The sequence below is a fragment of the Cyprinus carpio genome, chromosome B9, assembly GCF_018340385.1.
Source record: "Cyprinus carpio isolate SPL01 chromosome B9, ASM1834038v1, whole genome shotgun sequence".
In the NCBI taxonomy this organism is placed as follows: Eukaryota; Metazoa; Chordata; class Actinopteri; order Cypriniformes; family Cyprinidae; genus Cyprinus; species Cyprinus carpio.
This window is the reverse complement of record NC_056605.1, coordinates 451563-571516: the sequence shown is the minus strand read 5'-3', so window position 1 is coordinate 571516 and position 119954 is coordinate 451563. Positions and strand designations below refer to the sequence as shown.

General features: G+C 41.6%; 3 protein-coding genes across 3 annotated transcripts; all 3 read right to left on the bottom strand.

The window, feature by feature from the left end:
• Positions 1 to 41169: 41169 nt before the first annotated feature.
• Positions 41170 to 44672, bottom strand: LOC122138397. The gene is made up of 2 exons (XM_042730539.1): positions 44568 to 44672; positions 41170 to 44367 (listed from the first exon to the last, which is right to left on the bottom strand). The coding sequence occupies exons 1-2, from the start codon at positions 44670 to 44672 to the stop codon at positions 43642 to 43644; spliced, it is 831 nt and encodes a 276-aa protein (XP_042586473.1). The 3' UTR covers positions 41170 to 43641.
• Positions 44673 to 46457: 1785 nt separating this feature from the next.
• On the bottom strand, positions 46458 to 55870 carry LOC109047580 (prolactin receptor-like). The gene is made up of 7 exons (XM_042730556.1): positions 55533 to 55870; positions 53665 to 53741; positions 49514 to 49631; positions 49193 to 49362; positions 47140 to 47318; positions 46886 to 47039; positions 46458 to 46795 (listed from the first exon to the last, which is right to left on the bottom strand). The coding sequence occupies exons 2-7, from the start codon at positions 53732 to 53734 to the stop codon at positions 46692 to 46694; spliced, it is 795 nt and encodes a 264-aa protein (XP_042586490.1). The 5' UTR covers positions 53735 to 53741; positions 55533 to 55870; the 3' UTR covers positions 46458 to 46691.
• Positions 55871 to 69007: 13137 nt separating this feature from the next.
• LOC109047247 lies at positions 69008 to 91196 on the bottom strand. The gene is given in 12 exon segments (XM_042730538.1): positions 69008 to 69192; positions 70129 to 70239; positions 82555 to 83440; positions 83640 to 83712; positions 84288 to 84375; positions 84466 to 84619; positions 84717 to 84895; positions 85359 to 85386; positions 85388 to 85523; positions 85675 to 85792; positions 89796 to 89872; positions 91068 to 91196. Coding segments are annotated over 11 exon segments (2028 nt in total). The 5' UTR covers positions 89866 to 89872; positions 91068 to 91196.
• Between the last annotated feature and the right edge of the window lie 28758 nt (positions 91197 to 119954).

The following is a 119954-nucleotide window of genomic DNA, read 5'->3' as shown; positions in this document are numbered from 1 at the left end:
ATAGGCACAGACACTACAAGAGCGATCACTGCAAATAGTGAGGTGCACGTTACCACTGCAAATACTATGTGCAACACACACAAAAAAATAAAAAATAAAAAATAAAAATAAAAAGAGGACTCAAATCCGGCAACCTGCTCCACAACCTAGCTTCAATACTCTACTTCCCCAAAGAGAAAAAAGAAAATTGATGTTACTATTAAACCTACTGGGGCAGCCAATATTACTCCAGTTACAGCCCAGAAACAAAAAAAGGAGAACCAACCACGCTTATGTTTAGGCCAGCTCAGACGGGCAAACAAAATAAAATAAAGAAAACGAAATGAGACAAAAGCTACAATTACATTAAATCTACAGGAGGCAAAGCAGCAGTGACAATCATTCTAAAAGGAGAAACAAACACAATTAAAATCCATTATGTACAGTAAATATAACCGAATCATTATCAATCAATGATAGGTAATACAGGTACAATAACCAAGATTTCCTTTTACCTCTAGGAATACAACACTTAACATAAACGGAAATGGGACTCCCTGGTTACTTCCCCCGCATACGAACCTACATGAAAATCACACACAAGCATAGTTCACATACAAAATAGCCCATCATACATCAAGGTCATTGGTTAATCACATCCCAAGGATTTACAGTGAAACAATCATATTATAGTAAATCAACTTACTATAAACATACATATACAAACACGTTACATGGCAAACACTACTTATTATTGTGAGCCATACAGCCAATGTTACCTCAACTCTTATTCCAAGAGACGATGACAGAACGCGCACACAGCATATTCCGGCCAAGACCTTCGGTAGATCAACAATATGCTACCCGGAAGTGTCTTTCATAGGCGACAACACAGCGAACACAATATCAGGAGGACATACAAGCCAAGGGATTACTTCGTCTTCCACCCGATGTGGCAGTTTTATATGAAGTGCCATTAACACTAATGAATGACTAGCCACCTGCAAGCTAACTAGGGGGTGTGGCTGAGAGGAAGAGGGATACGGTGAGAACAAGAGGACAAACTTGCTATGACAGTTACTCTGCTGGTTACATTCTACCCCCCCCCATTCTTTATTAACGTCCCGTAGATAAATAAAAATAAAAGAGACGTTCTATCGACACCAGGGTCAGAAAACTGCCGTCACCCTACTACTAAAACCAGGTTCTTGGGAGTTCATAGCCCCATCTGCCCTACTCACCACTGACACTGGGAGATTATGGGGGTTTCCATGCCTTCCGGCGGTGGTCCGGGAGGTTCTACGTGGAGCTAGAACACCGTGATCAGGGCTAGCTACTGTGGGAATCACTGGAGCTGGAGCAGGCAGTTCGACTTGCACCAAAGGGCTGACTGAACCAGACAATTCCGAAGGAGAGGCAACTGGGTCGAGATGGACAGGCTGTGTCTGAATTTCAGGTGCACTCACCATGACCCACTGACCGGCGTGATCATCTTCAGTCTCATGATCCACTGATGTCGGAGACTCCAAGGGTACACCGGGAGGCTCCGGCCAGTGATTTTGACGGGCAAGCTTCAGCATCATCCGATGTACTTGCCGACTCACGTTAAGGTCGTGCACCGGGGCTACGGAGTATACCACACCACCAGATGGTGGGGCTCGGACCACTTGATGTAGGGTTGGGCTCCAGGCATCCTGGATCTTAGTGTGCCCTCTCACTCCCTGGTCTGAGATAAACAAACTGTCCTACCTCCAATGGCACATTCTGGGCTTCTTGATCATGCCGTTCCTTCCGCCGTGCAGCCGCCACCTGCAACCGTTCCCTGACACCATGGAAGGCTACGGTTAGACGTCTCTGATGTTCCTGCACCCACTCACTCTGCCACCCTCCGGTTCTGGTACTCTACCCAAAAGAAAATCAACAGGTAGTTGAGGCTCCTGACCAAACATTATAAAATGTGGGGACTCACCCGTTGACTGATGGATGGTGGTGTTATAAATGAATACCAACTGAGGTAGATACTCAGGCCAGCGGCTCTTCTGCTCAGCTGAGAGCATACGCAACAGATCGTGCATTGTGCGATTAAACCGCTTGCACTGGCCATTGCACTGCGGATGGTAGGGTGTCGTCCGGGTCTTTTGGACCCCGTATAGGTTGCACAGCTGATAAATAACAGCATTCTCAAAACTGCAGCCTTGGTCGGAGTGGAGACGAGCAGGGACCCCATACCGGAAGAACCACTCCTGGACCAGCACGTTGGCCACTGTTGCCGCCTTCTGGTCCCGGGTAGGCACTGCCTGTGTGAATTTAGAAAACACATCAGTTATAATTGAGACCTGTTCTTTACCAACTCTGGAAGGTTCCAGGAAGGTGAAGTCCACTGCTAGGATCTGGTTGGGACAAGACGCTAGCAGGTGTCCCATGGGCGCATAAGGCTTGGGGTGAGCGGACTTGGCAAGGGTACATCTCACACAGTCTAGGCACCATTGTTTAATGTCGTCCCTCATCCCTGGCCAATAGCACCTGTCGCACTAACTCGGAGGTGCGTTCAATGCCCTGATGACCGTGCTCATCGTGGAGCTGCTTCAGTACTTCACCCTTTAAGCATCCTGGCAGCAGGAGTTGATAAACTTCCTCACCGCCATCAGGCTGGTGAATCCAGCGGTACAGCAAACCAGCAGTTTCCACCATAGGATCCCAGTGGCAAAATAGTACCTTGGTTGGTCCAGGCAGACACCCCCGGGCTACAGAGCCAGGGGGCTGTCACCTCCGCTAGAATGGGAGGAAAGCACCGATAGCAGGATCCATCTCTTACAGGGCCTTTAGGTCCTCAGCGGTATATGAAGGAAAGACAGACATGGTCTCTTGGGTCACCTGAAAACACCCCTCTCGTCAGGCAGCTTGTTGCACGTGCACAGCTAGAGCAGTTCCTGCAGCCTATGGCCCTGGAACAGAGTTAAGGCATTCTGCAGGAGGCTGTCTAGACAGAGAGTCTGCATTTTTATTTGAGGGACCAGAACGGTAGCGAATAGTATAATTGTAGGCATACAACTCCGCTATCCATCGCTGCTCGGTTGCGCCCAACTTAGCTGTATCCAGATGGCTCAAAGGGTTGTTATCAGTCCAGACTGTACACTGTTGGCCCCACAAGTACTCACGGAATTTCTTTGTCATTGCCCATTTCATGCCCAGAAATTCCAGCTTCATGGAACTATAGTTCTCGGCAGGGCTAAGACTCTGACTGGCGTAGCCAATTGGGCGAACTTTACCATCCTGTTCTTGCGAGAGCACTGCTCCAAGAGCAATATGGCTGGTGTCCACCTCAAGGATAAAGGGGAGAGTAAAGTTAGCAAAGGCCAAGGTAGGTGAATTCACTAACCTCCTCTTCAACTCCTGGAAACTCTGCTCAGAGGAGTCTGTCCAGGCCCCATTTAGCAGTGGTCCATGGCCTTTCCTCATCTTAGTCCCTGCCAGTTCAGCTACCAGGCGATGTAATGAAGCTGCTAGTTTTGAAAATCCCTCAACAAACCGCCTGTCGTAACTTGCAAATCCAAGGAAGGACCTCAACTCCGAGACATTGGTAGGGTGAGGACAGTTAGCAACAGCAGACAACTTGGCTGGATCTGTAGACACACCTTCACGGGAGATTAAATGGCCCAGATACTGGACCTCCTTCCTAAAGAAACATTTCTCCAGTTTTCCCTTCAATCCTTCTTCCTGGAGTCGACTCAGCACCAGATCTAAACGGGTCATGTGGTCATTCACGCTAGACGAGAACACAATGTCATCCAGGTACAACAAGAGGGACTGACAACTTTGGGCTCCAAACATCCTTTCCATTAACCGCTGGAAGGTGCCTGGAGCATTGCATAGCCCAAAAGGCATTCTATTGAATTCAAATAGCCCAAAGGGCATGCAAAAGGTGGTCTTTGGGCGGTCTTTCTCAGTCACTGGTACCTGGTTATAGCCACTAGCTAAATCAAGTGTGGAAAACCACTGTGTCCCAGACAATGCATCTAAGGACTCCTCTATACGGGGAAGGGGAAAGGCATCCCTCCATGTCTTGTGATTGAGTTGTCGGTAACCCACACACACACACAAAGGCTGCCGTCCTTCTTCCTCACCAGAACAATGGGAGAGGCATATGGGCTACTACTTTCCCGAATGACCTGACTGTCTAAAAGCTGCTGTAAGTGAGCCTTCACAGCCTCATAGTCAGAAGGGGGTAGACGCCTATACCTCTGCCTAACAGGCTGGTCGTCTAACAAGGGAATGTCATGTGACAGCAGATTGGTACAGCCAAGATCACCCTCAAAAGCTGAAAAAAAAAACTCATGCTTCCACAGGAAGGCCCTCACTCGTTCTTGTTCAAACTCAGAGTACGGATAGGTCAATAGCCTGAATCTGCTCCTTCACACTATCAATCTGCCCAGTGTGAGCCTTAAGGGTGGCTGTAACAGTATTAATTCCCTGAACCACCTCAGTAATACCTGTAGGGAGGCTTGCGACTGTGACATGAGCCACCATACCCATTACTCTACGAGGGTAGAGTGTAGCTGCAACCAATGACAATGCTGGAGCTGGTCTTGGAAATTATCTAAAAGAAACTTTCCACCATAGTAGACACCATAGACCCTGTATCCAATTACTCCCCTTACCCTAACAGCTACCTTGGGACACTGCCCAACAAGAGATGACACAGTATGGTGTGCTGGGGTTTGACCCTGAGAGCCCATACTGCCCCCACCCAACGTGTGGCTCTGCACATTGGAGGGAGCTAGTTTTCCGACATTTGAGAAGGGGGAATAGAGTCAGCCTGACGATTTGAGGAGCTAATGGCTGTGCTAGAACCACTCGCTCATTGTCACACTCTCTTGCATAACGACCAGGTTTTTGACATCGCCTGCAGATGACGGGGGAAGGACGGCGAGACCCAACATGGCGTACAGGCCCCTGTAAAGCAGTCAAACTTCTAGTTAACAGATTAATCTGTTCCTGTTGTTTCAGCAACATCGCTCTCAATTCTACCATTTCTGAACTAGCAGAGTTCACAGGGGGAGAGGGAATATACTGGCCCCTAGAAGTCTGCATAGCACAGAGAGAAGGGACTGAATAACTTCTACCTTGGGTAACGTCACTAGGCCCACCTTCCTGCTCCCACCAAATGGCTACAGCCTGCACCTCCAACATGGACAGCCCTGGGGTCTGACGTACCAAACGCTTTAATTCTCTACGGAGATCAGAGTCAATAACATGCTCTACAAACTGATCACGCAGCAGTAAGTCAGATTGGGGCATTGATTCAGGGGAAGTTTGTTTAACCTAATCCATTAAAGAGAGAAGAGCATGAGAATACTCCTGTAGCGATTCCCCATCAAGTTGTTTACGGGAGAAAAACTGCTCTTGTAAGTCAACATAAGATGTTGAACATCCATAAAGGTCTTTAAGGATAGATACAATTCGCTCTGGATTTTCCCTCTCTTCCCTAGGCCTATAATGCATCTCATCCTTTGCTTCACCATCCAAATGATCAAACAAAAAATAGGCCTGGTCACGTGAACTCAAATGTCTTGCACGCACACAAGCATTCACTTCTTTCACCCATTCATCAATACCAACACCTGATCTGCCCCTAAACACAGGACATATCCTTTCCCTAGGGAGATACAGCAATCGCTCCTTGTCCACTTGAAGCTGCCGCACCTGCTCCCTCAGTTCGTGTAACTCTTCAGCCATAGCTGAAACAGAAAGGCTAGGTTACTTCTGGGGTGGCCACGAGAGGGTGCGGTGATGCCTCCAGGTAGAGCTGTCAGGTCCCCTGATGTGCCAGCTGCTGCTTTGCCTCTATTACAACAAATAAACAAAAAAAAAAAAAAAAAAAAGGAAATACACGTCTCTGTATCTTAACCCTGCCAACTATGCCAGATTGTGACCTACGGGAGTAAAGTGACAAAAGGTATTGTCTGTAGGGTGCTCGACTACGCCACCTGGGGCCTTTCACACCAAGATGTACCTTAGGTAAAGCTCCAACACCTTGATTTAGACAAGAGGGCTCTCACACACAGATACTAAAGTAATGACAGAGACGTGATTTCAATAAAAACACAATATTTATTAACAAATAATTCAATACAAAAACAGTCTGGGGTTTGTTTCTCAGAATAATGAGATGATACAGATTAGACACCCTAGACCAGCCAGAGGGAGATAGTGGCTGCCACCTGAAATATCAGACATACAAACAAATAATGTTTGAATGGATCAGCTGTTTGGGGAGAGGTTACCTGTCCTAGAAGAATGAGACCGACACACCACCTGTGCTACTGATTCTGTTGCCTATTCACACAGACATACTCACACACATCCACACTCATAGGCACAGACACTACAAGAGCGATCACTGCAAATAGTGAGGTGCACGTTACCACTGCAAATACTGTGTGCAACACGCAAAAAAAAAAAAAACAGGACTCAAATCCGGCAACCTGCTCCACAACCTAGCTTCAACACTCTACTTCCCCAAAGAGAAGGAAAATTGATGTTACTATTAAACCTACTGGGGCAGCATTCTGGGACATACGGGAGTAAAGTGACAAAAGGTATTGTCTGTAGGGTGCTCGACTACGCCACCTGGGGCCTTTCACACCAAGATGTACCCTTAGGTAAAGCTCCAACACCTTGATTTAGACAAGAGGGCTCTCACACACAGATACTAAAGTAATGACAGAGACGTGATTTCAATAAAAACACAACAATATTTATTAACAAATAATTCAATACAAAAACAGGGGCTTGTTTCTCAGAATAAAGAGATGATACAGATTAGACACCCTAGACCAGCCAGAGGGAGATAGTGGCTGCCACCTGAAATATCAAACATACAAACAAATAATGTTTCAATGGATCAGCTGTTTGGGGAGAGGTTTACCTGTCCTAGAAGAATGAGACCGACACACCACCTGTGCTGCTGATTCTGTTTCCTATTCACACAGACATACTCACACACATCCACACTCATAGGCACAGACACTACAAGAGCGATCACTGCAAATAGTGAGGTGCACGTTACCACTGCAAATACTGTGTGCAACACGCAAAAAAAAAAAAAAAAAACAGAAGACTCTAATCCGGCAACCTGCTCCACAACCTAGCTTCAACACTCTACTTCCCCAAAGAGAAGGAAAATTGATGTTACTATTAAACCTACTGGGGCAGCCAATATTACTCCAGTTACGGCCCACAAAAAAAAAAAAAAAAAAAGGAGAACCAACCACGCTTATGTTTAGGCCAGCTCAGACGGGCAAACAAAATGAAAACTGCATACGAATGACGCATACGAACCTACATGAAAGTCACACACAAGCATAGTTCACATACAAAATAGCCCATCATACATCAAGGTCATTGGTTAGTCACATCCCAAGGATTTACAGTGAAACAATCATATTATAGAAAAACAACTTACTATAAACATACATATACAAACACGTTACATGGCGAACACTACTCTATTGCTGTGAGCCATACAGCCAATGTTACCTCAACTCGTATTTCAAGAGACGATGACAGAACGCGCACACAGCGTATTCTGGCCAAGACCTTCGGTAGATCAACAATATGCTACCCGGAAGTGTCTTTCATAGGCAACAACACAGTGAACACAATATCAGGAGGACATACAAGCCAAGGGATTACTTCATCTTCCACTCGATGTGCCGGTTTTATACGAAGTGCCATTAACGCTAATGAATGACTAGCCACCTGCAAGCTAACTAGGGGGCGTGGCTGAGAGGAAGAGGGATACGGTGAGAACAAGAGGACAAACTTGCTATGGCAGTTACTCTGCTGGTTACACTTAGGTCACAGTATTCCAGCATGACTGCAGAGAGCATGTATGTCATTTGCCATATCTAAATTTCTGTTCAGGTTCAACAACTGGCGAGCAGTGTACCTGAGAGGCATTCGGGGAGGGTCCACACCAGCAGCAGCCTCACAGCGGTGTAAGCAGTGTATGTCCTGGGCCAGGCAACAGAAGAGTAAATTCCAACGAACAGCACTCAGAGATAAAAGCAGTAATCCAGCATGTGAAGCATGATTCCACATCACGGTAGAATAAAAAGACATAGATAGTCTTCACTGGCTCATTGCCAAAGAAACTACTTGAAATAAATTGGAGAGAGGAGAGGCAGCCAAACACGCCAGCGTGTCCTTTCAACTGGAACCGGAATTCCCCGAATTTTTCGAAATATTATTGTTTGTCTTGTGTTTGTAAATCGTTCTGTGGAAGTAGAGAGGGTATACGCTTCACAACTTTTGAATTATATCAGTAGATTACTGGAATTATTGTTTGAATTTTAAGCATTAATCTAATCAACCCATTAAGTGTAGAAAATGCTGCGGGCGGTGTGATTCGGTCCAGCCAGGAATTTTTGCTCCAGTGCAACAAATATATTGAGCTCACATCGTATCACTGTATACCGGATGACTTGAAGTCTTCACAAGGTGAGGCTACTCAGAGTAAAAAAATATGGAGACATGGAAAGAGAGGCGGGAGTCGGGAGAGAATTAAAAGGCTGGGAAATAAATAATCCATGCCTATGACTTTACTGATTAATGCCCAGTCCCTGAGGGGAAAAATGGAAGAACTAATAGCAAATCTACGCTATTTGCATGAATATAAGAACGCATGTGTGCTGGCAATCACAGAAATGTGGTTAAATGAGAACGTTCCATCAAGTGAGGTTGAACCAACTGGCTTCACAGTATTTTGAATGGATCGAAACTCTGATATTACAGCAAAGTCACATGGTGGAGGAGTGTGCCTGCTCATTAGGGAAAACTGGTGCAAATCTATTGAGTGTTTCACTAAGACCTTTTTACCATCCTCGGGAGTTTCCACAGTTGTTTTTTACTGTGGTTTATGTACATCCTCAAGCAAACTCAGCTATAGTCTCGGATGTGTTATATTAACTTGCACAAAAACTGGATTCTTTGTCTTTGATTCTGGATTCTGGATTCTTTGATTTATTTTAAGAGATTTTAATAATTGTTCTTTAAAAAACAGTTTGATGACTTATTATCAGTATGTGAACGTTTGCACTAGGAAAAATAAGATACTGGACAAGTGTTACAGCAACGTTAAAGATGCTTTTTCCGCCCACTGGGAGGATCTGATCATAATGTTGTTAATCTTCAACCTAAAAATCAATGACTATTTGAAAGGGAGAAACCTCAGGTAAAGACTGTTAAGATTTGGATTGAAGAGAGTATTATATGCCTTCAGGGTTGTTTTGATTGTACTTTGTGGGAAACTTTTGACTGTTTAGATCTGGACACTCATACAATTTTAGTTTCAGAATATTTCAACTTTTGTGTGGAGTCAGTTATACCCACAAAAAAGTATAAAATATTTCCCAATAATAAGCCGTGGGTGTCAAAGAAATTAAAACAACTATTAAATAATAAGAAGGTAGCTTATTATAATCATGATATTTTAGCTAAAAGGGATGTTCAATGAGAAATTAAAAGGCAAATTAAGATAGATAAGGCCCTATATAAACAAAAAATTGAAAGTAAAATGTCACAGGGAAACTCTAAACAGGCCTGGGAAGGAATTACGTATAATGATCAAGATAGTGTATAATCCATAGGGACATAGAGTTATTTTATGTAACTTGTGCATGTTACTGCTTTAGTAAAAAAAAAAAAAAAACACATTTAAGGGGATACCAGATCATTCTCTGCAGAGAATTAAAGCAAGACGAAGACAAAACTCTGTTTGGTTTTTCTGTTTGGTCTTCACAATTATTTTATTACTTTATTAAATCAGAATTTCCATGACGGGTGTTTTTACGTGGGAGCATATAGTGTGTAGAGATGCAACTAAAAAAAATCATTTTATATTTGGTTATTGTGACTCAATATACCTAGTATTTCCTACATGTCTTTTTTTGGTAATAATTTTCCAGTTTAAACCACTGTTTCCTGCTAGAATTACACAGAATTATTATTTTTTTATTAGGCATGATTTTCTTGACTCAAAGTGTCAGATCGGTGGTTGTGTCTCAAAGGTAAGCAGGTGAGTTTGTGTTATCGTGTTTAAAATATAAAAATAAATATAAATTGTTTTAGTTTATTGATTAAGTACAAGTGTGAATATTGTTTATAGTTCATTAATTGAGTACTGGGATTTCAGATAATGGCAGATTTTTCTCCAAGCAAATATGTTGCTATTAATAATGAAGATGTGGAGGCGGTGCGACATGATTTTCAACTGTCAACCGTAAGTAGTGAATGTGGTGGTAAATGTAATTAACATCGAAAAAAGTGCTAATTGATAATAATAATAATAAAAAAAACTGAACACAAAAACACATAGTTTTGCACATGATGCTTAAAGTGCTTGTTGTGTGTTGGCTTACAATTTTATAAAGAAATAGCCCAGTTTATTAAAGTTTTTTAAATTGAAACTGTGAACTATGCAAACTGTGTGGGTTTGAGTATGATTAAATGTGGCGTCTACTTGTTTTGTTGCTTGTTGAAGCCAGTTTAAAGAGCAGGTCATATGGGTTTTTGAAAAATCTCTCTTTTGCAGTTTATAACGTAGCTATCCTTAAATGAAAACAATCTGCAAAGTTGTTAATCAAAAAAGTGTATGATAAATAAAGATATTGTCTCTCAAAAGAGAGAGTCGGTTCTGAATCGCTGTAACGAGTCGTTATATTTTTGACTCTTTTGCCTGTTACCGGTGTACGTCACTGGGTAACACATTTGCATAATCCCCGCCTGCCCGCGAAATACGAACAGAGTCTGATCTGCCCACAAACACTTTTGCTATTAGTGCGTTTACATCATGTTGAGAAGACGCGGTGTTCAAGGATACCACAGAAATACAATTCGAGCCTTTTGTTGTGTGCTTGTCATTTTATTAAGAACTGCTTCTCTAATCTGGGCTTTTATCTTCGTTGGCTTCTAATCTTCTTAATTTGGACTAACAAGCTCTGAACCACTGAACCACGACCTGTAAGTAGTACGATTGATACGTTAGATGTACATTTTCAATTGAGTGCTCAAAATATAATTTTTTTGTGCCAATATGTGATGTATACCTAGTGCAGCTTTAGGTTTCCAGGTAAAGCACGATATTCCTGTCTTACTGAAGTAGTTCTAAAAATTCGCAGTGAACCTAAGAATATGTCGATTATTGTAGACTGACGTTGTTCTAATTACTTTGTTTAATAATAAAGAATGTAGTGTAGCACACAGACTTTATAATAATTGTGAAACTGCTGTTTATTGTGCTGCACTGGCAGTTACAGGGTTAATGCGGAAGAGATGAGTGATTTCGGCTGGTGCTCCTGTGATACAACTGTTCTGCATTCTGATTAAAAGTTAAGACCAAGCGTCTTTTGTCTGTCGTTCTTCAAACATTACAGTAGACATATTTTGGTTTACAAACTGTATTGTTTAATCAGTTAGTCATGTTAGCACTCGGCTAACGTATCCACCTAGTGTTCACAGTTTAGCAGCTAAACTTTAGCTGTGGGCACGATTCGCTTGCATAAGTTTTTTTGTATTTTATGTCATTATAAGAACGGATTGATTATATTATTGTTTTATGTAAAGGTGGTTTGTCAATGGTAGCGCTGGCTAACTGGCTCAACGACTCATCTCTGTGCCAATCACAACAGGTTTGGCCAGCTGACCAATCAGAGCAGAGTAGGCTTGAGGAAGGGAGGGGCTTGCTCCGAACTTGCTTGAAACGAATAATTTTAAATGTATATTCTGAGAAAATTACAATGTTTTCTGACCTTAGATGCATTTAAACCTGATGTAGGGGACTCCAATACAATATTGGGACACTTTAAAATACCATATGACCTGCTCTTTAAAAATATTTGATATAAACATGAATAGGCCTATACATATGCTACAAGTGAGAATCTTTAGCTGGCCCGTGTTATGCTTACTTATACTGACACCTACAGGTGTGTGTGTGCAGCATCATGCAAAAATAAAGGTTTACAGTCATAGATGCCAGTGTTAATGTGTTATTTGTAGTGACTCATTATAGATTTATTTAGTGTCCTTCCTAGAATGCCCATTCGTGACTTTGCGTGATAAACAATATACAATAGCACTGGTATTACAAAACATTCAGTGGCACATGACACTCAAATACAGATGTGCCACAAACTGACAACATGTTACTGACACTTAAATATTACTTACTTTAATGTCAGTAAAATATCACTATTTTAAAATATCACTAAATTAGACTATGGTTTGTGTCACAATTACGTCAGCATAGCTGCTCAATTCATCCTTAAGTCAGTACACACAGCAAAATGTTTCACGACTCAGTGTTTCGCAGCAATATCAGTGACACATGCCAATGAGAACCGGATGTGTCACTAAGCATAGTAACATGTAGCAGCCTGCTTTAAATAAAGAATTTTGCTCTGGATTTACATCGAATCAAAATGAAGATAAACAATTAGCTACCTAACAATAAGACAATAAGGACTAACATTTAATGTTAATAGTTACATAACACATAAAAAAACAAGCTTAAAGACAAAATAAACAATATATAAATACATATATGCATGACTGACCTTGTGCCCCTTTTCTACCAGGTACTTATTGCCAAAGAAGAAAGTACAAAAATAATATGAAAAATAAAACGATAAACAGTAAATAAATGTGCTAAGTTTGCTTTTAAATTGCCTCTAAATGTCAATTTTAAATCTATAGCTCTGTGACCGCATGGTTCTGTGTCTCTGTCTGTAATCGATTACCGCACCTCTAAAGGCACAACAACTAAAAACAGGCAAAATTACAATTCAAAGTAAAATTAATGTGAATAATATTAAGAATATATAGAATTATGGTACATAATATTACATTAATGCATTAACCTACTGAAATGACTGAATATTATTTACAATGTGCTATTGGCTTTTGTGCATCAGATGCCATGTCATTTAACGTTAAAGTGTTAGTTCACCCCAAAATTCTGTCATTAATTACTCACCCTCATGTCATTCCAAACCCTTAAGACCACTGTTCATCTTCAGAACACAAATTAAGGTATTTTTGATGAAATCTGAGTGCTCTCCCACCCTCAATAGACAACAACACAACTGTAATGTTCCCAGGTCCAGAAATGTAGTAAATACATCGGTAAAACAGTTCATGTGACATCAGTGGCTCAACTTCAGTTTTGTGATGCTACGAGAATACGTTTTGAACACAAAGAAAACAAAAATAACAATTTATTCAACAATTCTTCTCCCCCGAGTTATGTCTTCCGCCATTTTGGAGAGTACCCAAGAGTGTAATCAGTGTTGTTTACGCTTAGGGGAAAGTATGCGTATGCATTGTTCTACTCTCCAAAATGGTGGAAGACGTAACTCGGGGGAGAAGAAATGTTGAAAATATGTATATGTATAAATATATATATATATATATATATATATATATATATATATAGATATATCTATATATATATTATATATATACACACACATACACATACACTCACAGTTTCACAATCCAGTTCATTCATTTATTTTAATACTGCTCTTACAAAAATGAACCATGATTTTGCTAACCATGTTTTTTGTGGTAAAACTGTGGCAATACAAATGAAAATCATTTGATGAAAAAAAGAAAACATGGTTACTACATAGAGTATACAGAAGACCTCAGATGATGCCAACCCTGAACAACATAAACTACCAAATTTTGCTTAATTGCAAAGATTAATCACAACATATAATCATTGCAGTTAATAGTGATCACTTCTGTTTGATTACGTGTAATTTGTAACTAACTGCATGATTCTTACTGTACATTTCTGCCAGTCACCACTAATATGGTACTCCTAAATGGAATGTAGAAACTTAAATTTTCTGTAAAGCTGCTTTGCAATGATTTGTATCATGAAAAGCACTATACAAATAAACTTTAATTGAACTGAATTGATATGTCGTTGATATGTGTCATTCTTTACTATCCCTACATTTTATGGTTATTATGTCTTAAGAATATATGATTTGAACCTTTTCATGTTTAGTATTGTTCTAAAGGTCTCTGTGTGATAAAATGGTCTCAGTTTCACAGCAGTCACTTAAATTATGAGAAAGATTAAATTATGAGAAATAATTTATAAATTCTGGGGCCTGTTGCAGAAAACAGCTGTTTCAGCTTATTTCAGTTAGCCTGAATTATTTTGAACCAAATCACATGACAATAAGTCAGACTACCTGAAATAAACCTGGTTTATTTGGTAAACTTGTTTTATGAAACAGGCCCCAGAATTCTACAAAAGTTTTAGGGGTGGGTTAAGGGGCCTGAAGCCCTGTATGTTATTACCGTGCCTCCTATGTACAAGTTTTCATGCACAATAAAATAATTTAATACAACCGCAGATTTGTTCTCTGCACATCTCACAGTGTCAAGTTTACGTTGTCATTCATTCACTCTGATAAGGACCTCCCACTGAGGCTTGGAGGTGCTATTGACTGACATGTAGACTGACCAACCATCAATGAGAGGTTATAGGGTCTATACAATCCAGCCAATGAGATTAGATCTTGTGGAGTCAGGCAGTTCAATGATGCATGGTATTTTACTATATCAGTTTATCTGAAAATAAAAATGGACATTTCAAAACTCTCTAAACTCTCAAAACTCTTTCAAAAAAGTGAAACAACCCCAGTGAACACCTAATCAGCAAGATGCAGCTGCTTCAGGTATCTGTAACTTATTAGGCTATATAACTTATAGCTGTAACAACCTGGCCATCTGTCAAAATACATTATTTGCTACTCAGCCATGCCACTGTGAAACTGACGAGGAAGGAACAACGGGTATCCAGGGGAACAACAATGGTAGCGAGGGTTCAGGTAAGTACATGTGGGTCAATGGTAGATCAGACGAGGAGTGAGGGGAAGTGATAGTCCTTATATGAGAGCCTGGTGATGATGGACAGGTGCTCAGAATTCTGGTGATTGTGAACGAGTAGGCTTGGAATGTGGAGAGGGTGTAGGCTGTGACTCTGTGACAGTACCCCCTCCTCCACGGGCGGCTCCCGACGGCCGGACGGGATGTTGACGACGGGGTCTGCCACGACCCCGAGTAGCTGGACGATCTGGGTGTTCCTGATGGAATTGGGTAAGTAGAGTAGGGTCCAGGATGTCGTTGCGGTTCACCCAGCATCGTTCCTCGGGGCCGTAATCTTCCCAGTCCATGAGGTATTCCAGCTGTGGACCCTGTCGTCTGGAGTCGAGGATGGCCCGTACCCGGTAGATGTTTTGAGTCTCATCGATGGCAGAAGGAGGAGGTACCGCATCATCACCAGACTCTGTGGAGGGAGGAGATAAAGGGTCAGTGTGAGGTTTCAGTAACGAGACATGGAATGAAGGTGAGATACGGTAGTGAGCAGGGAGGTTGAGTCTGTAGGTAACTTCGTTCAGCTGCCTCTCGATGGTAAATGGACCAATATACCGGGGACTCACCTTACGGCAAGGCAGCCGGAGACAGATGTCCCGAGTGGATAGCCAAACCTTCTGGCCAGGTTGGTATTGCGGAGTGGGACCTCTTCGGGCGTCGGCTTGTTCCTTGTGTCTCCGGACTGCCTGTTGGAGGTGCACGTGAGCCGAGTCCCAGACCCTCTCGCTTTGCTGGAACCAGTGGTTGACAGCTGGAACCTCGGAGGGCTCACCTGACCAGGGGGGGGTGGCTGATAGCCCAGGACACATTGAAACGAGTTGAGCCCAGTGGTGGTTTGACGGAGTGAATTTTGTGCGTATTCAGCCCAGGGTAGGCATTGGCTCCAGCTGTCCTGGTTCTGGTGGCAATACAGTCTCAGGAATCTCCCGACTTTCTGGATCTTACGCTCAGTCTGGCCGTTGGTTTGAGGATGGTATCCGGAGGAGAAACTGATGGACACCCCTAGGAGACGGAAGAAGGCGTTCCAGACGCGTGAGATGAATTGGGGACCTCTATCCGAGACAATGTCCTCTGGGAGTCCGAAGTGGCGGAAAACTTGATGGAAGAGTGCTTCTGACGTCTGTAGAGCAGTAGGTAGACCCTTGAGGGGAATGAGTTTGCAAGATTTAGAGAATCGATCAACCACGACCAGGACGCTTGTGTACCCTTGGGATGGAGGAAGATCGGTCATAAAGTCTACTCCAATGTGCGTCCAGGGTCACTCGGGGATGGGCAGAGGCACGAGTTTCCCTTCTGGTAGCTTCCTAGGGGTCTCAGCAACGGCACAGACTGAGCATCCTTGCACATATCGAGAGATGTCCCGAGACATGGAGGGCCACCAGTAGCATTGTTTCAGGAGCGAGAGGGTCCTTCTCCTGCCTGGGTGTCCAGAGCCCGGGGATGTATGAGTTAAGTCCAAGAGGGGCTGGCGATGGTTTGGGGGAACGTAGAGACGCCCCTTTGGACCTCCCAGAGGAGCTGGGTTTTGTAGATTCTCATTAGTAATCTGTTGGTTGATGATCCACTGAATTGGGTTAACAAGCACGGTTGGAGGGAGAATGGGTTCAGGAACAGATGGTTCAGGATCGGCTTGGTAAAGGTGAGAAAGGGCATCTGCTCTACAGTTCTTGTCACCTTATCTGTAGGTGACCTGGAAATTAAATCGGGTGAAGAAGAGAGCCCATCGGGCTTGGCGATGATTCAAGCGTTTGGCTTCTCTGAGATACTCAAGATTGCGATGATCTGTAATGACTTGGAAAGGTTGCTTGGCTCCTTCCAGCCAATGTCTCCATTCCTCGAGAGCTGATTTTATGGCTAGGAGCTCCCGGTTTCCCACGTCGTAATTTTGCTCCGCCGGGGATAACTTTTTTGAATAGAAGGCACATGGATGGAGCCGTGGGGGGGTCACCCTGCCGCTCCGATCCCGGTTGCTGAGGCGTCAACCTCCACTATGAAGGGCAGATCTGGATTGGGGTGAACCAGGACCGGAGCCGATAGGAAGGCCTGTTGCAGTAGGGAGAAGACTTCTCGGGCAGGTGTTGTCCATGAGAGAGACTTGGGCCGGTTCTTTAGCATAGAAGTGAGAGGAGCACTAAGCATACTGTACTGGTTAATGAAGCGTCAGTAGAAATTGGCAAATCCCAAGAAGCGTTTAAGTTCTTTCACGTTGTTGGGTAATGGCCACTGCCGGATGGTTTCCACCTTCCTCTGGTCTATCTTGATACCATGTTGGTTGATGATGTAGCCTAAGAATTGGACGGTGGAGGTATGGAACTCACTTCTCTAATTTTAGAAACAGTTGATGTTCTCGTAGTTTTTGAAGGATTTGGAGTACATGTTTCTCATGTTCTTTCATGTCACTGGAGTATATCAGGATATCGTCTATATAGATGACAAAGCGATTTAGGTACTCACGGAAGATCTCATTCATATAGTTCTGGAAGACGGATGGCGAGTTGGACAGGCCATACGCCATAACCCGGTATTCGTAGTGTCCTGATGGGTTATGAAGGCAGTCTTCCATTAATCGCCTCTTTTAATGCGGATGAGATTGTAGGCGCTTCGGAGATCGAGCTTAGAGATGATACGGGCACCTCGTAGCTGTTCCAAAGCTGTTGGGACCAGAGGAAGGGGATAACTGAATTTCACTGTTTGGGAGTTCAGGTGACGGTAGTCTATGCACGGCCTCAAGCCTCCATCGTTTTTGGCCACGAAGAAGAAACTCGAAGCGGCAGGGGACGTAGATGGAAGAATGAATCCCTGACGCAGGGCCTCCTGAACGTACTCCTCCATGGCCTTCTGTTCCGGGATGGACAGTGGGTAGATCCGACCCTTTGGGAGGGTCGCTCCAGGCAGGAGGTCGATGGCACAGTCCCATTGCCGATGAGGTGGTAAACGTGTAGCCAACAGCTTGCTGAATACATCCTGGAACGCCCGGTACGCTGGTGGGATTTCCACTATCACATTAGTCGCCGGGCTCTCCACAGAGGTGGACAGGACAGGAAGATGATCAGGAGTTGCGGGGGAGATTTCGGTTGGGGCTTTCTTTGACGATTAATACACTTCTCAAAACATTCATCACTCCATTTGAGAATCTCACCGGTTGAACATTGGATATGTGGCTGGTGGGCGTTTAACCAGGGGCGTCCCAGGATGATGTCCGCGGTGGACTCCTCCAGCACCATGAACGTGATTTCCTCCATATGCAGGCTGCCAATGCGGAGGAATAGTGTGGGGGAGTAATGGCGGACACGACCTCTACCCAGCGGCTTTCCTTGGATGGTGAGTATTCTCAGGTCGACTGGGCATTTCTTCTGACGAACATTTAATTCTTAGAGGATTTGGGTGCTAATGAAGTTCCCAGCCGACGCAGAGTCGATGAGGGCTTGCCCTGAAACACAGGAATGAGAATTACCGACATGGACCAGAGTCTTAATGAGTTGAGAGGTTTGAGGTGGAAATTGGAGTGTACTCACCGCTGGGTGTGGAGGTTGGACCTGGCAGTTGGAAATCACATGTCCGTCTCCCCCACAATAAAGACACAGGCGATTATTCATCCGTTGAAGATGCTCCGCGTTGGTCAGATGGTTTGAATCAACCTGCATTGGTTCAGGTGCTGGTGCGGCGACAGATGTTGAAGCAGGCAGAGGATTGACAGCAGGAGTATTCATGTGGGAGGCGTATAAATGTTGTGACACTCTGATAGTCTTCTGAATAAGATTCTCAAGTCCCATGGTGTCGTCGTAGATGACTATTAGCTGCTGAACCTCCATCCGCAGACCATGACGAAAAGCAGTTATCAAAGCAGTTTCGTTCAAACCACTCGTTGAAGCCAGAGTGCGAAATCGGAGAGCATACATGCTGATGGACTCCTCTCCTTGATGAATATAATATAACTGATCATGGACGGACAGTTCAGCGGTATGATGACCAAAAACATCTTTCATGTGAGCAAAGAAGGTGGATAGTGAAGTCTTTACCGGAGCATTTGTTTCCTAAAGGGGTTGAGCCCATTGTAGTGCTCGTCCAGAGAGAAGCGAGATGACGAATGCAACGCGACCACGTTCATTCTGGAACAGGTGAGTGTTGGCCTCGATGTAGAGCGAGCACTGAAGCAAAAACCCGCTGCAATCCTCCGCCGCGCCGCTGTATGTCGCTGGTCGGGCCACGGGACCGGCAGAGGTAGCTGACGAAGTAGTCGTTGTTGCAGGTGGCTGCTGGAGTACTTGCTGTACGGCCGTGATGATCTCGGGAGAAATATGGGTTAGGTCATACCTGAAATGGTTTCAGTCATACCTATCTGACAGAAAGTTTTTAGTGAAACTGGGAAATTTTTTCTCTTCCCCTGCTCCTCTGACCTGTGGCCTTCCACAAGGCTCTATTTTAGCTCCCTCTCTTTTCTCTCTGTACATGCTACCTCTGGGTTCTATTCTAAGAAAACATGGTGTGTCTTTTTATTTCTACGCAGATGACACTCAAATCTATCTTCCAGTTAAGAAAAACAACTCCACTGCGATCACTTCTCTTCTCCAATGTTTAGAGGAGGTTAAATTATGGCTAGCCCAAAATTTCCTCTTCTTAAACGAGGACAAGACCGAGGTAATTGTTTTTGGTCCTAATGAGAACTCTCAGTGTATAAGCCCTGAGCTAGAAAGTTTATCCGTTTTTAGATCCTCACGGGTGCAGAACCTAGGTATTATTATTGACCAACACTTAAAATTTGATAGACATTTCTCTTCTGTTATTGGATCCAGTTTCTATCAGCTTCGTTTACTGTCTAAAATCAAAAACTTTCTCACTCCCAAAAACTCTAGAAATGGCTGTTCATGCATTTGTTACATCGCGTCTAGATTACTGCAATTCTTTATATTGCGGTATATCTAAATCTCAAATTGCGCGACTTCAGCTTGTCCAAAATGCTGCAGCCAGACTTCTTTTAAACTGTCGTAAACATGAACACATCACTCCTATTCTTAGATCCCTTCACTGGTTGCCGATTTCTCCGAGAATAGACTTTAAAATTCTCCTCTTCATTTATAAATCCCTTCATAACAAAGCTCCTGTCTATTTATCTGAACTTCTTCATCCGTATACTCCATCTAGAAGCCTACGATCCTGTGACCAGGCTCTGTTGGTGGTCCCTCGCGTTAGGTTAAAGCGTAGAGGGGAGCGTGCATTTGCGGTGGCTGGGCCACGACTCTGGAATACCCTGCCTTTAGAGATCAGACTGGCCCCTTCTTTGTCTATTTTTAAGTCCTTGCTATAAACTTTTTTATTTTCCTCAGTGTACTGTCTTCTGTGATATGCTAAATTTTGAAATGGGTGGTTTTAAATTTTTGTCTGGTCTACTTTTCATGTATGTGTAATATTCTTGCTCTTCTGTAAAGCACTTTGGTCAGCCTGGAGGCTGTTGTAAATGCGCTATACAAATAAAATTGAAATTGAAATTGAATTGAAATTAGGCTCGTCGTGGGTTGTGGTAGTGAGGACCGTACAGCGTGAACCAGTGCAGCAAATGGATCCGCGGTGCGGTCCCCGCCTGTGTCCAGAGAGCTCTGCATAGGGTCTGATCTTCTATCAGACACAAGACGGGAACACAGAGGTAGGTGAACATGTAGCAGTATTTATTGTGACAGAGGTTTCAGACACAGGTGAAACAACAGGAATAGTCTTGACACGAAGAAGGTTGGAACTTAGCTCTGGTTGTGATGGAAGTAGATGACAGAATCGGAAGGCGGCACAGAGGAACTGACGAGGAAGGAACAACGGGTATCCAGGGGAACAACAATAGTAGCGAGGGTTCAGGTAAGTACATGTGGGTGAATGCTAGATCAGATGAGGAGTGAGGGGAAGTGATAGTCCTTATATGAGAGCCTGGTGATGATGGACAGGTGCTCAGAATTCTGGTGATTGTGAACGAGTAGGCGTGGCATGTGGAGAGGGTGTAGGCTGTGACTCCGTGACAAGTATAGATTTTCTGTTGTGATATTATATTTCTTGTTAGTTTTCAGGAACTCTGAACAACTGGGAGTATGTGTGCGATACGTTACTCCTGAGGGCAGAATCAAGGAACGTTTCCTTAGTTTCAGCAAATTGTTTGGTTTTGATGCATAGTCCATCACTGATGCAATAGAGCAGACAATGAAAACACATAAAGCTGACCATCTTATGAGTGTTGTACAAACACGTGACGGTGCTGCAGTCATGAGTGGAGCAGTGGGGGGTGTACAGGCCCGTTTCAGAGAAAGTCACCCAGAATCAGTGTACCTTCACTGCTATGCACATCAATTAAATCTTGTGCATGGCACACATGCATTCAAGGCAATACCAGAAGCACCAACTTTTTTGATTTACTGGAGAGTCTTTATTAATTTTAATTAATCTCTAGTTAATCACCAAAAGTTTACTGAAGTTCAAAAACAGCTTGGACTACAATCATCTGAGCTGGTACAGTTGTCAACACCATGCTGGGCATGTCAGGTGAAGTCTTTCAGTGCTGTAATAGACCATTTTTGTGCTATACTGTGGTATCTTGACAACATTTCAACACCAATGGCTGTAGGTCTCAGGTCCAGACTCAGCAACTTTAACACTGTCTACATGCTGCTGATGTGTCATAGACTTCTGTCCATCACTGATGGCCTCCACAAATTCCTGCAGAGAGAGACCGTAGATCTGGTACAAGAAGTTCAATACAAAACAGCAGTTTATGACTCTCTTGAAGAACACACAGTTCAGAGTGCTACAGACTTATATTCAAAGACAAAGGCCTTGTGTGAGGCAAATAACATTCCTTCCAGAAGCTTCTGAAGGTTTTAGATGGAAACAGAATAGTCAAGTCAAGTCATCTTTATTTATATAGCGCTTTATACAAAACAGATTGTGTCAAAGCAACTGAACAACATTAATTAATAAACAGTGTGTTTCAATAATGCAAATTGAAAGTTAAAGGCAGTTAATCATTGAATTCAGTGATGTCATCATGCAGCTCAGTTCAGTTTAAATAGTATCTGTGCAATCATTTGCAATCAAGTCAACGACATCGCTGTAAATGAAGTGCCCCCAACTAAGCAAACCATAGGCGACAACGGCAAGGAACCAAAACTCCATCGGTGACAGAATGGAGAAAAAACCCTGGGAGAAACCAGGCTCAGTCGGGGGGCCAGTTCTCCTCTGACCAGACGAAACCAGCAGTTCAATTCCAGGGTGTAGCAAAGTCAGATTGTGGAGAAGAATCATCTGTTTCCTGTGGTCTTGTCCCGGTGGTCATCTGAGACAAGGCCTTTACAGGGGATCTGTCCCTGGGGCTCTAGTTGTACTGGTCTCCACTGTCTTTCAGGGCTGTAGAGGTCCTTTTAGGTGCTGATCCACCATCTGGGCTGGATACGTACTGGATCCGGGTGACTACAGCGACCCTCTGATCTGGATACAGACTGGATCTGCTGGCTACGGTGACCTCGGAATAAGACTCGGAAGACTCTTCAACGCATAGTGAGAGCAGCTGAGAAGATCATTGGTGTCTCTCTCCCCTCCCTCCAGGACATTTACGGAACCCGTCTCACTCGCAAAGCCCTCTGCATTGCAGATGATCCCACCCACCCGTCACACAGCTTCTTCATCAGGCTGTCAAGAAGCTGATCTCGCTCCCAAACTTGCCCCCCCCCTTCCCTCTTCTGCCCAAGGCACCATTGAACTATGAACCCCACCCCACCCAGGTCCTTCCACCCCCCCCACCACTAACATACGATGACATGCACCAGTCACTTTGTGCAGCATTGGTCTGCTCACTACCTAATTCAGCATAGAACTGACGTCATTCTACTACCTCTTCAGACAGTTTAAATAAAAGAACTGCTCTCTGAGCCCTTTGTCACTTTAATCAGACTGAATAAGCTTTTTTTGCACAACAATCTTTTTATCTGCACTGTTTGTTCACCTCACTGGTTTGCACTCTATCTGCCATGTGTCTTGCACTGCTTAATTTAACTTTATTTTTATTATTATTATATTTTTTTTACATGCCCTTATTTGTATAGTTGTATTTTATATTTTAGATTTGATCTGTATCTATCTGTATTTTTAGGGTCTACTGTTAGTGTTATCTGTATGCACCATGGGTCTGAGAGTAACGCAATTTCAATTCTCTGTATGTATGTACTGTACATGTGGAAGAATTGACAATAACGCAGACTTGATTTGACTTGATAAGAGAGAAACAGACTAATATTAGCATAGATGCCAATCTTCTAACGATGTAGCAAGTACATCGTGTGTTATGGGAAGTGTTTCCGGTTCCAGTTTACCTAATTAATGCAGCCTAAAAATCCTTTAATGGATTTGGATATTAGAAGCATATTAGTGTGTTATGTGTAAGCCAGGTTAAAGAGATAGGTTGTGCAAAAGGCGATAGAGAGAGTGTCAGAGCGCTGTTGCGCTAGTCAGAATGGGACTTTTATTATGAAACGCACGTATTGCAGGTAGCCGGAAGAGACATTGTTCATGACTCGGAGATTGGCAGACCGCCTCCGCCGCTGCTAGTGATCGGGTTTCTGCATAAACAAGTGCTGAAGATGTTCATCATAGTCCATATAAGCCTTAGTTTGAATGTATCTTGTGTTGTGTGCGTCCTATACGAGTGAGTACAAATAATCGTTAACTGATTGATGGTTATTTAACAATGATGAGTAGTTATTAGCTGTCCGATAGTGTGTGATACTGCTATTATCTACAGCTATTCTTGCACATATGTTTATTTACAAAGTTTGGAGTTATAATGTTTATAATGTTATGAGTCATGTGGATAAATAATGATCATGGATGCACTGTTATACAAAGTGTTTATACATCATTATGTTACTGTAAAAGGGGAGCAGCCTACAGTTATGTATGAATAATAATACTTGTAACGGTGGTTTCATTATACATATTGCTTTATTTCTTTCAGAGAAACCACACCCTCCACCGTATTCATACATTTCATGCTTCTACTGATAAGCACCCAGCTCTCTCAGAAAGACCAGATTCTTTAACGACTGTGCTTAAGATTCTCCTCTAACTGGCTCACGCCTCCTGTCATCTTCAGCAACCCATGTATGCTCATCTGCAGCGGTCCTAGAGTCCATACTTGTCACAACACCTTATCCACTTGGTGTCCACTGCAGTCCTCAAGCGTCTTGGTCCACATCTTGTTAGTAGACACGGACTGATGTGCATGTAAAGGCTGACACACCTCTGAGTTGATCATATCATATCTGTGAAAATAAACCTGTTCAAACTGATACTTCCCTCTGTGGTGTTTTGACCGACACACACCTGGTTCACTGCGATTCAAGCTAGCCCTAACAGTATCAGGTAGCTCTTTGCTACAATTGTGGTCCTTCGAGCCGGATCATAGTTGTGCTGGGAGTATGCAACAGAGTGATGAAGCATTTTGGGGAACCTCGACTCGGCCCAAACATCAGTTAAGACAGCCATCCTATCTGAAGGATTATGAGGTCAGTGCAGTGCGACCAAGGATATGTGGCACATCACATGTCAGCCTGGCACCACACCTGCCTAGAGAGGAGAATCTGAGCTCACAGCCTTATGTGAAGTGGAGTAGCCCCCCAGTGGCACGTGACGACTATTCACCAAGCTTTGAGGAGAGCTATGAGGACACAAGCATAGGATGGCCACATACCACTATGCCCAACTCTGAGGATGGAGCTGAGCGAAGCGGGCTACACAAAGAGAGCATGCAGTACAGTTCTGCCTGACCTTATGACACTAGAAGAGAACCGTTTGAACTATCGGCCTCAGCCAGAGAGCAAGGTGCAGTGCAGGGCGAGCAATCCTTTGAGCGACGGCCAATGCCTCCCCTTCCATTACCAGATGACTCATTAGTGCCAGAGGAAGAGGTGGGAGACAGGGAGCTGCCCCCTCTGCCATGGCCTTCCTCTGACTACCCTCCAGAGTCGGCAGCAGTCGAGGAGCAGTGAGTGGTCATTGTCATAGACCGGATGATGAGTGAGTTACAGCTCAAAAGGGACAGTGTGACATCCAGCATTACAGCCCACACTCGTCCACATTCAACCCTTCGAAGCCTGAACCCCCCTCAGCCTAGATGAGGTCCGGAACAGTATGATGTCTTGTCTTCTACCCCGAGACCAGGGCCATGTTCACCCATCTCACGTCCGCAACCCAGTATGTATCCCACCGATGGAGGATCCTTAACTCAGCATCCAGTTAGGCCTGATATGAGCCGACCGCATGCCGCCAGAGGCAGACAGTTCTCGTCAGAATCTGTGAATCAGGGAAGAGGAGAGTATATAGGGCCGGCCCCGAAAATTCCCCTGTTTATCCATAACGACCCAATGGAGTTTTCTCGGCTAAAATTAGCTCTGTCAAACCTGCTGCCCGCAGATGCTTCAGAGCTTTTCAAGTATCAGATTCTTGTAGACCACGTAGAGGCCTGTCTCATTGCTGACTCCTTCATTAGCTCACCAAGGCCATACACAGACACCATGGCAGCCTTGACTGAGAAGTTTGGTCAGCCTCACCACGTAGCCTTGAAGCGGATTGCTGCAGTGATGGATTCGCCTGAGATTAGGAGGGGAGATATAGCAGCCTTCGAGAAATTCTCTCTGCATGTACAATCACTTGTAGGTATGTTGCAGACATTAGGCCCAGACGGAGAACTTGAGCTGAGATGTGGCTCACATGTGGCCCGTCTCCTTACCAAGCTTCCAACTGAGATGAGACCGAACTTCAGGCGTATGATGTTCCACCGTCCTGGACACACTCATACACTGCTCGACCTGGCAGAATGGCTTCGATACGAGTCGTGGTGTCAAGGATATGACAGCCTATCTGACATCTGCACCCAAGGGCTGTCTGGCTACCGAGCCGAGAAGCGGCAACCCATAGCTACGGTCCTACACGGGGCTGAGAGCCATACATCGAACCAAGCAACCAGACAAGAAGGTCAGAGTTCCGCACTGAGACAGAAAGCCAAATTGAAACCCTATTGTCCATATTGCGAGGGTACAGAGCACTTCTTCAATAAGTGTCCGGCTATTCAGAAACTCACCCGAGAGGAGGTCATAGAGTGGATCAAAGTCAACAAGAGATGCTGGAGATGTGGGAGGGCAAATCAAGCAGCGCAATGTGACCTCAAGAGGCTCTGTAATGTGTGCCAAGGAAAGCATCTAAGGGTACTGCATGATGTCAACGTACGCACCAATGCTGAGCAACCAAAAGCTGAAAGCTGTCTTGTAAGCACCAGTACGGAAGTTCTTTACCTAGACAGACCATCGTCCCATGCCCGGGTTCTGTTGAAAGTCGTCAGGGTTCGGACAATGCTCCTGCCTGAGGCAGTTGATAAACTGGGCCTGCAGAAGAAGCCTGAAGATCTCGCTCTCCGCACAATTCGACAGGAAGTTCAAACCCTGAAGGGAGCCGCTGTTTCATTCAAAATCTCATCCCCAACTAATCCTAAGAGAACGTTCCGAATAATGGAGGCCTTCACTTCGCAACGCTTGGGTCTAGCAGACCACTCATACCCCATCACCAGTCTAAAGAGGAGGTACAAGCACCTGGCAGACCTCCCGATTGAGCCATTTGAACACGTCAAGCCGCTCGTGCTGATTGGTGCAGACTACCCCCATCTACTTACCCATGTTGAGCCGGTGGGACTTGGCCCTCCTGGAGGTCTGGCGGCCATTTGAATGAAGATGGGATGGACGCTCCAAGGACCTGCACACCTTATCCAGTGGGCCCCTAGTATCCAGCAGTGTCTCCTCACTGGTGTCTCATCCCAGATGACAGAACTGATGCAGAACGTGGAGAAGCTCTGGAAGATGGACATCCTGCCATATCAGAGTAGCCAACGGGCAGTGAGATCAAAACAGGATAAGGAAGCGCTGGAGCACTTGGAGGCCAGAACGAGGCGAGTACAGGTTGCAGGCATCCTTAGATATGCCACGCCCCTGCTAAGGAAACAAGGTGTTCCCCCACTCAGAGCTCCAGACGAAGCCGTCCTACCCAGCCTCAGAAGTCTAGAGAGACGCTTGGCCCGGGATCCTCTACAAGCTGAAGAGTACTGTGCAGCGATTCGGTTGGTGGAAGCAGGAGCAGTCAGGAGGATTGACCCAGGTGATGCCTCAGCCACCAAAGGGTCGTGGTACATACCGCATCATTTGGTAAGTCATAACGGGAAGGGTCGTGTAGTCTTCAACTGCTCTTTCCAATTCCAAGGCCGAAGCCTCAATGACACCCTCCTTCCTGGACCAACACTGGGAGCCTCTCTTCTGGGAGTCTTATTACGCTTCAGGGAACATGCAGTGGCAGTTAGTGGAGACATCAGAGGCATGTTCCACCAGGTTCGGCTCTTACCAGAAGACCAGCCGCTCCTCAGGTTCATCTGGAGGGACATGAAGCGCGATAACCCCCCTGAAGTATTCCAGTGGCAAGTTCTACCATTTGGCACTGCGTGCTCACCATGCTGTGCCACCTTCGCCCTCCAGAGGCATGCGAGAGATCATGGCGGGCCAGGTGAAGGAATCCAGTATTCGGTGGAACACTGTTTTTATGTGGATAACTGCCTCCAGAGTGTGCACACCGCGAATGAGGCCAAAGAACTAGTGGACCGACTCAGGGAGGTACTAGCGTCTGGAGGATTTGAGCTCAGACAGTGGGCCTGCAACATACCTGATGTGCTCCGACATCTACCTGCAGAGGCAAGATCTGACAGCACAGAGTGATGGCTTTCCCACGATGAACCTGGCCTGTTTTAACCAGCCCTCGGACTCAGCTGGAACTGGAAATTAGACACTTTAGGTTATAAGAGCCGACCTCTGGAGTATGAGGCGCTGATGATGAGAAATGTCTACAAGGTACTGGCCCGACAATATGATCCCCTGGGATTTATTGCACCTTACACGACTCGCGCCAAGCTCATCGTCCAGAGCATGTGGGACAAGCCTCGTGACTGGGATGACCCATGTATCCCTCAAGACCTGCAGAAGGCATGGAAGGAATGGGAATCTGAGTTACACCTGCTACCATGCATCTTCATACCCCGACCCTATGCTCCAGCCCTTACGGAACAGATGGTTGTTTCCAGGCAGATCCACGTGTTCAGTGACGCCTCCGAAAGGGTTTATGGCTCAGGTTCAGTGACGCATTTCTGATATTATCTATCAATCTAATCTGATTAATTTGATCGTTCACTTTTATTTTAAATCCGTGAGTGCAGTGCACCTGCATCGCGTTAGCACTCGTTAGCTTGTCATCAGCGTTTCCATTTGTGCCTATCGCTGTTTTCTTTCCTCCTCTCCTTTCTCTCGTTACTCTCTCTCTCCGGTTTTCACAAGTTCATCAAACAACTGTGGTAAGAATCTTTCATCAAGCACGGTGAGTAATGGCTTCTCCTGCTATTGTTATTTGCACTGCTTGCCACATGTATAGTTTATCTATCTCTGTCGGTGGTGAGGGATTCACATGTGATAAATGCAGGGAAATAGTTAGGCTGACAGAGAAGATTTCAGAATTAGAGACACGCATCCAAACTTTAATTGAGGACAGTAAGAATGTGAGGGCTCTAGATATGGCTTTGGATGCGTCTAGCTCAGGGAGTCCTGTACATTGTTCGGTTTCGGTAACAGGGCCTTTGCAGCAGGGCAACTGGGTGACTGTGAGGCGGCATAGTCGTGGGTCTAAACACCACTCTTCTGTTCCGATCAAAACATTAAACAGGTTTCTCCCCACTCAGTGATGCACCCACTGAGAAACCTGATGAAACTGCTCTAGTTATTGCCGATTCTATTGTACGGAACTTGAAAATAGAGACACCAGCCACCATAGTCTAATGTTTACCGGGAGCCAGAGCGCCTGACATCTTATCAAATTTAAAAGTGCTGGCTAATGCTAAACGTAAATACAGTAAGATTGTTATTCACGCCGGTGCTAATGATGTTCGACTTCGCCAGTCGGAGATCACTAAAAATAACTTTAAAGAGGTGTGTGAACTTGCAAGCATGATGTCAGACACTGTAATATGCTCTGGTCCCCTCCCTGCTTACCGTGGTGATGAGATGCATAGCAGATTGTCATCAATCAATGGCTGGATGTCTAAGTGGTGCCCGCAGAATAATATAGGTTTCATAGACAAATGGAAAAGCTTTTGGGGCAGACCTGACCTGTTGAAAAGAGATGGTCTTCATCCCTCCTGGGGTGGTGCCGCTCTTCTTTCTAGAAATATGGCACATAGTCTTAGAGTTTGTACTTGACTAACTGGGGCCCAGGTCAGGAAGCAGACAGACTGGCTAAACCGACCGTCTGCTAGCTGCCTCCAGTCACAGAAGTCAGTTAATTCTCAGCACATAGAGACTCTTTGACCTAGATATCACACTATAGAGACTGTGTCTGTTCCCTGGGCTAGAAAATACAAAAAAACGTCCAAACCAATTTAAGAGCAACAATTTAATTGAGGTTCAACAAATAAAAAACAGATGCAATACGGATAAACAAATGATAAAGCTTGGCTTATTGAATATCAGGTCCCTTTCTACGAAAGCACTTTTTGTAAATAATATGATCACTGATCATAATCTAGATGCACTCTGTTTGACAGAAACCTGGCTAAAACCTGATGATTATATTATTTTAAATGAGTCTACACCCCAAGATTACTGTTATAAACATGAGCCACGTCCAAAAGGTAAAGGGGGAGGTGTTGCTTCAATTTATAACAATGTTTTCAGGATTTCTCAGAGGGCAGGCTTCAAGTATAACTCGTTTGAAGTATTGGTGCTTAATATAACATTATCCAGAGAAACAAATGTTAATGATAAATCCCCTGTGATGTTTGTACTGGCTACTGTATACAGGCCACCAGGGCACCATACAGACTTTATTAAAGAGTTTGCTGATTTTACATCCGAGCTAGTGCTGGCTGCAGATAAAGTTTTAATTGTTGGTGATTTTAATATTCATGTTGATAATGAAAAAGATGCATTGGGATCAGCATTTATAGACATTCTGAACTCTATTGGGGTTAGACAACACGTCTCAGGACCTACTCATTGTCGAAATCATACTCTAGATTTAATACTGTCACATGGAATTGATGTTGATGGTGTTGAAATTATGCAGCCAAGCGATGATATCTCAGATCATTATTTAGTTTTTGTGCAAACTTCATATAGCTAAAACTGTAAATTCCACTTCTTGTTACAAGTATGGTAGAACCATCACTTCTACCACAAATGACTGCTTTGTAAGTAATCTTCCTGATGTATCCCGATTCCTTAGCATATCCAAAACCTCAGAACAACTTGATGATGTAACAGAAACTATGGACTCTCTCTTTTCTAGCATTTTAAATACAGTTGCTCCTTTACGCTTAAGGAAGGTTAAGGAAAACAGTCTGACACCGTGGTGTAATGAGCACACTCGCACCCTAAAGAGAGCAGCCCGGAAAATGGAGCGCAGCTGGAGGAAAACAAAACTAGAAGTATTCCGTATTGCTTGGAGGGAAAGTAACCTATCTTACAGAAAAGCATTGAAAACTGCTAAATCTGATTACTTTTCGTCTCTTTTAGAAGAAAACAAACATAACCCCAGGTATTTATTCAATACAGTGGCTAAATTAACGAAAAATAAAGCATCAATAAGTGTTGACATTTCTCAACATCACAGCAGTAATGACTTTATGAACTACTTTACTTCTAAAGTCGATACTATTAGAGATAAAATTGTAACCATGCAGCCATCAGCTACAGTATCACATCAGACAGTTCACTATAGATCCCCTGAGGAACAGTTCCACTCATTCTCTACTATAGGAGAGGAAGAATTGTATAAACTTGTTAAATCATCTAAACCAACAACATGTATGTTAGACCCTATTCCATCTAAGCTCCTAAAAGAGGTGCTTCCAGAAGTCATAGATCCTCTTCTGACTATTATTAATTCCTCATTGTTATTAGGGTATGTCCCAAAATCCTTCAAACTGGCTGTTATTAAGCCTCTCATCAAAAAACCACAACTTGACCCCAAAGAACTAGTTATTTATAGACCGTTCTCGAATCTCCCTTTTCTTTCAAAGATACTAGAAAAGGTAGTATCCTCACAATTATATTCCTTCTTAGAGAAAAATGGCATCTGTGAGGATTTCCAGTCAGGATTTAGACCGTATCATAGTACTGAGACTGCTCTCCTTAGAGTTACAAATGACCTGCTCTTATCATCTGATCGTGGTTGTATCTCTCTATTAGTGCTATTGGATCTTAGTGCTGCGTTCGACACTATTGACCACACTATTCTTTTGCATAGACTAGAACACTTTGTTGGCATAAATGGAAGTGCATTAGCATGGTTTAAATCGTACTTATATGACCGCCATTAATTCGTAGTAGTGAATGAAGAGGTATCATATCGTTCACAAGTGCAGTATGGAGTACCTCAAGGCTCAGTACTAGGGCCGTTACTCTTCACGCTTTACATGTTACCCTTGGGAGATATCATCAGGAAACACGGTGTTAGCTTTCACTGTTATGCTGATGATACTCAGCTCTATATTTCTTCGCGGCCCGGCGAAACATACCAATTTGAAAAATTTACGGAATGCATAGTCGATATAAAAAACTGGATGACGAGTAATTTTTTACTGCTAAATTCTGAAAAAACAGAGGTGTTAATTATAGGGCCAAAAAGCTCTGCATGTAATGACCTAGAATGCTGTCTAAGCCTTGATGGCTGCTCTGTCAATTCTTCGTCATCAGTTAGGAACCTAGGTGTGCTATTTGATAGCAACCTTTCCTTAGAAAGCCACGTTTCTAGCATTTGTAAAACTGCATTTTTCCATCTCAAAAATATATCTAAATTACGGCCTATGCTCTCAATGTCAAATGCAGAAATGTTAATCCATGCGTTTATGATCTCAAGGTTAGACTATTGTAATGCTCTATTGGGTGGTTGTTCTGCACGCTTAGTAAACAAACTCCAGTTAGTCCAAAATGCAGCAGCTAGAGTTCTTACTAGAACCAGGAAGTATGATCATATTAGCCCGGTCCTGTCAACACTGCACTGGCTCCCTATCAAACATCGTATAGATTTTAAAATCGTGCTTATTACTTATAAAGCCCTGAATGGTTTAGCACCTCAGTATTTGAATGAGCTCTTGTTACATTATAGTCCTCCACGTCCGCTCCGTTCTCAAAATTCTGGCAATTTGATAATACCTAGAATATCAAAGTCAACTGCGGGCGGCAGATCCTTTTCCTATTTAGCACCCAAACTCTGGAATAAAAAACTTAACATTGTTTCGGAGGCAGACACACTCTTGCAGTTTAAATCTAGATTAAAGACCCATCTCTTTAACCTGGCTTACACATAACATACTAATACACTTCTAATATCCAAATCCGTTTAAAGGATTTTTAGGCTGCATTAATTAGGTGAACCGGAACCGGGAACACTTCCCATAAGACCCGATGTACTTGCTACATCGTTAGAAGAATGGCATCTACGCTCATATTAGTCTGTTTCTCTCTTACTCCGAGGTCACCGTAGCCACCAGATCCAGTCTGTATCCAAGTCAGAGGGTCACTGTAGTCACCCGGATCCAGTATGTATCCAGCCCAGATGGTGGATTAGCTCCTAGAAAGGATCTCTACAACCCTGAAAGACAGCGGAGACCAGGACTAGAGCCCCAGAGACAGATCCCCTGTAAAGACCTTGTTTCAGACGACCACCGGGACAAGACCACAGGAAACAGATGATTCTTCTGCACAATTTGACTTTGCTGCAGCCTGGAATTGAACTGCTGGTTTCGTCTGGTCAGAGGAGAACTGGCCCCCCAACTGAGCCTGGTTTTCTCCCAAGGTTTTTTTCTCCATTCTCTCACTGATGGAGTTTTGGTTCCTTGCCGCTGTCGCCTCTGGCTTGCTTAGTTGGGGACACTTCATTTACAGCGATATCGTTGACTTGATTGCAAATTATTGCACAGATACTATTTAAGACTGAACTGAGCTGCATGATGACATCGCTGAATTCAATGATGAACTGCCTTTAACTGTCATTTTGCATTATTGACACTGTTTTCCTAATTAATGTTGTTCAGTTGCTTTGACGCAATCTTTTTTGTTTAAAGCGCTATATAAATAAAGATGACTTGACTTGACTTGACTCAGTTTCATTTGTTTTGACGGAAGATGTTCAGGGACAAATCCATCTATCATTCCTTGCAGCTAGGTCCAGGGCAGCACCCCAGCGGCAACTTTCCATTCCTTGCCTCGAGCTTTGTGGTGCATTGACTGCTGCCCAGTTGGTAAAGACAGTCGAGAGAGAGCTGACGGTGATGACAGATTAGACAATACTTTGGAGTGTCTCAACGACAGTGTTAACCTGGTTGCAGTTGGAGTCATGGCACTTCAAGGTCTTCGTGGGCACTCGTGTGGTGGAGATCCAAGAGCTTACGGTGGAGAGTACCTCGCGCTACATTGACTCCCCTCAGAACCCGGTGGATGATGTTACCCGTGGGAAGACCTTAGCAAAATTAGCTGTACCTAACCGCTGGAGCCAAGGGCCATCTTTCCTCCGCAAGGGACCTGCTGAATGGCCATCCTCACCTGGAGAGATCCCAGAACAGGATATCACAGAGTATAAGAAGGTTGCTTCATGTGGAGTGATATCAAGAGCTGACAGACAGGAGGCCCATGGAGGGCAGCCATACCGGTCCTGGATGGATATGGTTGAGGTTGCAGTGCAGGAGGTGCATGGGACGACGAACCAAGACGAGCACTTGACTGCAGAGGACTATCGTCAGACAGAGAAGAAAACTCAGAGAATTCAATCTGAATGCTTTCCAGTAGAGTTGTGCCATCTTAAAGCAGGAAAGGCTGTGCTTCGAAGTAGTCGTCTCCTTACCCTATCCCCAGAGCTGGACCCTGATGAGGGAATTATACGGGTGGGAGGGAGACTCCGACGGACTGAATGGTTAGACCCTGCCTTTAAACATCCCATTGTCCTGGACCCCACGCATCCCGCAACGAAACTCCTTATCCAAGACTATGATGTTCGGCTCTGTCATCTGGGCCCAGAGCGAGTATTCGCAGAGATGCGCCGGAAATTTTGGATCATCCGTGGAAGGGAGGCCATCAGGAGGGTGCAAACCCAATGTCAGGAGTGCCGGCGTTGGAAATCTAAGCCATCGGTCCCAAAGATGGCTGATTTACCAGTGGCCCGTCTGCGTCTATACAAGCCGGCGTTCTACTCCACTGGTGTCGATTGCTTCGGACCTTTTCAAGTGAAGCTAGGACAACGTTCAGAAAAAAGGTGGGGCATTATTTATAAATGCCTTACCACTCGGGGAGTGCACTTGGATCTCTTGCACGCTATGGATTCTGACTCCTTCTTAATGAGCCTCAGACAGTTCATTGCGCGCCGTGGGAGTCCAGCAGAGCTCTATTCAGACCAGGGCACAAACTTTAAGGGAGGTGAGAAAGAGCTTAGTGAATGGTTCAACAGCATGTCTTCCGACCTCAAACAACTCCTCGCCAAGCAGAAGATTGTTTTCCGCTTCAATCCCCCTGCACTCCCCACTTCGGGGGTGCATGGGAGAGGGAGATAAAGTCTGGTAAAAATTGCACTGTATACTGTCATTGGAGTCCAACCAGTCTCTGAGGAAGTATTGCTTACAGTGCTTCTAGAGGTCGAGGCTATATTGAACTCAAAACCGCTGGGTTACACCTCCTCCAGTGTTGCTGACTTGGATGCTGTGATTCCAAATGTCTTCTTGATGGGGCGGCTGGATGGTGCGTTACCTCCAGTGGTGTACCCTAAGAGTGAGGGATTGAGCCGGCGAAGATCGCGACACTGCCAAGTCCTAGCAGATCACTTCTTGAGATTCATCAGGTGCTACCTGCCAACCCTTCAATGCTGACAGAAATGGCATGGTACCCCAGCTGATCTGGCAGTAGGTTCTATAGTCCTGTTGATGGACCCCCAGTTTCCGCGGGCACTCTGGCCAGTTGGCAGAGTGGTTAAAGTACATCCAAGTGCGGATGGGCATGTACGATCCGTAGATGTACAGGTTAAGGACAAAGTCTACACCCGGCCCGTTGCTCGGCTTATTACTCTTCCAGTCATACCGGATGCTGAGGAGGATGAGGAATGTCCGTCAACGACTCCAGATTAAGAATACGCCTTTTACAGGAGCAAATTGTGAAAAGATGTGCATTATAGTCAATATAAGCCTTAGTTTGAATGTATCTTGTGTTGTGTGCGTCCTATACGAGTGAGTACAAAGGGGGTCTAGACAAAGTCTCATAAAAATATTTGCAGGAGTCTCATTTTTCATGATATCTTATTCAGATTTGACATAGAAACTCATGAGACATGTGACTTTCAACCCATTACTTTTCTAGATTGCTCCAGGACTGATTTCATGTATTTTTATATAAAATAAAAAAATATTTAAGTGTGGTAAAAAAAAATTCAAGGCACTTCAGTGTCTATAACTTTTAATATTTTTGAGCATTATCAAATCTGGTGGATAAAAGCCCAAAGGGTCTTCTTTCCAAAGACACCAAAATTATGTTTGTAACACTGAAGTAAGAAACTGTTACAATTTTAAGTTAGGTAGAGCACTTTCAACTGTGAGTCCCATAATGAGGGGTGCTGGCTAACAGGTTAACGACTGTGCTTAAGTTTCTCCTCTAACTGGCTCACGCCTCCTGTCATCTTCAGCAACCCTTATCCACTTAGTGTCCACTGCAGTCCTCAAGCTTCTTGGTCCACCTCTTGTTAGTAGACACGGACTGATGTTCATGTAAAGGCTGACTCCCCCTCTGAGTTGATCATATCATATCTGTGAAACTAAACCTGTTTAAACTGATACTTTCCTCTGTGGTGTTCTGACCGACACACCTGGTTCACTGCGATTCAAGCTAGCCCTAACAGTATCAGGTAGCTCTTTGCTACATAGGTCTTTAATCTAGATTTAAACTGCAAGAGTGTGTCTGCCTCCCAAACAATGTTATTCAAGAGTTTAGGCGTTAAACAGGAAAAGAATCTGCCGCCCGCAGTTGATTTTGATATTCTAGGTATTATCAAATTGCCAGAGTTTTGAGAACGCAGCGGACGTGGAGGACTATAATGTAACAAGAGCTCATTCAAATACTGAGGTGCTAAACCATTCAGGGCTTTATAAGTAGTAAGCAAGATTTAAAAATCTATATAATGTTTAATAGGGAGCCAGTGCATTGTTGACAGAACCGGGCTAATATAGTCATACTTCTTGGTTCTAGTAAGAACTCTAGCTGCTGCATTTTGGACTAGCTGGTGTTTGTTTATTAAGCTTGCAGAACAACCACCCAATAAAGCATTACAATAATCTAACCTTGAGGTCATAAACGCATGGATTAACATTTCTGCATTTGACATTGAGAACATAGGTCATAATTTAGATATATTTTTGCGATGGAAAAATGCAGTTTTACAAATGCTTGAAACGTGGCTTTCCAAGGAAAGATTGCTATCAGCTAGCACACCTAGGTTCCTAACTGATGACGAAGAATTGACAGCAGCCATCAAGTCTTAGTTTTTAGGCCCTATAATTAACACCTCTGTTTTTTCAGAATTTAGCAGTAAGAAATTACTTGTCTTTGTTTTTTTTATTTAGAAATTAATCTTAATTATTTTTTAATATTGGTATTTTTTTTTTAATATAAGTTTAATAAGCATAACAGTGAAAGCAAACACCATGTTTCCTGATGATATCTCCCAGGGGTAACATGTAAAGCGTGAAGAGTAACGGCCCTAGTACTGAGCCTTCAGGTACTCCATACTACACTTGTGATCAATATGATATCTCTTCATTCACTGCTACAAATTGATGGGTATAGGTATGATTTAAACCATGCTAATGCACTTCCATTAATACCCACAAAGTTTTCTAGTCTATGCAAAAGAATGTTGTGGTCAATAGTGTCGAACGCAGCACTAAGATCCAATAGCACTAATAGAGAGATACAACCACGATCAGATGATAACAGCAGGTCATTTGTAACTCTAAGGAAAGCAGTTTCAGTACTATAATACAGTATAAATCCTGACTGGAAATCCTCACAGATACCATTTTTCTCTAAGAAGGAATATAATTGTGAGGATACTACCTTTTCAAGTATCTTGGACAGAAAAGGGAGATTCGAGATTGGTCTGTAATTAACTATTTCTTTGGGGTCAAGTTGTGGTTTTTTGATGAGTGTTTTAATGAAAGGGGGTTTTAGGGTTTTGTGTGTATTTAATTATTTCTTTGGGGTATTGTTGTTGGTCAGAAAAGGGTCTATGACACCTCTTTTAGCACCTCTCCAAGCTTACTTGGAATAGGGTCTAACATACATGTTGTTGGTTTAGATGATTTAACAAGTTTATACTATTCTTCCTCTCCTATAGTAGAGAATGAGTGGAACTGTTCCTCAGTGGATCTATAGTGCACTGTCTGATGCGATACTGTAGTTGACGGCTGCATGGTTACAATTTTATCTCTAATAGTATCGATCTTAGAAGTAAAGTAGTTCATAAAGTCATTACTGCTGTGCTGTTGGGAAGTGTCAACGCTTGTTGATGCTTTATTTTTCGTTAATTTAGCCACTGTATTGAATAAATACCTGGGGTTATGTTTGTTTTCTTCTAAAAGAGACGAAAAGTAATCAGATCTATCAGTTTTTAATGCTTTTCTGTAGGATAGGTTACTTTCCCACCAAGCAATATGAAATACCTCTAGTTTTGTTTTCCTCCAGCTGCGCTCCATTTTCCGGGCTGCTCTCTTTAGGGTGTGAGTGTGCTCATTATACCAAGGTGTCAGATTGTTTTCCTTAATCTTCCTTAAACGTAAAGGAGCAACTTTATTTAAAGTGTTGGAAAAGAGAGAGTCCATAGTTTCTATTACATCATCAAGTTGTTCTGAGGTTTTGGATATGCTAAGGAATTGGGATACATCAGGAAGATTACTTACAAAGCAGTCTTTTGTGGTAGAAGTGATGGTTCTATCATACTTGTAACAAGAAGTAGAATTTACAGTTTTAGCTATATGAAGTTTGCACAAAACTTAATAATGATCTGAGATATCATCGTTTGGCTGCATAATTTCAACACCATCATCATCAATTCCATGTGACAGTATTAAATGTAGAGTATGATTTTGACAATGAGTAGGTCCTGAGACATGTTGTCTTACCCCAATAGAGTTCAGAATGTCTATAAATGCTGATCCCAATGCATCTTTTTCATTATCAACATGGATATTAAAATCACCAACAATTAAAACTTTATCTGCAGCCAGCACTAACTCATATATAAAATCAGCAAACTCTTTAATAAGGTCTGTATGGTGCCCTGGTGGCCTGTATACAGTAGCCAGTACAAACATCACAGGGGATTTATCATTAACACTTGTTTCTCTCAATAATGTTATATGAAGCACCATTACTTCAAATGAGTTATACTTGAAGCCCGCCCTCTGAGAAATACCGAAAACATTGTTATAAATTGAAGCAACACCTCCCCCTTTACCTTTTGGATGCAGCTCATGTTTATAACAGTAATCTTGGGGGGGGGGGGGGGTAGACTCATTAAAATAATGTAATCATCAGGTTTTAGCCATGTTTCTGTCAAACAGAGCACATCTAGGTTATGATCAATGATCATATTATTTACAAAAAATGCTTTTGTAGAAAGGGACCTGATATTCAATAAGCTAAGCTTAATCATTTGTTTATCCGTATTGCATCTGTTTTTTATTTGTTGAATCTCAATTAAATTGTTACTCTTAATTTGGTTTGGACGTTTTTTGTATTTTCTAGTTCGGGGAACAGACACAGTCTCTATAGTGTGATATCTAGGTGAAAGAGTCTCTATGTGCTGAGAGTTAACTGACTTCTGTGACTGGAGGCGGTTAGCAGACGGTCGGTTTAGCCAGTCTGTCTGCTTCCTGACCTGGGCCCCAGTTAGTGCCATATTTCTAGAGAGAAGAGTGGCACCACCCCAGGAGGGATGAAGACCTTCTCTTTTCAACAGGTCAGGTCTGCCCCAAAAGCTCATCCAGATGTCTATGAAACTTATGTTATTCTGCGGGCACCACTCAGACAGCCAGCCATTGAGTGCCGACAGTCTGCTATGTATCTCTTTTGACCCGCGACTATGCCTCCTCACTGTCACCCAGTTGCCATGCTGCGATGGCGCTGTTACCGGAACCGAACAATGTACAGGACTCCCTGAGCTAGACGCATCCAAAGCCATATCTAGAGCCCTCACATTCTTACTGTCCTCAATTAAAGTTTGAATGTGTGTCTCTAATTCTGAAATCTTCTCTGTCAGCCTAACTATTTCCCTGCATTTATCACATGTGAATCCCTCGTCACCGACAGAGAGAGATAAACTATACATGTGGCAAGCAGTGCAAATAACAATAGCAGGAGAAGCCATTACTCACTGTGCTTGATGAAAGATTCTTACCACAGTTGTTTGATGAACTTGTGAAAAAAAACTAACGGAGCAAGGGAGAAAGAAATGTAGCGAGAGAGAGGAGAGGAGAAAAGAAAACAGCAACAGGCATGAATGGAAACACTAATGACAAGCTAATGAATGCTAACGCGTTGCAGGTCCGCTGCACTCGCGGATTTAGGAAAAAAAGCGAACGATAAAATTAATCAGATTAGATTGATAGATAATATCAGAAATATGGTGGGAATTAAGTTATATTTTATCACTTTAAACATCAGAGAGTGATAGTAAGATAGAGATTCTACAGATAAACAAAGTTACACGGAGCTACGATCACAAACCAACAGCAGCACAGCAACCAGGAAGCAGGAAAAACACTGTCCAACAGCGAACCAATCAAGAGGCTTAATGATTATGTGGTGGAGACAGCATGTAGGACAAACTCAGAAAACAGTTCTTCACATGATTTCTGCACTGTACTACCCATGCCTTGCTGGAATGATGCAGGACATTGACAACTGTTTCTCAGGAGTAGGAATAGATCTTATAAAGAGCATTCAAGCCTGCCATCCAGCATCAGACACCTTTCTTGATGAAGAATTCCTCAAGATTCTTGCCACACATTATAAAATAAGAGTTGCAGTCAGAGGAGCTCCTGAGCTGATGGTAGGAGAAAGAAGTGATTCCTGTGCAGGAGTTATGCAAATGAGTAACACATTTGCATAAAATGGGATTCGAATTCTGAACTCGTTTTTCTTTCTTTTAGGAGACGACTTTATTTATTGTGCACTTTCGACTTTACAACTTTGCAGATTGTTTATGTTTATATATGGCTACATTACACACTGCATGAAAGGAAATATTTTAAAATGGAATAATAGGTGCACCTTTAATTTTTATTTTTCTTAATGTGATGACCTTAAAAAAAAAAAGACTGGAAATGAAGTAGATGGAAGCAGAGGAGCACTTATTGGATCATTAGTCATTTCCACCACTCCCTACCAGTTTTCTTGTCTTTTTTTCTATTGATTTATTTTATGGATGGCTTACTATTTATTATTTATTTGTTTTTCTTTGACTCGTTTTTTATGTGTCATTATATAATCAAGCATAAAGAATATTTTCCTTTTTGACTATAAAGTGCAACGTTCCCTCAAATGCCTGCATAACCCACAAGGTGACCTTATTCCAGTCTAACCGGAGCTGAAGCCTGACGATTACTATCTGCTGAAACCACACACATCCTGCTTGTGAAATTAAATGTTTGAGCTGTATGTGAGTTCAAACAAATTAAAGGGACTTTCCATAGGCATAATAGTTCTTATACTGTTCTATCCCCCTACACTAACCCTACCCCTTACACAAAACTTTATTCATTTTTAGATATTTAAAAAATAACAACATTTGGTATGTTTTTTAAATAAAAATACAGGGACACAGGAAGTGTCCTCATAAACCACCTTCACATTGTCACACCTGGGTCATACCCATGTCATCATACAGATTTGTGTCCTCATTGACTGCATAGACGTCCATTTTTAACAAGTGAGGATCAGTCAAATGTTTCACTAGTGGGTTGACAATGTATTTCACAATAGAAGTTAGGACATTTGGTCAAAACAAGTACACACTGTGCCACATTCATTCATCCTAAGAAATCATCAAAAATTATGTGTGTGTGTTTGTGTGTGTAAACCACAAATCCTCCGCATTTTTAGTTTCTCTTTATTTGACCACATGGGAATATGGTTATCCAACAGATCGCAACATTTATATGAGAAACAAACACTGTGCACAAAAACATGGTGTAGTTAGAAAACATGCTGCACTTCTGTGAAAGCTGACACATTTATTACTCTATAAACCTCTCTGATGTGTTTCTATAATTAATCTGCAGGTAGAACATGAACATTTTAACCTGAATTATTTGTGTTGATCGGATTTGGATGTTTAGAATCCTGTACATGGTCTTCCATCTGCTCACCACCAGAGGTTGTCTTCTTATTATATTGACTCACATTACACAGACTGTTACACATCACCCTGGACTACATTTCCCATGTTCCATTGCACTGATTACACCCTCACCTGCAGCCAATCACAGTTCAGGGATGGGTAGTGTTTGCATGTATCGCTAGGTCGGTGATAGCAATGTTATGGAGCCATTCTGAGTTTTACCTTGTTCCTAGTCTTGTTCTTTGTCTCACCTTTATCTAGCCTGTTTACCCGAGCCTTGTATCTTAGCCTGTCTCCTCGTTCTGTCTGTTTGCTGCCTGCCTTGGATTACCCTTTGTATTGCCTTCTCTGCCTTTGTTTGTACCTTGCCTGGACTATTGCCTGTCTGTGGATTACCCTTTGGATCGATCCACGCCTGTTTACCAGACTACTCTTCTGTCTTGCCCTCAATATACCTGTCTGCCATTGTCCGACCCTTGCCTGTGTTGATCATGACTTTGAATAAAGCTTTGCAGATAGATCTGCCACCTCTCGTCTCATTCCCTCCATATCAAAGACAAATAATCCCTCAGGAAAATCAAGAGGAAAACATGAACTGACACTAACAATGAGTCTGAGAAACAGTGTTGAACAAATAACAGTGCTTCAGTCTCTATAAGGCACACAAAGAGAACTTACACACACACACACACAGAGATACAGATACAGATACTTGTTACAGTAACATTATCTCCCTTTCTCTGTGACACTGTTATAAGACACTTCTACATAGCCAAGAACAAACACATAAAAATAAAACCGCCATTTTTTGACAAAGAAGTGTTTTTCTAATCTTCCATAGTTTTAAACGGCACTCTTTATGAATGCAGTGCAAAACAGAGTCATGTATCTTGAACAGTGTTGGGCAGTAATGCATTACTTACTAAGGCGTTACTGTCATTTGATTTTTTTTTTTAGTAATGAAGTGCTGAAATTTGTGTGCTCACGAATCCTCTCATTATTACACACGAATTGTAGACATTATGAAATATTCATTATGCATATATTTATTGTGTTATAACAGAGATTTGTGAGATTGTGATGAACTGAGATGTCTTTTAGAGATTATAAATGCTGTGCTGTTCCTGGCATTCTGCAAAACCATGCACACAGCAGCCGCTTGCTTTAGTTAAAAATAACAGTGAACAGTTTTGATAACAAATATTTATCGGGAGCATGTATGCTGGGATTTCATAAATTTCATGGAGAAAAAAAGTAACGTAACTAGTAATGTAACTGATTACCAATTACTTTTGAAGTAAAGTAATCAGAACAGTAACGTGATTACTTTTAAAAGGAGTAATCAGTAATCAGTAATTTGATTACATTTTCAGAGTAACTTGCCCAACACTGATCGTGAACAAAGGTGGTTAATCTGTGCAAACACGATCTTATGCATCTCACACGATTAAAACCCTGGTTCATCTGATTTTACATTCTTAAATATTACACAGACAAATTACACAGTCAAATAAAAGGCACATTTACAAATGCATTAATTAAATGAGTGAGAGGCTGCAGGCCTGCAATCGCTTTTTTAAAAGCTGGAGTTCAGTGCTTCGTGTGCGTGTGTGTTACAGTGCAGTCTGTGAAATTTGAAGCTGTTTGGTCTGAAATGAAAATGACATGAAAACTGTGATGGTCTGAATCAGAGCACTGACATGCACAAGCTCAGGAAGAGCTTATAACCAGCTTAAACTGCATGTCTGATTTGTAGGTAATTATGGTGACTATATCATTTAAGTATTACCTAAAATAGTCATTAATTGCCTGTGAAATATTATTTACATGAGGAGGAAAAATTATCTGACTGGTAGCTAAATCACTTGACTTTCTATAACTTATATCAAATCTACACATATTTGCAAACTAAACTCAATGAATTCGCTTAAAATCATGTTAATTAAGTCCATATTAGTGCATCGTCACTTTAATCGAGCAGAAGCAGCGCTGTGAAACTAGACTAGAAAACACTCGCTGCACTGCTGCTAATGCAACGCTCACGCTTCAATGTGAACAACCTCGTTTCTTAACATGCACAGTGAAGAATGATGTGCTGCTGACACTTGCACTGTGAATCAGGCGTTCTGCAGCTTGAACTGAAACACCAGTCACAATTCAAGACAAATCAGCACAGACTGTGTGACTCATGGAATGTGTAATTCTGTGTGTGTGTGTGTGTTATTAGATGCTTCTGCAGCTCCTGTCTGATGAATGTGAAGGCATGCCAGCATCGCTTGGGTCTGACTCGATCGTGCTCAACAGCGTCTCCATCTGCTTCTCCAGCAGCACTGCCAGCTGGTGGCTCTTGTCCACTTCGTTGTCCGTTCCCTCATCGAGCTTCAGGCAGGGCACCAGATGCAGAGCGCCGGCGGGTGTCATGCTGTTCACACACACATAGAAGTCCTGAGTGGGTGGCGGCGCGGGGGTGGGACTTAGAATCATGCTGTAGTCCATGCCTGGGACAGACACGAGCTCCGGGTGGGCAGGGCCAGGGTCTGGAGGGGGCGTGTCTTCCTCAAAGTAGGGGGCGTGGTTTAGAATCATGTTGTAGTCCATGCCAGGGACAGACATGAGCTCCGGGTGGGCGGGGCCAGGGACTGGAGGGGGTGTGTCTTCCTCACAGAAGGGGGCGGGGCCACGGCAGTAAGGCATAGGAGTGCAGCTGGTCTGAACAGACTGTTGTCCATTGGGGCAGGTGACGTACTGCGTGATTGGCCCGATCGGCACAATCGGTATGATTGGCGTGATCAGCACATCCTCCTGTATACCATCAGACTGGATGCTGCTGGGCGTCACAGCCGGACCCGTGTCCACGCTCACCTGGTACCACGTCTCCGTGCAGTACTGGGGGGACTTATAGCTGTGAAAACTGGAGAAATGCTGATCGATCTCATCAATCTTCCCCTTCTGTTGGGACAAGAAAGAACAGAAGCTGAAGCTTCAAATTAAGTTCCTCACATGGTTCCCAATAAATCATTCAACATTGTTGTGCTAGTTGTCGTGACATTGCTATGCAGTCGCTAAGCTATGTTCAGATCAGAGCTGTTTGGCTGATCTGAACACTACTAATAACTCAAACAGTGTGATGTGTGACGGAACTCTCGGACCTTCAGCAGAGCAGATTGATTCAATGGGTTGGGTGGGTTTTTTGGTGGTTGGTGGGAGGAGTGATTTTTTAATGCTGGTGGAAGAAAAGAAGTGGTGAAAATCATCGATGAGGTGGTGATACAAAACACACAGACATTAGATAAATGAGGACCTTCCATAGACATGTCTTGTTTTTATAAACCACACACTGACCCTGACTGTTTTTTGCCATTAAAAAATCTTTAAAAGTCTATATCCTCACCAGTCAGCACTTACACTGCAGTACACACTACAAAATGTTCAACGCCTGTTATAGATGTGTAAACGCATGAATAAATCATTTAAAAAGCTTTCTGCATCCCCTAATCTAAAGTGTAAACTATTCATCACTTGTAAATGTGTTACATATCATCTGCAGATCTTTATAAATTATGTACAAACTGCAGTTTGTAAATGTACCATGTATTTGCCATTTGCAAAGGTTCTGGTATACCTTTTAGTTACAGGATATACAAATCTATACGAATCCCTTATATGATATTTAAATTATAAATATTTTTTATGCAAATATATTTCACTATTATATAGATATATTTGAGCCCCTAACTCACTCCTCATACACAACTTTTTAGCCACTTCACAAAAATATAAACACAATATAGATATATTGACAGTGACTGTTATCTTAGTTAATATACTATTGTATAAAAAAGATCATTTTAAGCTCCCTTCTCCACCCTATAATCTTAAACATAGCCATTTTGATAATATACAAAGTGTAACAGGCAGATAAATGTACGTTAGTCACAATAATTTATTTAAAACATTACAGAAAGCAGTATAAAGAACAGATTAAATGACGCGTGTGCTACATTACCAGTGTTCTGACAGCAAAACAATTTTGTGTGAGTTACAGAATGCAATTAAAGTGTTTAATCACCGCAAACATTCTCCTGATCTGCATTTCCATCCTTCAAAGCGTCGCGCTGCATCTCACTCAACACAATTTGGAACGTCACAAACAATCTATGGTGGTCGCAAATCACAAGTGACAGCCAATAAGGAGCGAGGTTTGACGTCAATGCCGCAAACCAGTGTCGTTGTGTTGAAACTCCAATTTTTATGGTAGCTTTCTACTGTTATTAATGTTTAAATGATTATATTATGGAAAACAAATCTTTTTCTCACACGGTGGTATCGTACGACTTCTGAAGACTTGGATTAAATGCACAAAATAATGGACTATGTTTATGATGCGTTTTCATGTTATGGTGAGCAGCTGTCCCATGGGAAACAAAACAAAAAATAAACAATTAAGTGCTGATTAAATGGTGGCAGAGTGTTCATTTATTTATTTTAAAAAAGTTAAAGTTCAAGCTTGGGTAAAGTGATGGAATGAGTTGGATAGTTTTCACTTTAGATTATGGGATGCAGAAAGTGTTATAAATGACATTTATAAATGTTTATCCACTTCAAAACAAATAAATTACTCTTCTTAAAAATAGTGCTTTAGCATACCTGCATGTTTGTGCTTATGAAATGTTTGTGGTTTTGTTTTTGATGAATAAATCATATACTGATCATTTACTAATGGTTTATTCATCATTTGTTCATGATTAACAATTGTTTATTGAGATAATTATACAAAACAATTTTGACATAATTAATTCAATGATTTATAAGTGATAAATAATGTATCAACTATAAACCATCTACTAATGATCAGTTTGATTTATTTCATGATTTGATAATTTTTTAAGATAACTTACAACACATTTGTAAATTGTTAGCATACCACTCATTAATCATTTATGAACATATAGTCATGTTTTGTAAATGATTAGTTCATCATTAACTAATAATTTATAAATGATTTATAACTGGACATTATTATAAAGTGTTACTGAGTATTTTCAGTATTTTTATTCTCTACCCCTTACAGAACCCTTTTTGCATGTTTCCTTTTTTTTAGATGTATATTAATGTATATTAGTATGTATATTAATCACTTTTCTGCAGCCGTCTGCAGATTTGTGACTCTCGGTGCCTGAACTAAACATCTGAGCGAGCCTCTAGATCCATGTTCTCATGTGAGCTAATGACGCAGATCTACAGATCCATCTGTGAGATCAGAGCTACGAGCTTCATGACGTCACTGACCTCTTGCCTCGTGGGATGTTCCCCAAACTGATGAAGAGGAAGACCATGATGGCGATACCGGTCACAAGGATCAAGGCCAACATCCGATCTGAGAGACAGACAGGCAGACACTTAGAGCAGCAGCTATCAGTCGTGGGAGATGGGTTGATATACAGTATGTGTAAGTGTGTGTGAGTACCGGACAGAGCACTGCCGCTGATGGTGATGAAGATGGACTCACTCCATACACTCCAGTGTTTGTTGCTGGTGGAGCGGCAGCGCACACTGAACTCATACCTTCCCACCGGCAGATCCAAAAACTCCACATGAGGCTCGCGCAAACGCTCCATTACCTACAGACCAATAGACGACAAAATGTTTGTCTCCATTCCTGTCTCTTCTACAGTTATCATAAAAATGGGGACATGATAAGCAGACTCTGTGTGCCTGTACCCTCCAGTTGTCTGGCTGAGCGAGGTTTCTGTAGCGCAGCTCGTAGACCAGTATGATCTGTTCCTCATGCACTAGAGACTTCACCGGATGCAACCAGGACACTAAAACACTGCGGCCGACTTCACCGATGCTCTCGTTCAGCATGACGTACGTCAGGTTAGAGGGTGGGTCGGTCTCCACTGGGGACAGAAGCACATGAGACCAGGGCTCTGAACTGGTTCAAGGAATGAACATGAAAACTAGAAATGAACAAAATTTTGACAGGAACAGAACCAGAAACAGAAACTAAATCAAATTTTATAGTTCCGAACAGAATCGAAAATTTGAAATGGCCATTAACCGGTTAATAACGTTGCTGTCAACCAATCATGAATTCCAGTAGTACTATGCAAATGTGACGCTGAAGCCATCGAGTGAAATGTCCGCTCAGCTGTGAACTCATCATAGGTAATGCTCTTAGAGTTTATCTGAGGATAGTGTAAGATGAATTCAACAGATCACACGCACCTGCAGCGCTTCTGTGAATGGAGAAAACAGAAAAACTAATGGCTTACATAAAAAGGAATATAGGCATATACACTAAATATATTTCACTTAAATTATATTCACAGATTAACGAAACCAAAAAAAAATTGCTTAATCACAGTTCATTGTAACACGTTCCAAAGTTTTTGGAAAAGAAAACGAAACAGCAGATAGTATTTTTCTTTATTTTGCAAAAGCTTTAGTTTTTTAATTATTTTGCAAAAGCTTGACAGCTTTGAATAATGTCTTGCTTCTGTATAACCAACCAGCGTTGATATGACCATCACGCTGACGCCTTACGCGCCACCACAACATAATTTTGCTATATTGAAGCCTGTACATTATCAAAATAAAATACAGTTAAAGAAACAAATAAAAAAGATACACTGCTCCGTTGTACAGAATGTGTTGTGTTCAACGTGACCGCGCCTCGCTGTGCTGATATAGCCGATGTGAAGGATGATGTTTTATGTCTGTTTTATTTCGATGAATGTATAATAAATATTTATTTTAGCATCCAGATACATCAGGAACATGGAAACACTTGGATTCGTGCTGAATGAGAGAAGTAGGCATCAGCTTAACCTTAAATTAATTTGTCTTTGGATTGGAGTTTTTATAGCCTAAACTTTAGAGGATTTGTTTTGGAGAGAAACTAATAACTATTTTTATAATGTTTGTAAACATTATGTTTTTTTTTTTTTATTATTTATTTATATATATATATATATATATATATATATATATATATATAATATATATATATATATATATATATATATATATATATAAAATATCTTAAAAATACTTTGATGTCTTTAAAGTGTTGATGGATTTTTTTTTTTGTTTAGTAGCCTACATTTGGCCAAATTCTTGAAAAGATGATGCTGTATTGGCTGTGACTAAGCGCAGTGTATTGGAAATTTGGTTACCAGATCTCCTTTTTGAGTAAAGAAAACGCTGTACTGTAGTATTATTATTATTATTATTATTATTATTATTATTAGTCAAATTATAGGCAGAGAAAATTGTTTTTAAAAAATAACGTTATTAACCGGTATTTCTTCCACCCAAACCGGTTCTTTAACAAACATGATGATGAGCAAACTTCAGGAGAAACCTAGAACAGGAGAGTTCATGAAGACAAACTAAGCTGTGAAAGCCTGAATGTTTACAACCGTGTGGAGGCCTAATGTAGGTTCAGTATTTTGACAGTATGAGCAGAGAGCAGTAGTCTGATGAAAAACTCTCATAGTGCTTGTTATATACTATGAAGTATCTTTCGTCCAATAGTAATGGTCCACAGATGTTAAAGGTTCTTCATGCAAACGTCAGTGCCAATAAAAAACCTTTATTTTTCAGAGTGTAGTGCAACATTAACACAGACACTAATCATTTTATATAACTGTATATTAAACTGTATGTGTGAATGATTGAACAAGAAAAATCAACCTGAGTGCGAACAGACTGCAGCTTCACAATATCCTGACGTTTTAGAGCACGTGTAATATTTAGTGTAAAGCATCACCTATATCGACCACGTCCACGCAGTGTTTCTGAGAGGTGATGGGCCCCGTGTGCGTGTGTGCCGTCACGTTCATGCAGTATATCTCCCAGACCTGAGTGTGTTTGGCATCGAAGAAGCAGCTGTTGATGCCGCCGCTCACGTAATCAGGACATTCCCGAGGAGTGCGCTCACTGCGAGGAGACATGACGTCTGTTCACTATTCACAGCTACACTCTACATACAAACACTAATCTGATGAGAAATGATGATAAATCAAAGCGACTGAATGTCACACAGATGCATTAAAGACACACTATGAAGTGTGTTTGGTTCACGTCTCACCCCGTGGTGTACAGGAGCGTGTAGGTGACGTTGTCCTGATTAGCGATCGGACGCCACCAGCAGGTGAAGATCTCCATGTTGGGCGAGCGGCAGCGGTAAATATACGGCCTTTTGTCATCTGCAATGGAACAAACAAAGACTGAAGATCTCAAAGACATCTATTGCAGTGTAGCAGTGACAAATTACATGAAGCAGCTACAGTGGAGTCAGAATGAAGACAGAATGTATAGATTGTACTGTATGTTAGCTTGCTTATTGTGCACAAGAGCATAATTTATTTAAGCCCATATGTCTTACTAACAAGAAACTATGCTTCTAACCCCAGGTCCACAGCTGTAGTTCTAACTACACAAGTTTGCGACGCTGTTTGTGAATGTTCATTTGAACTGTGGTTTTGGGAAACACAGAATCATTGAACCATGTTGGTAACGATGTAACTTGAGACCATAGTTAGCTAACGATGCTTTTGGGAACCGCTCCCCAGAATGGTGCCGAAACATCTCAAGTGTTGACGTAGATGTTGTCTATGATATTTCCAGTTCTTTGGGGTGATGTGGTAATTTCTTACCGCAATATCAAGCGTGAACATAATAAAACGTTATGAAGAAGAACATCTCATTGTGGTCAATTACAGTTTTTACAACAGCTTGGACACATTTCCTAATACTCAGGTCACTTATTTACAACAGCAGTCTATGTGAGCTAAACTGTGAATCATTGCTTTGGCACAAAATACATCCCTTGAATGACTACAGCTTTGAAATGACATCAATTCATTTCTTACTCAGACACAAACAATGCCAAAAGTCTATGCACCTACAGCCAGTTAACACGTTTACATACTCTTTAAAGGGGTCATATGGTGCGATTTAAATTTTTCCTTTCTCTTTGGAGTGTTACAAACTCTTGGTGCATAAAGAAGTCTCAAATCCAAAGAGATATTCTTTATAAAAGTTAAGACTCTTCCACGCCCTCCTAAAACGGCTTGTTTAAACACACCCCCACATCTCTACGTCACTATGTGGGACGCTTTGCATAACGCCACCTAAATGTTAACGCAAAGAAAGAATGCGTAACTTTTATTCTCTCTGTTGCTGCCATGGTGTGGTGTGGAGACGCTGTTTCGTTGTGAAAGCGAAACTTCTTTGTTTGATCTTCCAAAAGAAGACACAACTAGAAATCAGTGGTTAAGTTGTATTTACAAAACTGTTCCAGAACAGTTTAGCCCAAATATTCAGATGTGTGCTGCACATTTTATGGAGGACTGTTTCCTGATCCTGGGAGAGAAGACTACACTGCCGGCGCTTCTGACTCACAGTCTGTAAGTACGTTTTTTTATATTTAAATGATTTGTCACTGATGATTCAAATGCAAGTTTTGAAAAGTGTAGAGTAGTGTCCGTTGTCTGTTGTTTCTCCAATCACAAATGCAGACAATACGCAACGCAACGTGTAAAAAGACAGTATAAGTCATAATTATATATTATATGTTATAATCAGTAATTATGTCCCCACTGGATGCAACAAATGCCCCGTTTGTAATGGGTTTTAATGTTTTTTTTTTTTTTCTGGTTGTGCTGGGAGACGGCATCACAGTATGTTAAGAGGTGTAACATTTCCGTCACACGCTTGAGGTATTCAGCCAATCACTAAGCACTGGAGAGCTGGCCAATCAGACTTTCTGCTTTTAGACAAATACAATCAGAGTTGTATTAAAATAATATTCTGGCTCTTCCAAGCTTTATAATGGCAGTGAATGGTGCTTTAAACATTGAATCCCCAAAAAGCGCACAAGTCTGTCATAAAAAGTGTAATAAATGCCTTCTGAAGTGAAGCGATGCACTTGTGTAAGAGACAGGTCCAGTAGATGACATAGACATATTCTGGCAGATTACTTTTTATAATGGATGGATACACTTTATTAGATTTCTACTGGACTATTGAATATCAACAGCCATTCACTGCCATTATAAAGCTTGGAAGAGCCAGGACATTTTTTAATATAACTCCCATTGGATTCATCTGAAAGAAGAAAGTCATATACACCTAGGGATGGCTTGAGGGTGAGTAAATCATGGACTAATTTTCATTTTTGGGTGTGCTATCCCTTTAAGTTTAAGTTCAAGCAAAATTGAATATGGGAGCAATTTTGCTACATTTCTACAGTAATACCATAATGACATACTGTAAATTCTAAATCATATATTGAAATACCATCAAAAGTGTTAGATTTAGCTGAACAACTACACAGGTATTAGTCTTTGGATTACCTTACCATCTGTATGTATCCTGCCTGAACATGCAACTCTGTTAGATTTATGCTACTATTTTCATTTGATTCACACAGCTATACTGTTCTGACCTCCTGAATTAAATGTGCTAATCAGATCATCAACTCATACTGACTCACTTACATAGCTACAAGTTTAGTTGCTGACAGCAAAACATTAAACACAAAACGCTCCATTAGTGCCTTCAGTGTGTTTGAGATTATGACATGTGGGCTCATGCTAGCAGCTACACACTCCTACAAACACAGACACAGAGAGAGCGCTGTGACCGAGGAATAAACACAGCGATGAGCAGCTAAAAATCATCTGAGAAGCTCTAACCGGCGATTTTGAGATCTCAGATAAACTCACTGTCAGTTTTCACATTAAAAAGTTAATACAAAAACATTTAATACATGATGCAAAGACAAGCTGCTTATTAATAGTTAGTAAGATAGTTGTTATATGAGGTAGAGATCTAGAATATGGACATGCAGAATGAGGCTATGTGCTTTATAAGTACTAATAAACAGAAAATATGCTAGTAATAGTTCATAGTGAGAGTATGGCTAATAAATTTACATTTAGAGCCATCATTATATTGTGATATATTCAATTTATTCCTCAAATGCCCATTACTTGGATTTCAAAAAGTCTTCAAATTAAAATCTCTTAACTTTTCCTTCATAAAACCTGCAGAAACCCTATATTTAGTTATTAGTGTTGTACAGGTATTTACTTATTTACATCTCTACACACACTCTCTCTCTCTCAATGTGCTATAAACCTGCTTTAGCGGGTAAGTTAAGGACTCTGATCTAATGGTTTAGTGTTTACTAAGTGCTTTATTTACTTTCAACAGCCTGGCATCATATGTTGACGTCACACGTGAAAGATAAACCCAAGCCTCATGAAATATGATCAGAACTTATTTTTCGCACTACCTAGGCATTTCTTTCACACAAAGGCACAAACAGATCGTTTTGAACAGTGTTGGGAAGGTTACTTTGGAAATGTAACAGGTTACAAATTACAAGGTACCCTGTTTAAAATATAGTAAGCAGTGTAACTATTTCAATTGCTTAAAGTTTGTTTACATTTGATTGCTTTTTAAATACTTTTCTAAATAATTTCTTTTTTTTCTAAACTGTGAATTAATTTGAAACATTTAAAGCACGCAGGGTTAACTTTACATTATTACTCAACACTGATTACGGTCAAAATACTTCATCTCTTGAATTTAGATACACAGAATTCATTTCAAAGCACAGCCACCACAGAATCAGACTTTAGCACCCGTTTTTACTTTGAGATCATTCTGAGATCAAATACAGATTTAAAATAAAACAGATATAGTTTAATAGCTGTGATATTGTTTTTGAAATCAAATCTTGACATAGCTACGAAAGGAAACACTGGAATCTAACAATGCCTTGCAAAAACAGTTCATCTTAAAACAAAAAAGCATATACTGCACATAAACCCAAATATGGAATAAAACAGTTATCAAGTAATTAAACGCGTGTGTTATTCGTTGTCCTAAACTCCTGAAAGATTTTAGAGCAGTCAATAAGATTTATGAAAGGAATCAATCATATCTGTGTGTGTGTGAAAATATTCAGATCTTTGTATTCGTTAACATTTCACAAGTAACTATAATTACACATTTTTTCTCAGTGCCTGTAGCAGATTACAGTTACAGTTTTTGTAGTGCATCAACAAGGATTTGGTCCAGTTATAATGTGTTATAATGCTTCTCATCCGGTGTGAGGAGTTCTGCAAACCACACCCCAATCACCAGCCCCTCCTCCTCCTCCTCCTCCTCCACACCCCTCCCTTTCTTTAGGTTTGTTCTGTGATCCGTGACGAGTTCTTCACTCACCTTCCCTGGTCGACTGTAGCGCTACAGTGACGGTCATCCAGTGGAGCGTCAGGAGCAGAAAGCACAGCATCACGCGTCTGCAACACAAAACAACACTGCTACACTTCACTGCATGAGCTGACAGTAAATACACAGTGCACACACACACACACACACACACACACAGGTGTAACAATAAATCACACATCATGCAGAACTTCAGAGGTACACGTTTAAAAGCCCTGAGATCTGTTGACAAAAGGCTGAGGGGAACTGGAAATACTGGAACCCTCATGATGCCACACAGACTCTAATTCATAGCTTTCAGTCACGTGACCGGCTCCAAGACCTGGAGGGCAAAACATCCACAGAACTGCAGGACAAGCCTGTCAACACCCGAGCTGCATCACCACCTTCATTACCACCATTATTCTTCTAATAAACCTGCATCACCGACAACAGCCTGAAATCACCAAACCAATATTTGACCATTAGTTACCTCCGCAAACAACACACAGTTGACATTAGAGGTGAAGCGAGTTATTACATAATGATAATGAAGGACAACCATAATGAACATTAAAGACTCTCTCCATCACATCAGATCATGTTGACTGGAGAAATTGTTAAAACCACTCAAAGAAACTAATTCGGTCAGTGACTGTTACCTCCTCGAAGGACCAACCTTTGATCTAACTGTTACACAAGAGCAGAGTGATGACACGCATGCGTTACAAAAGCGTCTTGACTGTTGTGAATGCGGCTCTGGCGTGATATGTGTTGATGTGAGGCATGATGGGATTGCTAATGCTAGTCAGGATCTGTTTCTTCTGTCTAAGAGTTCTGTTCAGTGAACTCAGCCCAATACTGCGCTCCTGCGTGACATTCATAACAGAAACAAAAATAACCTATAAAAAATTATTATAGTGCTGTTCATTACAAACAACATCTCTTTTAAAGGGGGGTGGTTGTCTGTTTTTTCTCTCTAGGCTTGATTGTGTTTATGGGGACAGTCTAACATGTAATAACACGTCCAGTGACTTCAAGCTGAAAAAAGCAGTGATAAAACACTGATAGTATGAAGCTTTAGAGTCGCAACGAGTGGAGCAGAGCAAACAGTGTGAATCTCACAAAAACAGGAATTAAGTCACAAAAAAAAAAAAAAAAAAAAAAAAAAAACACACACCTAATTAATTAATTACAAAATGTATGTTGTATAATTATAATGACGCCTGATAGTTATGATAGTTACACACTTTTACATCAAATTCTAGTTGCTGTGATGTGTCTGAATGATTTCCTAAATACATACTTAATACCTTTAAGAAGGTATTTTAGAATTTATTCTTGTTTATGTTAAAGACACACACACATCAGTTAATGAAACTGTGCAGTCCAGAACAATGTGTTTAATAGCAATATAAAAAAAGCTTTGTAGAATATTACAGTATTTACTGTTTTATTTAGAGAGTAGTCTTAGTCAATATCTCTCGTCTCTCTATGATTCAGGTTTTACTGAAACAGTTTTATCTTATTCTCTTATATGTTATATATGACACAAAAATCCTAAAACTGGATGACATCCATCAGCCATATTAACACATGATATGAAATATATAACAAGATACTGTCATCTCAAAGATAGATGAGGTGTTTTATGTCCAAACGGGATCCATGACAGTGACAGACATGTTACATGTTCATTTTAACGTACTTATACTTCCGCACATTTACATTTACAATAAAAGAGCACAAGTTATCTGTCACAGATCCAGCTTCTATATATTCAGAGGAATGCCAGGTTTATTAGAATGCTAGATAAGGAAGCAAGCCAGAGCAGGAGAAATGAAGATTCTATGCTTAAGAATGTAGAAAGAAGCTTAACGGACCTGTCAAATCAGCAGCATTGAGTCCAATAGAAAGCCAGAGTTTCCTTCAAGCACTTCAGACAGAGTCCATGTTCAGTTCTCATGTCTTTCGCCACTTTAACAGCTGAACACCTCTACCTTACTGAACCCGACACTTCTCTTTCTCAACACTGACGGTAGGTCATGGTTTCTGAAGGGACAGTCTCACACACCTGCTCTTGTGTTCATGAAGATGAGCTTACAGAGGAGATAATGGAGTAATCCTGATACAGCAGATCATATGACAACAGCTTACAAACACACAGCGGAGAGATCTGGAAACTCAGCAAGTCCCTGGGAATGAGACTAAAACCCATCAGACCAGATTCACTCCCACACGACACAGTGCAGGAAAGCACAAATCAATACTGCACATTACACAAAACTCACACCCGCACATCTGTATGTATTGGGATGGTTTTAGTCACATGATGATGTTCATACAACTAAAGCTTATTTACGCAGGAATGTTTGTCCTGTCGGAAGCTGAATAGAGAGGAAAACAGCAACCATCACTGCAAACACAGCGGGATTTATCTTAAAAATCTCACAGAACAGAGCCATTTAAATGTGAAAATAGCCCAGTGTCCACTTGTGTGTTTATTATAACACCATGAATGATTAAATAAACATGAGTGCAATTTTTACGCCAATGACTATAATAGGAGCCTATGCATCTTCGGAGCTTGGCCCATAATAATAATAATTTATTATGGAGTGTCTATTTAAACTAAGTGCAAAAAAACGTACCAGTTTAGGACCAGTTCATGACCAGCTAAAGACCAGATTAAACCAGCTAAGGATCAGCTCATGACCAACTTAAACCAGCTAAGGACCAGCTAAAGATCTGATAATGTAAGGATAAGGTTATGATCATGTAAGGATAAGGTTAAGCTTAAACCATCTTAAGACTAGCTCATGACCATCTTAAACCAGCTTCAAAACCTTGCTAACCAGCATCTGCTGTTTTGTTCAACAGGGAATTGATGGGCAGTAGAGTGTTTTTCCAGCCCTGCACAGAAGAAAACAAACTGACCTTTACTGTCCCAGTGGACACATGAACAACACAGACGACGCTGTCATTGGACACGCGTTAAGTTAATGAAGATATCAGATACACTGGGATGATGAAAAGTTCAGCAGCTCCAATGGGACAAACAAGCCTTTCATCTCAACACCAATCAAACAGGCTGTGTCTCATTAATTTGCTCACTGACCTCTGTTCTCATCATCCACTTAACCTTCAGCAGTAAAATATCTCATTCATGTTCTCCAGTGAACACCTGTATTCAGTCAGTTAGTGGAAAATGTAATGTATAAAGCTCTCTACAAGCTCTGAGGATGTTCAGAGATCATTTCACCTTTGGGTCAGTAGTAGAGTCAATCAATCAACAGAATCAATTCTGGAAACAGACAGTTGTGGAGAGAATCCTAATTTTGCTGTAAAGCAGCTCTGAAAAGACAAAAGTCTTACTATTCAGCTCGTGTCAGCTCTGTTAAGGGGTGTGTGATGTTGACATAAAAATACCTTTTTATTTTTATTTTTTCGATAACGCTAATTAAACAGAAAGGTGTTTTTGTGCTGGCATCTTGTTTAGGCCTGACATGGATAAATACAATACACTACAATATAGCCTATTTCAATGCTGTATGACAAATGAATAGGGAGGAGTTTCACAAAATGGTTGTTTTTCAGCCAAGAAGAGAACAATGTTTGTACATGCAAACAAAAGGCTGTAGGCATCATTTACTCCAGCAGATCTCCACTGCTCTGTGTCTGACAGAAGCATTTGTTTGTGCTTGCTGCTGTGTTGAAGCCTCTTTCATCTCTCTTAGTCAGTGGTGGACGAAGTACACAAATCAAGTACTTGAGTAAAAGTACAGATATCTATAATAAAATATTACTCCAGTAAAAGTAAAAAAAGGACTCCATTTTCAATTTTATCGACGTGAAGTAGAAAGTACTTGATTTTCTTGATTTTTTAAGTACTTAAGTAAAAAAGTACTGACTGATTTATTTAGCAATTTTATATAGACTACCTAATTAAATTTTAGCACATATTTCATATAATCCTATTTTTTTAATCCTACTCCTCAAACTACCTGGAATTTACCCAAAATAACCACTATATGGAGTCAAGATATATGTGTTGTTGATATGGACTACGTTGATGAGAGTGACTTGTAGAATGTTCACTGTGTAGCTTACACTGCGATGTACCTGAGATGAAAACAGATCCTGTGACCCTGAGCACAAACCCAGTCATAAGGGTCATTTTTCAAAATTGAGATTTACGCATCCTCTGTAAGCTGAATAATCTCTCCATTGATGTATGGGTTGTTAGGTAGGACAATATTGTCTCTGAGATACAACTATTTGAAAAAATCTGGAATCTGAGGGAGCAAAAAAATCTAAATTGCCGGAGAAAATCCATCTTTGAAAAGTGGTTCAAAATGAGTTCTTAGCAATGCAATCTTACTACCAAAAAATAAAGTTTTGATATATTTTACGGTAGGAAATTTACAAAATATCTTCATGGAACATGATCTTTACTTAATTATCCTATGATTTGTGGCAATAAAAAAGTGTTTCCTGTGGCTCAGTGGTAGAGCATTGTGTTAGCACAGCAACAAAAAGGTCATGGGTTGATTCCCAGAAAACACACATACTGTTAAAAAATGATCCGGAAATCCGAATGGGATAAAAGTGCCTTTTTTTTGCTTTAAAATGCCATAAATGAAATAAATCAAGGAAAAATTTATAATTTTGAATCATACATGTATTTGTGGCCTTTGCTACAATATACCCCGCCGACTTAGAGGACTGCTTTTGTTGCTCCAGGGTCACATGTTGACCATCAAATTTTTACCAGCAAGAAAAAAAAAGTTTTAAAAGTTGTTTGTTTTGCAGAACACATCATTGTTTATATAAGACATGAGAAATAAGGGACTGAAGTTAGGAATAACATTTTAAGGAAAAATATATTCTTATTTTCATAATGATTGTGTCTTCTCAAACCTTGTCTCGTGGTGTAAAAACACCCGGCCAAATCACTTCCCAACTTTGATAATTACTGTAGTTTACTATGTTTCGAACATCATATCCTTTCTTTTTCCCCAGATGTAATCGAATATAGGTGGTTGAATAAAAATATTTGGACTTTATATCTAAAAAGACCTCAACTTGCACCACGCAAGCTTGTTAGCTAGACAGTTAGCATCAGCTAAACAATATTTACTTATTTTCAGGTATGGTTATGAATAAACAATCATATCTGTCTACTTGGGTGGTTGAATCCAAACAATATAAAAATTTACACTGTGATAAACTATGAAAAAACAGACATTACATAGGGCATGCATTTTAATAAATCTGTTAACATTACGGAAGAAGTGGGAATTTGAACGTGCATGAAAGGTGAGTTAGTTATGCAGTTAATCTGTGTTATTTTAATGGTTCCATTTTTTTGTGTTTTTTTTTTTTTTTTTTTTTTTTTTTTTACCTTACGAGTCACATGCTGTAAATAAGATCAGCAATTTACAGCAGATTTAGTTCACAAAAAACTGACAGTTTTGACCTAAATATGTTTTTCAGTTAATAATTAATCCTAAAATTCGACATTACTGAGTTATATTTAGCAGCTTCAGTCGTGCGCGCGCTCACAAAATCTCCGGGTTCTTATTTGTGAATTGAGTTCACTAGAGACTCGCACTAAACGGTTCATTTGAATCACTGAGTTGTCGACTCTAGAACAGCTGCAATCGGATCATTGTAATTCGAGAAAAGAATCGTTTGGTGTGTTTGAGAACCTATTTAAAAGGTCATTGAAAAGAATCATTTTAGTTCTTGAACAGACACCGCTTCTGTTCCTCGGCGCATGTGAAATAAAATAAGGTAGAACGATATGTTTTATGAAATGTAGATGAAGTAAAAAAGTACGATCTTATGCTTCTGGAATGTAGTGAAGTAAAAAAGTTACTCAAAATAAAACTACTCCAGTAAAGTACAGATACTTGAAAAATGTACTTAAGTACAGTAACGAAGTAAAGCTACTCCGTTACTGACCACCACTGATCTTAGTTCATCATCTGTATATTCTGGATTCAATAAGTAAGGCTGGGCAAAAAAATGAAACTCATTTTCGTTTCTTTGTGCAAAAAAAAAAAAAAGGGATTCTCGTAGCTTTGTAACATTACAGTTGAACCACTGATGTCACCCCAAAACGGAAAACTTTGTTGATCATCTTGGCACTTTTCTGGGCCTTGATCGTGGTAGACCACTGTCTGTCTATGGGAGGGTCAGAGAGCTCTCGGATTTCATCAGAAAATGTCTTAACTTGTGTTTACCCACTGTATTTTAATATAGATTTTATAATTTCAAGATTTGAAGCAAAAACAGAATGTTTTGACTCAGATTTGTGAAACTATAGCACATAAAAACATGAATCTGATTGCAGGGGCTGAGAAAGGAAGATCCACTCTCTGCCAGCAGGTGGAGCTTAGAACACCGCCATACAGCTGTAAACAAAAAAGCACAGCGCTTATGAATGCCTAATATGCATAATACAGTGTCAAGATGAAAAAAAAACACCATCTAGAAACTTTGCTTAAGGACAGTCAGTTTCCATCAGAGATTACATCCATATTAACTCCCACCCCAACTATATCACGATTCCATTGACATCTCAACTGTTTTGAATCGTCACATATTTGTATCGATTTTCCACCAGAACTCGATGCATCGTTACGTCCCTGCACTTCAGATTTGGTTTCTGTGCAGCATTTGCTGTGTAAAACAAAAGATGCAAAAAAAAGTGTATTTAGTTTGTAGTTTATTTTTACTTTGAGTGTAAGAAAAAGAAAAAACGGATAGCTATCATTAATCATGATTTTGAAATGTTCTTAATAGTGGGGTGCATAGGATTTCGGTTTAAGAGCTAGTTTTGTTGTCGGTATATTTCAGTTTAGAGCTAGTGTCGTGTGTGTAAAGCTAATAATGCTGGCTTGGTGTGGTTATGAGGTGATTAGTGGATGAGGATGAACAGTAGAATGTGGTGTGTGATGCTGTCCAGTGGGGTAGTAAAGGAGAATGTGAATGGAATACCAAAATAACTTGTGTTTTTTATGAGTCTCACGAGTCCAAGTCAAGTCGCAAGTCTCTATTTATGTTGTTATTTGAGTGTGTCTAGTTTTATATCTGTGTTTTGATTTTAGGGGTATCCTCTCCTCATCACAGCCACACATGTGCTTCCAAAGATCATCATCACACAAACTTGAGGAAACTGTGTCCGAGTGGAAGTTAGGTAGTGTGGGTTATTTTAGATAATGTGTGTTTTATTTTAAAATTATTCGTGTTATCATTTTAGTTGTCAAGTTCACTTTCAATTATAGGCGAACTCATGATACTTTTATTTATAAATAAAACAGGATATCTAAATTATGCAGTTCAGGCAATTTTTGTTTATGCAGTTTGGGATGTTTTTGTGTATTGACTTGAATCATATAGTATTTATTAGGATTGCATTTTTCTGTCTTTTAGAATGTATTTATTTTTCCTTTAACACAGTCCTGAACTTGGATCCCCGCTTCTCTAGCACAGGACACACATCAGTACAGTACTGTACAGGTTCTGAGAAAGACTGTCTTGCCCTGTGGATCTTCTAAGGCTGTGTTTTCAGATGACGTGTCACAGACTGTGGCTTGTTAAGATGGGGTGAAGCCAAGAAAAGGAAGAGGACAAATAAATCAGTCGCTCTAGTAAGACCACATTCTGCATTACATATTCAGCTTCAGGGTGAAAACTGTTTGTTTTTCTTGAAAAATTGTTTACACAACTTGATTATGCTCACGCACTGAGACACAATAGAGATTTTTTTGTTAAAATAATAAAAAAAAAAAATGGATTCAGTGAAATTTATTAAATCGTTTTTTTATTTTCCAATTCAGTAAAGCGAAAATGAGCATATGTTTCCATCAGGGACTGTGTTGGGACTAAGAAGGAGTTAACTTGGTTCTAATTTTTCTTGTGAAATTAAAATGAAATCTCTTCTCAAAACAGTAAGCAGCAAATCCTCCTGAAACTCAGTAAAATATAATCTTAATGATAACCAGTTCTTAGAGATATGGGTGCCATTTAGAGATTTTTTTGATTACATTTAAATAGTTTTTGTTTTGAAATTACATTTATAGTGTTAAGACATGATTTCTGATAGATTTATCAATATCTGATCAATATGCTTTATAAAACAGAAAGGGGAGATGGTCATACATACTTCTCCAGTGCATAGGAATGAATCAGCAGCCTATAAAGATTGCTTGTAGATTGAAGAAACCAGAAGAGTTGAGGAAAGCCGGAAGCAGAGTCCTGGACTCTTTCAGATCTGATCTGGAAGCACCCTTCAGACAGCACATGATGTTTCTGACATATTCTGTTGAATGCACGCTTTCACTACAAACATCTTCCTTTATTTGTTATAAACAACACAACAAAGAAAAATCTAATATCTAGAATTTTCTATTGCCTCGTGATTCGATTCAATTCAAAGAATACTGATTCAATTTCAAAACATTTCTTGACGGATCACAATGCATCTTTTACTCCCATGCTTTTATTAAAAATAATTGCTATATTAATAATCACATTTTCTGTTTGTTAATAATACTTACAAAGATGCAGTTGTTCTACAAGTAGTAGAACAATTTTAAGAAACAAATGAAATTTATTTAATATCTAAACAAGAAAAACACGAATTGAATAATCAAACGTGAAAATAATCACTGCTTAGTCTTTAGTGTATTTATGACAATTATGAACTGATTATTAACAGCAGGCAAAAAAGCTATTTTTGTGCACACTGGTTGATTTTCAGATTTTGGTATATTTTGCTTCTATAACATGACTTCTTTAACAGTGATACTATGAAAATAAAATGAATGATTTTATTACTCAGTTTGTTCTCATATCTCTGTCAGCTTTTCTTAACTTTGTCTAAGATTAGCATCTCTCAATCATATCTATCTGCATATGTCTGCATTTGTAAACAGTGAGTGTTTGGTATCTCTGGAAAGCTCCTTCTCTTTAGTGTAATGACAGAAAATGATCAAATACAGAGAGACTATGTAGAGCTCACCAACAGGGAAAAAATAAAGGCTGATCTAAACCAGGAGACAGAAATGCATTGGCTGAAGTCAATTTCCCGTCACCTGATTCGCCGAAGTGCATCACGTGACATGCTCCGCTAGCTCCAGTGTTGCCCACCTAGCGACTTTGTTGCTAGTTTAAAGGAATACTCCACCCCAAAATGAAAATTTTGTCATTATTCACTTACCCTCCATGTCGTACCAAACCCGTAAAAGCTTTGTTCATCTTTAAAACACAATTTAAGATATTTTGGATGAAAACCGGGAGGCTTGAGACTGTCCCATAGACTGCCAAGTAAATAACAGTGTCAAGGTCCAGGAAAGTATGAAAAGCATCGTCAGAATACTCCATCTGCCATCAGTGATTCAACCGTAACATTATGTTATGATGGAGTAACCCTTTAAGCTGTTGATAAGTGAAAGTGACGTGACATACAGCCAAGTATGGTGACCCATACTCAGAATTGGTGCTCTGCATTTAACCCATCCAAAGTGCACATACACAGCAGTGAACAAACACACACCCGGAGCAGTGGGCAGCCTTTTATGCTGCGGCGCCCGGGGAGCAGTTGGGGGTTCGGTGCCTTACTCAAGGGCACCTCAGTTGTGGTATTGCCGGCCCTAGACTCAAACCCACAACCTTAGGGTTAGGAGTCAAACTCTCTAACCATTAGGCCACGACTTCCCCAATAACTGGTATAAAACTGGTATAAATGCATCTTTGTTGGCAAAATAGAGTTTCCGTTGTGATAATTCTGTCATTATTGTTTGTTTAGTTGGTAGCCTACATAACTTCAACCAGATTTTAACTCTTTCCTTGCCACTGATGAGTTATCTCATCATTTAGGCTGCATTTACACTGCAGGTCTTGATGCCCAAATCTGATTTTCTGACTATATCTGATTTTTTTGACGACCCGCTTACATCATCTTTTAAAAAGTGACCTATATCCGATTTTTGCATTTATACTATACACTGCTGAAACTAACAAAACGGTAGACGTTCTGACCCGGAAAAGGAAGTAAAACAGCACGAAATACAATGGATGCAGATGCAAAAAAAATTAATTTATACAGTGTTTTGCTTTCCACAATATTTTGAAAAGTCAACAAAAAAAATCAGCAAAACACTGGTCTCGTACGGCAGAGAAAAAAGAGGACTTAAAAGACATTAAAAACCTCTGCATTGCTCCACTGTGTGTATCCTTCGTCCTCCCCATAATAAATCATGTGATCTCAGTTGGTGGTGTCCACCTGAGTTGACGTCACTTTTTTAATGACGTACGACTCGCATTTACTGGGGAATATCCGATTTGTCTGCTTACCTGGCACAACGCAAATGCACGTATCCGATTTATATCCGATTTATTACCACATATGAATGAGGCCTGAATCCGATCTGAGAAATCGGAATCCATGTGGTTTTTTCCTGCTTACACCTTCACCGGTCATATCCGATCTGTGCCACATGAGAGGAAAAAATCGGAATTGGGTCACTTGAACCATGCAGTGTAAATGGGGCCTAAGAAGACAACGCTTCCCCGCCATTGATGAGTTTTTATGGCTTTTCGTGTTTTCACTGTTATACACTTGGGGGCGCTATTACACATCTTCTGAACTAGTACAAAACCTCCCGAAGAAAAAACACACATGAACAGGACGGAGAAACAAGCGATCTCTTATGTAAACAGATGAATATTAAAAATAATGCGATCATCAGAAATAGACAGCATGTAAATGAAAACTGCATTTATGAAATGAAAATGCTGGCAGAGAAAGAGTTAATATTAAATTAATGATACACTTAATGTTTCTCTTTTTCATTAATTCATTATTGGTGAAATTAGAAACCGTGCTTTAATTTCACAATGTTTTAGCGCTTTTCTACAGTACGAGCTTACTTGCGTAATTCAGAAGTTTAAATCTTAGATACAAGTGACTAAAGAACAATCACATAGTAATTAGTTTGTTGACTGTAAATGTAAAAGATACGAGTCACTCATGGGACATTTTTCATTCACGAATACAACACAGAGCAACTAATTTGGTGCTAATTTTATTTTATTTTTTTTTTTTTAATAAATGTTTTTTTTATGAAGAAGAAACATAATAGTAGGAAAGAGAATATGGGTTTTTGAGGATGTCTACACACTGTTATGATTGTTTTGTGTCATATCATACTTTCAGGCTCATTACATAGACAACAGACATATATTTAAAAGATGTTTAATTACAATTGTTAAGACAAAAAAAAAAAAAAAAAAAAAAAAAAAAACAACAAAGAGTACTTATAAAGAGTATTTTTCAAGTAAGCCAGCAAGCAACATAATTTTTTCCCCCATGGTTACCATAGTTGAGGCTAATCAAGTCACATAATGATTAGATGATTAGACCAGTGTGTTACACAATCAATCAAGTAATTTAATGTTTCATGTAAAACAACTGAACTTAAATGGTAATATTATATGAGCCTGCGTTATTAGATTTATCAGTGCAGTGTTGAAGCACAAGATGGATGAGGAAGAATTCAAAGTGCTTGCTGAGTTTAAAAGGTTTGGAAAGCTACCCAAGGGTCTTTTCGGACACAAAAAATTCTTATTTCTCAGAAAAGCAGAGAGCTTTGTTATTGAAAGTGAGTTATGTCAAATGTACACCTGGATTTAGTAGCTTCACTGCTTATATAATGATTTACAACTTTACAACTTTATACTTTTTAGATGAAGTTTTGAATTATGTTCGAAAAGGCGGCACTTTGGCCAAAGTAGTCAGCACCAAAAAGGCTCCAAAGAGATTTTTGAGCAGTTCCACAGCAGCCCAGTAGATGCTGAGAAAACACTGGATGCCATTAGCAAAGGCTTTTACTGGCCTGGCATGTGTGTGAATATAAACATTGGGTGTGTTTAATTGTGTCATCATCTTTCCTCACATGTTCATGTTACTGATCAAACTGATTACTGCAATATATTTTAGGACACACATTGTGCTGCATGTCAGAGGAAACAATGTCCTCTGAAGAATCAGAATGAATATACCCCTATTGAGTTAAGTTATGTTTGTCTGAAGAACACAAGGAACATTCTTATTTCATCTATTATCAGTTTTATCTACTGAACATGTATGTGTATCAGGTGGCACAGCCATGCGATATTGTAGGGATGGATTTAGTGTGAAACAACCAACAAAAGACGGTTAGCAGTATATATCTGTGTGATGGTAGATTACTTTACAAAGTGCTGTGAGGTTTCCCACTGAGAACAGAAATCACAGAGGAGGTCACGACCGGCATTATAAAAAAGACCTGCCCCTAAAAAACCCTTAACAGATCGAGGCACTGAATTTGGAAATAAGGTTAGTGTTTTTTATTTGATTTGCCTCTGTACTGTAGATCAGTGAAAGTGTGGAGGAAACAGTTGCAGACTTTTATCAGCTATTTATTTAACAATTTAGAATAGTTCACTGATGTGGTAAAGCATAACATGTCCACCCGTTATGCTTATTTATAGAGGAAACAATAATTTTTTGTAATTTTGAGAAATATTGTTAATAAACATGTTAAAAATGTCACTCCTGTTACCGTCTATTATATTAATACCGCATATTAAACTGACCATTTCCACCACAGGTTTCATGATGTGGTCTAAGTTCAACTTTTTAGGGTGTGTTCACACTTGTAGTTCAGTTAGTTTGGTTCATTTGGTCCAGACCAAAAAAGAAAATGATACATTTGGTCCTGGTCCGGTTAGTGTTCACACTGGCATTTTTGACACCTAAAGGCATAGTGATACGTTTACAACCTGATTGGCCAGTTTTTGTGATGTATATATCACGAAGGATTAAGCATTCTATTGTGTGCATGTATATATGGGTTTACTTTTACCAGCTGAGAACTCACGTTATATGCAGAAATGAAGATCTGCTGCAAGGAGACGGCGTTTCCAATGCCTTTTTCGACTAATGGACAACATGGGTCCTTTGATGAGAATCACTATCAGAACTGCATTTCTTCAATAATTAGTGTGTAATCAGCATTTTTGTGATTCCCCAGTGTTCACAGCTGTTATTTGTAATAATATTATCTTACCTTGAGATTACAAGATAACAAAAATGAACCATGGTTTTACTATAATAAAACAGTAGTAACCTTTTTTGCATATAGAGTACCATTTGTATAACAGTTATACTACAAATACCATGGTTAAACTATGGTTAGTGTAGCAAACAGTGAATTTGTTGTTACCATGGTTAATCTATAATAATGGTGGTTCCCTTTCAGTCAGTCACGTTCAATGTTACGTCAGTGACTGATGAATCGGGGATCTCGCTAGAGAGACGAATCGCCTTTGATTGTTAACAAAACAAGCCAATGCATGTGGCGTGCGAGATTTGCATCGCGCACCCCGCCCCGCAGCGCGGGTATATAAGGAGAGTTCGTGCAGTTGCACATTCAGCTTTTCGCTTCGGAGCTGAGCCTTCAGCTTCTGAGCAGAGTGTCGTCAAGACGAGTTTGACGAGTGCGCGGTACGTCAGCGGGGGTTGCCAGTGCTGCTGCCTTTTTCTCAGCGTGCTGCAGCTTCCAATTCTGCAGTCACGTTGCAACTCCTCCTGGGCACTTCAACACTTTGGTGTTTTCTCAAACTAAAAGAGCAATTCCTAAGAGAGCTCCATGAGTGACGGGGCGTCTTTTTAAAGATGTCTTTCCATCTGATGGTCACGATCCTGGCTCCATCTGATGGTCACGATCGCTGCATCTCGTGCCTGGGCCTCGAGGACGCTGAGGCAGCGTTTGTGGATGAGTCATGTTTTCCTTGTGGGAACATGACCATCGCGATGTTGCGATCGAGGCTCCTCTTCGTCAAATGGGGAGGAGTCCCCCTCCCCATGCCCCGTTCTAGTTCCTCCTTCAAAAGGAGGGCTACTGCAATTCATGGCCAGGGCGATCACTGCATCGGGGGACGAGCTAGGCTCTGGAGTTGAATATTTGGCTGCGTTGCCTTCTTCTGGGAGAGTGGCGTTGCCCGAGTCAGATCCAGAGCTGACTGCTATGCTTGCACGGGCTGCCAAGAGCGTCGGGCTGCCATGGAAGGCCCCTCCATCTCCCGAACACTCAAGGCTGGACGATTGGTTCTTGGGGGTGCCGCACGCCAATCGTCGGCAGCCAACTCCGGTTCCATTCTTCACGGAATTGCATGAGGAGGTTACTAGGTCCTGGGGGGCACCTTTTTCTGCCTGAAACAGATCTAGTGCCTCCTCCATCCTCACTACCCTCAACGGCTGGGCGGCTAAGGGGTATGTTGAGATCCCCCAGTTGAGCGCGCTATTGCGATGCAGCTTTGCCCGCAAAGCGCTGCCGCCTGGCGGGGTAATCCACGCCTCCCGTCCAGGGCCTGTAAATTCTCGTCCGCACTGACGGCCAAGGCTTGAGGCAGCTGCATGAGGGTAGTTCTGACCCAGGTGTCATGTAGGAGCTGCGCACTGCGACGGACCTTGCCCTACGGGCAATGAAAGTCACAGCGCGGTCCCTGGGTCAGACGATGTCCGCGCTAGTGTTCCAGGAACGCCACCTTTGGCTTACCCTGGGAGACGGAGGCGATCAAGCACATCCTGCCCCGGCGGCCCACTGCTGCCGTCACCCACCCTCTGCCTGCTAATCGCCGAGGGCACCCTCCTGCTGCCTCCACCTCCGCTCCAGCCCGGCCTCAGCAGCAGCCTTCACGGCCACGGCGTGGAGCTGGCACCAGGAAAGTGGCGCCCCTGAGACGGGCAACCCAGAGTCTCAGGATTCTGCTCTTCAGGAGATGGTGAGGGCCCCTAGTTCCGCTTGTTCGGTCTCTGGGGGCCTGGCTAGCGCTCCCCAGGCCGTCTCGCTGGCTCACAAGAACCATCAGACTCGGCTATGCGATTCAGTTCACCCGGCATCCTCCCAAGTTCAGGGGCATCCGGTTCACCTCTGTGCCGGACAAAGATGCTCCCACTTTGCGAGCGGAAATCGCGGTTCTGCTGGCGAAGGACGCGATTGAGCTGGTCCCTCCACCCGATATGAAGTCGGGGTTTTACAGCCCATACTTCATTGTACCCAAGAAAGGTGGTGGGTTACGGCCAATCCTGGACCTGCGCATTCTGAACCGGGCCCTTCAAAAGCTCCCGTTCAGGATGTTAATGCAGAAACGTATCTTTCAATGCGTTCGTCCACAAGATTGGTTCGCAGCAATCGACCAGAAGGACGCATACTTTCATGTCTCGATTCTCCCCCGACACAGGCCGTTTCTCCGCTTTGCGTTCGAGGGGCGGGCATATCAGTACGAGGTCATCCCATTCGGACTATCCCTGTCGCCTCGTGTCTTCACCAAGGTTGTGGAGGCAGCCCTCGTTCCCTTGAGGGTAGCAGGCATTCACATTCTCAACTACCTCGACGACTGGCTCATATTGGCCCAGTCCCGAGCTCAGTTGTGTGAACACAGGGACGTGGTACTCAGCCACCTCAGCCGGTTGGGGCTTCAGGTCAACTGGGAAAAGAGCAAACTCTCGCCTGTGCAGAGGATCTCTTTTCTCGGTGTCGAGTTGGACTTGTTCAACCTGACGGCGTATCTTTCGACAGAGCTCGCTCAGTCGATGCTAAACTGCCAGAAGTCATTTCGGGGCAGGAAGGCAGTTCCGATGAATCAGTTTCGGATGTGCGATTCAGTTATGGCGTCGTCTTTCGATGTTAAGAGGCTTGGATTGCTTCATATGAGACCACTTCAGCATTGGCTTCACGATCGAGTCCCGAGATGGGCATGGCAATGCAGCACGCCCTGGGTCTTGGTGACCCCGTCCTGCTGCCAAACCTTCAGCCTGTGGTTGGACCTTGCTTTTCTAAGGGCAGGGGTTCCCCTAGTGCAAGTGTCCAGGCATGTTGTTGTTTCAACAGATGCCTCTGCCATCGGCTGGGGTGCCATGTGCAACGGGCATGCAGCTTCAGGCACCTGGACAGGGCCTCATCTGGAGTGGCATATCTGTTGCCTAGAGTTGCTGGCAGTATGGCTTGCTCTCCGCCGCTTCAAACCGAGGCTTTGCGATAGGCACGTACCGGTCCGGACGGACAATACTGCGACCGTTACGTACATCAACCACCAGGGTGGCTATGCTCCCGTTGCATGTCACAACTTGCCCACCATCTCCTCCTTTGGAGTCAGAAGCATCTGAGGTCGCTTCGTGCCATTCATGCCGATCTGGAGATGCTTCAGGGACGCTCAGGTAGACCTGTTTGCCTCTCCGGATACGTCCCACTGCCAGCTGTTCTACTCCCTGTCCGAGGGGACCCTCGGCCCTCGAGCTTCAGGACCTCAGAACAGCTCTTTGTCTGCTTCGGAGGACAGCAGAAGGGAAAGGCTGTCTTCAGACAAAGACTTCCCACTGGATAGTGGAGGCTATAGTCTTAGGATATCAGGCCCATCGCTTACCGTGCCCCCTTGGAGTGAGAGCACATTCTAAAAGAGCTGTGGCTTCCTCCTGGGCTTTGACACGGGGCGTCTCGATAGCAGACATCTGTAGAGCTGCCGGCTGGGTGACACCTAACACATTTGCGAGATTCTATAATCTCTGTGTAGAGCCTGTGTCCTCTCGTGTGCTCGCCTCAGATGGCCTGTAATGTTGGACCCGCTCGGTGTCAATCACGCTTGCTGCGCCATTCCCCTCTATGGACCGGATACATGCGCTTAAGTGCTTCTCAGTTCAGTTTCCCTCTTGGCGAACCCTGTTGAAGTTTCTCCCGCACCCTTGGCAGTCAGGCATGGCGGAGCGCCAGACACCAGGTCCAGCACTCGTGTGTATGCCCAAGGTCAGCCCTTCTGCTGGGCTAGGTGCCCGTGTGTAGTGATTCCCCCTTCGGGTGATCCCACATGTGTATTCTTCCATGGTATGGCTTCTCTCACCGTAAGCCTGTGTCTTTCCCTGGCAGAGATTCCTCTGCCGTCTCTGCTACAGTAGGTGGCCAACCAAAACGGTGGTCCTACCGCCGCACGTACCACCGCCGCCGCGTCTGCAAAGTACATTTGCAGCTTTTGACCGCTGAGTGGCGCTTTAACCACAAGTTATCAAACAAGCGCATCAAAGCACATTTTCGCAAATAGACGTCAGCTTTGCCTCGCTGATGTGTTACATTTGATGGCTGTAGTCAAGAAAAATGGAAGAAAAACACTGTAGTTAAAATATTTAATATTCACAGATGAAAGTTTATTACTTATGAAGTTTAATGTGAGTTTCTTAAAACGAATTCAAGCAGGATAAATGTCAAGCCTATGAGCCTATGCTTATATTTTCTCTAAGCTACACAGTATTACACCATATTTTAGATTTGACACATTTACTAGGTGTGCAGTATTATTTATATAATATGAATATTATTCTAAAGAAGTTGTGGCATCAGAGCATTAAAAGTGGTAGTCTATTTTAGTGAGCTGCCTATATTTTAATTTTTTGGGAAAAGGATATTTGTCTGTACACTGATTAAGAAATTGTTGCGTTTTATAAATTATTTCCTTTATTTTAATAAAACGTGAGGCACTGTAATTTCGCTCCCATTATTTAGTCCTAATTAAAACAAGAAACGAATAAATTAAACCTGCACGATTTAGCTAAATCATTGAAACTCTAAAGAATGGACTGATTAATAAAACGTCCTCAAGTTTAAACTCAAGTTCTCTCATTATAATCAACGAAATGCACACGATGTAAATAAGAGCTTCATTAATTGACAACTTCAGTAATTTTAAAGGGACCCTTCTTTACTTGCTTTCATATAATTTAAGTAAAAAAAAAATGCAGCCGCTTTTAAATGCAGGTGTGTATCATGTTCCTTGCTGCGTGCCTGATGCTGATTGCGACTTTATCTACTTATTATTATTATTATTTATTTACTTTGGATAATTGCATGTAAAAAAATTATTTACTTTGTAATGCATATGCAAAATGTGAATTATTATTCATATTCAAGTGTGTGTGCGAAAATTATTAATGCGCATGCATGACAGGGAGGCCCCCTCTCGATCACGTGAATTTTTTCCTGATAATTAAATAACTTAAAATTTGGGTGTCTCACATACATGAGAAATATATCTACAGAAAGCTTGAAATGTCTTTTAAACGAATCAATTCAGAACGAAAGCATTATGTAATCTGTGAAGGTTGCATTTCTCTCTAAAGGCGCGTACATGTGGAGAGAGCCAGCACCGTGAATTTCATCTTGCAGCCGACAAGAAAACATTTGTTTATTAATGTCTCCTTTTTCACAATTATTAGGCTACTTCTGCCTGTGCTTTGTGGCAAACTTAATGCATGTGCTTAAACGCAGAATATATTAAGGCTCATTATGGATTATAGATGTAAATTTAATATAAACCTGCGTTTAGTTGAATAATGACAAATGAACGAATAGTAACTAGAAAAATCTTATGTAGGGGCAGACCTATTAAATACTCTCAAGGCATCTCTGTTAAAGTTTTTAAAGCATTTTATCAATGATTTTAATAGAAATTACACAATTACAAGTTCATTTGTTAATGTACTTTTGAATGCTTACAAATGTCATTAAACTTCAGTTCACATATTAGCTAATGCTCATTTTTTCATTCACAAATGCTGAGAAAATATAGCTTATAGGCACTTCACAAACTATTCATGTTAATATATTCATTTAAACTAGTTAACCCGCATCTGCACGCCGACACACTGAACTCTCATTGTTTGCATGTGTCAATGTTTATGAATTGATTAAATAAAAATGGGATAAAATTCATCAATACAAACTATATATATTTTTTTATTTTTTTTTCAAGTCAAGTCAAGTCAAGTTTTTTAGTTTATTTTTTTTTGTGTGTTGTTCAACTTTTTTGGTTGTTACGTAAACTGAATCGAAATTGCGTTACTCTCAGACCCCCGGTGCATACAGATAACACTAACAGTAGAGCCTAAAAATCTACATCAAATATAAAATATAAGATAAAACTATACAATAAGGGAATGTAAAAAAGACATAATAGGAAAAAATAAAATAAAATTTATTTAAACTGACTGATGAGGTGGTAGAATGACGTCAGTTCCATGGTGAATGAGGTAGTGAGCAGACCAATGCTGCACAAAGTGACTGGTGCATGTCATTGTATGTTAGAGGGAGGGGGGTGAAGGACCTGGAGATGTGGGATCTGGGGGGGGGGGGTTCATAGTTCAGTGGTGCCTGGGGCAGAAGAGGGACGGGGGGGCAAGTTCGGGAGTGAGTTCAGCTTCCTGACAGCCTGATGGATGAAGCTGTCCTTCAGTCTGCTGGTCCTGGCCTGGAGACTCCGCAGTCTCCTCCCTGATGGCAGCAGACTGAAGAAGCTGTGTGACGGGTGAGTGGGATCACCTGCAATGCAGAGGGCTTTGCGTCCGCAGTCTTTCCATAAATGTCCTGGAGGGAGGGGAGAGAGACACCAATGATCTTCTCAGCTGCTCTCACTATGCGTTGCAGAGTCTTCCAGCAGGGCGCGTTGCAGGTGCCATAACACACAGTGATGCAGCCTGAGGTCCTCTGTGATGTGCACACCCAGGAACTTGGTGCTGCTCACTCTCTCCACAGTCGCACCATTGATTGTCAGAGGAACATGCTGAGTGTGCGCTCTCCTGAAGTCAACAACAATCTCCTTCGTCTTCTCCACATTCAGAGAGAGATTGTTGTCACTGCACCTCCCGGCCAGGCGGCTCACCTCGCTCCTGTAGTTTGTCTAATCTCTGTTGCTAATGAGACCCACCACAGTCGTGTCATCCGCAAACTTAATGAAGATGTTGGAGTTGTGTGACGGTGTGCAGTCGTGGGTCAGCAGAGTGAAGAGGAGGGGGCTCAGCACACATCCTTGGGGGGCCCCAGTGTTCAGTGTTATGGTGCTGGATGTGTTGCTGCCGACATGTACTGCCTGAGGTCTTCCAGTCAGAAAGTCCAACAGCCAGTTGCACAGCGAAGTGTTGAGCCCCAGCTCGACCAGTTTGTGAATGAGCTGTTGAGGGATGATTGTGTTGAATGCTGAACTGAAGTCTATGAACAGCATTCTGACATATGAGTCTTTTTTCTCTAGATGTGTGAGTGCTGAGTGGAGGGTAGTTGAGATGGCATCATCGGTCGACCGGTTGGACCGATATGCAAACTGAAATGGGTCCAGGGAGGGGGGGGGGGCAGACTTGATGTGCTGCATGACTAGCCGTTCGAAGCACTTCATGAGGATGGGAGTAAGTGCAACAGGACGGTAGTCATTGAAGCAGGATGGAGATGGTTTCTTCGGGACTGGAATGATGGTGGTAGCTTTGAAGCATGTGGAAACAAAAGCCTGACTAAGTGAGATGTTGAAAATGTCAGTGAAGACATCAGAGAGTTCTGCTGCACAGTCTCTCAGTACACGCCCAGGAATGTTGTCAGGACCAGGCGCTTTGCGTGCATTGATCCTGCTGAAGGATCTCCTCACGCTGTCCGGGGTCAGCATCATCAACTGGTCACTGGGAGGAGGTGGAGTCTTCTGTGCAGTGGTGCTGTTTTGTGCCTCAAAGCGAAGAAGGTGTTCAGCTCGTTCAGCAGAGAGATGTTGCTGTCACAGGTCCGCTGTGGGGGCTTGTAGTCCGTAATGGTCTGTATCCCCTGCCACAGTCTCTGAGTGTCTCTGCTGTCGCTGAAACGATGGGCTATCCTCCTGGAGTACTGTCTCTTAGCCTCTCTGATGCCGCGGGATAGGTTGGCCCTGGCTGTTCTCAGGCCCACCTCATCTCCAGCTCTTAAGGCAGCGTGCCGCGTCTCCAGAAGTCTGTAGACCTCCCCTGTCATCCACAGCTTCTGGTTGGCCCGGACAGTGATGGTTTTTGTGACTGTTACATCCTCAATACAATTGGTGATGTAGGCAGTGAGTACTCCTGGAGGTCAGTGGTGTTATTGTAAGTGGCAGCCTGCTTAATCATATTCCAGTCAGTTGTATCAAAGCAGTCTTATAAAGGTCTAAGCCTCTAGCATCAACAACAGATTCTCTATGGGGTTCAGGTCTGATGAGTTTGCTGGCCAGTCAAGCACACCAACACCATGGTCGTTTAACCAACTTTTGGTGCTTTTGGCAGTGTGGGCAGGTGCCAAATCCTGCTGGAAAATGAAATCAGCATCTTCAAAAAGCTGGTCAGCAGAAGGAAGCATGAAGTGCTCCGAGATTTCTTGGCAAACGGGTGCAGTGACTTTGGTTTTCAAAAAATACAATGAACCAACACCAGCAGATGACATTGCATCCCAAATCATCACAGACTGTGGAAACTTAACACTGAACTTCAAGCAACTTGTGCTATGAGCTTCTCCACCCTTCCTCCAGACTCTAGGACCTTGGTTTCCAAATGAAATACAAAACATGCTCTCATCTGAAAAGAGGACTTTGGACCACTGGGCAACAGTCCAGTTCTTCTTCTCCTTTAGCCCAGGTAAGACACCTCTGACGTTGTCTGTGGTTCAGGAGTGGCTTAACAAGAGGAATATGACAACTGTAGCCAAATTCCTTGACACGTCTGTGTTTGGTGGCTCTTGATGCCTTGACCCCAGCCTCAGTCCATTCCTTGTGAAGTTCACTCAAATTCTTGAATCAAATTTGCTTGACAATTCTCATAAGGCTGCGGTTCTCTCGTTTTGTTGTGCATCTTTTTCTTCCACACTTTTCCCTTCCGCTCAACTTTCTGTTAACATGCTTGGATACAGCACTCTGTGAACAGCCAGCTTCTTTGGCAGTGAATGTTTGTGGGCTTACCCTCATTGGTGAAGGGTATCAATGATTGTCTTCTGGACAACTGTCAGATCAGCAGTCTTCCCCATGATTGTGTAGCCTAGTGAACCAAACTGAGAGACCATTTTGAAGGCTCAGGAAACCTTTGCAGGTGTTTTGAGTTTATTAGCTGATTGGCATGTCGACATATTTGTTGAGATAGTTAATTGGTGGGTTTTTGTCTCCAAAATCATCGGAATTAAACGAACCAAAGACTTGGCATTTGCTTTATTTAATCCACAATTTCACAATTTGAGTTGAATTACTGAAATAAATGAACTTTTCCACAACATTCTAATTTATTGAGATGCACCTATATGTGTGTGTATGTTTTGTTGGGGAATGTGGCTGTCTCTGCATGATTACCATCTCACTATGGCTGATAATCTCTGTGTGATGGACAGCTATCAGTGTGAATGCGGTCTATATGAATAGAGTGTGATTACTGAATATATAGTGGATCTGTATGATTACCTATCTGTATTACTGGCCATCAACATGTGATTACTGACTGTTTGAGTGTCTATCAGTGTAAATGTTGTATTTCTAACAATCTCCGGATATACTGTAATTGGCATACATAGTTAATTATTTATTATTATTATTATTATTATTACTCAAATTATTCTTATTGTATTTTTCTTAGGCTCAAATAAATCACTTATATGATATCTAAGATTCGGTCTATTGTTTTATAATTGAAAAACTATGCAGTGGTATGTTTAATGACTAAAATAGTTTGTAGAACCCTTCAATACATTTTTTAAATATTTACATTTGGGTGGGGGGGGGGGGTTTCTCATTTTTCATGGTATCTTCTTCAGATATGAAATAGAAACTCATGAGACATGTGACATTCAACCCATAATTTTTCTGGATTGCTCCAAAAAAATTCAGTGTGGTACTTTTATTCAAGGTTCTTCAGTGTCTGTAACTTTTTATCTTTTTGAGCATTATCAACTCTGGATAGTGAACAAAAGGTTTTCTTTCCAAAGACACCAAAATTGTGTGTGTAGCACACTGAAGTCAGGAACTATTACAATTTTAAGTTAGGTAGGGCATTTTCAGTTGTGAGTCCCATAATGGGGGGTGCAGGTTAACAGGTTAACTCATAATCACAGTTTGCAAAGGTCATATTTGGTCTTTGTTTGTTGTGTTGACTTCTATTATTTCCACATCTTAAATAATTAATTAATAATTTGTTAATGTTTTTGCAGTACCCAATCTAAAGTGGAAACTATTCATCAATTGTAAAGGTTTATAAACATTTACTACTCATTAGTACCTTTATGAGCAGTCATTTTGATGGCAAAAAGTGTCCAAAATGACCGCAATTTAACCTATTTTCACATATTTACTAATCATTTATTAATCGTTTGTTCATGTTTTTGCAGTAGACAATCTAAAGTGGAAACTGTATTTATAATAACTTTTTTATTTTATTTTATGATTTTTTTTTTTTTTTTAATTTAGTCTCTAGTTAATCACCAAAAGTTTACTGAAGTTCAAAAACAGCTTGGACTACAATCATCTGAGCTGGTACAACTGTCAACACCATGCTGGGCATGTCAGGTGAAGTCTGTCAGTGCTGTAATAGACCATTTCTGTGCTATACTGCAGTGTCTTGACAACATTTCAACACCAATGGCTGTAGGCCTCAGGTCCAAACTCAGCAACTTTAACACTGTCTACATGCTGCTGATGTGTCAAAGACTTCTGTCCATCACTGATGGCCTCCACAAATTTCTGCAGAGGGAGACCGTAGATCTGGGACAAGAAGTTCAATACAAAAAAGCAGTCTACAACTCTCTTGAAGAACACACAGCTCAGAGTGCTACAGAGTTATGTTCAAAAACAAAGGCCTTGTGTGAGGCAAATAACATTCCTTCCAGAAGCTTCTGAAGGTTTTAGACGGAAACAGAAGAGGCTTAATGATTATGAGGTGGAGATACCATGTAGGACAACCTCAGAAAACAGTTCTTCACATGACTTCATATGTGCACTGTACTACCCATGCCTTGACCGAATGATGCAGGAGACTGACAACCGTTTCTCAGGAGTAGGAATAGATCTTATGAAGGGCATTCAAGACACCTTTCTTGATGAAGAATGCCTCAAGATTCTTGCCACACATTACAAAATAGAGTTGCAGTCAGAGGAGCTCCTGATGTAAGGAGAAAGAAGCAGGAGTTATGCAAATGAGTAACCAATTTGCATAAAGTGGGATTCAAATTCCGAAACTCGTTTTTCTTTCTTTTTGGAGACGACTTTATTTATTGTACACTTTCAGCTTTACAACTTTGCAGATTGTTTGCGTTTATATACGGCTACATTACACACTGCATGAAAGGAAATATTTATAAATGGAATAGTAGGAGCACCTACAATTTTTTTTTTTTTTTTAATGTGATGACCTCAAAAATAAAAGACTGGAAATGACTACTGTAACCAGTAGATGGCAGCAGAGGAGCACTTATTGGATCATTAGTCATTTCCACCACTCCCTACCAGTTTTCTTGTCTTTTTTTTCTATTGATTTATTTTATGGATTGCTTACTATTTATTTTTTATTTGTTTTTTCTTTAGACTCGTTTTTTATGTGTCATTATATAATCAAGCATAAATAATATTTTCCTTTTTGACTATAAAGTGCAACGTTCCCTCAAATGCCTGCATAACCCACAAGGTGACCTTATTCCAGTCTAACCGGAGCTGAAGCCTGACGATTACTATCTGCTGAAAACACACACATCCTGCTTGTGAAATTAAATGTTTGAGCTGTATGTGAGTTCAAACTAATTAAAGGGACTTTCCATAGGCATAATAGTTATTATACTGTTCTATCCCCCTACACTAACCCTACTTCTTACACAAAACTTACTGCATTTTTAGATATTTAAAAAATAACAAAATTTGGTACGTTTTTTAAGCCATTTGAAATACAGGGACACAGAAAATGTCCTCATAAACCAACTTCACATTGTAACACCTGTATCATACACATGTCATACAGATTTGTGTCCTCATAAACCACATCAATCATTGTGACTTTGTATAGACGTCCATTGACTTTCTAGCAGGTTAATGATATTTTCTGTAAGCTAACCCAACCCCTAAACCTACCCATCACACAAACATGTGCAGAACACTGGATTCACATCAACAACATCTTTTGGATGATTTATGAGCCTTCTTAACTAGTGAGGATCAGTCAAATGTTTCAGTAGTGGGTTGACAATGTATTTCACAATAGAAATGAGGACATTTGGTCAAAACAAGTACACACACACACACACACACACACACACACACACACACACACACACACACTGGGCCTCATTCATTCATCCATCCTAAAAAAGCATCAAAAACGATGTGTGTGTGTGTGTGTAAACCACAAAACCTCCGCATTTTTAGTTTCTCTTTATTTGACCACATGGGAATATGGTTATCTCACAGATGGCATCATTTATATGAGAAACAAACACTTACAGAAAGCACACGAAAATAATCTAATTGCACAAAAACATGGTGTACATCACCCTGGACTACATTTCCCATGTTCCATTGCACTGATTACACCCTCACCTGCAGCCAGTCACACACACTATAAATACCAGGCCCTAACCACAGTTCAGGAATGAGTATTGTTTGCACATATCGCTACGTCAGTGATAGCAACGTTACGGAGCCATTCCGAGTTTCGCCTAGTTCCTAGTCTTGTTCTTTGTCTCGCCTTTATCTAGCCTATTTACTTGAGCCTTGTATCTTAGCCTGTCTCCTCGTTTTGTCTGTTTGCTACCTGCCCTGGAACCATTGCTTGATCTGGATTACCCTTTGTATTGCCTTCTCTGACTTTGTTTGTACCTCGCCTGGACTATTGCCTGTCTGTGGATTACCCTTTGGATTGACCCACGACTGTTTACCGGACTACTCTTCTGTCTTGCCCTCAATATACCTGTTTTCCATTGTCCGACCCTTGCCTGTGTTGATCATGACTTTGAATAAAGCTTTGCAGTTGGATCTGCCACCTCTCGTCTCATTCCCTCCATATCAATGACACACACCCCAAAGACAAATAATCCCTCAGGAAAATCAAGAGGAAAACATGAACTGACACTGCAATGAGTCTGAGAAACAGTGTTGAACAAATAACAGTGCTTCAGTCTCTATAAGGCACACAAAGAAAACAGTGTTCACTCACACACACACACACACACACACACACACACACACAGATTCTCATTACAGTAACATTATCTCTCTCTCTCTGTTACACTGTTATAAGACACTTCTACATAGCCAAGAACAAACACATAAAAATAAAACAGCCATTTTTTGACCAAGAAGTGTTTTTCTAATCTTCTGTAGTGTTTTAAATGGCACTCTTTATGAATGCGGTACAAAACAGAGTCATGTATCATGAATGAAGCTGCTGAATCTGTGCAAACACTATTGTGACTTTCTTCCACATCTCACATGATTAAAACCCTGATCGTCTGATTTTACATTCTAGCAATAAACATTACACAGACAAATTACACAGTCAAATAAAAGACATTTACAAACACATAAATTAAACTGCCACTCAAACATTTGACGAGGTACCAATGAACAACTTTTAATGTTGTGAAAGATTTTAGTAGTTCAACCTACTAAAACGGATTGGGGTTTGTGTCTTGCGCTTTAAACAGAAGCGTAAACTACTAAGCAAACTACTGAGTTCAGCTCGTCGATGACACTGCTTATAGACACAGTAAACTTTTCACATTCTTCACTGTCGTACGTTTGAGGATCAGTATATAAATTAGGATGCATCAATGAAACGCTCAAATGGGACTGTGTTTTGTGTCTCATCATCATCACAGCTATACATACATTACATCATTACTCACTCAACGGGCAAACCATGTACCCGTATTACAAAAGAGTTTCTTAAGAATGAATATTCAAGGTCTGAGTGTGTGCTTTAGTGTTCCAATCTGAACAAGCAATCATTTCCTGACATCTGCTCCAGAAACCTGTCGAGTGAGAGCCATGCAATCATTTCTATTAAAGCTCGAGTTCAGCGCTTTGTGTGTGTGTGTGTGTTACAGTGCAGTCCGTGAGTTTTGACGCAGTCTGTGCGCTTTGGTCTGAAATGACAAGGACATGAAGACTGTGACAGTCTGAATCAGAGCACTGACATGCACAAGCTCAGGAAGAGCTTATAACCAGTTTAAACCAGCTCATGACCAACTAAGCACCAGCTCAAACCAGCTGTCATGCTTCAAAACATACCTAACCAGGTTTATTCAACTGGGTAGAGAAACACCATCTTTAACAGTCTGATGTTCACTATCTAAAGGATCATCGTGATACACAACAGTCTGTCACGCTGTCCTGACTGACGAACTTCAATATAAAACACCCACACTGACCTGCAGATCATCTGAAATCTTTATATGACTGTGACTCTCACCTGTTTCACACTTAAAGTGTGAGTGAAATACAGTAAATTCAAATGTGAATTCACCCTGAAAGCATCTTTTCATCTGTGCAGAGATTTATAGGTAATTACGGTGACTATATCATTTACGTTTTACATAATAAATGGTCATTAATTGCCTGTGAAATCTTATTTACACGACGAGGAAAAATTCATCTGACTGGTAGCTAAATTATTTACTTGACTTTCTATAATTCATATCAAATCTGCACATTTTTGCAAACTAAATTCAATGAATTAGATGAAAATTATGTTCATTCATTTAGTCCATATTAGTGTGTTGTCACTTTAATCGAGCAGGAGCAACGCAGGGCCAGTTCTTGACAGCTGTAGAAGGGTGGGCTGGCAGGTATCCTGGGTGGGGGGGCATTTTTCTGTTGTGGGGGGCGGGGGGGGGGGGGGGGGGGGGGGGGGTGGGGAGGGGGGGGGTTGTATTGTAGCGCTTCGTGTGTGTGTGTGTGTGTTGTATTGTAAGGAGAAAAAGTCTAAATATTTATTCTGTAGATATTGCTATATTAACTATAGGCTGATATGTACACTGAAAAAAAAGCTTTCATGGGCAGCCTAGAATATCATGCACTTTCACAATAAAATAAACTTTTTTTTTTTTATTGTTGTATTAATAAAACCTCTTTTTTCTTTTTTTTTTGTTTTATTGTTTTTTCTATGGTGGTTTTTTTAATTAAATTTTTTTTTTTTTTTTTAAACAAGGCCATAATCATATCTAGAACATTAGGGGGACTATTGTATTGAAAATATTAAAACCAGACCACTATGGTAATGGTAAAGGAACTAAATAAATATGATTTTTTTGTAAAGTGATCAATCTTAACTGCAAACAATATTTGTAATTTTAAAATATGCACCCATTCAGTTTTAAATGTATTCCTAATATGTTGAAAACGCAAGACAGAAAAATTCTATTGTCGTCACAATAATTATGAATTACATGAATCAAGTAAATGACAGCCTAACTTTCAATTCAAAACCGCGGAATTTGAAAAAAAAAAAGTAGAATAGTTTGCATCACTGGATAATACAGTCGAGCTGACTGTTGCTAAAGTATTTCTTACATTCAACATTAACAGCAAGTCAAAGGGGGTAAGCTTTCAACTGTATAGCCTATATGCATTTTAGACGCTTATATATGCTTGTGCCCCGTCCATGCAATGAACGCACGTTATTGAATTATGTTTTTTTTTCTTTTAGAACATTAAAGCTGCTCAGGTAATTAAACTATATATGTATTAAACGCCTCATAACTCGCAAGCTCCCTGTGATAGCGCACAAATATTTCTGCCCGTTTTCGCTCGTTGTGAAAAATGTGAAAAATGATGCGCTGCTCAGACTTGTGCTGTGAATCAGGCGTTCTGCAGCTTGAACTGAAACACCAGTCACATTTCCCAAAAAGACAAACCAGCACAGACTTATGGACTGTGTTATTCTGTGTGTGTTATTCTGTGTGTGTGTGTGTGTGTGTGTGTGTGGGGGGTGTGGGGGGGGGGGGGGGGGGGGTGTGGGGGGATCTGTGTGTGTTATTCTGTGTGTGTGTGTGTGTGTGTGTGTGTGTGTGTGTGGGTGGGTGATGCCAGCATCGCTCGGGTCTGACTCGATCGTGCTCAACAGCGCCTCCATCTGCTTCTCCAGCAGCGCTGCCAGCTGGTGGCTCTTGTCGGTTTCGTCATCCGCTCCTTCATGGAGCTGCAGGCAGGGCACCAGATGCAGAGCACCGGCGGGTGTCACGCCGTTCACACACATGTAGAAGTCCTGAGTGGGCGGCGGCGCGGGGGTGGGGCTTAGAATCATGCTGTAGTCCATGCCTGGGACAGACACGAGCTCCGGGTGGGCGGGGCCAGGGTTTGGAGGGGGTGTGTCTTCCTTACAGTAGGGGGCGGGGCTTATAATCATGCTGTAGTCCATGCCTGGGACAGAAACGAGCTCCTGGTGGATAGGGCCAGGGTCTGGAGGGGGTGTGTCTTCCACACAGTAGGGGACGGGGTTTAGAATCATGCCGTAGTCCATTCCTGGGACAGACACGAGCTCCGGGTGGATGGGGCCAGGGTCTGGAGGGGGCGTGTCTTCCACACAGTAGGGGACGGGGTTTAGAATCATGCTGTAGTCCATTCCTGGGACAGACACGAGCTCCGGGTGGACGGGGCCAGGGTCTGGAGGGGGCGTGTCTTCCTCACAGTAGGGGGCGGGGCCGTGGACATAAGGCATAGGAGTGCAGCTGGTCTGAACAGACTGTTGTCCGTCGGGGCAGGTGACGTACTGCGTGATTGGCCCGATCGGCACAATCGGTGTGATTGGCGTGATCAGCACATCCTCCTGTATACCGTCAGACTGGATGCTGCTGGGCGTCACAGCCGGACTCGTGTCCACACTCACCTGGTACCACGTCTCCGTGCAGTACTGGGGCGACTTATAGCCGTGAAAACTGGAGAAATGCTGATCGATCTCATCAATCTTCCCCTTCTGTTGGGACAAGAAAGAACAGAAGCTGAAGCTTCAAATTAGTTCCTCACATGGTTCCCAATAAATCATTCAACATTGTTGTGCTAGTTGTCGTGACATTGCTATGCAGTCGCTAAGCTATGTTCAGATCTGTGCTGTTTGGCTGATCTGAACACTACTAATAACTCAAACAGTGTGATGTGTGACGGAACTCTCGGACCTTCAGCAGAGCGGGTTCAAGCCCTGGGATGCGCGGTTTGGGGATCGCTGGCAGGAGGAATGATTTAATCCTGCTGGAAGAACACAAGCAGTGAAAAACATCCATGAGACAGTGATACAAAACACACAGACATTAGATAAATGAGGACCTTTCATAGACTTGTTTTTATAAACCGCACACTGACCCTGACTGGTCTTTATTCATAGCACATCCCAGTAGAGTATTTTTAGTATTTTTATTCTCTACCCCTCACAGAACCCTTTTTGCATGTTTCCTTTTTTTTTAATGTATATTAGTATGTATATTAATCACTTTTCTGCAGCCGTCTGCAGATTTGTGACTCTCGGTGCCTGAACTAAACATCTGAGCAAGCCTCTAGAGCAGTGGTGGTGAACATCGGTCCTGGAGAGCCGCAGCCCTGCAGAGTTTTGCTTCAACCCTAATCAAACACACTGCTAATCAAGGTCTGAAGGGTTACTAGAAAGCTACAGGCAGGTGAGTTTTAATTAGGGTTTGAGCTGAATTCTGCAGGGCTGCAATCAGAGTTCCCCTCCCCTGCTCTAGATCCATGTTCTCATGTGAGCTAATGACACAGATCTACAGATCCATCTGTGAGATCAGAGCTACGCGCTTCATGACGTCACTGACCTCTTGCCTCGTGGGATGTTCCCCAAACTGATGAAGACAAAGATCATGATGGCGATGCCGGTCACAAGGATCAAGGCCAACATCCGATCTGAGAGACGGACAGACAGACACTTAGAGCAGCAGCTTTCAGTCGTGGGAGATGGGTTGATATACAGTATGTGTAAGTGTGTGTGAGTACCGGACAAAGCACTGCCGCTGATGGTGACGAAGATGGACTCGCTCCATACACTCCAGTGTTTGTTGCTGGTGGAGCGGCAGCGCACACTGAACTCATACCTTCCCACCGGCAGATCCAAAAACTCCACATGAGGCTCGCGCAAACGCTCCATTACCTACAGACCAATAGACGACAAAATGTTTGTCTCCATTCCTGTCTCTTCTACAGTTATCATAAAAATGGAGACATAAGCAGACTCTGTGTGCCTGTACCCTCCAGTTGTCTGGCTGAGCGAGGTTTCTGTAGCGCAGCTCGTAGACCAGTATGATCAGTTCCTCATGCACTAGAGACTTCACCGGATGCAACCAGGACACTAAAACACTGCGGCCGACTTCACCGATGCTCTCGTTCAGCATGACGTACGTCAGGTTAGAGGGTGGGTCGGTCTCCACTGGGGACAGAAGCACATGAGACTCATTAACAAACATGATGATGAGCAAACTTCAGGAGAAACCTAGAACAGGAGAGTTCATGAAGACAAACTAAGCTGTGAAAGCCTGAATGTTTACAACCGTGTGGAGGCCTAATGTAGGTTCAGTATTTGAAATATCGTTTAGGGTGGGGTTGTCTGATGAAAAACTCTCATAGTGCTTGTTATATACTATGAAGTATCTTTCGTCCAATAGTAATGGTCCACAGATGTTAAAGGTTCTTCATGCAAACGTCAGTGCCAATAAAAAACCTTTATTTTTCAGAGTGTAGGGCAAGATTAACATACAGACTAATCATTGTATATAACTGTATATTAAACTGTATGTGTGAATGACTGAACAAGAGTGCGAGTGCGAACAGACTGCAGCTTCACAATATCCTGACATTTTAGAGCACGTGTAATATTTAGGGTAAAGCATCACCTATATCGACCACGTCCACGCAGTGTGAGAGTGATGGGCCCCGTGTGCGCGTGTGCCGTCACGTTTATGCAGTACATCTCCCAGACCTGAGTGTGTTTGGCATCGAAGAAGCAGCTGTTGATGCCGCCGCTCACGTAATCAGGACACTCACGAGGAGTGCGCTCACTGCGAGGAGACATGACGTCTGTTCACTATTCACAGCTACACTCTACATACAAACACTAATCTGATGAGAAATTATGAGAAATCAAAGCGACTGAATGTCACACAGATGGATTAAAGACACACTATGAAGTGTGTTTGGTTCACGTCTCACCCCGTGGTGTACAGGAGCGTGTAGGTGACGTTGTCCTGATTAGCGATCGGACGCCACCAGCAGGTGAAGATCTCCATGTTGGGTGAGCGGCAGCGGTAAATATACGGCCTTTTGTCATCTGCAATGGAACAAACAAAGACTGAAGATCTCAAAGAAGACATCTATTGCAGTGTAGCAGTGACAAATTACATGAAGCAGCTACAGTGGAGTCAGAATGAAGACAGAATGTATAGATTGTACTGTATGTTAGCTTGTTTATTGTGCACAAGAGCATAATTTAAGCCCATATGTCTTACTAACAAGAAAATATGCTTCTATCCCCAGGTCCACAGCTGCAGTTCTAACTACACAAGTTTGCGACGCTGTTTGTGAATGTTCATTTGAACTGTGGTTTTGGGAAACACAGAATCGTTGAACCATGTTGGTAACGATGTAACTTGAGACCATAGTTAGCTAACGATGCTTTTGGGAACCGCTCCCCAGAATGGTGCCGAAACATCTCAAGTCTTGACGTAAATGTTGTCTATGATATTTCCAGTTCTTTGGGGTGATGTGGTAATTTCTTACCGCAATATCAAGCGTGAACATAATAAAACGTTATGAAGAAGAACATCTCATTGTGGTCAGTTTTAGTTTTTACAACAGCTTGGACACATTTCCTAATACTCAGGTCACTTATTTACAACAGCAGTCTATGTGAGCTAAACTGTGAATCATTGCTTTGGCACAAAATACATCCCTTGAATGACTACAGCTTTGAAATGACATCAATTCATTTCTCACTCAGACACAAACAATGCCAAAATTCTATGCACCTACAGCCAGTTAACACGTTTACATACTCTTTAAAGGGGTCATATGATGTGATTTACATTTTTCCTTTCTCTTTGGAGTGTTACAAACTCTTGGTGCATAAAGAAGTCTCAAATCCAAAGAGATATTCTTTATAAAAAAGTTAAGACTCTTCCACGCTCTCCTAAAACGCCTTGTTTAAACACACCCCCACATCTCTACGTCACTATGTGGGACGCTTTGCATAACGCCACCTAAATGTTAAAACAAAGAAAGAAGGCGTAATTTTTCTTCTCTCTGTTGCTGCCGCTGCCATGGTGTGGTGTGGAGACGCTGTTTCGTTGTGAAAGCAAAACTACTTTGTTTGATCTTCCAAAAGAAGACACAACTAGAAATCAGTGGTTAAGTTGTATTTACAAAACTGTTCCAGAACAGTTCAGCCCAAATATACAGACGTGTGCAGTGCATTTTATGGAGGACTGTTTCCTGATCCTGGGAGAGAAGACTACACTGCCGGCGCTTCTGACTCACAGTCTGTAAGTACGTTTTTTATATTTAAATGATTTGTCACTGATGATTCAAACACAAGTTTTGAGAAGTGTAGAGTAGTGTTTGTTGTCTGTTGTTTCTCCAATCACAAATGCAGACATGGTTTTATTTTTACACTGTGCAATACGCAACGCAACGTGTAAAAAGACAGTATAAGTCATAATTATATATTATATGTTATAATCAGTAATTATGTCCCCACTGGATGCAACAAATGCCTCGTTTGTAATGGGTTTTAATGTTTTTTTTTTTCTGGTTGTGCCGGGAGACGGCATCACAGTATGTAAAGAGGTGTAACATTTCCGTCACACGCTTGAGGTATTCAGCCAATCACTAAGCACTGGAGAGCTGGCCAATCAGACTTTCTGCTTTTAGACAAATACAATCAGAGTTGTATTAAAATAATATTCTGGCTCTTCCAAGCTTTATAATGGCAGTGAATGGCTGTTGATATTCAATAGTCCAGTAGAAATCTAATAAAGTGTATCCATCCATTATAAAAAGTAATCTGCCAGAATATGTCTATGTCATCTGCTGGACCTGTTTCTTACACAAGTGCATCGCTTCACTTCAGAAGGCATTTATTACACTTTTTATGATAGACTTGTGCGCTTTTTGGGGATTCAATGTTTAAAGCACCATTCAGGACATTTTTTTTATATAACTCCCATTGGATTCATCTGAAAGAAGAAAGTCATATACACCTAGGGATGGCTTGAGGGTGAGTAAATCATGGACTAATTTTCATTTTTGGGTGTACTATCCCTTTAAGTTTAAGTTCAAGAAAAATTGAATATGAGAGCAATTTTGCTACATTTCTACAGTAATACCATAATGACATACTGTAAATTCTAAATCATATATTGAAATACCATCAAAAGAGTTAGATTTAGCTGAACAACTACACAGGTATTAGTCTTTGGATTACCTTACCATCTGTATGTATCCTGCCTGAACATGCAACTCCTTTAGATTTACGCTACTATTTTCATTTGATTCACACAGCTATACTGTTCTGACCTCCTGAATTAAATGTGCTAATCAGATCATCAACATACTGACTCACTTACATAGCTACAAGTTTAGTTGCTGACAGCAAAACATTAAACACAAAACGCTCCATTAGTGCCTTCAGTGTGTTTGAGATTATGACATGTGGGCTCATGCTAGCAGCTACACACTCCTACAAACACAGACACAGAGAGAGCGCTGTGACCGAGGAATAAACACAGCGATGAGCAGCTAAAAATCATCTGAGAAGCTCTAACCGGCGATTTGAGATCTCAGATAAACTCACTGTCAGTTTTCACATTAAAAAGTTAATACAAAAACATTTAATACATGATGCAAAGACAAGCTGCTTATTAATAGTTAGTAAGATAGTTGTTATATGGGGTAGAGATCTAGAATATGGACATGCAGAATGAGGCTATGTGCTTTATAAGTACTAATAAACAGAAAATATGCTAGTAATAGTTCATAGTGAGAGTATGGCTAATAAATTTACATTTAGAGCCATTTTATATTGTGATATATTCAATTTATTCCTCAAATGCCCATTACTTGGTCTTCAAAAAGTCTTCAAATTAAAATCTCTTAACTTTTCCTTCATAAAACCTGCAGATTTATTAGTGTTGTACAGGTATTTACTTATTTACATCTCTACACACACTCTCTCTCTCTCTCGATGTGCTATAAACCTGCTTTAGCGGGTAAGTTAAGGACTCTGATCTAATGGTTTAGTGTTTACTAAGTGCTTTATTTACTTACAACAGCCTGTCATCATATGTTGACGTCACACGTGAAAGATAAACCCAAGCCTCATGAAATATGATCAGAACTTATTTTTCGCACTACTAGGCATTTCTTTCACACAAAGGCACAAACAGATCGTTTTGAACAGTGTGGGAAGGTTACTTTGGAAATGTAACAGGTTACAAATTACAAGGTACCCTGTTTATAATATATAGTAAGCAGTGTAACTATTTCAATTGCTTAAAGTTTGTTTACATTTGATTGCTTTTTAATTACTTTTCTAAATATTATTTTTTTTTTTTTTTTCTAAACTGTGAATTAATTTGAAACATTTAAAGCAGGCAGGGTTAACTTTACACTATTACTCAACACTGATTACGGTCAAAATACTTCATCTCTTGAATTTAGATACACAGATTTTATTTTAAAGCACAGCCACCACAGAATCAGACTTTAGCACCTCTTTTTACTTTGAGATCATTCTGAGATCAAATACAGATTTAAAATAAAAATATATAGTTTAATAGCTATGATATTGTTTTTGAAATCAAATCTTGAAAGGAAACACTGGAATCTAACAATGCCTTGCAAAAACAGTTCATCTTAAAAAAATAAAGCATATACTGCACATAAACCCAAATATGGAATAAAACAGTTATCAAGTAATTAAATGCGTGTGTTATTCGTTGTCCTAAACTCCTGAAACATTTTAGAGCAGTCAATACGATTTATGAAAGGAATCAATCATATCTGAATGTGTGTGAATATATTCAGATCTTTGTATTCGTTAACATTTCATAAGTAACTATAATTACATATTTTTTCTCAGTGCCTGTAGCAGATTACAGTTACAGTTTTTGTAGTGCATCAACAAGGATTTGGTCCAATTATAATGTGTTATAATGCTTCTCATCTGGTGTGAGGAGTTCTGCAAACCACACCCCAATCATCAGCCCCTCCTCCTCCTCCACACCCCTCGCTTTCTTTAGGTTTGTTCTGTGATCCGTGACGAGTTCTTCACTCACCTTCCCTGGTCGACTGTAGCGCTACAGTGACGGTCATCCAGTGGATCGTCAGGAGCAGAAAGCACAGCATCACGCGTCTGCAACACAAAACAACACTGCTACACTTCACTGCATGAGCTGACAGTAAATACACAGTGCACACACACACACACACACAGGTGTAACAATAAATCACACATCATGCAGAACTTCAGAGGTACACGTTTAAAAGCCCTGAGATCTGTTGACAAAGGCTGATGGGAACTGGAAATACTGGAACCCTCATGATGTCACACAGACTCTAATTCATAGCTTTCAGTCACGTGACCGGCTCCAAGACCTGGAGGGCAAAACATCCACAGAACTGCAGGACAAGCCTGTCAACACCCAAGCTGCATTACCACCTTCATTACCACCATTATTCTTCTAATAAACCTGCATCACCGACAACAGCCTGAAATCACCAAACCAATATTTGACCATTAGTTACCTCCGCAAACATCACACAGTTGACATTAGAGGTGAAGCGAGTTATTACATAATGATGATGAAGGACAACCATGATGAACATTAAAGACTCTCTCCATCACATCAGATCATGTTGACTGGAGAAATGGTTAAAACCACTCAAAGAAACTCATTCGGTCAGTGACTGTAACCTCCTCGAAGGACCAACCTTTGATCTAACTGTTACACAAGAGCAGAGTGATGACACGCATGTGTTACAAAAGCGTCTTGACTGTTATGAATGCGGCTCTGGCGTAATACGTGTTGATGTGAGGCATGCTGGGATTGCTAATGCTAGTCAGGATCTGTTTCTTCTGTCTAAGAGCTCTGTTCAGTGAACTCAGCCCAATACTGCGCTCCTGCGTGACATTCATAACAGAACAAAAATAACCTATAAAAAAATTGATTATAGTGCTGTTCATTACAAACAACATCTCTTTTAAAGGGGTGGTTGTCTGTTTTTTTTCTCTAGGCTTGATTGTGTTTATGGGGACAGTCTAACATGTAATAACACGTCCAGAGCTGAAAAAAGCAGTGATAAAACACTGATAGTATGAAGCTTTAGAGTCTCACTCCATGACAGTGACAGACATGTTACATGTTCATTTTAACGTACTTATACTTCCGCACATTTACAATAAAAGAGCACAAGTTATCTGTCACAGAGCCAGCTACTATATATTCAGAGGAATGCCAGGTTTATTAGAATGCTAGATAAGGAAGCAAGCCAGAGCAGGAGAAATTTAGATACTTTGCTTAAGAATGTAGAAAAGAAGCTTAACGGACCTGTAAAATCAGCAGCATTGAGTCCAATAGAAAGCCAGAGTTTCCTTCAAGGACTTCAGACAGAGTCCATGTTCAGTTCTCATGTCTTTCGCCACTTTAACAGCTGAACACCTCTACCTTTACTGAACCCGACACTTCTCTTTCTCAACACTGACGGGTAGGTCATGGTTTCTGAATGGACAGTCTCACACACCTGCTCCTTGTGTTCATGAAGATGAGCTTACAGAGGAGATAATGGAGTAATCCTGATACAGCAGATCATATGACAACAGCTTACAAACACACAGCGGAGAGATCTGGAAACTCAGCAAGTCCCTGGGAATGAGACTAAAACCCATCAGACCAGATTCACTCCCACACGACACAGTGCAGGAAGCACAAATCAATAACTGCACATTACACAAACTCACCGCACATCTGTATGTATTGGGTTTGTTTTAGTCACATGATGATGTTCATACAACTAAAGCTTATTTATGCAGGAATGTTTGTCCTGACAAAAAAAACAAAACAAAAAAACAGCAACCATCACTGCAAACACAGCGGGATTTATCATAAAATTATCTCACAGAACCGAGCCATTTTAATTTGAAAATTAGCCAGTATCTTCACTTGAGTGTTTTATTATGAATCAACATGAATGATTAAATAAACATGATTGCAATTTCTACGCCAATGACTACAATAGGAGCCTATGCATCTTCGGAGCTTGGCCCTAATAATAATAAATATACATTTTATGGAGTGTCTATTTAAACAGAGTACAAAAAGCTCACCTTGATGGCAGAGACCATTTACACTAACTCTGCCCACCAGTGTGTGGTCGGACCAGCAAAAGACCAGCTCATGACCAGCTAAGGATCAGCTTAACCAGCTAAAACCAGCTCATGACCAGCTCAAACCAGCTAAAGACAAGCTCATGACCAGTTCAAACCAGCTAAAGATCAGCTAATGACCAGCTTAAACCAGATAAAGCCCAGCTCATGACCAGCTAAGGATCAACTAAAGACCAGCTTCTGACCAGCTAAGGATCAGCTTAAACCAGCTAAAGACCAGCTCAAACCAGCTAAAGACCAGCTAAATACCAGCTCATGACCAGCTTAAACCAGGTCATGATCAGCTCATGACCAGCTAAAGACCAGCTTAAACCAGCATCCCAGTTTCAAAACCTTGTTAACCCACATCTGCTGTTTTGTTCAACAGGGAATTGATGGGCGGTAGAGTGTTTTTCCAGCCCTGCACAGAAGAAAACAAACTGACCTTTACTGTCCCAGTTGACACATGAACAACACAGATGACGCTGTCATTGGACACACGTTAATGAAGATATCAGATACACTGGGATGATGAAAAGTTCAGCGGCTCCAATGGGACAAACAATTCAATTTAATTCAATTCAAATTTATTTGTATAGCGCTTTTTACGATACAAATTGTTGCAAAGCAACTTTACATAAAATTAAGTTTCTATAATATTTAGTAATAGCTTATCGGTGATGACTGTCAATTTATGTGCATATGGCAGAAATGTACGGAAAAATCAATTAAAGATGTAATCAAACAGACGATGAACACTATTAACAGCAATTATTACATATGCAATCACACTTGTAGCAATATTTGTTAGTTCTCTATGTTTTTCTCAGGTTAGCATCATCTGAGGTCCTCTGAGGGTTGGCAGCATCTCGTTTCCTCAGTTTCTGGATCCAGCTGGAAGCTTGTTGGTAAATCCTGTTTACCGACGGGTGAAAATCCAGCAGAAACATAGAAACAAATAGAGACTTAATTAGCGTAGCTGCTGTTCCAGCCAAGTAAAATTAATTAGTTTAACCCAAGCTAAAGAATAATAAGGCGCTTTTTGATCAATCCAAAATATGAGATGCATTCTTTTAATTCTTGGCCAAGAGGTTGTGTTTTTAATCTAGATTTAAACGAGAGAGTGTGTCGAACCCCGGACATTATCAGGAAGGCTATGCCAGAGTTTGGGAGCCAACATGCGAAAAAAATCTACCTCCTTTTAGTGACCTTTGCTATCCTAGGTACATCAAAAGTCCGCGTTTTTGTGACCATATGGAGCGTGAGGATTGTAGCGTGGTAGAAGATTATTTAGGTACGCAGGAGCTCATAAGCTCATAAGTAGAAATAATATTTTGTAACTGATACGGAACTTAATAGGTACCGTGCAGAGACTTTCAACTTGGGGTAATAAGATCATCTTCTTGACCGGGTAAGGACTCTATCCGCTTGCATTTGTGGGACTACCTGTCGCTTGTTTATTGAGGATGCAGGACACCACCTAGCAGTGCATACAATAGTCCAGTCTAAGATCAATGAATGCATGAACTAGCTTTTCTCATCATAAACAGGTAACTATGTTTTTCGAGCTTGGGCATGTTTCTTAATATGGAGAATGCTGTTTTTGTGTAAATGGGAAATATGCTTTTCAAAAGACAAGTTACTGGTCTAATATAACAACCCCAGAGTTTTGACAGTAAGGAAGTCACAGTACATCCATCTAGTTTGCAACCTGTAGTCTAATAGATTCTGTTTAGGGTTTGGTCCCATAATAAATATCTCTGTTCTATCGGAATTTATAGGAGAAAATTATGGGTCATCCAATCTTTCCATTTTTAACAGACACACTAACTCCGTTAGCTTAGATAATTTAGAAAGTGTCATCTGGTCTCGTTGAATATATATAGTTGAGTATCAGCAGCTAACGTTCTTCGGTGATTCTTCTGCACAATCTGACTTTGCTGCAGCTGGTATTGAACTGCTGGTTTCGTCTGGTCATAGGAGAAACGCCAACCGCCCTCGGCGCTATACTTGAACTGGATTGGCTCAGCTGCCTTGAGTGAGGGGCTTACCGATAGTCAGTTGTATGTTGTTTGATGGTTCCTTGACCCTGCTATTAAAAAAAAAAAAAAAGTGTGTTTAAAAAGTGAGAATGCTAAGAGAAATCATGAAAGTGCAACAGCACAAATCACTCTATGAAACTAGTTTACATCGACGGAAAAGTCGCCTTCACACAAGAGCAAACAGATGAAACAATGGAACGAAACACATCAACTTATTGTTACGGCGGCTCGTAGACTGCAACATAAGAGGCAGACAACAAATTCTTTACAAACAATTTATTAGCAAACTCAAGCAAACAATTACAAACAATCAAAAAAAAACGACGTCTAGGGGAAAAAATAAGACACGCGCGGTGTATTAAATAATATCTGGCCACGTCAAATAAATCTAGCAAAGGATGATTAAAACGAAATACAATATACAAATGACAAAGGGGAGAAGTTAAGGGCGAGCGATGCCACCTCTCATTCCAAGTCACGGTCCGTTAACCTCTGAGTTGAGTCCAAGGATTGATACACCTGTTGCCCAATTAACTCACACTGTGTAGCAGAGCCAGCAGGGGCAAACAGCAGGCGTAAGCATCTCCCCCCAAAATTATTCCTCCCCCCCAAAAAAAAATAAAAAAATAAAAAAAATAAATAAATATTGGAATCTCTCCATTTTATCCCACTCTACTTGGTTCCCTGATTCCGGGGCCCTAGAGACAGGATAGAAAAGGAAGAGAGAGGGAAAAAAAGGCAAGACAAAATTTACAAGCTCGCCTCGGGTAGGGCATCAGCAATGGACATTTTCCTGCCCCGTAGGTGTTTAATGTCAAGAGAGAATGGCTGTACTAAGAGACTCCACCCCATTAAGCCTCCGATTACGATCCGTCATCCGATGTAAAACACCAAGGATATGTGGTCGTATAAACCACAATTGACTTGCAAATGATCCCAGATAGACTTCTAAGTTGGATCGCCTACAAACAAAAGCACCGCCTCTTTTCGATAACAGAATAAACACACTGATGGACATTGAATTTTTTTGAATAACAAACTGATGTTCTCTCCATCCCTACGTTTCTGGAGGAGGACAGCTCGGCTCCAGTGGTCCTAGCATCGACAGCTTAAACAAAAGGTTGAAAGAAATCGGTGGCAAACAAGCCAGAGGCACTAAGCCACAGTGCTTTTGGCTCCATTAAATGCCGTTGGGAAACAGTAGTCAGTTTAAAAAAAAAGGTTACTTTAGTACTTACAAGATCGGTCCAAGGGTGCTACAAGGGATGCAAAGTTGGGCAAAACCCGCGATATACCCGTCATTTCCCATAACCTAACGCAATTCCAGCGATTTGAAGGCCTGAAAAGCACAATTCGACTCAATCTTACTTTATGGGGCGGATAGTTCCATTTCCTACTAATTTTTACCCAAAATAGGTTGACTAGCTCTTCCCAAATTCACATTGAAAAATTTAAAGTTAAAGAGCCGCAGTCAACCATAACCCCTTTTTGGGCCTAGGTGATCTGGGGGGCTTGGGAAAACCAAGATGAACTGTAAAAAAACGCACGTCATCCAAATAAGCCTCACAGTCCGACATCCAGACTACACCTATTATAAGGCGTTGGGGAAAGTAGCTGGACATCATTTCGAATGCCAAACGTCATAAACACTATCTGATAAAGTCATCATTTGTCATGAAAGCAGCCCAGTTCCCTGCTCGGGCAGTCAATGGAACCTGCCAGTACCCTTTTAAGAGACAAATTTTTACTCAAATTTCGCAGACCCCACTCCATCCACACAATCAGCTATTCGGTAAAGGATAACAAGTCAATCTCTTTATTTATATATCGCTTTAAAACAAAAAGATTGCGTCAAAGCAACTGAAACAACATTATTTAGAAACGTGTGTCAATAATGCAAATGACAGTTAAAGGCGTTCATCATTGAATTCGGTGATGTCATCATGCAGCTCAGTTCAGTTTAAATGGTATCTTTTTGCAATAATTTGCAAGCAAGTCAAATATTGCTGTAAATAAGTGTTCCCAACTACGCAAGCCAGAGGCGACAGCGGCAGGAACCAAACTCCATCAGTGAGAGAATGGAGAAAAACCTTGGGAAAACCAGCTCAGTTTGGGGGGGCCAGTTCTCCTATGACAGACGAAAGCCAGCAGTTCAATTCCAGCTGGCAGCAAAGTCCGATTGTGTCAGAAGAAATCATCTGTTTCCTGTGGTCTTGTCCCGTGGTTCGTCTGAGACAGGTCTTTACAGGGGCATCTGGTCTCTGGGGCTTCTAGTCCTGGTCTCTCCGCTTCCTTTCAGGGCTGTAGAGGTCCTTTCTATGTGCTGAATCCCACCAGCTGGGCTGATACAATACGGATCCGGGTGACTGCAGTGTACCCCTCTACTTGGATACAGACGGGATCGGTGGCTCGGTGACCTCGGAATAAGAAGATAAACAGACTAATATGAGCGTAGATGCTTCTTCGAACGATTAGCAAGTACATCGGTGGTTATGGGAATGTTCCTGTTTTCCGGTTTCCTATTAATGCAGCCTAAAATCCTTTAAAAGGAATTTGGATATTGGAAGTGTATTAGTATGTTATGTTTAAGCAGGTTAATAAAGAGATTGGTCCTTTATCTAGTTTAAACTGCAAGAGTGTGTCTCCCTCCCGAACAATGTTAGGTAGGTTATTCCAGAGTTTGGGCCTAAATAGGAGAAGGATCTGCCGCCCGTAGGTGACTTGATTATTTAGGGTCTTATCAATTGCCAGATTGTTAGAACGTGCGGACGTGGAGGTACTATAATGTAACAATAGCTTTCGTTCAACCTTCAGGCTTGTGATAGAATTAAGCTTGCGATAGTCTGTGCAAATCTGTAAAATCATCGAGCTTATTTCAGGAGACACGGTGAACTCCAGGCCACTAAAGCTGGGCTCAGCTAGGTGGTGTGTTGTCTAACAAGTAAGTCACCTCTTTTTTTCACCAAGTCCCGTTTTCATCGGGTTTACCCTATACGCATATCAACATAGGTGTGGTCTTTCCACTTTTTTATAACCACTAAATCGTTGGCGATAAGCCTTCGTTCCTAACCTATGCTCTCAAAATGGCTATTTTTGACACCGTTTTAAAATCTACATCTCTTCTTCAAAAGAAAAAAACAACCTCCTGAGCCTTCCCTGTCAAAACACTGCAAGTAGAGTCCAGGCCTCTTCTGCCCATTTTAGAGAGCAACCCTTTCAAAAGGGCAAAATACATTGTCCACATCACATATCACAAAAGGGGAACCATCTTAATGTTTTCGACCAATCAAAGAATGCCCAACCGGAACGGAATTTTGAAGCTCAGCTTTTTTACTTCCATTTCAATTCAAGCTGCCTCATCTCATGCTGCGATATTCACGTTCACTCTCTTACGTGCATACTCTAACTTTTCGCTCACTTTTTGTACGCTCATGCTCCTGTTTCAAGTTCTCATTTTTTTTAACTGAGACGTTTTTTTTTTTCCCATTCCCTAATCTCTAATGTTTTAGTACCTTCAAACTATTTCCTCAGTTCAACACTGTTTTGTTTCTCTATGACTAAATCTCTCTCAAGTTGATAGCACTAACCATGGTGATGTAACTAAAGTATTTGTACTTCGTTTACTGTACTTAAGTAAATTGTTTACGTACTAATTCTTTACTTTAATAAAAATAATAAGCATACTTATACTTTTACTCAATGTAGATTTTTCAACAATTCTGTGTCTTTTAGACTCCACTACATTATTAAAATGCGTGTCGTTACATCCTTCCAATCTTGCATACAAAAAAATTTGGTCGAACTGAACGTTTTGGCGTTGCTTGGACAATGCACGTTAAACGATCGGAGATCTGATTGTCAAAGAACTCACGCGCTCAGCGCGCGTTTGAAACAACCCAAGGGGGAACTGATGAATCGAAAGAAAAGGACACGGTGTGACATCCAAATCTCAAACATGGACGAAGAGCCAACAACGTCGACTGATCTTGAGCCTGTGGCCGCAAGCTCTGATTCTGAGAGACATCCCTGCCTTATTTAAGCAAGGTTTATTTGAATTTAAAGGTTCAAAGATGACTCCTGCTTTTTCATGTGTCAAGTGCCTACCTCAGACTTAAAGACTGTTGGCGTTTAAACTCCCCTTCAATTTGAAGAAACAATAGAGGTAAGACATGCATGCTAGTTATTAATATTTACAGTTACAAACTTGCGATGACATGGTGCTATGACTGTTATAGAAAAAACGATGCAACATAACAAAAATATCACACACCAGTAATAAATATTTGTTACGTAAGTTAGTGTACCCTAAAGGGCAACTTCTTTAGCTGGTATTAGCACGCAGGGACGATAGCTTGCTATACTTACTTTTTTGGAGATGAGCAAACGACTGCGAACTGTACATCGTAGTTGCTAAAATAGCTTTGTTTTTTTGACTCGATGAAAAATTTTCAAACTTTTTTACGGCGGTCGGCCCCTACGCTTCTTTCCATACACAACATTGGGTATTTATGTGACTTCACAATCAGAGCAGGCAAAACTATATCTTGGTTTGATTCATTGGTGAACAAGTTTGAACTATGCAGTTGTTTTTTTCGTCAATCTCATGACATTTTTAGAATTTGCAAACATACATATATATTATAGCAATTTAGCGCGAAAGTAGAATCGATATCAAACCATTTTACCCGTGTGTATGCTTTGTGTAGTGGCAGTAGCTTTTCTTTTTAGTCTAAGATGTAATCACGTTGGTTTTCGCGTTTCAGTGCCATACCCTGTGGTTTTGTATTAACGTAACTGTAAAATCCTGTAACTTTAGGGTCCAACACTCTTAGTTTAACAGGCAATACAGTAGCTTTTTGCTTGTGGTGGTACTCACATGTTGCCAGTCTAACAAGTATATGCTATAAGATGTAAGGTTAGTGTTTGCACTTGCACTTAACTATAGTGTTTAGATTAATCTTGAAACCCTTAAAAATATTTTTACATTATGTTGTGCCATTTATTTTGGTTGTAGATTGACTATATTACTAAATACTAATACTCCTATGCTAAACGTGGTCGTAATTCTGTGTCACTCTCTTTTATAGATAAAGCACAGACCACTCGAGAGTACTTGCATCAACTTCTTCTAACAAAGAAGGGGACATGTTTGCTGATGGCGGTCTTCAAAAATCAGCGAAACTTGAGGACATCAAAGCATCTCAGAAGACCATATACCTGCAGTGGTTAAACTTTAATTGTCCAGGATTTACAACCCTTTGGAGTAGTAGAACAGACTGGGGTTGTTGATTTAAATACATTGTACTCAACTGATTCCCACAGTCATGTCACGTACAGACATTGAGAGAGAGAATGATAATGCACAAAGCAAATGAAAGAAAAATTGAAGATGCAATGCGACTGTAAGTATATCGCCACGACTACGACTGCTCTGTACAGCTCATAGGGAAAGTTTTTCATTGGGGTTACTCACTGATATTAGCCAGATACCCTAGAAGTCATTCTGTGGCTCTGGCGTGTAAAGGCTTGAAATTGACACATTCTTATGATGTGTTAGCCGTGCACTTATGATATCACAGTGGTATAACATCCTTGAACAAATTGTTAGGCAACACAACAATAATGCCTCAAACTTTATTACGGCCTTCCAGTTTATGCATGTGAAGATGAAGGAGTTCAACTGAATGATGAGAGTAAAGGTGTTAATGACAGTACGAGGAGGATGCAGAATAGGAGACAGAGGGTGTTGAAGTGGAATCTTGAGGAGGAAAAATGAGTGTCTGAATAGCAGCTTCCAAAATCATCACCGTTGTGCCTGTCATATTGCGTTGGGCGCGTTTGATCTGCACGCGCGTAGAGGCATAAAAAGCTGAATCAAATGTTATGTACAGAGAGAGAGATACTCGTGCAGGCAGTTGCCAAGTGCTCGAGCTCTTTGGAACTAAGATTGCCCGGTCATCTACAGCTGCAGAGGTTATTGAGAGGAGTGCAAGCTGCACTTGCTCCTTCCAGGGTTTGAACCAGGGAACTCTCTCTTCCTTGACGAAGTGGAGCTAAGATACTGATGATATAGTGATAAAGTGGAAAAGGAGTCGTCAGGCCAGTGACATTGCATCTTAAAGTCCCACTTGAAGTTTTTCATTGAGCAGATACGTAGTTGTGATGTGGTAGCTATTGATTGGTGAATAATGTTGTTACTAATGATTTACTCCATTAATTGAACTACAATGTGTAGCCTAATGCTTTATCATGCCTGACATTAGCATTTTCTCATATGTTGTTTTTCGGTTCTGCCCTGCAGAACTTGTCTTCTTGTCTGACTATGCATCACCATGAACCCAGTCTCTAAGGCACTCAACATCTTGCAGGGAGAGTGGATGTCCACATGGGATGGCTGGTACCCCTATAACGCTCCTAACTTGGAAGCTGGACCGCTCCAACTTCAGCCAAGTTCTGCCAGCCCTATCTCTTGCTCTTCAGGAAGGAATACCGTACACGGTTTGGAAACAATGATGAATGACCCAGAAACTCAGATTCTGTCAATTTACTCCTAGTTTCGGCACATCATGGACAAGCAATGAAAACTTCTAAAGTTGGGTAGTGTCATTTAACTAATTTCTTCTTTGTCAGCATTCATTTGTTTAATAGAATAATGGTAGTGGTCACTTTTAACCAATATAGGTTATTTTCAAAGCTAACTGGTATTTTAAAAGCGACCGAAATACTCTTCATTCATGTTTGGATTTTTTTTTTGTGCAGGCATGGACTACATCAAGACACACATGGATAGAGAGCCAGCCTTACCATCACCTGGTTTAAAAACAAAGCCCATTTCCCCCCCCCCCCTGGATCGAGGAGAAGACTTTTTTGGCCTAGAGGGAAATGTCACAAACCCCAAACGTTGGATGCCTATCTGGCGCAACACTTCTACCTCAATGACATACTCAATCAGTGCCCACAGTTTTTAATTTGTCCCTGAAGCTCAACACACCAGTGCCCTCATCAGCAGCATGCGAACGAATGTTTAGCACAGCAGGGCACATGTTTTTTTCTCTGCAAAAAGAGGCAGGCGGTAGGGATCAAAAAGCGTTTGAAACCAATTTTGTTGAAATTGAACCAAACCTTGGTATGCTTATGCGGCCAATACAGTATTAGGGCTCTATACTCAAAAAATGTTCTATAGGGCATTTTGCCCTTTTGACCTTTGATTGCTGGCCAAAATTTTTATTTGAAGTCCTTTGTTTTTACGTTTCTTAGCGGGAACATCTGCCTTTATATGACTGTTCAAAAAATTTTTTTTGTGTTTTTTTTTCACATAGGTTCGGTTTTTTTTGTTCTGTTAGATGTTAGGTTTGATCAGAGTTCTAAATAGCAATATGGCTTCATGTTGTTTAAGAGAAGCACTCAACCCTTGTCACTTTTTTTGGTGCTTATTTTTTTCTCGATTCTAATGTGGTTATACAGTATTAGCCCTAATGCTTTTGGATTTTCTGTAATCAAGGAGTATAAGCCTCAATGCAGTTTAGCTAATGTTTTTCCCCATGCAGGCCTGGTAAAGGACTAAGCCCTGTTGTTGACAGAATAACTGTCATACAATTTGATTAAAGGGTTCAGAATAACACTCACCTGTTACTTTTGAGTTTTTTTTACTGCTCTTATAGTAATCGTAAAAAAATAAAATAATTGTATGTCCTAATTGGCTTAGCCAATTATTATTTAATGAGTAATAAGTAATAACCATATTTTTACAAGTTCTATTGCATAACAACTCTTTCCAGTAACAATAGAGTATTGTTTGTGATTGTTACCAATGAACAGCCCAGACATTTAGACAACTGTGTTGACTTTTACTTAAAAATCCTTTAAAGTAAATTTAAAAGTATGTACTTATGACTTGTACTTAAGTAAGATGTGTGAGAGTATTATACTTTTACTTAAGTAATATATTTTGCAGGGAGGTTGGAAGCTTTTACTTAGTACTAAAACTTAAGTACTCCTCCACCACTGTGCCTACCCCAGCAAAACTAGCGTCATCTCCTGCTACCAGAATCCTTTGGCTATCAACTGGCTTTTAACAGCCTTTACAAAATCCTCCTTGCGCTTCGTTGATCATTTGCTAGGTCACAATGATCCGGCTGACCTCTCTGCAATTTCCTAAAAGTTGTTTCTGTGGGCACCTATCTAGAACTTTCAGAAAGTTCTAATTTCAATCCTGGGAATGAAGTCATCTTGAACTAGTTAATTAAAAAATTGAAGATTAGTGTACGTTGAGCACAATAATCCAAATCTTCTATAAAACCTTCCAAAACCAATGTCAGAAAACAGCCTAAGCACAAATATATTTCAATAATACTCATTTGACATTTTAATACCGATCTCATCCACAATACCACTAGAAACTCAATAAAGATCACGTAAATTAATAAAGCCCAAGACAGAAAGCCGGGTTTTTTCAAATTAATCACAGACCCTGTAAACGTCACCACTGGCACCGTTCGTGTTTAAACGAGACACTAAAGGGTGTAGAATGCAACAAGTAATAGAAATATAAGCTCTGTATAACCACTCAATGCAGTGCCAATTTAACTTCAGTAAACAATCGCATACTCATTAGGTTTACAACGACAGTTTCAAATGTATTTTGCTCATCTATCAACTCTATTGTCCCCAAAAAAGATGTTGTGTAAACCAATTACATTGTATATTTTAACGGTCTACCATCATTCTGAATGAATGCTAGTATAATTGGCAACTTAAACCCACGCAAAAACAGCTCTTGTAATAAAAGTAAACACATCCGGGGAAATACAATCTCACAGGATTTCAATCGCGGTGTACATCCCGCGTAGATCCGGGCCATTATTTATAACACGCGCGAAATCATCCTATCATAGATCTTCAAACAGGACTCCGGCGTCAGAGTCGAACCGAAAACGCTGGAACCAGGAAGAGATCGTACAACACGTAGTCGCCAAATGATTCAACTGTGGCGAGAAGCGTACCCCCACCCAGGATGTCCTCAGAAACTCCAAATACAATAGTGGGCGTCTATTAAAAAAAAAACACACACACCACCAAACACAACAACAAACTTGTTGCCCGAGGGAAGGGTCGCCACAACGCAGACCCAGCTAAAACACTACGAACCGGCATTGAAACACTCTTACAGAATCCTGAAGTAGACCCTAAAAATACGCCCCAGAAAACGCTCAACAAAGAAAAACATCTCGAACGAGCCGAAGGAGCGCACCAAGTTTTATTTTACGGGAGAAACTGTCAAGGCGAAGGAAGACCAAGTCGACACACAGGCGGGCGCTAGATTCTTTGAACAATAAAGCAGTTTTAGCAAAACCAAATGCAAGACATGTCTAAACACTAGCAAAAGAACCGTGAAGCGATCGATGGAAACAAGGGACAATGGCCATTTTGGTCGAGCACTAAGTGCAAGCAAGCGTAGCATGGATGTGGGATCAGACAGAAACAAGAAAAGAATGTAACAGAAATGCCAAAGTAGGAGAAAGAAGGAGAGCAACAGTCGCAGGCCACCCAACTTCGCTGCATCACAAGTTCAGAAGCGTCCTGTGAAATTTATACGCGGTATTGCAGGATGGAAGACCTGTGGCCCCATTGACATCTGCCTGTGTAGCAGAGCCCAGGCAAACAGCAGCGACATTCCTACCTACATTGTGTTCTGTCAAATTCTGTAAATACAGAGTAGTGAGATAGTCCTTCGATGGTATTAATTTTTAGGGATAAGGCAACGGATGACGCGGTCAGGGTGATAAATCGATGGAAGTGGTGGTGTATTTGTGGTGGTGGGATGAAGATTTGGGGGACATAAATATAAAACGGTTAATGCATCCGATGGGTGTGTTAGAGTCTATTTACCAAAGTAGGACAAGAAGATAAAGAGATGGTAGCGGTAATAGAGAAAAAGAAGACAGTGCCCAGCACCTGGTCAGAAAGATTGGGGGCGGTGCCAAAAACCATTGTGGTTGTGGTTTTGGTGACGGATGTGACAACAAGAACATGGTGGCACTGCACGACACAGCTCTAACTAACTGTTATATTAAATCAGTTGCATGAGTGTAAGAAGGGGTTTGCCGGGGTAGCGAGGGCGAAGGCAGGTCTGACTGGGTGCCGGGGGCTACCGGCCCCCCCCTAAATTTGGCTGGCCACCCCAGGTGCCCCCCCCACCAGGCTTGAGGGTTGAGAAGTGCGACGGCAGTCTGGGCAGGGGAGCGGAGCATGGGGTAGCTAGCTGCCGAGGGCCGCTTGCGCGCGCGCCCGGGAGACTATTTGAGGGGCGGGCCCACCCAGCCTAACCAACGGCATGGGGACTCCGGTTGTTTGGGGGGCAAAGACAGGCGGCCCGCAGGCTTCTAAAAGACCAAACAAGCGGCAGTAAGAGAACGAAAAAGAGATGAGGTACTTTGTGGGTGGGGTCCTCGGAGGGGGGACAAAGTACCCCAAAAAAAAAATCGCACGTTGTAACTGGTTGAGCGGCTGGGGCCAGCGAATGTGTACAAATGGCCAAGCACGGTGAGGTTCGGACCACATAGCCAGGGAACGAATGTAACAAGGGGAAATGTCTGACATATCGGAACGGAAGCATCTCATAGAAGAAGCAACACTGCCCATTCCCTCGGGGTCGGCGGCAAGTTGGGCAGTGTCCTCGCCAAAGGCACATGACGCTCAAGCAGCCATAGATTACCTTAGAAAGCCTTGACATGTAGCCGGAGCAGGCCAAGAAGAAGTAGGGTGCTAGCGAGACGATAGACAGGTAAAGAGAGCAGAGAGTCAATAATATAAATCAGGGACTCAAAATGGCCTAACAATGACCGCATCGGAGCACGGTCAATGTGAAAGAAATATCTAGAAGAGTCTCATCTATGTTGTTTTTTATTTACCGCCGAAACAACAAGACATGTCATCGTGAACATGTAACTCATTGTTTGGTTGAGTTTATACCATGTAACGCATAGAACAAGCGACTAGAATAACACACACAGTGAGCGGAAGTATAAAGAAGACCGGGGGTCGCAAGGTTGCGCGTGCTAGATGACGCGTGGTGATCTGGTTGCGAGTAGGGGTGTGGTTTACGTAGAACGCTGAAAGACGAACAGAAAACTCCACGGACAGAAGTGCCAGGGGGGGTGCAAGTCGTCTGGCAAGTGGGGGATTGCAAACAATAAGATGTGGGATGAGAATGTAGATTTATGTTGCGGAATTATATTGTCTAGCATAGTTTATTGAAGATAGATATTTTTATAGACAATTAACAAAGGGGAGTAAAAAAACAACAAACAAAGATGTGTGGGTAGATATACGCGAGGCACGAATGATGGGATTAGCAAAAATCAAGATATCCACATGAAAGAAATAGTGTAAAAACAGACAACAGAATCAGCTGTGAGTGGGGGGGGGTGAGGAGACGAGCAGATAGTGAACTGGGGGAGATCGCAGCAGACAAGGAGGAGGAAGAGCCACAACGGGAGCTGAAGCAGGACAAGGGAAGATATACCAGGAGAAAGATTTAAGAAAGGGGTGATCATACAGACGCCGAAAAGCTTCTGTTACGATTGTTGTCAGTTTTGATATTTGGGAGGGAAATGGCGGCAATAAACACTTTTGGTTTGTGGTAGAAATGGGTACCAAAGGTGGAGGGATAAACAAATATAGGATAAGAAATGTAAAGAGTAAATGAATCAGACGGCTACATTAGGGCAACCACACTCAAGATAGAGTCAGGGTGTGGGGCCAACAACACGGGCTGGGGTTGTGGATGTTATGTATGTGAGGTGTATATGCCTGACACGGTAAGAACGCGGAAGCGAACAGGGAAAAGATAAGAGTAAAAGAGAATGACAAACGGTGGATGTGGATAAATTAGAGGGCCTATGTTTGTGGTATGGCAGTTAAGAGATGGGTGGTGAGAACAGGGAAATGAGGGAGGCAACCTCGGGTGTTGTGTATATGAGTCATGGGGAGGAGAAGATAGAAACAAAGAAGCTGAGAACGCTGGTGAAGAGGGCGTTGCACAGCGGGCGCAGGAGGCCAGGGGGAGCGGATTATATAATGGACGAGATGCTATCGGGACAGAGCTCCAGCGCTGCTTGTGCCTGTGGTAAATTCCCGGCTTTATCAGGACTATGGCTGCTCTGAGCGTGATGTGCGGCAGACAGGCCAAGCCGACCCAAAGGGGAAGGGTGCTCTAAGAAATCTGTCGAGTTCTTCAATATGTCAATACTTTCTTCACTTGCGACATTATGTAAGGCTAGGGGGCCGAAAATAAACGTGCTTCGCTCAATGGTACGACAGTAGATGGACTAAAGGGCTAGGCAAACATGGACACTCGAGTGTGGGCTACATGTGGCCAAATCCGACGGCCCACAAACGAACAGACCACCGGTGTGCAACGGCGATTTTTGGATCATGGATGAGGCAGGCCCTACAGGGCCCGTTTGTTTCCCAAAACCCGCGGTCGCAGCGCTTACGGTCTGTGTGCATGTTGGGGACCAACCCCGTAAAAGGAAGAACAGAGGAAAGAAAGCCCCTCAGCACACAGGGCCAGGAATCCGCCACTGCCAGATGACTTATAATTACTAAAACAAGTCGGGTGGGTTCACCTGGGGGTGGCCCCAATTGCAGGGGGGCGGGCCACCCCTGCCCACCACGAGCACGCCTCGCATAAGGACACAGGAAAACCTTGAATAACAGTATTCAGAGCTGTGGTCTAGGAGGGCCAAAACAGCGGCTTTGTCAAAGAACTAAACAAAAAACTGGGCACCAGAACCTTTCAACAGGGCGTGGTACTAGTTTTATTTTGTCTATACACAGCCAAGTAGGTAATCCTTGAAAGATGAAATACACACCCCCGTCAATAGACCTTACCGATATAATCCACACGCTAGTCACAGCAATGCGCCCACACCCACACACACACCACAAAGGTGCCCGTACGTCCTTTAAACAGAAATGAATTCTTGGCCTTATCCCTACGTAAGGGTTCGCGTCACAATGTATAAAACACAACAGGACTGAGTGTAAGAAAGTATGAAAACCATAAGTTTCTGACAGAACAATGAGGTAAGGAAGGTTTACGCCGGCCTGTTTGCCCGGCTGGCTCTGCGACACAGTGCATATGGTGATTTGGGACAGGTGTATCAATCCGTGTACTAGCAGCCATGAGTAAAGACCGAGGCCCTGTGGATGAAGGGGCTCGGCGTCGCCTCACGTCTCCCCTACGTGGTCATTTGACATGGTATTGCGCGGAAGCCGCCTGCGAGCTGAGGGGAGTGCCGACCACACGGCTGTCTAATGAGGTGTCCCGAGACGCGGGGGGGGTCTAGGAGGGGTAGGAATGGGGTGGCTGGGGTGGAAGAAAGGGCTGTGAGGAGTGCAAGAATTGGGAGGTCACGCTCGGGCGACACCAGCCAGTGAACAGAAAAAGGGGGCTTCGGGCGAGGAAGTATGTGTGAGCGGTGGCGGGGGAGTAGTTGTTATGGGCTCTTCAGGGTCATGGACGAGGCTGGGTGATGCCCTCCGGTAGTGGCGTTGTGTGATCGAGCTGGGCGCGGGGGGAGCCGGACCGGCGCACGGACCGGGTGGGGGGGGTGTGGGGGGGGTGGTGGGTGGTTGGAACAGCACATTTTAGGGGAGGTGGGCGGAGGAAATCCGGGGGGGACGCGGCTGCACGGGGAACGCAGGGGGAGAACGGGGGGGACATGCAGCGGTGGAGGCCCTCGAGCCCGGGCAGGCCGGGGAAGACGGCGCGAGGGGGTGCAACAGGCATGATCGAGATGGAACCGCGGGAAAGACTGGTATACTTTAGATTTCGCCTATGTGGGGAAGTTTATTACAAAGACATGGGTGGGCGGGGGGGGGGTGGGAAGGGCCAGGTATGAGGAAGAAGGAGGAGGAGGTGGAGACCAGGAAAATACAAAGGGAATGGGTTTACACAACAGCGTCTGGTGGGCAAGAAGTTGATATGAAGCAATAAGTGAACTGGCGTGTAACCGAAGAGTTAACCGAGTGGGGAACGGGATAAAGGGGGGCACTGGGGGGCAGGGAGGGGGTACAGACTTAGAGTGGCCGATTCAAGTGTCATGCATGGAGGTCGCGCGTAGAACAACGGAAATGTGGCAGGGACGTTAAGGCGGAGTGAAGGTGATAAAACCAAGGAGGGCGTGCGTATGAAGCACGTCCGTATGAAGGGCTAGTGGGGTATTGGTGTAGGGGGACGGGGGTAATTTCAATGAGAGTAGGGAAGTAAGATGGGGGCGGATCGGGTTCGGACAGGGGGGGGGGAAGGGTGGAGCAGAATGAGTTGAGGTGATGGGGGGGCAACGGAACAGCGGCTTTTGTAGGAAACGAGCCAGGAGCGGCCAGGCAGGAGGGAAATGAAACGGGCGGAAAGGGCGAGAGAGGGGCACCAAAGAACAACGGGTAAGAAAGTGCAGAGAGGCCAAGCGATCAGTGTGACGGCAACGGAAAAAGCGCAAGGAGGAGTTGGAAAGGCGGGTAAAGCCGGGGAATACCAAAGGAGTGCCGGGGACAAGAGGAACGAGGTGGGGGGGGGGATGCACAGGGGGGGAGAAGGACTAAGGTAGGACGTAAGACAGTACAACTACCCGCAACATATAGACTGAAGTACAGGAATTACTCCACAACCGTACGGTAGTAAAAGTCATAGTACATACGTTTAAGGGATTTACTTTAAGGGGAAGTGGATTTTGTGGTAAGGTAAGAAGTACAACCAGTGGGTGCTCATGTCTGGGCTGTGTCAAGGTGGGTAGGCAATCAGGAAGAGCACGGATCTGTGAGTTGGTGTAATCTTGATGAAGATTTTGGGCTGTGGCGGGCTAGCTGACGCCGGGTGTAAAAACCCGGCGTGTGTGTGTGATGATGAGGCACTCTTGCAAGATAATAATATAAGGGCGTAACCCAGTAGGACCTACAAGGTATGATGTGTGTGTTACTTAACTATTAAGAGCAGTAAAAAACGCAAAGGCCCAGGGATGGGAGGCGGAACCTGAAGCAAAGGGGGAGACCACGGGATTCTGCTACACAACAGGCGGTAGCCTTACCTAGGCCTGGTAGTGGAAACGCGAACGCAGGTGGCTGAGCGCCTGGAGGGACAGAAAATCCACAACATTAGCTGAGAATAGGATAACACATAGAAATGCGAAAATAGCACCAACAAAGGGACAAGGGGAAGGGCTTCATCTTAAACAGCCAGCCAGATTGCAGGGATGTAAACTCTGGTCACCAACAGGAACAGAAGGCGGAAAAAACAAGAGGAACCTAGTGAAAAACAAGGAAGTCAATAACCGGCAGCTGTTCGATAAGAACTTAAACAAAGACCGTGGCAAGAATAGGAATTTTGCCCAAGCAAGGTCAAAAGGGCACAAGGCCCCTAGAGCCGGCAGGGATGAGAAGTATAGCCCGATAAGGTATTTGGTGTGCCGCAGTGGCATTACCATATGTTTTGGGCAAGGGCTAACAAAAGTTTGGTGCGCAAAAGCTTTGGACCAAAAAAAAAAAAAAAAAAAAAAAAAAAAAAAAAAAAAAAAAAAAAAAAAATAAATTAAAAAAAAAAAAAAAAAAGGAAAAAAAAAAAAAAAAAAAAAAAAAAAAAAAAAAAAAAAAAAAAAAAAAAAAAACAAAAAAAAAAAAAAAAAAAAAAAAAACAAAAAAAAAAAAAAAAAAAAAACAAAAAAAAAAAAAAAAAAAAAAAAAAAAAAAAAAAAAAAAAAAAAAAAAGAAAAAAAAAAAAAAAAAAAAAAAAAAAAACAAAAAAAAAAAAAAAAAAAAAAAAAAAACCTAGCCTGCCTCTTTTTGCAGAAAAAATGTGCCCTGCTGTGCTAAACATTCGTCGCATCGCCATGCTGCGATGCGGGCAATGGTGTGTTGAGCTTCAAGGGACAAAATAAAAACTGTGGGCACTGACTTTAGTATGTCCATTGAGGTAGAAGTGTTGGCCAGATAGGCATCCAACTGTTTTGTGGTTTCGTGGACATTTCCCTTCATAAGGCCAAAAAGTCTTCCTCCTCAGATCCGAATGGCTACCAGGTGATGATAAGGCTGGCTCTCCTCCATGTGTGTCTTGATGTAGTCCATGCCTGCACAAAAAAAAAATCCAAACATGAATGAAGAGTATTTCTGTCTAGCCTTTTAAAATACCAGTTAGCTTTGAAAATAACATATATTGGTTAAAATGAACCCCTACCCATTATTCTATTAACAATGAATATCTTGACAAAGAAATTATTTAAATGACTTACCCAACTTTAGCAAGTTTTCATTGCTTGTCCATGATGTGCGCAACTTAGGAAGTAAAATTGCAGCAGATATGAGTTCTGGGTCATTCATCATTTTTCCAAACCGCTGCTGTATTCCTTCCTGAAAAGCAGAGATCAGTGGCTGGCAGAACTGGGATGAAGTTTGGAGGCGGTCCACTTCACAGTTAGGAGCGTTATAGGGTACCAGCCATCCCATGTGGACATCCACCTCTCCCTGCAATATGTTGAGTGCCTTAGAGACTGGGTTCATGGTTGATGCATAGTCAGACAAGAAAGCAAGTTCTGCAGGGCTGAACCTGTAAAACACCATGTGAGAACATGCATAATGTCAGCATGATAAGCATAGGCTACACTATTGCAGTTCAAATTAAATGGAGTAAATCATTAGTAAACAACATTATTTCACACAATCAATAGCCTACCACATCACAACTACGTATCTGCTCCATGAAAAACTTACATTGGGACTTTAAGTGCAATGGTCACTGCTCTGACGACTCCTTCTACACTTTCCCTAATTATCCTCAGTATTCGCTCAACTGCAAGGAAGAGAGAGTTCCACCTGGTCTCAACTGGACGGATCAATTGCAGCTTGCACTCCCTCTCAATAACCTCTGCAGCTGTAGATGACCGGGCACTCTTATTCCAAAGAGCTGAGCACTTGGCAAAATGCTGCACGAGATATCTTCTTGTACATAACATTTGATTCAGCTTTTCTGGCATCTACGGGTGAGATCAAATTCAGAATATGACAGGCACAACGGTGATGCTTTGGAAGCTTATATTCAGAACACTCATCTTCTTCCTCCATCAAAGCTTCCACTTCAACACCCTCTGTCTCCTCTTCTGCATCCTCCTCTTCACTGTCATTCACACCTTTACTCTCATCTTCAGTTTGAACTTCCTTCATCTTCACATGCATAAACCTCGGAAGGCCTTATAATAAGTTTGAGGCATTATCTGTTGTGGTCCTACAATTTTTTCACGGATGTTATACTCACTGTGAATATCATTAAGTGCACTGGCTAACACATCATAAGAATGTGTCCCTTTCAGCCTTTTACAAGCCAGAGCCACAGACTTTCTTTCTAGGGTATCTGGCTCTATCCAGTGGGCAGTAACCCCAATGAAACCTTTCCCTATGAGCTGTCCAGCATCTGTAGTCGTGGCGATATACTTAACAGTCTGCATTGCATTCTTCAATTTTCTTTCATTTGCTTTGTGCACTTATCAATTCTCTCTCTCAATGTTGTACGTGACATGACTGTGTAATCAGGTTGAGTACAATGTATTAAATCAACAAAAACCCAGTCTGGTGTTACTACTCCCAAAGGGTGTAAACCCTGGACAATAAAGTTAACCACTGCAAGGTCTATGGTCTTCTGAGATGCTTTGATGTCCTCAAGTTTTCGCTGCTTTATTGAAGAGCCTCCATCAGCAAACAATGTCCCCCTTCTTTTTAGAAGAAGTTGCTGCCAAGTACTCCTTCAGAAGTGGTCTGTGCTTTCTCTATAAAAGATAGTGACAACAGAATTAATACACGTTTAGCATTAGTAGTATTAGTATTTAGTAATATAGTCAATCTACAACCAAAATAAATCTCACAACATAATGTAAAATATTTTTTAAGGGTTCAAGAATTAATCTAAACCACTACTAGTTAAGTGCAAGTGCAAACACTAACCTTACATCTTACTAGCATATTACTTAGTTATGACTGGCAACATGTAAGTACCACACAAGCAAAAAGCTACTGTATTTGCCATGTTAAACTAAGAGTTTGGACCCTAAAGTTAAAGGATTTTACATTTACGTTAATACAAAACCACAGTGTATGGGGCACTGAAACGCGAAACCAATGTGATTACATCTTTAGACTAAAAAAGACAAGCTACTGACACTTACAACCAAGCATATCACACGGGTAAAATTGGTTTGATATTCGCATATACTTTCGCGCTAAATTGCTATATATATATATATATGTTTGCAAATTCTAAAAAATGTCATGATATTGACGAAAAACAACTGTCATAGTTCAAATTGTTCACAATTGAATCAAACCAAGATATAGTTTTTGCCTGCATGCTTATTTGTGAATGTCAACTAAATACCCAATGTTGTATGGTAAAGAAGCTAGGGGCCGACGGCGTATAAAAGTTTGAACATTTTTTCATCGAGTCAAAACAAACAGCTATTTTAGCCAACTACGAAGGTACAGATATAGCAGTATTTGCTCATCTCCAAAAAATGTAACGTACTAGCAAGCGCTCGTCCCTGCTGTGCTAATAACCAGCTAAAGAAGTTACCCTGTTAGGGTACCACTAACTTACGTCAAACAAATATTATACTGGTGTGATATTTTTGTTATGTTGACATCCGTTTTTCTATAACAGTCATAGCACCATGTCATAGCAAGTTTGTAACTTAAATATTAATAACTAGCATTTGCATGTCTTACCTCTATATGTTTCTTCAAATTTGAAGGGGAGTTTTTAAAACGCCAACAGTTCTTTGCGGTGAGGTCATTAGGAAATGTCCCCAAAACATTCAAACTGACTGGTGGAAGCAAAAAATTCAAATAACTTGCTTAAATAAGGCCAGGGATGTCTCTCAGAATCAGAGCTGCAGGGCACAGGCTCAAGCTCAGTCGACGTTGTTGGCTCTTCGTCCATGTTTGATATTTGGTGTCCACCGTGTCCTTTTCTTCGATTTACATCAGTTCCGCTTGTGTTGTTTCAAAATGCGCGCTGAGCGCGTGAGTTCTTTGACCAATCAGATCTCCGATCTGTTTCAACGTGCATTGTCCAGCAACGCCAAAACGTCAGTCGACCAAAATTTTTTTTATGCAAGATTTGGAAGGATGTAACGACACGCATTTTAATAATGTAGTGGAGTAAAAGAACAGATAATTGTTGAAAAATCTACTTGAGTAAAAGTATAAGTATGCATTATTTTTTTACTTAAGTAAAGTATAGATACGTAAAAATTTACTTAAGTACAGTAACGAAGTACAAATACTTCGTTACATTCCACCACTGGTAGTGGCATCAACTTGAGAGAGATTTAATGTCTATAGAGAAACAAACAGTTTGAAACTGAGAGAATATCGTTTGAAGGTACTAAAACATTAGAAGATAGGGAATGGGAAAAAAGTCTTCAGTTAAAAAAAAATTAGAACTTGAACAGGAGCATGAGCGTACAAAATTGAGCTGAAAAAGTTAAAGTATGCACGTGAGAGTGAACCTGAATATAGGCAGCATGAGATGAGGAAGCTTGAACTTAAACTGGAAGTAAAAAAAGCTGAAGCTCCAAAATCCGTTCAGGTTGTGCATTCTTCCTTTTGATGTTGGTCGAAACATTAAGATGGTTCCCCCATTTTGTGAATGTGATGTGGACAAGTATTTTTGCCCATTTTGAAAGGGTTGCTTCTCTAAAATGGGCAGAAGAGGCCTGGACTCTACTTCTGCAGTGTTTTGACAGGGAAGGCTCAGGAGGTGTTTTTTCTCTTTCTGAAGAAGAGAGTGTAGATTTTAAACGGGTCAAAATAGCCATTTTGAGAGCATATGAGTTAGGAACGGAGGCTTATCGCCAACGATTTCGTGGTTATAAAAAAACGTGAAAGACAAAACCTATGTTGAATATGCGTATAGGGTAAACCCTATGAAACGGGACTTGTTGAAAAGAGGTGACTTACTTGTTAGACAACAACCTAGCTGAGCCCAGCTTTAGTGCCTGGAGTTCACCTTGTCTCCTTGTAAATAGGCCCGATGTATCTTACAGATTTTGCACAGACTATCGCAAGCTAAATTCTGTCACTAAGTCTGAATGTTTGAACGAGCTCTTGTTACATTATAGTCCTCCACGTCCGCTCCGTTCTCAAAACTCTGGCACTGTGTTTGATAATACCTAGAATATCTAAGTCAACTGCGGGCGGCAGATCCTTCTCCTATTTAGCGCCCAAACTCTGGAATAACCTACCTAAGATTGTTCGGGAGGCAGACACACTCTTGCAGTTTAAATCTAGATTAAAGACCCAGCTCTTTAACCTGGCTTACACATATCATACTAATACACTTCTAATATCGAAATCCGTTAAAGGATTTTTAGGCTGCATTAATTAGGTAAACTGGAACAGGGAACACTTCCCATAACACCCGATGTACTTGCTACATCGTTAGAAGAATGGCATCTACGCTCATATTAGTCTGTTTCTCTCTTATTCCGAGGTCACCGTAGCCACCAGATCCAGTCTGTATCCAAGTCAGAGGGTCACTGCAGTCACCCGGATCCAGTATGTATCCAGCCCAGATGGTGGATTTGCACCTAGAAAGGACCTCTAGAGCCCTGAAAGACAGCGGAGACCAGGACTAGAGCCCCAGAGACAGATGCCCTGTAAAGACCTTGTCTCAGACGACCACCGGGACAAGACCACAGGAAACAGATGATTCTTCTGCACAATCTGACTTTGCTGCAGCCTGGAATTGAACTGCTGGTTTCGTCTGGTCAGAGGAGAACTGGCCTCCCAACTGAGCCTGGTTTCTCCCAAGGTTTTTTTTTCTCCATTCTCTCACCGATGGAGTTTTGGTTCCTGCCGCTGTCGCCTCTGGCTTTCTTAGTTGGGGACACTTTATTTACAGCAATATCATTGACTTGATTGCAAATTATTGCACAGATACCATTTAAACTGAACTGAGCTGCATGATGACATCACTAAATTCAATGAAGAACTACCTTTAACTGTCATTTTGCATTATTGACACACTGTTTTCCTAATTAATGTTGTTCAGTTGCTTTGACGCAATCTTTTTTTGTTTAAAGCGCTATATAAATAAAGATGACTTGACTACTAAGTCTGTACCCCGCATAGCTGATTGTGTGGATGGAGTGGGGTCTGCGAAATTTGAGTAAATTTGATCTCTTAAAAGGGTACTGGCAGGTTCCATTGACTGCCAGAGCAAGGGAACTGTCTGCTTTCGTGACACCTGATGACTTTCTCCAATATAGTGTTTTGCCGTTTGGCATTCGAAATGCTCCAGCTACTTTCCAACGCCTTATAAATAAGGTGTTGTCTGGATTGTCTGACTGTGAGGCTTATTTGGACGACGTGGTTTTGTACAGTTCATCTTGGTCAGATCACCTAGCCCAAATAAGGGAGTTATTTGTTTGTTTGACTGCGGCCTCTTTAACTTTAAATTTGTCAATGTGAATTTGGGAAAGCTACAGTCACCTATTTGGGTAAAATAGTAGGAAATGGAAATATCCGCCCCATTGAAGCTAAGATTGAGTCGATTTGTGCTTTTCCAGTGCCTTCAAATTCGCATGGAATTGCATAGGTTTCTGGGAATGACCAGGTATTATCGTGGGTTTTGCCCTAACTTTGCATCCCTTGTAGCACCCTTGACCGATCTTGTAAGTACTAAAGTATCTTTTAACTGGAGTACTGTTTCCCAACAGGCATTTAATAGCGCCAAAGCACTGTTGGCTAGTGCTCCTGTGCTTGTTGCACCAGATTTCTTTCAACCTTTTGTTTAGCTGTCAATGCTAGCGACACTGGAGCCGGAGCTGTCCTCCTACAGAAACGTCAGGATGGAGTAGAACATCCAGTTTGTTATTCAAAAAAATTCAATGTCCATCAGCGTGTTTATTCTGTTATCGAAAATGAGGCGCTTGCTTTTGTTTTAGCTATCCAACATTTCGAAGTCTATCTGGGATCATCTGCAAGTCCAATTGTGGTTTATACTGACCATAATCCTTTGGTGTTTTTTACATCGGATGAAGGATCGTAATCGGAGGATAATGTGGTGGAGTCTCTTCTTACAGCCATTCTCTCTTGACATTAAACACATTCGGGGCAGTGAAAATGTCATTGCTGATGCCCTATCCCGAGCGTGAGCTTGTAAATTTTTGTCTTGCCTTTAATTTTTTTTTTTTTTTTTCTCTCTTCCTTTTCTATCCTGTCTCCTAGGGCCCAGGAAGCAGGAACCAAGTAGAGTGGGATAAATGGCGAGATTCCAATTTTTATTTATTTTTTTTATTTTTTTTTATTTTTTTTTGGAGGAATACTTTTGTGGGGGAGATGTAGTTGTTATTAACCAGTTTATGCTGGCTCTGCTACACAGTGCAGATGTTAATTGGGCAACAGGTGTATTCAATCCTTGACTAACTCAGAGTATAAAGACCGGTGACTTGGAATGAGAGGTGGCTCGCTTCGCCCTCACTTCTCCCCTACTTTGTAATTTGTATATTCTTATTTTCTCTTTAATCATCCCTTTGCTAGATTTATTTGAAGTGCCAGATATTGTTTAATAACCACACGCGCGTGTCTTATTTTTCCCCTGGACGTCGTTTTTTTTTTTTTGATTGTTTGATAATTGTTTGCTTGGTTTGATAAATTTCTTTATTGTTAAAGAATTTGTTGTCTGCCTCTTATGTTGCAGTCTACGAGCCAGCCGTAACAGTAAGGAAGTTATGTGTTTCAGTCATTGTTTCATCTGTTTGCTCTTGGTGTGAAGGTCGAGACTTTTCCATCTTATTGTAAACTAGTTTAATTATAGAGTGATTTGTGGCTGTTGCACCTTTCCTGATTTCTCATTAGCATTATCACTTTTTTTTAAAAACACTTTTTTTATAGCAGGGTCATAGGAACCATCTAAAAACATAACTGACCTATCGGTAAGCCCCTCCCCTCAAGCGCAGATGAGCCAATAGCAGTCAAGTATCAGCTGCACGAGGGCGGTTGGCAGTTCTCCTCTGACCAGACGAAACCAGCAGTTCAATTCCAGGCTGCAGCAAAGTCAGATTGTGCAGAAGAATCACAGAAGAACTGTTATGCTGATGATACTCAACTATATATATTTCAACGAGACCAGATGAAACTTCTAAATTATCTAAGCTAACAGAGTGTGTTAAAAATGTAAAAGATTGGATGACCAATAATTTTCTCCTATTAAATTCAGATAAGACAGAGATATTACTTACTGGACCAAAAAACAGTACACAGAACCTAGTGGACTACAGTTTGCAACTAGATGGATGTACTGTTACTTCCTCTACTGTCAAAAATCTGGGTGTTATATTAGACAGTAACTTGTCTTTTGAAAAGCATATTTCCCATGTTAAAAAAACAGCATTCTTCCATCTTAGAAACATTGCCAAGCTACGAAACATGTTACCTGTTTATGATGCAGAAAAACTAGTTCATGCATTCATGACCTCTAGACTGGACTATTGTAATGCACTGCTAGGTGGTTGTCCTGCATCATCAATAAACAAGCTACAGGTAGTCCAAAATGCAGCGGCTAGAGTCCTTACCAGGTCAAGAAAATATGATCATATTACCCCAATTTTACAGTCTCTGCACTTGGCTACCTATTAAGTTCCGTATCAGTTACAAAATATTATTTCTTACTTATGAGGCCCTTATGAAGCTCCTGCGTACCTAAATAATCTTCTACCACGCTACAATCCATCACGCTCCCTATGGTCACAAAACGCTGGACTTTTGATAGTTACCTAGGATAGCAAAGTCCACTAAAGGAGGTAGATTTTTTTTCGCATTTTGGCTCCCAAACTCTGGAATAGCCTTCCTGATAATGTTCAGGGTTCAGACACACTTTCTCTGTTTAAATCTAGATTAAAAACACACCTCTTTGGCCAAGAATTAAAATAATGCATCTCATAATTTTGGATCTGATCAAAAGCGCATTATTATTCTTTAGCTTGGGTTAAACTAATTAATTTTACTTGGTTGGAACAGCAGCTACGCTAATTAAGTCTCTATTTGTTTCTCTGTTTCTGCTGGATTTACATCCCGTGGTAACTAGGATTTACACAAGCTCCAGTCTGGATCCAGAACACCTGAGAAGAGATGATGCCAACCCCTCAGAGGACCTCAGATGATGCTAACCCTGAGACAACATAGAGAACTAACAAATATTGCTACAAGTGTGATTGCATCATATAATAATTGCTGTTAATAGTGTTCATCGTCTGTTTGATTACATCTTTAATTGATTTTTCCGTACATTTCTGCCATATGCACATAAACTGACAGTCATCACCGATAATGTATTGATTAATATTATAGAAACTTAAATTTTATGTAAAGTTGCTTTGCAACAATTTGTATCGTAAAAAGCGCTATACAAATAAACTTGAATTGAATTGAATTAAATTGAATTGTTTGTCCCATTGGAGCCGCTGAACTTTTCATCATCCCAGTGTATCTGATATCTTCATTAACGTGTTTCCAATGACAGCGTCGTCTGTGTTGTTCATGTGTCCACTGGGACAGTAAAGGTCAGTTTGTTTTCTTCTGTGCAGGGCTGGAAAAACACTCTACCGCCCATCAATTCCCTGTTGAACAAAACAGCAGATGTGGGTTAACAAGATTTTGAAGCTGGGATGCTGGTCTTTAGCTGGTCATGAGCTGATCATGACCTGGTTTAAGCTGGTCATGAGCTGGTATTTAGCTGGTCTTTAGCTGGTTTGAGCTGGTCTTTAGCTGGTCTTTAGCTGGTTTAACCTGATCCTTAGCTGGTCAGAAGCTGGTCTTTAGTTGATCCTTAGCTGGTCATGAGCTGGGCTTTATCTGGTTTAAGCTGGTCATTAGCTGATTTAAGCTGATCCTTAGCTGGTCAGGAGCTGGTTTAAGCTGCTCCTTAGCTGGTCATTAGCTGATCTTTAGCTGGTTTGAACTTGTCATGAGCTGGTCTTTAGCTGGTTTTAGCTGGTCATGAGCTGGTCTTTTGCTGGTCCGACCACACACTGGTGGGAAGAGTTAGTGTAAATGGTCTCTGCCATCAAGGTGAGCTTTTTGAACTCAGTTTTTTAAATAGACACTCCATAAAATGTATATTTATTATTATTAGGGCCAAGCTCCGAAGATGCATAGGCTCCTATTGTAGTCATTGGCGTAGAAATTGCAATCATGTTTATTTAATCATTCATGTTGATTCATAATAAACACTCAAGTGAATACTGGCTAATTTTCAAATTAAAATGGCTCGGTTCTGTGAGATAATTTTATGATAAATCCCGCTGTGTTTGCAGTGATGGTTGCTGTTTTTTTTTTTTTTTTTTTTTGTCAGGACAAACATTCCTGCATAAATAAGCTTTAGTTGTATGAACATCATCATGTGACTAAAACAAACCCAATACATACAGATGTGCGGTGAGTTTGTGTAATATGCAGTAATTGATTTGTGCTTCCTGCACTGTGTCGTGTGGGAGTGAATCTGGTCTGACGGGTTTTAGTCTCGTTCCCAGGGACTTGCTGAGTTTCCAGATCTCTCCGCTGTGTGTGTTTGTAAGCTGTTGTCATATGATCTGCTGTATCAGGATTACTCCATTATCTCCTCTGTAAGCTCATCTTCATGAACCACAAGAGCAGGTGTGTGAGACTGTCCCTTCAGAAACCATGACCTACCGTGAGTGTTGAGAAAGGGAAGTGTCGGGTTCAGTAAGGTAGAGGTGTTCAGCTGTTAAAGTGGCGAAAGACATGAGAACTGAACATGGACTCTGTCTGAAGTGCTTGAAGGAAACTCTGGCTTTCTATTGGACTCAATGCTGCTGATTTTACAGGTCCGTTAAGCTTCTTTTCTACATTCTTAAGCAAAGTATCTTCATTTCTCCTGCTCTGGCTTGCTTCCTTATCTAGCATTCTAATAAACCTGGCATTCCTCTGAATATATAGTAGCTGGCTCTGTGACAGATAACTTGTGC

What these genes read in the sequence shown, in the direction of transcription:
- LOC122138397 (XM_042730539.1), bottom strand. Translation starts at nt 44,672, where the DNA reads ATGATTTTCACCACTTCTTTTCTTCCACCAGCATTAAAAAATCACTCC. An exon ending in ATCAATCTGCTCTGCTGAAG is followed by an intron (nt 44,368 to 44,567) that starts GTCCGAGAGTTC and finishes TTGTCCCAACAG; the next exon opens with AAGGGGAAGATTGATGAGAT.
- LOC109047580 (XM_042730556.1), bottom strand. Translation starts at nt 53,734, where the DNA reads ATGCTGTGCTTTCTGCTCCTGACGCTCCACTGGATGACCGTCACTGTA. An exon ending in GCTACAGTCGACCAGGGAAG is followed by an intron (nt 49,632 to 53,664) that starts GTGAGTGAAGAA and finishes GTTCCATTGCAG; the next exon opens with ATGACAAAAGGCCGTATATT. An exon ending in CGTGGACGTGGTCGATATAG is followed by an intron (nt 47,319 to 49,192) that starts GTGATGCTTTAC and finishes TTCTGTCCCCAG; the next exon opens with TGGAGACCGACCCACCCTCT.